General features: G+C 42.9%; 3 protein-coding genes across 3 annotated transcripts in view; 2 read left to right on the plus strand and 1 right to left on the minus strand.

Moving 5' to 3' along the window:
• Positions 1–1737: 1737 nt before the first annotated feature.
• On the plus strand, positions 1738–10038 carry RPL31 (ribosomal protein L31). Its single transcript, XM_065404556.1, has 5 exons — positions 1738–1802; positions 2672–2778; positions 3902–4027; positions 9305–9417; positions 9967–10038. The coding sequence occupies exons 2-5, from the start codon at positions 2672–2674 to the stop codon at positions 9996–9998; spliced, it is 378 nt and encodes a 125-aa protein (XP_065260628.1). The 5' UTR covers positions 1738–1802; the 3' UTR covers positions 9999–10038.
• A 1294-nt stretch (positions 10039–11332) lies between these two features.
• TBC1D8 (TBC1 domain family member 8) lies at positions 11333–101940 on the minus strand. Its single transcript, XM_065423676.1, has 20 exons — positions 101814–101940; positions 69220–69375; positions 60301–60419; positions 56832–57060; positions 49099–49339; positions 34136–34343; positions 32344–32538; positions 28379–28561; positions 26981–27131; positions 25805–26019; positions 24686–24803; positions 18683–18968; positions 17724–17853; positions 17367–17465; positions 16978–17046; positions 15689–15929; positions 14393–14458; positions 12872–12961; positions 12601–12701; positions 11333–11791 (listed from the first exon to the last, which is right to left on the minus strand). The coding sequence occupies exons 1-20, from the start codon at positions 101938–101940 to the stop codon at positions 11333–11335; spliced, it is 3483 nt and encodes a 1160-aa protein (XP_065279748.1).
• Positions 101941–139518: 37578 nt separating this feature from the next.
• The window catches only part of CNOT11 (CCR4-NOT transcription complex subunit 11), a 20132-nt gene continuing 15471 nt past the window's right edge, over positions 139519–144179 (plus strand). The window contains exons 1-2 of the mRNA XM_065403366.1: positions 139519–139951; positions 143358–143522. Of these exons, the coding sequence (XP_065259438.1) occupies positions 139519–139951; positions 143358–143522 (598 nt within the window). The remainder of the gene's footprint in view (positions 139952–143357; positions 143523–144179) is intronic.

Below are 144179 nucleotides of genomic sequence, written 5' to 3' on the forward strand. Positions count from 1 at the left end.
ACCTGCCACGTCCGCAGGTTCAGCCGATCGTGGCTCCCACTGGCCGGGGTTTGCCGTCCAGGCCAATGCGGGAAGCACCCCCATTATAAAAATTGTTCCAGCACCCCGGTCTTGAAACTCTCAATATTCCCCTCAACCAGTTAATTTCTGCAGTCAATAATCTTGTTTGTCAGAATCTTATAGCTAGGGGCAAAAACCAGTAGTTTACAGGAGGGAACTATAAACTTGCCATGCTTGATTTCCAGTTAACTGTTATACAGGAATATGATGCTCATAAGAATAGATTGAGGGCCAATGTCCATCCTTTCTCAAACTCTGTCGGGCTCACTTCTGCATATCCCAGCCCCATTTTGAATTGTAACATGCTATGCCAATTTACTGCTTTAGGGCTCTCTGTCGCTCTGCACTGGTTTATTTTTTTTCTCCACACGGCTTTATTATGTACAGTTAAGTTACAAGGGGTTCTTTACAGTGCTTGGCAGGGAGGGGGCAGGGCACAGACCATGCAGCGGAGACGGCGGGCCAGGCTTTGTGCGTTGAGGCGACATCAGCTCACAAGAGTCACAACATCCGGGGCTGGCTCAGCTGTCCCTGTAGCCCCCTGGCGCCCCCTGCTGTTTGCCAGCCAGGGCAGATAAGAGCAGATGCAGAGAGAGTCTGTGCTCCAACAGGCCCAGGCCAACCAGAGCGGCCACCAGCAGCTTCTTCGCCTTGACCACAGGTGGCGGGGACGGCATCAGCTTGTCTATCCGGTGACAGCGGATCAGCCTCTGGAGTCCAAGGAGAAAGTGGAATAGGCGTCATTATTGCAGAGCAGGCACAGTGCTCTGGCTTATTGTTATAAGGCTATAATGCAGTAGGGGTTGTTACTGTAGTCAGTCATGGGTTATTATTGTATTGGGTTATTATTGTAGGCCTAAACTGGGTTATTACTGTAAAAATGCTACACTACACTGGGCTATTATTATTGTTGGGTCATCATGCTGCACTGTTTTATTATTTTAGGGTTGTAGAGCTGATATTATACAGCACTCAGGCTGTGCTGTTAACTGTAGGACAGTTATGCTGTGTTGGGTTTATTACTGCGGGTTGATTTATTGTACACAGCTAGGCTGAGGTAAGCTGTAGTTTATAACATAGCCGTACTATTCTCAGAGTGCTGCAGTGCAGTGTTGTTATTGTAGGGTTGCTGAAAGAGTGAACTGGGTTATTGTACGGCAGCTGGGTTATTGCACTGGGTTAGTGCAGGGTTGCTAGGTTACAACACTGGGTTACTATGGGGTTGCTGGGTTAGGACACTGGATTGCTAGACTATGAGATCCATCAACTCCCACGTTGTTGTTTTTTGTTTTGTTTGCACTCCGCAGACGGCAGGAGAAGATCCGCTCCCGGGGCTACAAAAGTCACTTTCCGGCTCCCGTGGTTAGAGGGAAAGGCTGGACTCGCGCCCCAGCCTCCCGCAGCCCCCGGGACACGGACCAAGCGCCCATCAACCCCCCCGCGTTTTAAGCCCGCCCCAGGCTGCACGGGGCGCTCGCGGGCGGGATTGTTATTGTAGGGTTGCCGGGTTGCCCAGCAACTCCCGCGCTTCGGCCTTCCCGGCAGGCAGGGCCCGATCCTGCGTCCCCGCCGCCGCCGGCCTCTCATTGCCTGCAACCGCCGGTCCCCGCCTCTTCGGGCCGCGCAGGCGCAGTCCCGCCTTTCCCCCAACCCGGAAGTGCTCCTCGCTTCCCCCCGCCCCCTCCGGTTTGGTTCGTCCCACAATCCCCCGCGCCTTCCTTTCCGATCTGTGCCCGGGCAGGGTGAGTGGCTCGTTACGGGGCCCGCCCGCCCATCCGCCGCCATCCGCCCCGCCGGGTCCCGCCGAGCCCCGGGCCCCGCCCGGCCCGAGTGGCGAGGGGACCCTGCGCCCGGGGCACCGGGTATTGCCGGCCCGGGGCATAGGGGCCCGGGCCTGGGGGGGATGTGGGCAAAGGCCTGGGCTGGGGGAGAGGGGCTGTGGGCACAGGGGCCCGGGCTGGGGCGGGAGGGGAGGAGAGGGGCTGTGGGCACAGGGGCCCGGGCTGGGGGGGGAGGAGAGGGGCTGTGGGCACAGGGGCCCGGGCTGGGGCGGGAGGGGAGGGGAGGAGAGGGGCTGTGGACACAGGGGGCTCGGACTGGGCTGGGGTTAGGAGAGGGGCTGTGGGCACAGGGGGCTGGGAGGGGGTTATGGGCACAGGGGCCCGCACGGGGCTGGCCCCCAGGCCTTGTATAGGGCGGATGGGAGAGGTGCGGGTGCTTGTTTAGCAGTAGGAGGCATCTCTAGTGCTAGGGTTTGCTCCAGGTTTTGAGGGCAGGGCCAAGGGGTTTTCCTGAGTGCCCCGGAAGCTGGAGCCAAGTGTAAAAGCCTGGTTCTGTGCTTTCGGGGTGTCATGTGAGCATGGGGGGGAAGGGGTAAACAAACTGAGGCGTGGTGCAGCACCTTGCAGTAGGGCCTGGGGAGGAGGGGAATCATGGAGTTGTAACACTGAAGCTGCATGTTTTGAAACCTGCAAGGCTAGTGCTCTGTAAAAGGTGGATTAAGCTGAACTAGACTTCTGACTGTAGAAACCCTAATGTGCGAGGGGGAAAGGGTTAGAGATGACTTGATGGAAAGGCCCACACCGAGTCCGTGATTTTCAATGTTGCACAGATGGCTCCAGCAAAGAAAGGTGGAGAAAAGAAGAAGGGGAGATCTGCCATCAATGAGGTGGTGACTAGGGAATATACCATCAACATTCACAAACGGATCCATGGAGTGTGAGTGGCTTTTTTCATGCCTTGTTTGTCCCGATAAAGTTGACCTTACTTTACCTGGTTAAGGTGGCTGGTGTTTGGAAATGGTTCCAGTAAGCTTTCTACCTGTTGGCAGTGGATGGTTGTCATCAAAGATGCTGATTTCAGTGTGATGGGGTATATTAGGCCTCAGTTCTGCACCTGCATGTAGACCTGTGCAGATCCAATTGCAGCATCAAGGCCTGAGTGATTATGGTTTCTGGCAAATGCAGTTCTCAGGATGTTTTTCTCACTTTCCATGATTTTTCCTAGGTTTAGCACACTGCTATTGAGTTTATAGAGAGTGAAGACTTGTACAGGAACTGTGTCATTTCACTTGGGAGCTGGCTGTGGATGTATAGTTATATTCAAGTGGGAGAGAGACTTTTTTTTAACTTGAGTTTAGTTTTATAAATTTTAAGGAGCCAGTAATAGGAAAGTATCGGATAGATGAGAGAAGTTTTTCTACTGAGTGGAAGATAATTGATAAATGTCAATACTTTTCTACAGAAGTGGGGAGGGGGAAAAACACTGTTTTTTTCCCTCTGGTGATTCAGTCAGTTCCTTTTGTTCTTTCTGATTCTATAAATCTATTTCATTTTATTTACTTTTTTGAGGCTGCTTTTTTTTCTCTCACTACCAGGAGCCACTTGGTCTGAAATACTGTTTGTGTCTCCCTCTTGTTTAGTCTTCCTGCCATCTTGCTCCTAACCTCTCTTTCACCACCGACTCCTAGCATTAGATATTAATCTGTCAGCAATATACAAATAGTGCTTTGACATGTGCTGTGCTACCTTAGTTTAAAAATCTCATCCAAGGGGCAACTTGAAATAAGCCCTTGGAGCCAGTTAGTACAACAGGCTCATTGTAGTGAAATTTTAGTGAAATTGTATGTACATTATTACACATCTGTATCTATTTAGAAATAACTTAGTGATTTTTGAGAAAAGATGCAGTTGTTGCAACAACAATAAGGTTAGCATAGTCCAACAAAACCTTTTGGCTTTATATGCTTATGGAATGACAGTCTGGCTAGATCCATGGCAAGTTTCCAGTGCTAGGGATATTTATTAAAGATTAGCTAAATAACTCTTTTCTCTGTTCTCAGGGGATTCAAGAAACGCGCCCCCCGTGCTCTCAAGGAGATCCGTAAATTTGCAATGAAGGAGATGGGTACTCCTGATGTACGCATTGACACCAGATTGAATAAAGCAGTCTGGGCCAAAGGGATAAGGTATGTCCCAGGGGCTTTAATCATGGGTAGGGGAGGAAGAATTTCACAAACACACGTGGGAGAATCTCTAAGTATCTCTTCTGTTCACCAGTATTTGCCTTTCGCTTGCAGATGTTTCCTTTCTGGTATTATAAGTGATTGGGTGAGATCTTGGGCTTAGGGCCCAAATCCACAAAGGGGTTTAGCTTCTTAGAAAATTACTGGAAGCCACAAACCCTGGGTTAGGCACCTAGACAATGAATGGGGAGAAAAAGAGGCACCTGAGAATGGGATCCACACGAGCCAGTACACTAGGCGGGGAGCCACCTAACCTAGCCAAGGGGAGATGCCTACTAGAGGGCTGTGTTGAAAGCCCTGCCCCCCTTCTCATGGCTAGGTCTGGGCTGCAGAGGAGGTTCCTATCTGTTTGCGAAATGCAGCTGGGAACTCCCTCTTCAGACAAGGTGGGGGGAATTAGGCCTCCTTTATAATCTTTGGCCAGGTGGCTAGATACCCAGGTTTGGGAGACACCAGTTCAGTTCCCCCTCTTTCTGCTGAGAGAGGATTTGAACATGAGTTCCCCACCTCTCAAGTGAGTGCCCTAACCAGTGGACGATGTGATATTCTAATGTAGGGCTCCCTCAATCACTCTTGAAGTCATTCTACTTTGTAATTAAGTAGGGCCAAATGACTCTAGCAGGGTGGATTGATTTAAATAATTGATAAGTGTTTTGTATTTGTACTCTTCAGTTATTTTCGTAAAGAAAAGTTGATTCTCATTGGTTGGTAACCGTTAAAATATGTTGAATTGCAACTATATATAGTCTTTACACTAAATTTAGTGCTGCTTTTTGCTTACCTGGGAGGAACTACTGTGTCTATACCCATGTATTTAAACAGTTATACAGTAGAACCTCAGAATTATGAACACCTCACGTTGTTCGTAACTCTGAACAAGAATGTTATGGTTCTTTCAAAAATTTACAACTGAACATTGGCTTAATACAGCTTTGAATCTTTACTATGCAGAAGAAAAATGCTGCTTTTAACCATCTTAATTTAAATGAAACAATAACAGAAACAGTTTCCTTACTTGTCAGATCTTTTTTGAACATTCCCTTTATTTTTAGTAGTTTAAAAAAATACAGTACAGTATTATATGTAGTCTGCTGCCTGATTGCATACTTCTGATTCTAAATGAGGTGTGTGGTCAGCTGGGCAGTTCGTAAATCTGATGTTCTACTGTATAGCTTAATTTACATTTTTTCAGATTCTTAATTTTACTTTATTATGTTAGAAAATGATTAATAATGCATTTGACTCAATATTTTTTTTTACTTGTGATTTGTCAAGCTCTTTGGATTGAAATTAAAATTCAATTAAATGCAAAAAACCAGCATTTTAATTGTTTATATAAGATTACATTAAATATGGTGCATATGTAAGAAAAAAGTTTAGCAAAACAAAGACTGGCCTATTTATTAAACAAAGGAATTATCTGTAGTTAATTACTTGAACTGATTATTTCTGGTCTCACACTCATACCCAGTTTTTATTAATAGATTGGAAGAGGAAAACAAGCTTTCCTGCTTTTTCAACTCCCAATCAGTTACTTAATTTTTAATGAACTAGTCATTGAGCTGAACTAGTTCAATAAACAGAGATGAAGAAAATATTCATTCTGAAGTGCTAACCTTTGCTTTTGACAGCAGTAAATGCAAAATCTGGTTCCAGGTACTTAGTTTGGTGGTTTGATTTTTTTTTTTTTTTTTTTAACTTGGTAGCAAGTATGTACCATTTAATATTATTTTTAGTATTTAAACGATTGAGTATAAGTAGTTTAGGCCTTAACATAGGTTATCAATTTAATTTTAGACAGATTTTTAAAAAATAAACTTGTTTTTAATTAGTTTTTTATTCCTTATGCTCGATGGTAGGGCACTCGTCTGAGAGGTGGAAAACTCCTGCTCGGGAATCCTCTGCTCATCAGGGCTTGGAGGGAATTGAACTGGGGTCTCCCACACCCCAGCTCAGTACCCTAGTCACTGGGCTCAAGGTTATAAGGAAGGCCACCTCCCCACCTTGTCATTTTGTGTGGAATTAGGTGCGCTCCGAGCACACCTACTAAATAAGACCCTGCAGGCAAGACCTGCCTATTTTCATCTGGTTTGAGAATCATGCTGGGGTGTAGGTGTCAGACAGGCACTCGGATGCCTGCCTGGGCATTGTGTGCATACCCAGAGGCAGAAACTTGGCACCTAGGATAGGGAACTTTTTACATCAAAAACAATAAGGTTGGGCAGCAGCTGAGTAGGGGTTTGGTATACCAGTGATGCGTAAATTCCTTCGTGAATGTGGGTCTCACACTGACGCCCATGTCAGCAAAACTTGTGTTGTTCAGGGGTGCGAATATTCCACTCCCTATGCAGGTGTGCACAGCGCTATGTTGGCGGGAGAGCTTCTCCTGCCAACATAACTTATGCTGCTCCCAGGGGTGGGTTTTTTATGCCAACGGGAGAGCTCTCCCCCGGCAGCATGGAGCATCTTCACCGTACGTGTCGCTGCAGCGCCAAGCGTAGACATGGCCTAAGAGTCTTCTCTGCAGCCTTGGGGAGGAAACTGGGGGCAGAGGGCACTACTTAACACAGTGGTGGGCAAACTACAGCCCGTGGGCCACATCCAGGCTGCCGGACCCTCCTGCCCGGCCCCTGAGCTCCTGACCCAGGAGGCTAGCCCCTGGCCCCTCCCTTGCTGTTCCCCCCTCCCCCACAGCCTCAGCTCACTGCACCGCCGAATGCTCTGGGCGGCGCAGCTGTGCTCCAGGCAGTGCGGTAAGGGGGCAGGGAGCAGGGGTTGGTGGTCAGGGGGCGGGGAATGGGGGCAGTCATGAATGAGGAGGGGTTGGATGGGGCGGCGGGGGGCGAGAAGCAGGAGGGGTCAGATGGGGCCGGGGGCTGGGCTACACCTGGCTGTTTGGGGAGGTACAGCCTCCCATAACCGGCCCGCCATACAATTTTGGAAACCCGCTGTGGCCCTCAGGCCAAAAAGTTTGCCCGCCCCTGGCTTAACACATCAGTCTGTTCATGGACTCGCATCTCTTCCTCACCACTCTACCCTTATTCCTCTGCAGAATCAGATTCTCGTGGCAGGGCAGTTTCAAAATCTTGAATTCTATACTCTGGGCAATAGCTATGTAGGTTCTCCTCAAAGAGAGTTTGGACAGATCATTTTGTGCCTCCCTTCCTCAACGGTTACATCCTAAAAATGACAAACATAAGATATACAGGGATACTAGGCTGGGACTAGCTTTGAAGGACTAAATACAGTTAATGTCTCACAGGCCACTTAGGCGTCAAATGTTTTATCCTTTTGTTACATGTAGCATGTTCAAATACCCCCTTTTTAAAAAACCCATGTTCTGCTACCATCAGATGATACCATAAGTATCTGGATAAATCTTGCAACCCCTCACACACACACAAGTTTAGTTGTTGATTCTCAGGCAGTTAAAAAACAGTGCTTTATGCTCTGTCCAGGATGAGACTTCAAGCATCTTTTTCTTAGCATATGCACAACCAGAATTCATCCCCAAATTTGGTCTGCTGGTTGGATCATTAGCTTCCCCGGCTGGGTACTGACAGGGAGTGTGACAGGTCCAGAATGTATTAACATCTAATTGTCTGCCCTGTATTACTGTTAGTTATGTGGGAAACACTTGCAAAGATATTCAGCTAGCACACCAGTAATGGTGCTTGTTCCTCAAAGCAGACTGATCTGTCCTTATTTCCAAATGTCTCCCATTTTTATAGTCCCACTGTTTGCTTCTTGGGAGAGCCCCCCCAGCTCCTCACTGTTTGCTTCTTGGGAGAGCCCCCCCAGCTCCTCACTTTAAGAAGCCTATGAAAAGTGCTCTTATCTGCCCTCAGGTACAGAATTGGCAGTGACAGTGTAAACACCCCAGATCCGTAAGGGTTATAGGCCACTTTTTAGTTACAGGAACTCCTCACTTAATGTTGTAGTTATGTTCTTGAAAAATGCGACTTTAAGCAAAACAATGTTAAGCGAATCCAATTTCCCCATAAGAATTAATGTAAATTGGGGGGGGGGGGGGTTAGGTTCCAGGGAAAAATTTTTCACCAGACAAAAGACCATATATATATATATATATATATATATATATATATATATACACACACACACACAGAGTATAAGTTTTAAACAAACAATTTAATACTGGTACACAGTGATGATGATTGTGAAGCTTGGTTGCAGTGGAAGAGTCAGAGGGTGGGATATTTCCCTTACTGCTAAATGATGAACTAGCACAGGGGTCGGCAACCTCTGGCACGCGGCTCGCTAGGGATGTGCTGGCCGCAGCTTCCCGCAGCCCCCATTGGCCTGGAGCAGCGAACCGCGGCCAGTGGGAGCTGCGATCGGCCAAACCTGTCGATGCGGCAGGTAAACAAACTGGCCCGGCCCGCCAGGGTGCTTACCCTGGCGAGCCACGTGCCAGAGGTTGCCGACCCCTGAACTAGCAATTGGCTGAGCCCTCAAGGGTTAACTCTCTCACTCCACAAGGCAGCAGGAATGGAGGGAGATATGCGCATTTCCCCTTTAAGTACACTGCCTTGTTAATTAGATCAGCTTGCTGCAAGCTCCCTCAGTCCTGAGCCCTGGTGTGTCCCCCCTGCTCTATGGAAGATGGGGTAAGCAGGGAGAGGGGGGACACCCTGACATTAGCCTCCCTCTTCCCTCCCCCCGCACAGCAAGCAGGAGTCTTGGGGAGCAGCTCCAAGGCAGAGGGCAGGAGCTGCACATGGCAGTGGGGGGGGGGGGGGGCGACAGCTGCAATTGATAGCCTGCTGGGCAGCTGCTGCACAGGGAACTTAGGGGAGCCGATAGCTGGTGGGGGCTTGGAACCAGGGTGGACCCGCAGCCCCCCTAACTGCAACAGGCTGCTCTTCCTGCAAGCAGTAGACAAAGCAGGCGGCTGCCAAAGGATGTTAGAAGGGAGCATTACATAACTTTAAATGAGCATGTTCCCTAATTGATCAGCAATGTAACAAGGAAACAGGGATGACTTTAAGTGAGGAGTTACTGTATTTTCTTGGCTGAAACATCCAGGAACTCATTTTACATACCACGTGTGATAAGACTCACTTTGTTTAAGGGTGATCTGCAACCTGCATATCACTGAAACTCAAATTGTCTGTCTTAAATTCAACAGACAGAAATTGCATTCATGTAAAATGTATTGAAAAGGAAACTACATAAACTTATGCAATATTGTCATTATAGGAATGTTCCCTACCGCATCCGTGTACGTTTATCCAGAAAACGCAATGAGGATGAAGATTCACCCAACAAACTATACACGCTGGTTACCTATGTACCTGTCACCACTTTCAAAAGTAAGTGTACATACTCTTCTCCATTGCATGTTTTCTGAGCAAGGCGGTTGGCAAAGCCAAGCCTACTAAGCATCTGCTGCAAGGGAGACTCTTCCGGGTATCTGTGGCTGTTCTAGTATGTTGCTAGCTAGATTCGTTCTTGTCAAAGAACTTTACTCTTAAATTTCTGCTGCAGAGGAAGAAGAGGGGGGCTTCTCTTGCCAAGCAGTTACCTCTGCTGCTCTCGGACCCACACAGACAGAAGTCTAACGTTGAAACTGAATAATTCTGTGAATTTAATCTTAAATGTTGTGGCACTAGTAGATTAAAAAAAAATTCATAAATGTGAGTTAAGTTGTACCTTCAGGTTGGCAGTCTATTTGCTGCTTTAAAAATGCTCATCTCTATTTGTTAGCCTAGTTGGTTAATTAAAAGACATCAGCATTCTTAATCTTGTGGTTAACAGCTAATTATGGCTTTGAGTAAATCTTCTTAGGTGCATCTAAGATTTAGAGTAGACTATCTTGGTCACTGATCATTTGTATTTTTTTATTTTATTTTTTTTTACAGGTCTACAGACAGTCAATGTGGATGAAAACTAAACTGCTTTTCAATACAATAAAGTTATAAAAGTGACACTTATTCTGACTAAGATATCTTATTGAGCAGTGTCTTTTAATGCTCAAAGAACTACAGCATATCCAAATCAGCATTTGGTGGCTAGGCAGCTGAAATTCCTGCTTGCTTTATTGGGGTGTTACCTTTATAGCAGAAGGATAAGTGTTTTTGAAATATATTGTTTACATTAGAAAAGGTAAAGCAGCAGCTTGTTGTACCCATCGCAAAACAAGAACATGGGGACAGGGACAGCCCATGAAATTAGAAGGAAAAAGATTTTTCACCCAACCTGTAGTTAAACTGCTGTAGGAAATTGTTGAGACCAAGAACTTCATAGGATTCAAAAAAGGATGGGGTTATTTTAGGGATAACCATAGTTAGACAAATTTTATGCTTCACGGCTTAACCCCTGATCACAAGTGCAGTGTGGAGGAGATTCTCACATATGCCTCTGTATCCTCTAAAACATCTAGTTCTTGCCCATCAGAGGCAAGAGACTCAATTACATGGACCTCAGGTTCAATGCTCCATGGCAATGTGTGTGTTTGTAAAAATAGTGTCCATACAGTTAGTGGTGGTGGTGGTGAAGGGTTTTTTTTTTGTTTTTTTTTTAAATTAGGTCTCTTCTCTTAAATCTTCACTGGTGCTTTTAGAAAAACATGAAGAGTAAGTTGTGCAGTATGGTCTACAAACCCCCCCACTTTGAAAAGTACCCTTTACGTAGGAGGGTTAGAGTGAGTGTCCTGCGCTTACCTCATGAGTATTCCTTTTAGTTGAAGAGTTGATACAGTCCCCCTACTTAGGGTAAAGTCCAGTACAAAAAGGTTTAATTGAAAAGTGCATGTTTTCACAGAACATCAGAAGCAGTCCATGTACACTTAAGATTAGCAAGACATACAGATCTGAATACAATCAAAAATATTAAAATAGTTTCAATTACCAGCATTGAAACAAGTCTTCAGGATTAGTGCAAACAAAAAAACAAAAAACCCAAATCACCACATAAACAAACTGCAGACAGTAGCTGAGGAGGGTTTTCCCCAATTAAAAACAAAAACTCTGTAACAAAACTACTGGAGCCAGCTTCTGCTCTCCCAATAGGTAATGGGTCTGCAGTGTCTTCACAGTGCAGACAGATGTTTCCTTTTACATTCAAAACAAGAACATATTTAATAAATCAATAGCACAAACTACACACCCCTTTAGCTTTTAAAGCTCTCAAACTGAGGAGCAAACAAAACAGTGCACTGCTAACCAAAAGCCAGCCTTTGCAACACATCGCTTTGGTGTAACTTCAGTGCAGTTTCAGGCAACTTTGCTACTGTGTATTTAGTTTCATGTGTTCAGCTAGTGACTGGTCACTCATTCCATTTGTTTTGAGACAGTATTGATTTAGCTTTGCATTCTCCAGTTTTGGTTTCAGTTCTAAAGGCTTTTCAAAGAAATTTACGAGTGACTGTTCAGTCAAAAGTGATGCTAAAATTTGTTCGAAGGAGATAATCCAGTTCCCCTCAGTCACAGGTAAAGATGGAGTCTCTTTATGAGTAGTCTTCACAGTGTCAGTAAAAACAGTATCCTGGTCTGAGGCCGAGGCCTCAGACTGTACATCCTCAGTAAATTCATCTGATCCACTCCCCAAGCTGCTACTTCTTTGACCCACTTCTCCAATCTGAAGTAGTAAAGTGGTCACAGTGGCAATGGCTTGATATAAAGAGTTTTCCTCTGGATCTTCATGAAACATGCTGTACAAGGTTTTGCAGAACTGGATGAATTCCCTCTAATAGGCAAGGGGAAATTATTGTAACAGGTCAAATTATTGATCACACCATATCACAGATACAGTACAATAGCTGTAAAAGTTTGGGCAGTAAGTATAAGGTGAGAGAGAATTTTTTAGAGTACCATGCAGAAGCATCCTCATTTGTAAACTCTTGCTACAAATTTAAAGACTTTTAGCCGTTTGATAAAATGCCAAAAAAAAAGTTACCAGGACGTACTCTGGCAGTTAGTAATACTTTCCTAATTTAATATGACAGACTGGATTTCATACAAGCCGTCTGTGTGAGTGAGAGAATGAGAGCGCCTCCAGAGAGAGTGAGCGTGTGTGTGGGTGGGAGTCTGGAGAGGGAGATTAGGATTTCATGGGAATGGGCAGTGTGTGATTAGCCTTGGGATGGGGTGACATCTTCAGTCAACCCAGAAACTGACAGTGCTGTAAGCACAACACAAGTGATCTGGGATCTGCATTAGCTGCTTGTTGGTTTTGGCCTGTGGAAAACGTAGATATGGCTTGGACCTAGCTATTTGAGAAATTACCTCTTTCCCAGTACTACGTTAGTGTATTTGCAGCCAGTGGAGGTACATGGGCTCTCAATTTACAAGAGAGAGTTGCTGGTGGGGTGGTCAAGGGCCCTTTTGGATTAGCTTCACCTGGTCCAAACTAGTTCAAATTTTGAATTTAGTACACGGAGTAATTTAAGTTTGTTTGTGGTATCTACCATTAGAAAGAGCTGCACAGTTGGGCTCAGACATTTTTTAAAGGTATTTCCCACCCTTATTTAAAATTACATCCTCAATATAGAATACCTGGCTCATTTTTGGCATTGCTTTTTCAGTTTTAGTATCCTTCTCTTTGGCTAAATCTTTAAGCATCTGCTTCAGTTGCTTCTGGTAATCTACTGTATCACCTTGGGTGGGGGAAAAACACAAACATTAGTTTTAAGTCCATTGCAACAAATTCAAATAAAAACCAGAAACTGGAGAGGAGAAAAAACTTGACCAATAATGAACTTAGAGCTGGACAGCTCTATTATGTACATAATTATACTAACAATTTTATAAATTCGACAGCACATACCATTTGTTTTTCCAAATACTAGTGGCCTCGAAGTAGACAATAAAGGATTCTTCAGTGGTGACTGACTGTCTTTCTCATTTTCTGTGAGAGCTACCAAAAAAAATTAAATAAATGGAGAGAGTTAGTGATCCTTCACATGGTGCATTAATAGGGTTACCATTCGTCCGGGTTTCCCGGACATGTCCGGCTTTTTCAGCCTTAAATGGCCATCCAGGGGGGATTTCTAATGAAGTAGAAATGTCCGGGATTTCCCCTCCTGCGGAGTGCGGCGCGGCTGATTGGACGCCTGGCCTGATTGAAAGCCGCTCGCAGCCACTAGGGCCTCTAGCAGCCAGAGTCCCTCCCCCTCCCCCGCTCCCTCCTCCCCCACAGAGCAGCTCGGAAGTGTTTGAGTCCACGTGGAGCCCGCAGCTCTCCCTCTGCCGGGTGAGGGGGGGGGGGGAGGAAGAAGAGAGAGCAGGGCAGGCGGCGGGGGGGGGGGGGGGGAGCAGGGGGCACAGAGGCTGCAGGGCGGGGGGATGCAGAGGTTGCAGGGCGAGTGGGGAGCAGGGGGCACAGAGGCTGCAGGGGCGGGGGGGGTGCAGAGGCTGCAGGGGCAGGGGGGGCGCAGAGGCTGCAGGGTGAGGAGGAGCAGGGAAGGCAAGGGCATAGAGGCTGCGGGGCGAGTGGGGAGCAGGGAAGCACTTAGCAACCCCCAACCAAGATCAGAGCGGGAGGGAGGAGGGGGAATGCGGGGTGCTCAGAGGAGGGGGCAGAGTTGGGGCAGGGACTTTGGGGAAGGGGTTGGAATGGGGGCGGAGAAGGGGTGGGGTTGGGGAAGGGGCGGGGCCGGGGCCCCATGGAGTGTCCTCTTTTTTAAATGTTTGAATATGGTAACCCTATGCATTAATAACTAAGAGCTTTATCACATTTTAATCCTCTGAGCTCAGGAAGAAAACTAGCATTTATGCTAAACGTGATCTTTGCAGGTGATTGTTATTTAAACATTGCCTAGTTGTATCAGACTTTATGCTTGTGTTAAAACAAGCAGCTTATTGTAATGGAGTAGCAGGAAATGTTGCCAAGAGTAACACATTAACAAAAAACTTCACACACTGTATAAAATATTACTCAAACTCTGATCACCTAATCACGTTAGACTGGGATTGTATCTCTGCAAGGTCAAACCAGTACTGCATGCAGCAAATCTTTTCAATAAAAATAGAGTACCAACCCCTTAGAACAACTACCTCCTGTATGGAAAAAGGCCCAGAATCGATTGCAAGACATCTCAGAGTATAGCAGCTGTAAGCCACCTTGTTTATAGGAAGACACCCCAAATTTCAAAATTAAGCGAAGAAGAGGTTAGACTGGAATTTTAAAAAATTGTAACTAACTAGCACCATTAGAAATATAGAGTGCACATCCTCTCAGTTGAGGGCAGCCATGTATATTCCTTCAGCAACTTCTGCTTCCCATAAAGTCTGTTTATGGGGACTGGGAGAGGAAGGGAGGATGATCTTTTCCTTTCAAATTTCTTACCAGGAGGGATGTGCAGCCTGTATAACAGGTTTATCTTTTCATTCATTTCTCCATTATACATAACATCTACAAGAGGAAAATAAACAGTGCACCAGAACATTTACTTCCACAGTTTAAAATAATCAGGAGTTCTTTAAGTACAACAGAATGTTCATATGTACATGCAGCCAGTGTATTAAAATGAAATATTTAAGACCAGCAAGTGACCAGCTAGTGTGTAGGGCTTACTGTTACTAAACATGAAACACATCTAATCTAGAAATATTGGCAAGAATGCAAAGTGGCCTAGCAGAGGCTATATATTGCCACAGTTGAACAAAACCATGCCCTCATTTGGGGGGCCACCATTTTCCTCTTAATACTTCCCATACACCTCCACGACAGTCTTGTAGGATAAGCAGAGCAGTGAGGGCTCCCCTATTTTATTTAAATAACCAATGCAGACAAGGTACTAATGTTTAATTCACTCAAAACATATTGTGAAGGGTTTTTAAAACTAGTCACATCAGCTCACGTTAAGAGTTATACAGCGGCTCAGCTCTGTATCAAAAATCAGTTCTAGACATTAAGTGAGGAGATCTATGTTTGAATACTGGATTTGGTATCCCACTACAGATAAGGCAGTTTCAACTTTGGCAAGATATGGAGGTGCACAGCCTCATGCCATTCAGACACTAATTGCATCCGAGGCATACCCGAGCAAAGGAGTCAAGTTCCCTCCAGGTCAGGTTATAATTTTGGCGATCCAAGCACAGCCTGTGTACAGGGAAAAAGGGGGTAGCAGGAGGTTGCTGTATAAGAGAAAAATAAGGCCCCCAAAGCTAGACCCTAGGTGGGCTGAGATTCTCTACTGTTCTGCCCTCTAGTTATATAAAGACTAAATGGATTATGAATCACAAAAGATACTAGGCAGCTCTCTCAACTGGGGGTGGGGGGTGGGGAGAGAAACTAACATGGGAGAAAAGGGGATTTCGTAATCTCCAACTAGAAAAGAATGTTTAGAAAATTTTAAACGTGGTACGTCTTCTAAAAGTTTTTCCTAGCAAAAGTAAAACTTCTGGTGATTGAGAACTGTGAAGCATTTTAATATGATTTTTCAATCAGGTCCTTAGGTTGCCTTATAATTCTGATTACTTCAAAGTGAAATCAGTACAAAAGAGAAATTAGTTAAACTGTACTCAAGAAAAAGATGTCCTTCTCTCACTTTGGCACGCTAACTGAAGCCAGACCGCCCTGCGTCCCATCCCGCCACCAGCCCAGCCCAAGTGCCAGTTGGATTGTCGCAAAGGTAGCTACCTAAACAGCTAGCAAATCCTTTGAATTCGATGAGATGGTCCATATTTTCATCCAGAAGTCGGAATGTTCTTTCAGCTACAATTTGAGTGTGTTCCCCACACGTCCATGGTGAGACAAGTTTATAAAGGTTAGTGAACTGCTGAGAGTCTATTCTGTACTGCTCAGCATAAGGCCGACTTGGGTCATGTCGCAGAATTACAGGTCTCATCCCTTGCCAGTAGCAGCTCATTAGATGTTCTCTCTAAAAGGAATCAGAAGCCGTAGAAAAGAAAACATTATTACATAAATTATTAAGAATAGTAGTTGATACAGTCTTAAATATTCATATCAAGGTGGATATGAACTGTTAACTGTTAACTGCTGGAACTGTTAACCTCTTTTTGTAGGTGTGATGATACCAAGACAATTCCTAAGGAAAAAAACACTGTTCAAGTCTCAAATCAGACAAATTGTCTCATGATTTCCCATGGGTAATTAGTAGGTAACATTTTCAAAACTAGTAAGAGTTTTACAATATTTTCTCCTAATTACCTAATAGTTATTGCTGTAAGGTAAACAATACACAGACAAACGGAGTCAGGTAAATATCACATCATTACTAAAAAAAGAACTGTTTCAAAGAGAATAACCCAAATCCAGGAAATTACATTAGGAACAAGGCAATTAAATAAATTATTTATAAAATTGTCAAAGCCCAGGAAATTGTAAGTAAATGGAAAGGACTCCAGGTTAATTTTTTACTGAGAGGTGAGGACTGGCCTCTAAAGAACATTAAGACTAAGAAAGTGAAGGGGTTTTTTTGGTACTTAAGTTTTTTGCTGCTCAGCACAGAGAACACAGGTTGAAGAGCTGTGCATTATTAAACCTGTGTGCAGACAGAATTTGCTAGAATACAATAGAACCTGATTTTACACAGTCCTTTTTTGTACTACAGGTTAGAAGGGGCATGCTAAGGTTATCTTTTGCTCTTTTAAGTGTCATGAGGTTATTCTTGGCTCTTTTAAGAAGTGTCATGAGGTCCTTGAGACCCAATCCGAGCCCCATTGTCTTAAATGGTCATTAAATTTGCTCTTTATAATCTAGCTGAACAGCCACCCGAAGGGAGAAAAACAGCAAGGTGCAGTTTAACATCTTATCCAAATGACAGTACCACTGATAATACAGTAACTCCCTCTTTCTGCAGTTCTTCACTGAAGCTCTAGTATAAGGCCAAATAATGGTCTGCAAACTAAACCCATAGAACACTGGAGCTTTCTGTCTTCATCCCTCTACTTTCCAAACATACCAACCTTAAACAAGTCATATAGTTCCTCTAAATCTTCAGGAAGAATTGAAACATCTGGGATGACAACTCTGAGCTGAAAGGGAAAGAAGGGAAAAGCACAGTGGTGAATACCAGCACTGATATAAATGGCATGGTCAAGAAATGGGCGCTCCCACATTGTACTCTACACAGTGAAAAAGGACAGCCAAGAACTGAAACATTTATGGTTCCATATTTCTTCCAGTCCCCCCTTTAAATCTATCTTAGGGACATTATGAATACAAGTGCAAAAAAGCATCAGATAACAGATCACCCTTAACTCACACTGAGGTGCCTTTTTAAATTTAAAGCAAGCTTAATTAGAGTAATAGTAGTTAAAAAAAAAAACCCTAAGTGCTAGAAAATTCTACTCACCACATTTTGTTTGGTTGTATCCTCATGGTTTTGTAGAACACGAATCCTGTGTTTATAGCGCATATGCTCTATCTGTTCCACAGAGTGGTCTCCGAATTTCTAGAATATAGGAATAGATTTTTTAACTTTTCTGCAAATGTAAAAAGTGCGTAGTATTATTAGTCCTAGAAAAATGAAAGTGTTTCAATATATTTAGTCTCTAGTTTATCGACCTAACTAGGTATTTACACCATACCCATCATTGTGGTATCTGAGCACCTTATCGAGGGGCTGAATTACCAGAGGGTTATGCTATGGAAACTCACACTGTTATTTAAGTATCACAGAAAATCCAGGAGATATCAAGTTTTATTTTACCTCATAGGAATCACGGATCAGGTCAGCTATTTCAGTCACTGGACAGGGCTCCTGATCATCGCTAAAAAATGCATGGTGATTACCGATTGGAGGTAGAGGGCTTTCCTCATTTTGAACGTGATCTAAAAACCTAAAGGGAACAAAGCAATACAAACACAGATTACTTCACTGTGTATGCTGTGAGCAGAGTAATAAGTAAGCATGGTCTTCTGGCTCAGACTTAATGGAAATATACAGGTTTTTATGCTACTAAGCTTTTCAAAATGCCTTGACTATTACTCACACTATAATTGTGATCTAGCCAATAACTAAAGGCAGACACCCCTCAAGGAAGAACGTTTCTGTCTCCACAAAGTCTGGGACAAGAAGCTCTTCAGTCAAGGGAAGAAGCTAAGCGCAGCAGTAAATAGTACACATTGACGCAGTCCCCTGCTTCTCTCAGTATTGCCAGGAAATTTCATAGGGGCTCTATTAGCCAAATTTCCTAAATCTTTTGTTGAGATCAGACACTGATGGGATAGCAGCAACAAGACGAACTTGAATTAGACGCTGCTGCATATGCCTATACTATCCCTGACGAACCAAGGGACGCACCCGACCCATGTACTTATCCACTACACCGCTACTGACTTGGACTCCTTATCCGAGCCCACTTATCCACTGACACTTTAAAAACCCTTGCACCCCAATCTGGGTCTATGCCAGTTATGCGATATGTATGTATCTCTTCATCCTTGCAACTGATACCTGTAACCCCCCTTAACCCAAGCCTGACCCCAGATGTACAGTACCTTCCCTCTTAACTTGTGTATATTTAATTTTAAACATTAACTTTAATAAAAAATTTAAATCTATTCTTCTCTTACTATTGATACAGTAGCCACATTCCTTTGTATTAGTTTTAAAGCAGAGCAATTTGAAAGTACTATATAATTTGAAGTTCAGACAGAGGAGGATACCTGCTAAGAATCATCAAGGCATGTCCATCATCCTTGCTGTTACATAGTTCTGCTGCATTGGCTTCAAGAATAGCCAAGCCCAACTGGAAAATGGCTTTGATTCCATCGTAGAAGAAGCAGTCTACGACATTCACAGCACTTTCTAGGGGCATGATGCTGAGGAACAGGGTAAGGAACCATGAAAGGGAAATGGAAGCCAAGGTGGACAGATCTTTCATGTGTTCAGCCAGTTCTGGAAGTCGCTCCTTTATAAGCTCTTCGAAGACTGACTGGTCTACCTGAGCACCTGTAAGTCACAATGAAACCACAGGGTTAGCTGAGGCTAAAGGATTTGTTGAGATCTACAGTTAACAGCTGCCAAATCAACAAAATGAAATCTGAACCACCAAGATCTGTACGCACCTGAAGTGAGTAACCATATTATCCTACAGTGATAAACCTCGTCCCCCACCCATTGTGTTGTGTCTATACTACTTATTGTAAGTTCTTTTGCACAAGGCCTGTGTCATTTTCCGTTAAGTGCCTTGCACCCTTTCGGGTGCTATAAAATAATAATAGCAGCAGCTGCTTTTGGCTACAGACAATTTCATACCTAAGTGCTAGCAAGAACAGTTTTAAAAGCTGCTTACTGTTCAACTTGGGATTTATGCAATAAAAATTAAGCAAAAAAACCCTTCCTTCCGGTGTACATAGTTCAGCACTCCATACACACACCAACTGCAAAAAAATGAGCAGGGGAGCAGCTGCACTAGAGTGGAAAATACAAAACTGCTCTTGAAGGAAGTATTTATTTGGTAAAAAGTAGGATGTTTAAAAAAAAATAGTAATTTCCTATCATTCCCAGGCATAAGTTTTCCTTGGTGCCTTAAAGACAATCTTTCTACGTGGAGCACATTCAGGCCCTGATCCTGCAATCTTATCTACTAGCCCACACCCCTGTGCCCATGAATAGCTTCACTGGAGTCAATGTGACTTCACATGCGTAAAGAATCCATGGTAGCAAATCAGATATGCGAGACCAGGGCCTTGGATTAAAGATGTTTACTGTATACAAAAAGGAGTTCTCTTTGCCGGTCATTTTCTGTATTCTGTCTGCAGTTATTTCACGCAACCCACGTTTCTCCTCCCAGCCCAGATTCTCCTCTCCTTATCAGAAAGTTCTGCTTGCTATGAAATTCCTGGCTTTAAAATCAAGTTATACAAATCTCCATGATACATCACGCAAAACTTCTATTGCCCAAACGCAGAGCACATCCTGCATCTCCTGAGACAGGAAGCCCAAAGCAGCTTTCATACCCAAATCCCAAAGCACTGGACACAGCAATTTTGTTTTTTAAGCACTTTCTACATCAAGTCATAAGGAGGCACCCTAGTAGAGATGGGGAGTATGCAAATTATGCTACCACGTGAGATGGTCAGATCCAACCCTGATCCCAAGATGATTATAATAATTTGAGTGCTAAGAGCTCTTGAGAAACAAGAAAGACACAATCCCCACCTCGCAACGCATGCCATCTAACTCAGACATTATTCATCACGTGAGGACCATAAACAGACAAAAAGAGAAGGGAAAAGAGGGGAGGAAGGGAACGGGTGACAATAAGATCACGATTACTCAGCAAAACATGGACTCCACTTGACAGTTCCATTAAGTTGGTGTGTGTTTATCCCAACTCTCTCAGGCAATGAGGCAGAGTGGGTTTTTAGGAAGGATCTGAATGAGGAGGCAGAGGTAGCTTGGCAAACAAGTGTAGAGAAGGCATTTTGTGCCTGAGAGACAGCATGGAGGATAGATAGCAGATTTGTGAAGTCAGAAGTTTAATATTAGATATACATGAAGTGCTGTACATTTTACAAAAGGCCAGGTTATTAGTAATGTTTAAATTGTGGCAGTGGCCCACCAGGTCTATTTAAGGTACTTTTATGGCCCCCATAACAGGAGTATCTGAGCACCTTTAATGTATTTACCCATACAACACCCCATGAGGGAGGGAAGTGCTATTATCCCCATTTTACAGATGGGAAACTGAGATAAAGAGGGGCAAAGTGACTTGCCCAAGATCATACAGGAAGGCTGTGGCAGAGCCAGTAACTGAACCCAGGTCCTCACTGTGCTAAAGCACGGTACAAACAGAAGATGAAAGCCACAGACAAGACATAACAAGTAGAGAAGACCAACAGGTCATGGTGGGAGATGGGGGAGACAAGGTAACAAAAAAATAACGGGATACACACAATTCTCAATCAACCAGGAGCAGTGTTCACAGCTTGCCACCTGCCTAGCCATTATTGGGGTTACAGTTGGCTGTAAGCAACACAGAAAAGGTGAGTTTGGAGGAAGTACTTGGAGGAGGAAGTGGCTATGGCTCAGAGGCTTTTCCCACTTGAAAAGGGTAGCATGAAGAAAAGTGCTTGTAGCAGACTCAGGTAATGAAGGCTGCCATCAGTGGAGGAGAGTAAGAGGGAGAGGCCCTCACAATAAAGATAAAAAGTCAGGTACACATGGCAAGGCTAATTTCTGAAAGTAAGTGCAAGAAGTGTCTCTGGTGCAGTCAGGGAGGGAGAGCTAGAGGAGGGAGTTAAGGGCTGTGTGTGGCACAGTCAGTGCAACGATTTTAGCAGCTGGATTTTGACTGGACGTGTTACTGTCACATGCCAAAGAGGGGGTGTCAAGGTCAGAGAGAAAGAGATTACAGAATTTATGGAGCAAGATGATCAAAGCTTGGACAAGAATTTTGGCAGAGTGGCAAGTTTAGATCTTGGAAATGTTGTACAGGAAGAAGCAATAACATTTAGTCAAGGCCTGGATATGACAGTCAGAAGAGAGGGCCAAGTGAAAGATGAAGCCAAGATTACAAAATTGAGCAACAGGAAGAATAACATTGTGGTCTGACTATTTGGGGGGGGGGGGGGAGAGGGAGGGCGGAGGAAGATCAGGAATTCCCCTTTGGTCATGTTAAGGGCTAGGGCACGTCTTCAATGCAGAGAGAACTTGGGCTATTGGCACCTAGGTCTGAGCACTCAGGTTTTTAATAGATTCCAAGGCCAGAAGGGACCATTGTGATCATCTAGTCTGACCTCCTGCCTATCACAGGCCATAGAACTTTGCACACTAATTCCTAGAGCAGAGCTTTTAGGAAAAAAACATCCAATCTTGATTTAAAAATTGTCATTGGTGGAGAATCCTTTGTGACCCTTGGTAAATTGTTCCAATGGTTAATTACTTTCACTGTTAAAAATTTACACCTTATTTCCAGTCTGAATTTGTCTAGCTTCAACTTGCAGCCATTGGATCACGTTATACCTTTCTCTGCTGGACTGACAAGCCCATTATTAAATATTTGTTCCCCATGTAGATACGTACAGACTGTAATCAAGTCACCCCTTAACGTTCTCTTTGTTAAGCTAAATAGATGGAGCTCTTTGAGTCTATTGTTACAAGGCACATTTTCTAATCCTTTAATCATTCTTGTGGCTCTTCACTGAACCGTCTCCAATTTATAAACATCCTTCCTGAATTGTGGGCACTGAACTAGACACAATATTGTGGCGGTCACATCAGTGCCAAATACTAAGGTAAAATAACTTGTCTACTCCTGCTTGAGATTCCCCTCTTTATGCATCGCAGAATTGTGTTAGCTCTTTTGGCCACAGTGTCACATTAGGAGTTGATTACCCACCACAACCCCCAAATCTTTTTCAGAGTCACTACGTCCAGGATAGAGTCTCCCATCCTATAAATATGGCCTACATTCTTTGTTCCAAGATATATACATTTAGCTATATTAAAGTGCATATTGTTTGCTTGTGTCCAGTTTACCAAGTGATCCAGATTGCTCTGTATCAGCCATCTGTCTCTTCACTACTTGCCACTACCCAATTTTTGTGTAATCTGCAAACCTTATCAGTGATGACTTTATGTTTCCTTCCACGTCATTGATAAAGATGTTAAATTTACATCTTTAGAGTAGGGCCAAGAGCCAGTCCCTGTTGAAAATCAACATTAATGGTCCAGCGAGCTCTTCACCCTGCTCTTTTAAAACTATTGGATGCAAGTTAACTGGACTTGCTGATTTTAAAATGTCTAACTTTAGTAGCTTCTGTTTAACATCCTTCAGAGATGCTAGTGAAATGGAAAGAGTATTATCACCATATGATGGGACCATATCATCTGTTTCCCCCCAAATATAGAACAAAAATATTTATTGAACATTTCTGTGTTTTCTGCATCATTACTGATAATTCTACCATTTCCATCTAGTAATGGACTAATACCATTTTCTGAATTCTTTTTATTCCTAATATATTTTAGAAAACTCCTAGCTCAGGTGTGACCAGCCACACTGCAAACCCATACCCCTCAAGGGTGTCCACTCAGCTGTACCCACACTGGTGCAGCTCTCACTAGGGTGAGACACTAGGACTTCTAAGAATATGTCACTGCATTCTTAGTGCTGCAGTAAAATGAGCTATAATTCTTTCCCAGTGAATTGTGGGAGAACTTGTCTGTCCTGGGCACACAGGAAGAACTGTGTGAAGGCACTGGAGCAATATAAGCATTCAAGTGGTTTAGCCTACGTCCACAGCACAAAGTGGGCAGGAAATCAGCCTGAGTGTAAGCAGCCGCTGGAGTTTTAGCCTAGAGCCCAGGATGGCCCAGCTAGCTTGGGTGTAAAGCATCACTCTGCTTAGGTAACAGAGTTTTGCGTGGACAGGAATCAAGTTAGGGAAAACGTCTGAGTAAAAGCCCAAGTTAACTCTGCAGTGAAGACAAGCCCTTAGTTGATGGAGATACCACAAGGAGATATCAGAAAGACAGGCTGAGATTTGAGTTTGGATGGAAGGAGGCAAATCTAGAGTTGAGAGGCAGACCTGCAAGTCATCAGATTCAAAATGGTAATGAAAGCCATGTTCGCAGTTGAGGAGCAGGTTCTGACTGATGGGACACAACGGTGCCTAATCACCAGCTGAGAATGAAACACATTGCCACTGTGTAGGTAGTATCAACTACCACACCATTAACCTTTTTACTAGCTGACCCTAGAGCAATACTCCTCTAACTTCAACTAACTGCCTGCACTTATCCCTATTCAGTGACCAGGGGATACAATGGCAGATGGTATAGCTAAGCACTAAGGCTAGCAGTAAAGACAGAAAAATGAATAAAACTCAACATAAAGCAAAAATCTTCCATTTAAAAACAGTTAGGGAAGGACAAGCGAGTGCAAATAATGGAATATATATTATATTTATAGTACATGCCTAAGATTAGTGTATAAAACGGGTCATTGCATCTGCAGCCAAGCACTGTGCATGTAGTTACACCTTTTCACACAAGTAACTTAAATGCACATTTCTGAAAGTTTGGCCTTCTGTGTCTTAAAGGTACCTATACTGCAGAACAAGTAGACACACCCTGCATGGCATACTGTAGAGCATAAGATGCAGAAAGGGTGGAAGTTGTATCTCCCACAGCTGTATACTCTGAAGCCTGAGAAACACAGGGCTGAGATCAGCTCTTTCTCCAGGGTAATTTTAGATACAATCCTATCTTCCTCCAGCATCCTGAGATCACAAGCATGTCAGATAAGAAATAGCTACAACAACATATCCTTACATATGCCATCCATACAGCTGGGGGAGACATCCCAATAACACTCAATACTTTACAGGAACAAAGATTAGCAAGTAGCTAGCCTGTTTTTAATTAAACATGTGCACGGTTTAACACTTGAGGTATAAATGGAGCATCTCCCTGATCAGCAAAAGAAAATGATTAATTTTCAAATATTTCAGATAGACTCAGTGACATCTGTAATGAGCAAACAGCAATTACACAAATATAAATGGTGCTCTCACATACCAATTCACAGATGGTATTCTGCACAGCTGTAAACAAAATCAGAATTGCAAGTTCTTTTTCATCCTGGTGCCTTGCAGTATTTCACTCCCTCATTCCCAGTGTAATATTTCAATGAAAGAGTGGGAGAGAGACAAGCTTACCTATCACTCGGTGATTAAAGTAATCTGGCAGCATCCTCTCACACACAGCAACCAGCAGCCAAAAAGCTTCCTCCTCTTTGGCATACAACAACAACACAGAGGTCAATATATTCATAGACTGTTATGAGGTCAAAGAAGAAAATGGGATTTATTAGTTGCAGAACCCCCCCTTTCACCAAAAGCTCCTAGAGCAGGGCTGCTTTAAAAAACAACAATAAAACTTTTCAGATAAAACATCAATTAATTGGCAGGAGAAATGCCTTTCACCCCCAGGGCTCCCACCGTCTGACAGCTTACCACAAAACACTGCTCTTACTGCGGAGATATCCATTTATTTTTTTTGGCAGGGGGAGAGGGGGGGAAGAGAGAGAGACTGATTCTATTATTGCAACCCAGCTAAGACTTTAAGCCATAGGGCGATTTGCAAGTTCATACATGCCACTCTTGCATAGTTGGTTCATGTTGCCCCACATGAAAACACAGCATTATATCTGTCAAGACGCAAAATGGGCATCCAACTGTGTCATAACATGGGTTTTCTGCCTCTGTAGAGGTGTCTGCATGGAAGATAAGGGAGCTGGCTCATGGGTCTAGAACTACACTACTCCCCTGGTCAGAACTCAGGAGGCTGGAGGGGAGGTGGAGACATTATTAGAGCCAATAGGTTGTAATTACACTGCATGGGTGCTATGTACTTGCCACCAGCCCGGGAAGAGGAGGATTTCAGCTCACCAAATCCCTGCACAGGTCCCCTATGTGAAGCTCATCTTCGTAGGCCAGTTTACTTTGCTCACTCGCTGAGCGCTGCATGAGATAACTTGCACTCAGCACTAACAAGAGTAGTGGGAATTTATTTTTGACTCTCAATGAAAATTCTGAACATACACAGGGAACAAGTCTGAGTCAGAAAGGGCCATTTTTACATCCTCATTTTTCAGAGTAAAACTACACAACATTTAAATTATTCTTTCATTACATATGCAACAAATCAAAGCACGTTATTTATAACAGAGTCATTGCAAAACCCATTGAGGGGATAACAAAACTGAGTAAGCAGAGAATTGCTCCAGAGAGAGCGAGCGCATTAACATACTTTTCTACATGCTAATAATTCTTCACCTGGCAGTATCCTATTTTGGGGTTCCTATGTGCATAAGCTGTCAGAACTCTCCTCAAGGCTGCTATCCCAGTTTCATTCTGGAAGGCTGGGTGCTCAGGCAATGAGCGATGCAGGTCCCGTTCAATCTCCTCCGTTGCCATGCAACACTTGCCCATTGACGCCTCCACTAAATTTCCGTAGTAACCAGGATGGGAGGCAAGATCAGTCACAGCATCTGAAGGCAGCAGTAAGAGGAAAACATGAGGATTTCAGGTATAATGTCATTACGTGAATTATTTGTCAAAAGAAAAAACGTGAAGAGGTTTTTTTCCCCAAGGTCTATGAAATTAGACATTACTTGCATTTAGTGAACCCCCGAACCTAAAAAGGAGTTAAAATACTAGCAGTGATTTTCTAAGGTGCAATGTTTGCACAGAACATGAAACAGCTATTATTAAAGCCTAAATCACACAGTAGAAGAAAAGCCAGCTTGGTACTGACTGTGTACTGTGAAACATCCCCTGCTAAAAGCATTGCTGGGATAAATGTATTCAGTATTGAATGTAATGTCCAAAAAGAAAAAACTCCACAAAGAAAAGGATTTAATCCTTGCAAATGTGTCTGAAACTGGACCCAATAAATTGGAGATCACATTGTAGGGAACAATCCTGCTCAGACAGGGCAATGAATGAAAGTACTTGGTAAGTCTTTTCCAGCTATAGATTCCTGCCAATTTTTTAAGGGAAGCAGCAGCACTGCAGACCTAAAGATGCCATAACTTCAAAATAGTTAGGTTTAGCTAAGGTTAAATCAATACTTATATTACAGTCTAATTGTTGCCTCAAGAAGAACATTATTTCATAAACACGTGATGGCATTTTTATGCTAATTACATTGACAAAATTGCTATTTTTTCTGCGCACCACTGACCAGTTATGAGACACAAAATAAAAATCTCTTATTGTTCTACCTAGGTATTTATACGGATACTATCCCCCACAGTATCTGAGCACCTCTCCTTCCTTCCTTCCTTCCCACTAGAGAATGTGATGGGATTACATGCAAAAATATCTAGCTTGGACACAGTTTTCCTTTGCTGAAGAACAATCTTTTGGAGCTTTCTTGCCTAACTGCATCTGTAGCTGCGTTCAGCCCTGGATCCTGGCTATATCCAAGATGTATTATAGAGTTCTCACCTGAAAAGAGGAGCCAGAGCTTGCCTCGTAAAGATTCTGGGATTCCCATTGCAACAAGTTTTCTAATCTTCTCTGTGCGAAACATGCACACAGTTCTGCCATATTCTGCAAAATGGTCATTCCACAGTCTTTCTTTTATTTGTTCCCTGGACTGGAAACCAGAGGATAAGTTTTAAAACAAGCAGTATGCTTTTAAGGTCTAATATACAAAAAAATATTAAATACCCTCGATTTTCCTCTTTCATAAGGATTTCTTTTGGACCAGAAAATGTGGTAATAGACACGGGAGATCTACTTTAAGGGGCAAATCCTGCCCCATTCTGCCCTTGGGGAGGAACCTATGCAGTCCCACTGCACCAGGGAAGAGCAACACTAGGCAAGACAATGAGAGTCCCAGCTCCATAGGGACTGCCTGCGAGTTAGTGTACCAGGGGATGCACTGGTCCTTTTTTCCCCTCTCACACCCTTTAGGCTGAAGCAGCTCCACTCTGCAGCTGGGGAGAGAAGGTGCTAGTGTTGTGCTTTGGCCATACTTTCTCTCACTACTAAGCTGCCAGAGGTCACAATTACTTCTCAAAAGGAGCTTACAGCAGCTCGACATTCATCGGGGGAGCCTGGGCAGCAGGGCCCCCTTCCCACACTCATGAAGTGGACAGAAGGCTTCCCAAAAAGCCTTCAAGAAATCTCCAGCCATGGTTCTCACAGACCCGAAAGATTAGTTCTTGTGACTGTGAATAACCGTGATTATCCTAAAGATCACAAGTAAAAGGGCAAACAACTTATTTTAAATGATAGTAGCACTGACAATACCAGGCTTCCCAAATCAATTGGGAGTCTGAGGGAGGAGAGACAACCGTGGGCTCCACAGGCCCATAAAGCTAGTTTTGTTTTGCTTTTTAAAGGGAAAGCTACACTGCTACCATGAGCTCTTTGCTCGATCCACTAGTTCATTATAACTCTTGTAAGACAGCACTGTTGAGAGGCAGTGGTAATAAGAAAGCCTGATAAAGTATAAGTGTTGCAACTATGCAGACAGGATCCAACGCCACCTCTCTATCAAAATACCATTTTTAAAAATTCACACATTTGTGGTTGTGACATCATGTGAAAAGGAGTACTGTAAAGAGACACCAGTTTTTACTTATTGTGGGAGGGATGGTAAATAAATATTTTGGGGATGGAATGAGAAAAGAGCCAGGTAGGCAAAGGAGTACAAATGAACAAACAAAGAAGCTTACTACAGTTTAAACTCAAAACACACACAACCACACTTACACTTTCCTGCCAATATATAGTTCACTTTATTAAAAGAGAGGGTTTGGCCAAATGAGTTACCATAGTTATTTTTAAGACTTATTTTAAAAAGTTACTCTACAATTGCACCCTAGCTGTACATACCATCCTGAAGTCACTCCCTTCAGCTCCGGACTGGTGAAAGACTGATCGTAGTGCCTCTGCATTTAACAAGTGATTGCTCTCCTTTTCACCTTCACTCTTGTCTTCGCTTTGGGAAGCCACCATTCCCAAATCCCGGGACTCACAGTCACTGAACACACATGTCGAATGAAACACGAGAGAGTTCTTGCAACACAGAATTAAAGAAAAAGAATTTTTGGAAAGGGTTTAAAAAACTGTACTGTAGGTATAATGTTTGAGACAACAAGAGCCAACACAAACTAGTGAAGCAGGTAACTTTGTTATAGTCTTAACTTTTCCCCAAATTTGAAAATTTTGACCTAAAATTAAGTACCAAAATCCACAGTTAGGCACCTAATTAATAATGGCCTAATTAGTAGTTTTGCTGAGAACTTGCAATCACTACGTAAAGTCAATGGGAGCTGTAGGTGCTGAGCACCTCTAGATCAGGATTCCATTGCTACCTTCCCTCATATTTTTTAGGAAGGAACAGGAAGTGTTTTTCAATTCTTTTTTTATAGACAAGTTAGCTAGTAGCCTTTACAACTGTGCTACTCCATCGTCTGGATTTAGCGGGGACACTCCCAGGTTTTGATAAGCTACCCCAACGCCCTAGCTTGGGAGCCAGAGCTCCAGGACAGAGACATACAGATCATCCCGCGTCTCCCGGGGCTGAGTACCAAGTGGGATTATCGTGCAGGTAGAGGAAAGTTAGCTATGGTGAGGCCTTAGGAAGTAACCAGGCAGCAGCCCAGGATTCAGCCTGTGGCAGGTCAGTTTTTACATCAAATAATTAGTGAATTTTTGGAGTAACAGAAACAGTTACTTAATTGATTGAGGGGAGTGGGGCAGGACGGCTGATTTTTGAACAGAGTGAGCATTCGTTTAAGGAAAAGATTGATTTTTCATGTATGAAATAGAAAATGTGCAAGGAGCACAAAAGGGGCCACCCAGGAGATTGGGATGGGGAGGAATAACACAGGAAAGTGACCCAGGAGAAGCCTGAAAGCCCCCTGATGTGAGGGGAGGGAAGTTCTCCACAATCTTATTCCTCAGTGGGGAGACAGAGTGTGGGAGATGCCTCCTAAAGACATGAAGGGAGGGGTGAAAATGCCTCTTCCTGAAAAATGCTGGGTTCCTGGCAGCTTAGCTGAATCCCAAATCTTTAAGGCCATGAGAACTGACACCCAGACTGAAACTGCCTGTAATTCTCAAGGATATCAAAGTGCCATGCTCTACCCTGCACTTCCCCTTGAGATTCCTAGAGTCCCAACTTTTTTCCCAAGAGTGTCCCAGGAAAACCTTTTGAAATATAAGCAGCTATGCTCTCATAAGAACGGCCGTACTGGGTCAGACCAAAGGTCCATCCAGCCCTATATCCTGTCTACCGACAGTGGCCAATGCCAGGTGCCCCAGAGGGAGTGAACCTAACAGGTAATGATCAAGTGATCTCTCTCCTGCCATCCATCACCACCCTCTGACAGAGGCTAGAGACACCATTCCTTACCCATCCTGGCTAATAGCCATTAGTGGACTTAACCTCCATGAATTTATCCAGTTCTCTTTTAAACGCTGTTATAGTCCTAGCCTTCACAACCTCGTCAGGCAAGGAGTTCCACAAGTTGACTGTGCGCTGTGTGAAGAACTTCCTTTTATTTGTTTTAAATCTGCTGCCCATTAATTTCATTTGGTGGCCCCTAGTTCTTATATTATGGGAACAGTACATAACTTTTCCTTATTCACTTTTTCCACATCACTCATGATTTTATATACCTCTATCATATCCCCCCTTAGTCTCCTCTTTTCCAAGCTGAAAAGTCCAAGCCTCTTTAATCTCTCCTCATATGGGACCCGTTCCAAACCCCTAATCATTTTAGTTGCCCTTCTCTGAACCTTTTCTAATGCCAGTATATCTTTTTTGAGATGAGAAGACCACATCTGTACGCAGTATTCAAGATGTGGGCGTACCATGGATTTATATAAGATAGTCTCCGTCTTATTCTCTATCCCCTTTTTAATGATTCCTAACATCCTGTTTGCTTTTTTGACTGCCGCTGCACACGGTGTGGACGTCTTCAGAGAACTATCCACGATGACTCCAAGATCTTTTTCCTGATTAGTTGTAGCTAAATTAGCCCCCATCATATTGTATGTATAGTTGGGGTTATTTTTCCCAATGTGCATTAGTTTACATTTATCCACATTAAATTTCATTTGCCATTTTGTTGCCCAATCACTTAGTTTTGTGAGATCTTTTTGAAGTTCTTCACAGTCTGCTTTGGTCTTAACTATCTTGAGCAGTTTAGTATCGTCTGCAAACTTTGCCACCTCACTTTTTACCCCTTTCTCCAGATCATTTATGAAGAAGTTGAATAGGATTGTCCCTAGGACTGACCCTTGGGGAACACCACTAGTTACTCCTCTCCATTCTGAAAATTTATCATTTATTCCTACCCTTTGTTCCCTGTCTTTTAACCAGTTCTCAATCCATGAAAGGATCTTCCCTCTTATCCCATGACAACTTAATTTACGTAAGAGCCTTTGGTGAGGGACCTTGTCAAAGGCTTTCTGGAAATCTAAGTACACTATGTCCACTGGATCCCCCTTGTCCACATGTTTGTTGATCCCTTCAAAGAACTCTAATAGATTAGTAAGACACAATTTCCCTTTACAGAAACCATGTTGACTTTTGCCCAACAATTTATGTTCTTCTATGTGTCTGACAATTTTATAGAAGAACATAATTCTTCACTTCAGCAAGTACTAGTTATCTGTCACTCAGTGTTTCTTAGCTTCCTGATTAAATATTGAGCATTTCTGGTCCTGCACAAAGAATAAAATGCCCTGATGGTTTATACAATACAGTAGAAAAGAATTTACTATAGGTTAATTCAAAAGATACTGTACCAAACACACAGTTAATTAGCCTACAGTTTATAAACACCGTAGGAAAAAATCGTTACATTAATCCATAAGAAGTTACTAGTAAATTGTAAATCACAGAATCATAGAAACATAGGATTGTCAGGGAGCTCGTCAGATCATCTAGTCCAGTCCCCTGCATCGAGGCAGAACTAAATTTCTAGACCATCCCAAAGAGGTGTTTGTCTAACCTGTTCTTAAAAGCCTCCAATGACACAGATTCCACAACCTCCCTTGGCAATTTGTTCAAGTGCTTAACTACCCTGATAGTTAGAAAGTTTTTCCAAACATCTAACCTAAATCTCCCGTTGCTGCATTTTAAGCCTATTACTTCTTGTCCTGTCTTCAGTGGTGAAGGAAAACAATTTATTACCCTCCTTTTCTTAACAATCTTTTACGTAGTAGGAGACTATTATCATATCCCCCCTCATTCTCTTAAACAAACCCAGTTTTTTTCAATCTTTTCTCGTAGGTCATGTTTTCTAGACTTTTAATAATTTTTGTTGCTCTCCTCTGGACTTTTTCCAATTTGTCCACACCTTGCCCGAAGTGTGGTGCCCAGAACTGGACATAATAGTCCAGTTGAGGCCTTATCAACACTGAGTAGAGTGGAAGAATTTCTTCTTGTGTCTTGCTTTCAACACTCCTGTTAACACATCCCAGAATGATGTTAGCTTTTTTTGCAACAGTATTACATTGTTGACTCATATTTAGTTGGTGATCCACTATAACCCCCAGATCCTTTTCTGCAGTTCTCCTTCCTAAGCAGTCATTTTACATTTTGTATTTGTGCAATTGATTATTCCTTCCTAAGTGCAGTACTTTGCATTTGTCCTTATTGAATTTTATCCTATTTATTTCAGACCATTTCTACAGTTTGTCACCGTCATTTTGAATTCTAATCCTGTCCTTAATCACAGGCTTCTGACCAATTTTCTGCTCCAGTTATGATTTTAGGAGATGCAGGACAAAAGGCTAAGTATCATCATCATTATGCAATTAGAAACAGATCAAAAGTTTAGTACCGTTTCTTTTTTTTCCAAGCAGTTATAGTGCACTGGGTTGCTGGTGTTGACTTGTTTTAGTCTCAGAAGCAGGTTCTCCACCAAGCTCTCTCTGTCCTTCAGCTCAATGAACTGAAAGGCCATCTTGCTCTTTATACTAATAATGATGGGACTGGGAAGGAGACTAGTGTCCTCCATCTTCTCTATACTAACCACCTATTCCAAAAACATGACAGAAAATGTATTAGTCACCATTCAAATACACTCCCTGATATACTGTACATGCACTGAAATGTACATAAAGGAATATATTTCTTTGCACACCAATATTAATTATGACTATTCAGATTGTCTAATGGTCAGATACACGCTAAAGATCAAGATTGATTAAATTTTCTTTACTTTAGACAGATGACCTTACCTCCTTCAGTCTAAAGATTTTGTGTGCTCAAGTTAAGATACCTTAAAGAAGCCTGATTTTCAAAAATCTGAGCACCTGCCTTCTGAAGTTCAGGCCAGATTAAGGTGTCTCAAACTGGGCACTCAAAATCATTATGCAACTTTTAAAAATCAGCTATGGTTTTGCTGACATTTAAAACAACAATTGGAATGGGATCAACATAACCAAATTCTTGAGGAAAAATGACGTTTCTTCCCAACAGTATTGAATTAAGTTTTTAACCCTGTGAGCATAACAGTTTTTGATAGATATGAAATTAAAAAGCCGTTGTCTCCAATTATGTACATTACACCACTTGTTTTCAGATGCTGTGTCACTACAAGTCACTGCTAGGGTCAGGATATCATTCAGAAGTTGTTGTTATTGGTTCAAGATGAAAGTAGAGCTTCATCATGAAGAGATCACAACTGCAGGCACAGGGATTGAAAAAAATATATATCTTTAAAAACCAAAACAGCATCCCACTCCAGTGCATTTAAAATAGGTGCCTGGCAGTTATTACTTGCCATCTATGAGCCAGACGACGGCTAAATGAAATATATTGAAATGCTCATAATACTTGAAGGCCAGACTTTTTGCAGTGAGGGGAAAATGCCACTTAATTTTGCTGAAAGCAGAAACCAAATTCTATTGATTCTACATCAGAGTCCCAAGAAGTTAATTTTGTCTAAAAAAATCTCCATTAGATAAAAACGTACAAGTCTTTTTTAAAAGACCGGACTATCATGTCTGTGTTGGAGACCTGTGTGTCAGCACTGCCTCCAGAGCCCCCTGCTTCCCTCAGCTCCACAGGACAATCCACTGCCAATCAGTAGTCCCTTGTGTGTGGAATCCCCTTGTGTGGTGGGGGAAGACTGTGCATGAAATGGAGGGAAAGCTGCCATTGTATCTTATCTGCATGTGTTTTCAGCACCCAATGGGGCCCCAATCCTTGAAACCTTTGGGTGCTACCACAGTTAATAAAATAAATAAAACTGGCACTCCCTCTTTCCATACCTCTACCTTGGGACTTTCCCAGTTCTCATCCCCCATGCCTACTGAGGGGGGAATTGGGAGAATTTGGGCCACAGTTACTGTCAATAGCAATTATTCCTTGGATAGATCAATATCAATACAATATATTGTATTAATCGGCAATACTACTTTGAGAAATGCGTTGCCTCACCCAACTGCTGTATAGGAATTAATCTGCTAATGAAGATAAGAACAAAACGTAGTGCAACTCTCTTCCACACATGCACATCTCCTCCTGATTGAAAACAACTGTTTTTCAGCTAAGTAAATGGACAGCAGCGGTTTGGATCAGCAAAAAACAGGCACAGTGTAAAATTAAAATCAAACAGCAGACCCTACCTCTCTAAGGGGGATGAGAACATTGCAACACCCACTTTCTTTGCTGGCAAAACAGATATAGCTGTCTGAAGTATACATCCTTCCTGCTGTGTGACAGCGACTAAATGGAGTCCACAGAGAACAGTCTGCAACTTCATGTAGCTTCTCCTTCCCCGGCAGTCTGAAAAAGGCCCGAAAGAACTCACTCTGTGCTCTAGCTTCGAGATCCCTTGTAAAAAAAAAAAAAAGAAAGAGGGGGACAGAGAGAGAAATAAAAAATCTTGAAACCTAATATCTGAGCTTCCTTTCCAAAAGTAACATTAAAAAAGAAATAACAATTATTAAGAATAAGTAATGTAGAGTAAAACTGCTACACACAGCAATCTTGCCAACCAGGTCTTTGTGTGACTGTGGAAGGCTGTAAAGGTGGCAACTTCTAAGTACAAAGAATTTAGCAATTGCTCACTTTTGACAAGTAACCTAAAAACAATATTACTACCTGTTAAGAAAGGAACACACACAAATTAATTTAAGCTGTCCCTTAGTTTTCAGTGTGCCATAGGCTTTTGTACGGGAAATGTGCACTGGAGGTGCAGGGCAGGGGACAAGGGGTAAAGGATATGACAGCTGGAACTTGCCATTCAGGGAAGCAGTTTTGATTTTGGGCACCCAGAAGGCAACCAAGGGCTATCAGTACATTCTCCCCCTTCACTCCCTTTTTAGTCAAGGACAAAGAGGATTAATTTATCATGATTATGATTATTATTACTGAGTGGGTGGAGATCTTTAATTCCTCATTCAATATTTATCAGCATTATCTGCTCCACTGCCACCATTCCTGATTCTTGCCTCCACACACCCCAAAAGTGATAGAAAAGCACATTAACTTGATACTCCTGCTAAAACATTCAGCAGTGAAATTGTTAACTATGCTGACATTTAAATCATCATCATTAAACTTCAGAGCTGACAGCCACTGAGATGAATTAGAACAGTTCAAAATTCAGAGCAATTTTTTTGGGGCCATTTTGCAAACTCAGACAGGCATAATGGCATCAGATACATTCAGACTGAATTTAGAAGATTTCCTTTCTCCCCTACCCCCAAACCATGAAGGCGAGAGAGAATCTACATAAATAAACATTTAGCTTTTGCCTGGTGATGCAAAAATTTTAAATGAGGATCTACATAGCCATTTATACTTTATAAATTACATTATAAACAAGGCCCTGCTCATTACACCATGTTGTGGTAGTATCAGTGAACCACAGCCCTGATATTCTGAGGATTTCCAAGGAAACAGTCATAATCCATACTTATTTGTGGCATTACATTTTTGACAAGTCAGTCCTATTATTCTCTTTGCTGTGAATGAGTTTCTCCAACAAAACTCACCTAGGGGGAAACAAGGCTTGTCTTTGTTCCACTGAAAGAATGCGAAGCATGAGCTGACCTATGGAGTGTGGAGCTCTGCACTGCCATGCTATGGCAAGCCAAGGAAGAGCAAGCGAAAAAACCCTCTCTCCGCGTTACTTAGGCCTGGTCCACACTAACCCCCCACTTCGGACTAAGGTACGCAAATTCAGCTACGTTAATAACTTAGCTGAATTCGAAGTACCTTAGTCCGAACTTACCGCGGGTCCAGACGCGGCAGGCAGGCTCCCCCGTCGATGCCACGTACTCCTCTCGCCGAGCTGGAGTACCGGCGTCGACGGCGAGCACTTCCGGGATCGATTTATCGCGTCTAGACAAGACGCGATAAATCGATCCCAGAAGATCGACTGCCTGCCGCCGAACCAGGAAGTAAGTGTAGACGTACCCTTAGGAATAAAGGCTAAAGTCTCTTTTAATACATAACTTAATTTCCCTTTTTATTGAATGTTTAACTGTAGAAAAAATGAAGCCCGGTGAAGTGAGGCGGCAGAGCTGAGAGCAAATTGGAAAAGGGGAAAGGAAACTAGAAAGCTAATAAACAATAGAAACAACAGAATGGACTTAAGCAGTGTTTCTGACCCACTATCTTCAGTAATAATGTTATCCCAGGAAAACAGACAAAAAGGCTCTATTCTGTTAAAAATAACGAAGAGAAGTATTCTTTACAAAGCAAGACAAACGCTTTCTTGAGACTTAAATTTCCATAGCAAAAGAAAAAGAAACTCGGACAAGCGCATGCAACAATCTGCTATTTTGACTAAGCTGGGTCAGGATATGCCTCTCTGTTAGCTCAGCACAAAAATATTTTCCACTTCTGCACAACACAGATGAGCGTTAATGATAACATCCACGATCGTTCTATATAAGGTTGTTTTCTCCAGTTATTGTGCTGAGAAGGTAAGTTCCCTCCTGCTGCTATCACTTCTCATGCTTTGCGAATTGTATTAAAGTTAATTCTAGTAAAGCGACAGCTCTGCTGTGCTTACAGCTGAGAGCTGCTTACTGTTTAAAAGACGACCATTGTAAGTACTGTACTCTACAATCCACATGAGGATGCAGACTCCCTTGAAATTTGCTGTGCCTCATGGAGGTGAGAGAGGATTAGTGGTCCAAACCTGGGGTCGTTTGAGCAAAGGGCCCCAGAGATTACAGCCACCCTAAAAATCATTTTATAAAATCACCTGGTTTTAACTTATTTTCCGCACACCGGGGGCTCAAACTATTATTCTAATCCTCCTAACACTGATCTCAGCCATCCAGGATTTATCCCACCTAACGCCTGGCATCCATTGCCTCTTTGGGCAGTTGTACTGAAGGGTACAGTTTATAAATCCAGATTGGCATGTGCCAAACTGATGTGCCTAAAAGGGTGAAATGTGCATGTGCAGCAAGATTAGAGCTCTGTTGAAGCCAGAGGATTTGCAAGGAGTCTTTTCACAATAACTGGGTGTCTCAGGGTGACCTGCTTGGGGTCACTGAACCTGAGCCGCTCCTATGCGGTGTGAGTTCAAGCCCTACCGCCTAGCAGTTTTCAGAGAATGTGTCTTCTGCCCATTCCTTACTCTCTACCTGCATTCAGCAATGTTTTCCCCAAAGACCAATATTTAGGGACGAGCCCACCAAACGCCAAAACCAAAGAACTCAATTATTCTGTTATCTCTAGTTCACATGCCTCAGTGCTATTATTTCAGGTCACGTTAATCTCCATGGAGTGTTCTCATTCAGCTGCGTTCATCATATTGAGATCAATGGTCCGCTTCATGACTCTCTGAGCCTCCTGATGCAAGCAGATGGATACAGCCCCTTCCCCATAAACTCGGCCCAGATTTGGGGGAGGGACTCAGCATCTCCCTACCTCCAGCTGGTACATACCCTCTTCACCTCCCCGCGGCCCCTCCAAGCTTACCAGAAACAGGGAGGGTGCAGCTGGCGTGTGGAGGTGCTCAATGCAGTAGGAGTGTATGTGGGGGGGGGGGGCTTGGAGCAGTTGGGGGTGGGGATGGTCAGAGCCATTGGCATGATAGAAGGAATATTGGAGCAGTGGGGGGGGGAGAGTCTGAGCAGTTGGAGGGAACACAGGGGGTGTCAAAGCAGAGAAGGAGAATGTGGGTGGATGTTGGAGCAGCAGAGGGAAGAATGGAATGAAAATAAGGGAGTCAGAGCTGTGTATTGCGGCGTGCTGGGGAGGTTCATCTATCCCCCAAAATCACCCACATCCATGAATCCCCAATGACTGCCCCCTCTCTCCAGTGACTCCATGCTAGTCCCTGCAATTTCTCGACAGCTCCTCCACTTGTGGGTCCTGTGCCAACACCTTCTTCTCTGTGCGAAGGAGGGAGAACCAGCCCTGCTGTACAGGCAGAGAGATGAGTCAGGGGCAGTGACGGGATTACCATGGAGCCAGTGTATTCTGTGCCAGGATAATCGTCCCCAAGGAGCAGGGCCGGCTCCAGGGTTTTGGCTGCCCCAAGCAGCCAAAAAAAAAAAAAAAAAAGGCTGGTGCCTGGAGCCGGCCCTGCCAAGGAGCCAGAGGCACTGAAGGGGTGCAACTGGGCTCTGGTACATGATGGTGCTGAAAATTATTTGTTTTAAACTATGGAAATTAAATACCCCAAAACTTCATTAATGGTTAGTTAAGGTCCGCTGGTGGGTCTTGTGCACTTCCACAACCTGGAGAGTGACTAAACTTCTAGAAACCAGGAAATACTAAGTTAAGTAATACGGACCACCCCTGCAACACCATCTTAACTCTGCTGCTCCACTCCCAGCCCCTGGAGCTGGCAGGAGCCACTGAAAGGGGAGTGCAAAGGTTAAACTACCAAGAGAAGTGGTAGATTCTTCATCTCTTCAAATCAAGGTCGGGTGCTTTAGTCCATCACATATATTAGGCTCAATACAGGAGTAACTGGAATTCTCCGGCCTGTGTTATACATGAGGTCAAGCTTAGACCATCAAATGGTCTCTTCTCGCCTTAAAAATCTAGGACTCTACAGTAAGTAGACTGAGGAAGGACAAAGAGAATACTCCATTGTTTGTGTTGTGTTCTACAGCTTTGAGTTCCAGCATTTATCTGCATGCACTCCAGCTGCATTCCCTGAGCTAGGTGTAACTGTACTGAATGGTGGAAGGATTAGTTGGAGCAGATTGGCAAGAGTTGTCACTATGATATGAACAGAGCCGCATGTATACAGAGAGAGATCAATTATGCTTTATGTCAATGATTAATTCTGTAGGTTGTGTCAGCAGAGGTGCACAGGGGTGTCTTTTTCCCATGGGGATTGTTAGCAGTCTGACATACACACAGTGGTCTCTGGGGCTTAGAGAGGGGTAAGTGAAGGCAAGGTCTCAGAAGGAATCTTCAGGGCAAGTGGGGGAAGAAGTTGTAACACGTAGCAAGTCTGGCATGGTTTGAGTGGAGTAGCTCAGTGTAAGAGTGTAGCCCAGATGTAGGTAGTTCCTGTTTGTGACACCTGACCTAAACCCAAGTTTTGCTTTAAGCCATGGCTACACTACAGGCATTACAGCGACACAGCTACAGCACTGCAGCTGTGCTGCGGTAGCGTCACAGGCGACCCCCGTCTGCCCCTGGCCCCACCCCGACTCCACCCCTGCCCCGCCCCCATTCCAACCCCTTCCCCAAAGTCCCCGCCCCAACTCCGCCCCCTCCCTGCCCTTATTCTGACTCCTTCCCCAAATCCCCGCCCCTGCCCTGCCTCTTCCCCTCCTCCTCCCCTGAGTGCGCCACATTCCCGTTCCTCCCCCCGCCCTCCCAGAGTAGCCAAACAGCTGTTTAGCGGCGACCAGGCGGGAAACGCTGAGAGGTAGGTGGAGGAGCGGGGGCACGGCATGCTCAGGGGAGGAGGCAGAGGAGGAGGTGGGGCAGGGGGTGAGGGGAGCTTGGCTGCCGGTGAGTGCAGAGCACCTACTAATTTTTCCCTGTGGGTGCTCCAGCCCCGGAGCACCCACGGAGTCGGTGCCTATGGGTAGCGTAGACACTTCCTACAGCAACATAAGAGGTTTTTCTCGTTGCTCTAGGTAATCCACCTTTCTGAGTGGTGGTTGCTAGGTCGACAAAAGAATTCCTCCATCAACCTAGCAGCATCTACACTGGGGTTAGGTTAGTTTAACTATGGAGCTCAGGGTTATGCGAATCTAACTTTTAAGAAGAGACCAGGCTTTAGTAAAAAGAATGTGTTAGGCTGTCCTACAGTGCTCCTGTGCTCTGTTCCACAAGTGTTCTGTAGCAACTGTGAGAGTAGATTGCTAGTATGTGAAGCAGCACTTGAAGGGGGCAGAGTTAAATTTGCATTGCAGGGGTGGAAGATACCTTAACTTTGGATTTCCAGATTTTTGGAAGTTTAGCTACTTTCCACTTTAGGGACTGAAATGAGGCACCACTGGGCAACCTTTAGTATGTATAAATGAAGTTTTGGGGTATTGAAATTGCATGAGAATTTGAGAAAGTATTACATGGTGCGTGCAGTCTCTGTGTATATGGAAATTATATAGCTATGTATATGAACTCCCCCACTATAAAATCGTATTTATACGTGTTTATACACACAATATATAAATGTTCATTCATATCTGTAATATGAACAACTATTCATTGGCATTTAACAAAGACCACTTTGATGCCTGGAACATTAGGGTTCTCTCCACAAAGAAATAAGCAGCACTAGCTGAACCAATTTTAAAATCAGGCTTTAGCTAACATGGGCTACACGTCCCCTGTTTTAGCATAAACCAGAAAAGTGCATTCGAGCCAGTTTTCTAAATGTGATCTTTACTGTTTCCCCTCTTCAAAACATGTCTTCCACATTCTGCAACACAGACTTCCACCCTGCACTGTGGGTAGTGTAGGACAGGTATCAAATACCTATGCTAGTAAAATGTTAGTACAGGAGTACGCCAATACTTGCCTCTGGGCAACGCCGAGAAGCCTGAGCGTCTCACGCTGAGATGAGTGTTCATGCAATTTAGAAGTGCTGTGCCTTGTCCCCTACAAAACTGACGCCTGAGCATTTATAAAATGTTACAGACAGCATCCAAGACAGCGGAAAACCTTAAGCTGGCTATGTTTAACACTGGCTGTCAAACATTGCTTTGCTCAGTTTCATCCCTCCCTCCTAAACAGTGGCTGAACTCTGCCTGGCCACTGTGAACATGGCATAATTGTGTTCAATACCTGGCATACAGGGTGCACCCAGCATCCATTAGCACAAGATGATGAGCACACTGTCAGCAGGGGTTGAATATTGTAGCCTCTCTATACCAAAAGAACAAGGGTTTCTGAATACTCCTTGTTTTGTCTTTTTTTTGCGGGGTTGCGGGGAGAAGAGTATGTCTGTGCTTTATCATTTCCATTTTACAGCTGGAGAACTGGAGTAGAGAGAGATTATGAGATTTGCTCACAGTCCCAGAGCTGTGGCAGAGCTGAATCCAAATCTCTCCCAAATCCCAGTTTAATATTTCACAAGATCAGCCTTCCTTCCCACCAGAAATCAAACACAGGAGTGCTATAGTATAGACAGAGATATATCTTTGAATACACCTGAATTAAAAGGGACGGGGCAGCCACATACAGACAATACTCAGTTAAGAAGGAAAAATAATCTGATATATTTAAGAATTTCAGAGAGGTTACACAGGAACAAGAAAAAATACTGCTGTAACTTTGGCATCTTGCAACGGCGGATGGTGCTCACCAATACTTGTTATATTAAAATGAGAACATTTATGCTTTTTTCCTTTAAAGTTTTTTTTTCATCTGGCTGGATTTCTGTTACTGTGGAGGAGGGACAGCAACTCATAGCTAGTAAAGTTACAACACTATATAGATACACTGCGTGTTTCAGCCAAAACAGGTCTTAAAGTATCTTAACATTTTATTTTGCCACAATGTCCTGACTCATTAGCCTCACCTCTCTTTGAGTTAACAGAATATGTGTTAAAACCTATATAAATTCACAAAGTGCATGCTTGCCTTTTGGCATGACGACATGCACTGCAACACCACATGAAGGTTTTTTTTTAGGGGAAAAAGAGGATGCATTAGGTAAGGTCTATACTAAAACATTAAGTCAACCCAGCTACGTCACACTCAAGGGTGTGAAAAATCCACACCCCTGCACAACATAGTTAAGCTGACCTAACCATCAGTGCAGACAGCATTAGGTCAACGAAAGCATTGTAGCTACCCCCTCTCGGGGAGCTGGATTAACTACAGCAACAGGAGAACCCCTCCCATCACTGCAGTGAGTGTCTACACCAGTGTTACTCAGACTGGCTCTCAAGCCGCAAGTGGCTCTTTAATGCGTCTCCTGCAGCTCTTAATAGCACAAATTAAAACACTGTGTGATTTAATTATTAACCAATCTAAGTTATTAACCAATCTATGTTACTATGTTATTAACCAATTGTGGTTGATAAAATAATAATACTTGGTCAGTCATTTTGCTGTGAGAATATTATATATATAAATAAAATAAAAGCTAAATAGTTCCCCTGTCATACGGTTTAAATATGAATACATAGAACCCCAGCATATGAAACAATGAATTCTCACTACTGCAGTTCTTTTGGGTAATGTTGATTGCTAATTTGGCTCCTGAACCCCTAAGGTCTGAGTATCACTGTTCTACACTGAAGCTCTACAGTGGCAAAAATGCAGCGCTGCAACTGTGCCACTGTAGCAGTTTACATATAGACATAACCGTAGCTTCCCGTCATTAGGGAAGGATGCCAATCCTAACATCACTGGAATTGCCTGTTCGGAATGACTCATGAAGCAAGATCAGACAGCAGCACCAGGAGACCACACCTTACCCACCACTGCTCTAAAAAAAGGTGCTGAGATGGAGGTCAGCTTTCTGGGATCTGGGAAAGAGAACAAATGGCAGCACAAGAATGAAATGCAGTCAGTACTCACATCACTGTGGGCTGAGATGAAAACTTATATGAAAAGAATCACAAGTGGAACAGAAGAGCAGAATTCGGTTACCCAAAGAGAAATGCTATGCATTTCCGCTTCTCAGCAACTGTGTGCCCTCATAAATATATCCCAACAAAAGTACAGCATGTAAAGTATCTATGGCAGTTAAAAAAAGGTACCTCTAAAGTTAGTTGCTGAAACAGGAAAGGTAACCCTTTAAATGTGATACAGCAAAGATTGAGATCTATGGGCCCATGATATCAGCTGTAAGTTTGCCAGTAATAAATACAATATTATCCTGGAGACAAGTTAAAATGACTCAATTAAGGTGGTGGACCCAAGCACTGAGGCATAGCCTATGCTGATATATGGACACTGTCAAGGTTTATTATTTACAGAGAAGCATGAACAGTGTTTGGCAAATAAGCTAAGTTCCCTGTACTAGGTTATCTTCCCCTTCCTAATAAAAAAAAGGGGATTCCAAAGATTCCATTCTGAGTTTCAAAACCCCTCCAGCACTGAAACATGAGTGCAATGTCCCCACCTGCTGGGACTGCTAAACTCAAGCAACTCACCTCTTTTCTTTCTGGTACTGGCAGTTCCATATTTATGAATCAACAAGCAACTAAAACAAGTAGCATTATTTTTATATGTACCAGTGAGAAGATATGATGAAAGTTAAGAAAAATATACCCCCAAAAAGAGAAAAGGAAGAAAAAAAAGTTGTTTTGTTCCCTATTTTCCAGGGCAATCAGCAGACAACTCTGCGCTCCCCCCCCCTTTTTTTTTTTAGCCTGGGTTCCCAACTTGCACCTTGTTGGATTCTAGGATTATCTTTGTTTCCAGCACATTGAGTGACTAGTAAGACTGAACTATGATCATCTATATGTGACCTAAAAGTTATCTTTTAAAAGTCTTTTACTTAAAGGAAATAATACACATATGGCTGACAAAAACAATTCCTGGACAGTATTTCAACATTTCAGACTGTATCCTCGCTGTCAAATGTGTTTTCTATATTTTAAAACCAACAAGGGTCATATTGGCAGGATCTCAGTTTTGTTGAGTCACTGCCTGTTCATATTCAAAGAACTAAAATAACATGTAACTACAGAATAAAACATCTAAATGACAATGTTCTGTTGGTAAGTAGCTAGATGACTTCTCACTTTTAGAGAAAGGTTACTCACTATTTTTTCATTCCATGGGGTGAGAAGTACCTGATATGTATAAACTGGGAAGTATTGGTAAAAGATTGTCGTTTTATTAAAAACACATTTCAGAGTAGCAGCCGTGTTAGTCTGTATCTGCAAAAAGAACAGGAGTACTTGTGGCACCTTAGAGACTAACAAATTTATTAGAGCATAAGCTTTCGTGGGCTACATCCGAAGAAGTGGGTTGTAGCCCACGAAAGCTTATGCTCTAATAAATTTGTTAGTCTCTAAGGTGCCACAAGTACTCCTGTTCTTTTTGCAGACACAGACTAACACGGCTGCTACTCTGAAACCTGTCATTATGCAAGGCACTGCATTTAGCCGTATGGAGTGGAAATCCATCAAGTTATGCATCCGAAGAAGTGGGTTGTAGCCCACGAAAGCTTATGGTCTAATAAATTTGTTAGTCTCTAAGGTGCCACAAGTACTCCTGTTCTTTTTTTTAAAGACACATTGATATTCTGAGCCTCCCTGTCAGAAGCAATCACATGGATGAAAGCAACATTTGTGATGCAAGCTATTTCATCAACCAGTTTCCATTCAGCTCTGACACTGGCTTAACAATCAAAAGAACTTTTTTGCTTTAAATATTTTGCTTCAAATTCTATGGATTGGTAACTCATCATTACACAACAAGAAAAAGGATTTAAGACAGTAACAGCCCAGAGAAATTATTATCCTCTTCAAATCTTATTGGCACCGTATGCACCCAATTACATTTCCACTCAGGCCATTTCCTCAAGAAGTGTTTGTCCTCTAACATCCTGAATGAGATGGAAGCAGAAAATCAAAGAAAGCATTAAAACAGAATTTTCAAACCCTCACAAAAAAAGAAAATCTAATCTCTTTGGATAAGAGAGTTATCTTATGTAACAGTGTAGTTCATGGCACTGAACTGCATTTGCAATAAAGGCCTTTTGTGGTTATCAACTGCCTCTCAGCTTCACTTTGCTTTTGAGTGTGCTTAAATGGCCATTAATCCCTTTGTAATCCATGTCTATGAACATCATCATTACATTAAGAAGGAAGGAAACTGATTTACTATCTGCTTTGACACTAGGCCCCAATATTGCTCTTGTCACACATTATGGACCTGATCCAGCATAGGTGCCGACTCCGTGGGTGCTCTGGGGCTGGAGCACCCACAGGGAAAAATTGGTGGGTGCTCAGCACCCACTGGCAGCTCCCCGCCCAGCTCACCTCCGCTCCGCCTCCTCCCCGAGCACGCTGCGTGCCCGCTTTTTCCCCCTAGCTCCCAGTGCTTGAGCCGCGAAACAGCTGTTTCGCGCAGCTGGGAGGAGGGGGAACGCAGCACGTTTGGGGAAGAGGCGGGACTGGGGCTGGGATTTGGGGAAGTGGTCCAATGTGGCTGGGAGGGGGCGGAGACTTTGGGGAAGGGGTTGGAATGGGGGCACGGCGGGGAAAGGGTGGAGTCAGGGCGGTGGCACGCGAGCACCCACCGGCACCAGGGAAAGTTGGCGCCTATGTGATTCAGCAGCCCCTACACATGTAGTCCCATCGAAATTACAGAACTACCTACATGAGTAAAGGGTTGCAAGGTTGGGCCCTATATTACTTTTCAGCAAGATGACAACAGGAGACTCTGAAATACGAATTATAATTATAAGCTTCTATTTTCCATGTGTAGTTTATATAGGATATGATGATCTTCCACACAAGTTCTCATTTTTCCAGAGAAATGAAGGCATCTTTTAAAAAGAATTGCCACAACCCCCCCTGAAATGTAGTGTCCAACCCATCAACAAGTATAAAAAAAATACTAACGGGGGGGTAAAGGAGTCATTTTTATAATACACCTCTACCCCAATATAACGCGACCCTATATAACACGAATTCAGATATAACACGGTAAAGCAGCGCTCCGGGGGGACAGGGCTGCGCGCTCCAGCGGATCAAAGCAAGTTCGATATAATGCGGTTTCACCTATAACGCAGTACGATTTTTTGGCTCCCGTTATATCAGGGTAGAGGTGTATATGGCCCAGGGTGGACTCATTTAAATTAAAGTAATTTAAATAATTGATTTTAATCATGATTTAAAAATCACCAGGCAGGAAACCATGATTTAAATATCAATTTTAATCTCGTTTTGCATTTGTACTTTTTAAGTTATTTTCTTAAAGATTAATTCTCATTGGTTGGTGTAATTTGCTCCTCTTTTTTGCTAACCAGGAGGGTACACATTTATTTATAGCTTAATATACATTTATTCAGATTCTTAATTTTTACATCTTCTTCTGTTAGAAAACGGTGAATGATGTTTCTCATTTACAAGATGATTAATTTTTTTTTTACTCATGATTTGTGTAAAGCTGCATTTGGATGGAAATTGGAATTCAACTGGAATGCACAAAAATAACACTTTAAAATTGTTTTATTTAATTAGTAAAAATGATCTTAGATTACTGGATATGTAAGAAAAATAGTTTATCAAAACATGTTTTGCATTTAAAACTAATGGATTTACTAAATAAAGGAAGTAACTGCAGTTAGTGAATTGAACTGTTTTTTCTGGTCACATTGTCCTTCAAGATTTTAGAAGTAGTAAGTCTCATTCTCTCATCTTATTTTTATTCATAGACTGGAAAAAGGAAAAACAAGCTCCCCTGCTTTTTCAACTCTCAATTGGTTTCTCAACTATGAGTGGACTAGTCCTTAAACTGAACTGGTTGAATAATCTTAAATGAAGAAAATATTCTCTCTAAACCTGCAGAAGAGGCTACTGGTGTCAAAAGGTGATTTAGAACGTCAATAAACCCTGGTTCCAGGTGCTTAGCCAGTGACTTCAACCAGTTCAGTGGTTTGATTTTTTTAAAACTTTGGCAGCAAACACCTACCGCTTAACTATTATTTAAATTTAATTTAAATGATTGTAATAGATTATATAAATTTTGGTTTGAACATACATTTTAAAATTTTTAAATTATTTTTTCCCAAAAGATTAACTTATATTTGAGGGGGGGCGGGCGGAAATCAGACTTTTTATTTTAAATCAATTTGTATACATCCTGATATGGCCTATTACATTGATTCTGGCATTGCGTTACAACACATTCTAATATTTGCTTCCAAGGCAAAAAAGGGAATGTTAAGGAGAGAACACAAGGAAAAATTAAGTGAGAACTAGTATTCCCTGAACCATTACAACAGTGAAAAAACAAGTCACTTCAACCCAAATATGTCAGAATTAGCAACTCGTTTATCCACTATTCAAAAAACGAACTTGCTGAATCATACTACATCAAAGTACCAACTTACCTAGCTAGCCACTACCTGTCTAACCTGTGTACAGGAAATGGGATTTCAACATCTTTGTATTTTCCTTTCTGCTCACGCTCTCAAGTTACCACTCGCCAGCATGTTTACAGAATGTCAGGCTCAGGAATTCTCTTGCAAACTATTTCTTCTCTCCTTTTATTTTTATTTTTATTTTTAAATAGAAAGGAAGGCAGGGGAGGGAAGGGGAGAAACTGTGTGATTATAGGTGTGGGATGATTTGTGCTCCTATTGCTGGTTCATTAATATACATACTTCTTTTCAAACTCGATTCAGAAAACAATTTGTAGTTTGATTCGGCTGAAGATCTTGCCACTACAGTATATCAGAGGTCTATTAAGTGCAATATTTACTTCTGTGGGGGTGGAGGGTGTTAACTTTTGTTTCAATTAAGATTTTTAATTCAAGGAGTCTTTTGGTGGGAAAAGGAGAACTTAAAAATTACAAATTAGGAATCCCCCAGAAAAAAACTGGTGTGCAATTTGTGTCATAGCTCCTGTGCATTAGTTTCTTTACTTCAAGACAATATATTTTTAGTCCGAAAGATGAGGTTCGGAGGAACTCGTTTGTTTAGAGGCGGGGGGGGGGGGGGAGGGCAGGAGAGGGAGTGGAAAGCAGAAAGAGGGTTTAGAAATACAACTGACTCTTCAGAGTAAAAGCACGCACATATATACACACACACACACGCGATTACCAAGGCAAAGTCTTGTTTTAAAAAAACAAAAACCTCAACAATATCCTTTTAAGCACTTTTTAAAAATCTGGCCCAAATCTTCTAGTTTAAAGAAACCTCTGGCATCACTGAATAGGCGTATATAAGTAAGTTTTACTGCTTACTGCCTTCATTAAATTTACAGACTGCTCAAAATATATTCTTCAATGACATAACAGGCAAAATCCTAGCCCCACTGACTTCAATGGAGCCAGGACTTCACCTATTAAGTGTAAATTTAAAATGCTTGGGGAAAATAATAGTGTATAGGAATCTTCATCTGCTATTAAAGATCCTATAGCACTATTCACAAGAATTTGGAAAAGGGGTTGTAATCTTAGCATCATTGCAGAAATGGCCACCAAAACCGAAGCATATTAATAACGGAAAACAGTCATTGGACACCTGTATTCTAATCAGCAGAACCTCTTCTCCCCACCTAGAAACCATTCACAAATCATTCATTCATGTAGCATGAGTGATCTATATTTATGAGGGTGTACAGTTCTGACTGCAGGGTCAAGGGACTTGGATGTATAATTGGGAAAACCACAACCTACACGCCTGGAATGACCCCCAGACTAGAAGTATTTGACACCATGATGTCAACAAGGGTGTCCTAGGTAAATTCCAACTTTGGTCATTATATTCTGCCCACCTAAAATTCCTTCTGCAGTTTCACTTTCCTAAAAAAAAAAAAAAAAAAAAAAAAAAAAAAAGAGAGAGAGAGCGAGCGAGCATGAGTGTGCGCGTGTGTGTCTTGTGTAGTGTTACAGGCACAGAATGGCTACCACTTTCCTCCCCTCAGAGTCAACTTCATTTCAGTGGTGGGTGAGGAATCCATATAGGGATTATTTGGAATGAAAGGCAAAGTGTAGTACAGACAATCACATATGAATCTCTCACTACAGTTTTGATTCCCAGGACTCCCTGTCAAATCAACTATGAGAATAATAGAAGTAGGGACTTTCCGTCTGTCAGAAGTTCATTAGGATGTGACCACAAGCAATAATTACCATGTTATCAGCACTTGGAAAGCTTACACAGAACAAAGAGCATAACAAAGAGTGCTGTTGTTCAAGGCAGTTGGAATTCTCGCTTATTGGAATTTACTTTTGGGCAATGAAATGGTACTTTTAAAAGACAAAAAAAAAAGGAGTGATGTTGCTTCAGAAAACACAGAAAATGTAGGTGTGTGACTTGAATACCTACTCCAGACGAGTTTCATACACACTGAAAAATTCTATTTTAGAAGATCGAAAATATTATAAAATCTGTTTTTTCCTCAAGACACAGTTGTTCAATATTTAATTACCACCAAGCTAATAAAATACTGAAAATGGGAAATGTACTTCTATAATTCTTCTTGCATAAGCAAGAACTTTGCTTTTTACCTTTTTGTAATCTGAGTAGGATCCTGGAGACCTGGATCCAGTTCAAAGATCTCATTATCTAGTAGCCTTCGGAGCGTTACGTCTGCCAGCTGCTCCATTATCCTGAATGCCTCATCAATATTAAGGAACATGGAGAAGTCTCGTTCTTTACTTGAAGTGGTGATACGGATGATATCAGTCATAAAGACATTGGAGGTTCTTTCCAGTTTCTGGACATCAACCCAGGGAACTAGGAGTTTTACTGCCATTGAAAAAGAGCAAAAACCTCTTAGGAACCGAGTTTAAACTTTTCACAGACTTCAGAAATATACAAACATATTAAAATTCAGAACGGACTTTAAACAGGTATAAAGGGGAAGAAAAATATTCTTCTGTATATTAAAAAAAACAAAAACAAAAAACATAAATGCCTAATACGTACCCACTATTCATTCTCCCATGTTCTAGGCAGAAAGCTTCTCTTTTGAGGGATTGCCCTCTTAAGTCTCTTTTAGTTTTCATGAAAGACACTAAATCATCAAGTAACATTGACAGGAGTCCTCTCCCCACAAAGCAGGTTACGTTTCATTCGCTAGGGGGTGGCAAGAACGTGAGGAAAGGTTTCAGGGCCATCTACCCTACTGGAAGTAGGCTATGAGAAAGGTGAGAACTTGGTCTCCTACTCACTTGGATAGTTTCAGGGAAGCAGCAGGCTAGCTTACTTCCAGACTGGATGGTTTTTGGCTGGAAACTAAGCCCAGAGTCTGGAAACAGAAGTAAACTGGATGACTACGCAACACAACGTGTAAATGGTTGTACTAGGGAATTCAGCAGTGCACTCTACAGTATGGTCCTCTCATATGTGGCATAAATACTGAGCTAACAGTTTCATATATATCAATGTATAGATCTATATATCAGAAGTCTCCTTTGATGAGGAAGACACTGACACCACCCCTTAACAAGGCTACAAAGATCACCAGAAAACAGTAATAAAACTCAAGGCTCACAAATTACTCTAATTTAACTACTGTGGGGACAATGTCATCAGAAAATAAATGTGTACATTTCTGTCTGTGTCCGGCTTGAGAGACCCATTTCTATTACCTATATAGTATAATGAGGTAAAAAAGAAGAGTGAGAAATACCTCATATGAAATATAAAGGCCACACACACACACACACACACACACACACTATAACTGTTACCAATGGAAATCTGAAGAAGGCTGCAATGTCACCCATAAATAGATCTCTCAAGAAAATTACTATGCATATTAATTTAATCTTCCCATTTTAATTTTTTTAAATAACTGACAGCTGTAAATTTTGTCCAGAAACATTTAATTGCATGTGACAAAGTCCAACTACAACTAAGAAAGAGTACAAGATAGGGTTTTTGATATTGACATTCTGTTAAATCATCTGTCACTACCCAAAGAAGAGAAAAAGGATCAGCACATATTGGATGATTATGGAAGGAGACTAACAATCTGGCTACTATTTACTGAAAAGCACTTGAAAATAAATTAGATTTTCCACCTGAGTTAACCTGGAAGCTCACCCAGGACTCTCGTCGCCAGTTAACATAAGGACTACTCTACCAATATCGCAGGCCAATCTCTTGTTGCTAATAAGGTCATAAAAAGGCAATAATGTAAAGCCTTGTCTTGATTTGATTGTTTTGTTATATAAAACATGTCCATGATAATTAATTACGTTTATAAAAGACCCTGAGTGAGTTTACTGTATTATTCTATAACCATAATCCTGTCAAGAGTGTTCCCTGATTCTAACTTTTCCTATTTAAATGTAGCATACTAATGTCACACAAACTGTTTATGAATGACCATAGAATATTTTAGTTCAGCAGAGCCAGACAGCCAAGGGACTAAAGACTAGTTATCTAGAGTTGTACTAATGTTATTACTAATGCTGTTGTCAAACATGCCAGCCAAGTAAGACATAACGTCACGGCCCCCTCTCCCCCTCCACCCCCAGCTCCCAGTGGCCGCAGTTCCCTGTTCCCGGCCAATGGGAGCTGCGGGAAGCAGCAGCCAGCACATCCCTGCGGCCTGCGCCGCCTCCCGCAGCTCCCATTGACCGGGAACAGTGAACTGTGGCCACTGGGAGCTGCAGGTGGCTGTCCCTGCGGACGGTCAACATCAGCAAAATGTCTCGCGGCCCGCAATCAGATAACCCTGATGGGCTGCATGCGGCCCGCAGGTTGCCCACCACTGGCTTATATTCTGTATGAAACAGGAGCAGCATGCCAAATTACAAAAAAGGTCAAAACTGGTGGCAAAAGATAACATATTTTCAAAGTTTAGGAACAATGAAAACTTAATTAAAAACTATGAAAACTTGACAGTAGCCCTTTAAGAAACTGAACACGCCAACCTTTCAAAATTCTAAATCTTTTGATCGATGTCCCTCCTTTGGGTATCTTCGAACATGTTTCAGTGTAAGTGCCCTTCTCGTTTCAAAGTACTGTGACTTCACATAAAACTCACTAACATCACCAGAAATAAAACAAGGATTTTTTGATCACTAGCAGACCCAGAAAATTTAGCACTTTGCCCATATTTATGTTCATCCAACAGCACTGAAGCATTTCAATAAAACAGAATTAAAATAACTGCCAAGACTTTTTTCTTTCGGTTTTGTAATTCGTGTTTTGTTTCTCTCAGCAGTTGTGTTTGAGAAAGTGCAAGAACCATGTTCTATTGGCATTATTTTCTAAAGCCGTAAGACTTAGGCATTTTAAGTAGCATTCCTTAAATACCTTTGTGGATCTAGCCTAACTGCCACTTTAGCTGCCTAAATCCAAAACGTAGATGCTAAAAAATTCCATTTAGCTGCTGCCTAATCCTATAGGTGGCTACGTTTCCACCAGTAAAGTCCCTTAGATACCTAATAATCTGCTGCTGGCCATAAGCATAGGCGCTTTAGTCCTGGCACCCAGGTGCCAACCTCATGCCTAAGCCCAAGTGGGAACTAAGCCAGAGAAAGACTGAAATTAACTCTATAGCCCAGTGGCTCACCTGGGATGTGGGAGACCCGAGTTCAATTCCCTGTTCCAATGCTAAAATTTGTACACAGTGGAATGTCTCTCTTGTTGAAGCCATTCCACTGTGTAAAAATAATTAGTCACTGAAGACTGAGCGCCACCTACCCCAGAATATCCCACAGCCTAGTGACTAGGGCACTCTATTGAGAGGTGGGAGATATGGATTCAAATCCCTGCTTCAAATCAGGCAGAGGGGTCTCCTACATGCTAGCTGAGTGCTCTGAGCTAAAGGCAGCCGTCACTTCCTGTTTTTTGTAAGGAAGGGCTTAGGTGCCAAATTCCACGAGAAGGTTCCTGACTGTGGATCCCAAGCAGATGGGGGGGGGGGTACAAATTACCGGGGCCCGGCGGTCCGGAAGGGGGCCCGGGGACTGGCTTCCCCCCCATCGTCGGCCCTGTTTAGCCGATCTGCCCTTGCTGGGGGGCCCGAAAAAAAATTTTCACCGGGGCCCGAACCCGCTCTCGACGGCCTTGCAAGCAGAAATAGGTGCCTCCCTCTGACCCAGACTTGGGCACTTAGATAGGAAATGCCAAGGAGAGGAGTGTGACCTATTGGCTAGCTTAAGCGGCTCTCCACTCACCCTGTTGGCTTTTGCAGATCCCAGTTTTCAGCACCTAACTCTCCCCATACACTGTATAGGGAGCCTGGGTGCCTAACGCCGGGCTGTGGCTGTCATGAGGCAGCAGGGTTAAGTTAGGTATTTGAACACTGAGGCTAAGTCCCCTTTGCGGATCTAGTCCTTAGTGACTATGACATGAAAACCAGGATAACAAATTCCTTGCTTCACAATAAGTGTCAAGTTCTCCAATATTAACAATCATTCATAAGTATAATTATTTATGAACTATTCAGTATGTCAGTTGACAAACACGACAAAGAGTTGCAAATCGTGTCTGTCACCCATATCAGAGATGAGAAAAAAAAGAATTTCAACACTAGACACCATCAAGTAAGTTTAGGACTAGGGCTGTCAAGTGATTAAAAAAATTAATCGCACTGTTAAACAATAATAGAATACCATTTATTTAAATATTTTTGGATGTTTTCTACATTTTCAAATATATTGATTTCAATTACAGCACAGACTATAAAGTGTACAGTGCTCACTTTATATTTATTTTGATTACAAGTATTGCACTGTAAAAAAAATAAAAAAAATATTTTTCAATTCACCTAATACAAGTACTGTAGTGCAATCTCTCTATCATAAAAGTTAAACTTACAAATGTAGACTTATGTACAGGAAATAAGTGCATTCAAAAATACAACAATGTAAAACTTTAGAGCCTGCAAGTCCACTCAGTCTTACTTCTCGTTCAGCCAATCACTCAGACAAACAAGTTTGTTTACATTTGCAGGAGATAATGCTGCCCTGCCCGCTTCTTGTTTACAATGTCACTTGAAAATGAGAACAGGCATTCTCATGGCACTGTTGTAGCCGGCGTCACAAGATATTTACGTGCCAGATGCACTAAAGATTCATGTCCCTTTATGCTTCAACCACCATTCCAGTGGACATATGTCCATGCTGATGACAGGTTCTAATCGTAACAATCCAAAGCCCTGCGGACCGATGCATGTTCATTTTCATTAGCTGAGTCAGATGCCACCAGCAGAAGGCTGATTTTCTTTTTTGGTGGTTCGGGTCCTGTAGTTTCCTCATCGGAATGTTGCTCTTTTAAGACTTTTGAAAGCATGCTCCACACCTCGTCCCTCTCAGATTTTGGAAGACACTTCAGATTCTTAAACCTTGGGTCAAATGCTGTAGCTATCTTTAGAAATCTCACTTTGGTACCTTCTTTGCGTTTTGCCAAATCTGCAGTGAAAGTGTTCTTAAAATGAACAACATGTGCTGGGTCATCATCCGAGAATGCTATAACATGAAATGTATGGCAGAATGGTTGAAACAGCAGGGCACATAAAATTCTCCCCCAAGGAGTTCAGTCACAAATTTAATTAATGTATTATTTTTTTAATAAGCGTCATCAGCATGGAAGCATGTCCTCTGGAATGGTGGGTGAAGCATGAAGGGGCATATGAATGTTTAGCATATCTGACGTGTAAATACCTTGCAATGCTGGCTACAAAAGTGCCATGCAAATGACTGTTCTCAATTTCTGTTGACATTGTAAATAAAAAGAGGGTAGCATTAGATCTTGTAAATGTAACCAAACTTGTTTGTCTTAGTGATTGGCTAAACAAGAAGCAGGACTGAGTGGACTTGTAGGCTCTGAAGTTTTACATTGTTTTGTTTTTGAGAGCAGTTATGTAACAAAAAGTCTACATTTGTAAATTGCACTTCCAGGACACAAAGATTGCATTACAGTACTTGTATGAGGTGAATTGAAAAATACTATTTCTTTTGTTAATCTTTCACAGTGCAAATATTTGTAATCAAGAATAATATACACTGTGATTTCAATTACAACACAGAATACAATATATATAAAAATGTAGAAAAACATCCAAAATATTTAATAAATTTCAATTGGTATTCTATTGTTTAACAGTGTGATTAATCGCAATTAATTTTTTTGAGTTAATCACGTGAGTTAACTGTGATTAATCAACAGCCCTATTTAGGACGGGTTGGTGCACAGGTGCTAGAACTAGAGCTGCGGGGGGTGCTGCAGTGGTTTCCATTATATACAGAGTTTACAGTTTGGTTCAATGGCTCTCAGCACCCCCACTATACAAATTGTTCCAGCAATCCTGGGGTGGTGTGTTGGGGGTTTTGTTGTTGTTTTGTTTTGGGGGTTTTTTGGGGACGAGGGGGAGGAATACAGTACATTCTTCAAGAGAAAAAAAATGTTAATGAAAACTGTTTTGCTTTTTTATTTACTTTCCCAAGCATGAGCCTAATTAATGCATGAGAACCAGGAAGTGAAACAGATTATAAACAAAAGTGAATGAGTAGTTTATTTTCACTGTCCAAGATGAAAAATGAACATAAATGTAAAGTAAATTATATTTATTTCAATTTTGCATTTTAATAAAGTGTTACTAGCAAAGATAAGGGGCTATTTCTGGTTATGTAGTATAATATTTGGTAGTGTCCCTTCATTATCCTTCAATAAGCTCCAGTAATACATAAATGAAGCTTTGTGAATAATAGTAAGGCATTTTTTCCCCTTCTGCTTTGATTTGTAAGAATCCATTTTATTGTGTGCAGAGGATTTCATATGTTCATCATATATTAGTGGACAATCAACAAGATATTTAAACAGAGACTGAGCTAACTATGCATCAAAACAACAACGACATTTTTCCAAGCCACATGCAACTTCTGTATTATAATCAGCAGAAGTTGCAAGTGCAACATGATAACTGGGTTCTAATAAAATAGAAAGGAAAAGAGACATCTAATTGGGAGAGGGGATGTATTAAATCCTAGAAATTAAGAGTTAATATTTTGCATATTTTACTGTACTCTAATTCAGCTTTAATCTATAAATATAATATTTGAATAACCACATGATCACAATTTGACTTGACAAAATAACTCTTCTATACATAAACAGTAAAGCCTCCCTGATCATTAGAGTATAATGAACAAAGTTTCATTCTGCTGTTCCTGCTGGAGCTGTGGTAGGATTTACAGGAATCCCTACAGTGTTACTCAAGAGCATAATCCTGTTAAGAAGGAGAAGACACACACACCCTGAAAAGAAAAAAACAGTTAAAAGGTTGTCTTCGTTTATAATTTCCATCATCCAAGACTGGGTATGGAGGGCATCTCATAAGAACGCTCCCTGGGGCTCCATTGGAAACATGGGACCATATCTTTTGGAATGGCTTAGTAGTAGTGATTATCTGGTAGATTTTTCAAGCCATTCTTAAAACTTTAACTTGTCACTTCTGTGAAAGATTTAAAGGTTGAAAAGGGAAAACAAACGTTTTAAGATATTTGGGAGTTGTTTGTTTTATCTGTAAAATTTGTTCAGAAGCTTGAAAAAACAAATTTTCATTCCTTTTCATTTGAAAATACTGGTTTTCCCCTTCCACCTCGTCACATGGAGCACAAGACACAGCTGTGTTATGTTTACTACTCATATTACTTTAAAGTGCATAATTGATGTCACATAGTTCTACGAACGGATTTTTTTTTAGCCAACTTACACTTCCTTTGCTGTCTCTGTACTAACTGCAGCTATTAACAGTGGCTATTTTTGTGTGTGTGCATGTACACACCAATGGGGGAGGGACTGTTTCTGAATGACTATGTTCTGTATTAAAAATAGGTATTTAAGAATCTGTCACATCAGATACATTTTAAGGCAGATCTACTTTGGGGCCTAAACTATTTAGCACCCTTTTAGAGCAGACTGTTTTCCTGACTTCCACCATACAATTACCACCACGGTCCACTTCACATTTAAAAAAACAACAGTTTAAAGCCATTATCTATGTATACTAATAAGAAAACAGTTTGTTGTAAATAAAATATAAAAATGGATGACACATGACAACGTAGAATTTTTAAAAGCAAATACACTCAAATTTAACAAGATAGTTGACCCAAACAAAACAAGTTTCAGAACTCTTCACTGTTGCATTAGCCAAATACCATAGAAGAAGATTAGATTTAAATACATCAACTTAAAAATTACCCCAAAAGTGATATGTATGTTTACAAGTCTGCATAGGGTATAGGGATAACAGTTTTTATATGTTCACACTTACATTCTTTGCCTAGGAAGAAGGAATAAAAACAGAGGTGATTGATGCTCAGATAAAGCCAGCCTTGACGAGGAACTTTACCCTTCCAGCAGCAGCATGAATAATAGGTAATTAACTTCTCTGCTTCAGGGAAGTTAAATCTGGCTTCAAATTTCACTAGCGCCTCTCGAAACTTCTCAGGATCCTCCTCCTGCTCTGCTACTTTACTCCTGGTCTCTTCTGCTATCAATGCCTGATTCAATGACAAGATAATATATTACGGCAAACTGGTAATTTGCCCAAACTAGTTATTACAAGCCATCAGTACATTTTTTAAATCCTGATTCTCTCTTAGAAAGGTATCCAAGTTGATGTGCAAGTTATACGGACATTTACTTAGTATTTGCAGTCTGTTTACCCACACTTCCAAACCCAGTCTTCTTTTTGGTCCCAAGTTATAACTGAAAAATATTGTTCAAACTACAATTTATAATTAAAATCTTGATACCAATAATGGCTTGCTTTGATCACCATGATTATTTCAAATAACCCAGAGAAGGCAAACATGATTGGAATTTCACTCAGCATATGATGGCTGTAGAAGCTTTAATTTGACTTACATAGCACAAAGCTACAGTACCAAATTTTTATATTGATCAGCAATATTACCAAGAAACAGTAAAGTGAAGTATACGATAACCTGTAATAAGCTTTTAACTATTTTTAAAGACTTGAAATAATTAAGTGCTATGTCTTTTCATTACAGCTCTACAATAAATAAGGAGTAGAGAAAGACAAATGCAAATTGCTTGGCTAAATGCAAATTTACTTCAGGTGCTACAAAATACAAATCAGTCCTACTGGAATACTGTAATCCCATATGCCAGATGTCTATAGCAAAGGCCAGAGAGCTGATGTAACAATAAAAATATGGGCCCATTATTCAGTTTGAAACCTGCAGAATTCTAGGTGTCCTGCTCTCACTTTCATGGTCACAAAATTATTAAAAGATGTGAGTTTTATTCAAGCCTTTCAGAGAACTTGGATGTACAGGGTGTAGTAAGGAAAGATAAATCACTGAACTACTGCCAGAAATAGGAATTTAAAAAAAGAAAAACTTCTCAACAAGGTGCACGTTTTACAGATGTTGCATCAAGGATCAAGTAGGTGATGGTGTCATTTTTCCCCATTTAGGGATAAAATTTAGATACAGCAACAGACTATTTGGAGCTAGTCTTTTAAACACAGATGTTTTGAATGGTCATCAGTCCCTGGATAGAATTTTATCTTTATTTCTGTAACATCACAGATAATCAAGAGTTTAACTGCAGTCCAAGACCAATGATATCACTGATACTAGAGATTCATGTACTGTAATCTATAGGGCCCTACCAAATTCATGGTCCATTTTGGTCAATTTCACGGTCATAGGATTTTAAAAATAGTAAATTTCATGATTTCAGCTAGTTAAATCTGAAATTTCACAGTGTTGTAATTGGAGGGTCCTGACCCAAAAAGGAGTTGTGATTGGGGGTCACAAAGTTATTATGGGCGGGGGGGGGGGGGGGGGGGCTGCAGTCAGTGGCATAGCCAGGTCCTAAGAGCAGGGGGAGCAAACATTAAAAAGGTGCCCTCCCTTGGCTCCTCCTCTGGCCACGCCCCCTTGGCTCCTCCTCTGGCCGCTCCGCGCCACCCCCCCCCCCTTGGCTGGCTCCTCCGGCCGTTCCGTGCCGCCCCCACGGCCCCCCCATGGCTCCTCCAGCCGCGCCGCGGGCTGCCATGCTGCGCCCCCCCTCGCTCCTCCGGCCGCGCCGCCTCCCCCCCCATGGCTCCTCCAGCCGTGCTGCCCCCCCTTGCCTGCAGGAGCCCAGCGCCGGCCCGGCAGGCCAAGCTTCAGAGCGGAGCGTGGGCCCCGCCCGCTGGCGCCATGGTAACCCCTAACTAAGGTGCCGCTTTTGGAAAATGTGCTGAGGAGAAGCGGCTGCTTCCCCTGCACCCCCCTAGCTACGCTACTGGCTGCAGTACTGCTACCCTTACTTCTTCACTGCTGCTGCTGGCAGTGGCGCTGGCCATCTGGAGAGTGGCCGCTGCTGGCCAGGAGCCCAGCTCTGAAGGAAGAGCCACCGCCAGCAGCAGCGCAGAAGTAAGGATGGCATGGTATGGTATTGTCACCCTTGCTTCTGCACTGCTGCTGGCAGGGCGCTGCTTTTGGATCAGGACCCCCAATTTGAGAAATGCTGGTCTCCCCCATGAAATCTATAGAGTATAGGGTAAAAGCACACAAAAGACCAGATTTCACAGGAGGAGACCAGATTTCACGGTCCGTGACGCGTTTTTCATGGCCGTGAATTTGGTAGGGCCTTAGTAATCTAGGGTGTCAGAGCATTTCTGTGTTGACTACCCTCTACAAATTAAAAGCCCCTTGAGTATGGGTGCAGAGGCAATACCCTCTTAGAAATCCAAGCAACCTCCCCCTTCCAAGTGTGTGTGTGTGATCAAGGCTGGCTTCTCACATAAGCACTGCCCCTGGACAGTGGGACCCATCACATCTTACACCTGGGTCTTGTGCTAGTAGGTTCAGTCATCTGTCAATTATGTGTCTGGTGAAATTTTCAATCTTGAGTAAGCGGATGAGTGTGAGAGAGTGCGTGCATGGATAGATGTAGATAGGAGAGACTGATGGGATGTGTTAGGGAAGTATGAGAGAGACAGAGATCAGCGGAGAGGAAGGAAGCAGGAAAAGAAAAGGGAGAAGCTACACAATTATGGGAACACAATGTGTGCTTAGTGTAGGATCAAGAAAAGAGAATAAACAGATATTGAAGAAAACTCAAGAAACAATACATCATGATCTATTACAGGAAAGAAAATTGGAGTGAAGCCAGAATGGGAAAGAATGTATAATGGACACGAGAAAGATGAAGCTATACACCTCATTTGCAGAGGTATTAAGAACCTGCAGCTCCCACTGACTTCAGTTGCAGGTGCAAGCGCTCAGCACCTCTGAAAATCAGGCCCTGCAAGTATTAAATTGAAAGGTAAATGTAATGTACTGCCAATCAACTACAGCCCATATCAGACTACACAGCTGTTATTCCTGTAGGTTCCTGAGGCATGATGGCATAGGTATTTTTCACCATAGCTAGTAAGCACCTAGGTATGTGGATATCAGATGAAAATACTGCGTAGACATACTTTCCAACTCTTTCCAATGCGGGATGACAACAAACTAATGAGACCACTGATATGGAATGTGGAAATCAAGACTTGAAAAAGAAAGCTATGTACATTTCATGACAAATATAATTGTGTTCAGAATAAATATAGCTGCAAAGTCACCTCATTTTATCAAAAATACTGTCTAGATGGGCAAAAGCTAATATGGACACAAACAGTTGGTAAACTGGTATAGTTCCACAATATCAAGAGTTATTTCTACCAATTCCTTTACTAGTGGGCAGGGGAAAGACGAAAGCAAGACAACTTTTCTTACCTTTACTTTCCCTTTGACAAAACTAACAATATCTTCTTTATTATCAAAAACAGACAAAGTATGGAGTAAGTTTTGCTCCAGCCACTCCCAGTGCTGATTTATCTCCTCTAGAGTGGCACCTAGAAAAGTAAAAAGAGCTAATTAAAAACCACATAGAAGAAATTGTGAAAGAAACTAACTAGAAAAAAAAAGAAATTAAATGCAGTTGTGTCATAGTGCATTAAAAGAAATTAAGTTTCTGAAGTCACAAATGAAAACTATTAGTAGCAAATAGGTCAATAAGATGTTACATTTCAAGGCATAACTAGAGAAAACAAAAGTAATACTATTTTAAGTAGTCGTTTTTAGTACTTTTAGTTTTCAAGATCTGAATACAAGTTCTCTGCAGACAAATGCTGTTCTGACTTTCAAAGCAGAAAAAATACAACAAAGCTTCTTACTGCCCTGTCTGGATGTGGCTCATTTTTGATTTAAGGTTTAACTCTCCTGCCTCTCCCAACAAACACATGCTCTCTCTCTCTCTCAGACTCACAAACACACACACACACACACGTATGTGCCTTTGGGAGGAGGTTACGTGACCTTTAATTTGGTACCCTACTCATGAAGGCTTTTATAATAATCAAGATGTCTGACAACAAAGGAGTTTAGTTTTGGTTGTTTTAACACTGCTTGACAAACCTAAAATGAAAATGTCTCCAGTTTTGGAGAGAGGTGGGTAAATAGAATAAGCTTTGAAACATGATGGATTTCTTTAAAAAGCAATACAATTTATTCTTAAGTACCACGTGTACCTACAAACTCCAAAAACGTGATTTTAGTCTCTGGCAGTTTGCTTCAGGCAAAATGCTTGTTGAGCTCCACTGCTCCAAAAAAGCTGCAGTGCGTCATAACGACATGAGACCAAAAAAGTGCAAGGAAAAGAGGCAAGTTGTAAAACAGCACTACTAGGAAAAAAGTAGCCACCCCACAAGACAGCACCTGCCAGTCAGTCATTAAACAGGATAGGTAACAGGTAAAGAAGGCATGATGTGCTCTTTTCAGTGCCCTGCTGGGAAGAGAGGCAACAGTGAACAAAAAGAGCAGAGCATGGAGGAAGAAAAAGAAAATTCAAGTACAAATCTCATTATCACAAAACCTGAGATCTGTAAACATCAAAGACTGCATGTCGCCTCACACGGCAGAGATGATAAATTTAGCTAAACATTTTCCACCTTCCTCTGCTAAGTTTCCCACAAGGAATGCCAACTGGCAGGGAAACTTTCCAAGATTTAACTTCCTCAACAGGAAGGTTTTGCGATGGAACTTCATAAATATCATCAATCAAGGCAAAAAATATAGAAGAAATCATGAAGAAAGAAGACAGCCATTTAGATGGCCTTTGCTAACTATTAGGAGGACCACACGCTGTAGGATATTAATTAAGACCTACTGTTTCATAGGAGATGTTTTAATATAAAATGACAATTTATTAAATTGAACTTTTAAGCCTGGACAATGTAGATAGAGGGTAAACACAGTGGGGATGAATCAGCGGTCTGCCTTTGTGTGTGCAGTCTGGAATGAGAGACTACAGTAAGGAGGAGTATTCCATAGTAGTTGGTATATTTTCTTTTTTGCTAGACACCTTGTCCAAGCACTGGTCATCTCTCACCTGGACTGCTGTAAATCTTCTCTCTGCCTTACGGTCTACCCACTCATTCTGTTCAAAATGCTGCCCAAGTTATCTTCCTCCTCTCTGACCATGTCACCTCACCGCTTCGTGACTCCCTCTCCTCCCTGAGCTCCCCATCTCTTACTCCCTAAATTCAAGCTCCTTGTCTTCAAACACAAGCATGATCTAAGACTCCATCTACACGACAGACCTTACAGCAGCACAGCTGTACTGAAGCAGCTGCGCCGCTGTAAGATCGCTTGTGTAGCTGCTCTATGCCGATGGGAGAGAGCTCTCCCGTCGACATAATTAAACCACCCCAAACGAGCGGTAGTAGCTATGTCAGCAGGAGAAGCTCTTCTGCCGACACAGTGCTGTAAACACGACCACTTATGACAGGGAAACTTCGGTAGCTCAGGTTCTTTATTTAGAACATTGAGCAACACAAGTTTTGCCGACATAAGTGGTAGTGTAGACATGGCCTTACTCACCCCTTCCCTGGCTACTCTCATTCCTTCTCATGCCCCCTATGCTCTTCCCAATCCTTTTGCCTTACTCCTCCCTTCATCTACTCCTCTCATTCTGCTGCATGGCTTTTTTTTTTTTTTTAATATTGCCCTATGCCTAGAGTCTCTTGTCCCCAGCTGCTAAGCACCCTCTCACTCCTCTTCTTCTCTCCTCCGAACCCACTTCTTCGATAATCCCCACACCCACTCTGTTCTGAATTGTCTTCACGTGTCTTGCCTGGTATTTTTTGCAGCACTGCTGTAGCCGGGTTGGTCCCAGGATATCAGAGAGACAAGGTGGGTAAGGTAATTTATTTTTATTTGAGCAACTTCTGTTGGTGAGAGAGACAAGCTTTTAAGCTACACAGAGCTTTTCTTCAGGTCTGAAAAAGTAAGTAGAGTGTCACAGCTAAATACAAGATGAGACAGATTGTTAAGCATAAAAGGTTACAGGAGACCAGTTAAAATGAAGGGGCAACTGACACCTCTGCGGTCACAGGACAATCTGTCCCACCTTGTAATTAGTAGTGACACTATGATTACTTTTTCCAGACCTGAAGAAGAGCTCTGTGTACCTTGCAAACTTATCTCTCACCAACTGAAGTTGCTCCAGTAAAAGATATTACCCTCATCCACCTTGCCTTGAATTTGTACATCTTATTTTGCTTGTAAATGCTCTGAAAAGGCAGAGAACATGTCTTTGTGTGAAAGCTAGCATTTAAGCCCACAGACCCTATCTAAGCGGACTGTTAATAATTAATATTCCATTTTTCAACAGTATGTTAACTATCCAGCAATGTGGGGGCAACACAACATTACGTACTCGCATGGGGATTGCTAGGAGGCACAGGAGCTGCTCCTTGGCTGCATTTCCAACTTTTACTGCAATAGAAACTGCCTGTAACCCCCTTCAACCCAGAACAATCTTTGGATTGTTGAGGGGAATCTTGAGAGCCCCTCCAGCACCTCACTAGTACAGGGAGAAATTAATAAGCAGATTCCCCCAGTTGCTACAGTAGAACCCGAACACTGCTTTTCTGCTCCAAGGCTCCGGCTTTGTGGGAACTTACAGGGGCAGAGTCTCAGCAGCTTTTCCCCAGGCCCCTCCCTAAATAAATTCAGGTATCAGTTTTGGGGAACGAGGATAAGCAAAGAGCCACAATGGAAGAGGCAGCTTGGAAAACTTCAACACTGTGCTAAAGAGAGTCGGGTTCTGCTGTGTTAACTGACTAGAATTGCCAGCCCTAGCAGGAAGCCTGCTTCTTCCCCAGCTGCTGAAGACAGCATTTCATAACAAGAGGATTATTAGTCAGAAGCAGGTTAAATTTTCATTGTTCTTAATGTCTTTATGGATTTTTTGCTCGTAAAACTGCAAACATGCTTTGACTACGAAAGACACACAAGAAATATAAGAACGGCCATACTATGTTACACCACTAATCCATCTAGTCCAGTATCCTGTCTTCTGACAGTGGCCAATACCAGACGCTTCAGAGGGAATGAACAGAACAGGCCAATTATCAAGTGATCCATCCCATGTCGTCCAGTCCCAGCATCAAGCAATCAAAGGCTTAGCCATTTTGGCTAATACGCATTGATCAACCTATCCTCCATGAACTTATCTCATTATATTTTCAACCCAGTTATATTTTTGGCCTTCACAATATTCCCTAGCAATGAGAGCCATAGGATGACTGTGAGCTGTGTAAAGAAGTACTTCTTTTTGTTTTAAACCTGCTGCCTATTAATTTCATTGGGTGGTTCTTGTTATGTGAAAGGGTAAGTAACACTTACTTATTCATTTTCTCCACACCATTCATGATTTTATAGACCTCTATTGAATCCCCCCTTAGTCACCTCTTTTCCAAGCTGAATGGTCCCAGTATTTTTCTCTTCTCATATGGAAGCTGTTCCATATCCTTAACCATTTTTGTTGCCCTTCTCTGTAGCTTTTCCAATTCTAATGTATCTTTTTTCAGATGGGACAACCAGAACATCACACAGTATTCAAGGTGTGGGCATACTATAGATTTCTAAAGTGGCATTATGATATTTCCTGACTTATTATCTATCCCTTTACTAATGGTTCCTAACATTCTGTTAGCTTTTTTGACTGCTACTCCACATTGAGCAGATGTTTTCAGAGAATTATCCACAATGACTCTCAGATCTCCTTCTTGAGTGGTAACAGCTAATTTAAACCCCATCATTTAATAAGTATACTTAGGATTATGTTTCCCAATGTGCATTACTTAGCATTTATCAACATTAAATTTCACCATCTGCCATTTTCTTGACCAGTCATCCAGTTTTGTGAGATCCCTTTGTAACTCTTCCCAGTCAGCTTTGGATGCAACTATCATGAGAAATTTTGTATCAGCTGCAAACTTTGCCACCGCACCGTTAACCCCTTTTTCGAGATCATTTATGAATATGCTGAACAGCACTGGTCTCAGTTCAGATCCTTGGAGGACCCTACTATTTACCTCTCTCCATTCTGAAAACTGACCATTTATTCCTACCCTTTGTTTCCTGTCTTTTAACCAGTTACTGATCCATGAGAGGACCTTCCCTCATATCCCAAAACTCCTTACTTTGCTTAAGAGCCTTTGGTGAGAACCTTGTCAAAAGCTTTCTGAGTCCAAATACACTATATCAATTGAATTACCCTTGTCAACGTTTGCTGACCCCCTCAAAGAACTGTAACAGATAGGTGAGGCATGATTTCCCTTTAAAAAAGCCATGTTGACTCTTCCCCAACAAACCGTGTTCAACTGTGTGTCTGATAATAATAGTAAAAACCAATGCAAAGAATTAATTTAGCTTCTCTGCAACAGCCTTGTCTTCCTTAATTACTTCTTTAGCCCCACTGACTGATTGGCAGACTTCCTGCTTCTGATGTTGTCAAAAAAAAATTTGGTGTTAGTTTTTGTCTCTTTTGCTAGTTTGCTCTTCAAGTACTTTTTTGGCCTGCCTCATTCTATTTTTTGCACTAGACTTACCAGAATTTATGCTCCTTTCTATTTTCCTCACTAGGATCTGACTTCCAATTTTTAAAGGATGTCTTTTTGCCTCTAACCACCTCTTTATTCTGTTGAGCCATGGTGGCATTTTTTTGGTCCTCTAATTATTTTTTTATTTGGGGTATACATTTAATTTGAGCCACTATTATGGTGTTTTTAAAAGTGTCCATGCAGCTTGCCAGCATTTCACTCCACTATTCCTTTTAATTTCCATTTAACTAGCTTCCTCGTTTTTGTGTAGTTCCCCTTTTCCAAGTTAAATGCTACTGTGGGGTATTTTCCCTCACACAAAGATGTTAAATTTAATTACATTATGGTCACTATTACCAAGCAGTTCAGCTATATTCACCTCTTGGACCAGATCCTGTGCTTCACTTAGGACTAAATCAAGAATTGCCTCTCCCCTTGTGGGTTCCAGGACTAGCTTCTCCATGAACCAGTCATTAATGGTGTCTAGAAATTTTATCTCTGGATTCCGTCCTAAGATGACATGTACCAAGTCAATATGGGATTAGTTGAAATCTCCCATTATTATTGGGTTTTCTTTGTTTGTAGCCTCTCTAATCTCCCTGAACATTTCACAATCATCATCACCCCCCTGGTTTGGTGGTCGGTACCATATTCCTACTGCTATATTCTTCTTGTTCAAGCATGGAATTTCCATCCATAAAGATTCTTTGGTACAGTTTGATTCATTTCAGATTTTCATCTTATTTGACTCTGCTTTCTTTCACATATAGTGCCACTCTCCCACCAGTGTGACCTACTCCATCATTCCTATGTATTTTGTATCTTAGTATTACTGTGTCCCGTTGATTATCATCATTCCACCAGGTTTCTGTGATGCCTATTATATCAATATCCTCATTTAATATCAGGCACTCAAGTTCACCCATCTGAGTATTTACTTGTATACAAATGATAGAAGTCTACTTATAAAATGTCAATATTTAGCTGTCTGCCTTCATGTGATATAATTGAACGAGACTCTTTTTCGTTTGACTGTTTTTCTTCAGCTCCTACTTGTACTTTATCAACTTCAATCCGCTCCTTTTTACTAGGACAGAGAGAATCCCTGTTAATAGATCCTCCCCTAAGGGATGTATGTGCTCCTCTGCACCTGTCAACTGTCCCCCTGCTCTTAGTTTAAAAACTCCTCTACAACTTTTTTAATTTTATATGACAGCAATCCCGTTCTGTTTTAGTTTAAGCCCAAAAGGATCTCCAGTTCCTAATAAACCTAAAACCTCCTCCTTACACCATCGTCTGATCCATGCATTGAGACCCTGCAGTTCTGCTTGTCTAATTGTCCTGAACATGGAACTGGAAGCATTTCAGAGAATGCTACCATGGAGGTTCTGGACTTAAATCCTTTACGTAGCAGCCTAAATTTGGCCTCCAGGACCTCTCTCCTATCCCTATGTCACTGGTACCTACATGTACCAGCACCAGCGGCTCCTCCCCAGCACTATACATAAGTCTATCTAGATGTCTTGAGAGTTCCACAACCTTTGCACCCGGCAGGCAATTCATCATGGCGTTCTCCCAGGCATCACAAACCCACTACCTATATTTCTAATAATCAAATCCCCCAATACTATTACCTGTCTGTTCCTAATAAGTCATCTCCCTCGGAGGGGGATCCTCAGTGCGAGAGGATACCATGGCATCATCTGCAAGGAGGGTCCCAACTATGTGACTGTTTCTCTCCACTCCAGCTTGATGTTCTCCTTCCTGGAGACTTTCATCCTCCGCAACACCATAAAGGCCGTCAGATTGGGAGTGGGACCGCTCTACTGTGTCCCGGAAAGTCTTGTCTATGTACATCTCTGTCTCCCTAAGCTCCTCCAGCTCAGCCACTCTGCTGTCAAGAGACTGTACGCTGTCTCTGAGAGCCATGAGCTGCTTGCACTGAATGCACACATACACCACCTGCCCACAAGGCAGGCAATCATATACGCTGCATTCAGTGCAATAAACTGGTTAGCTCCCCCTCTGCTGCTGAATCCACATAGTATAGATTAATGCAATATTGATCTACACAACCAGAATGATCTTCTACTGACTTGGAAAAATTAACTCTTACTTACAACAATACATCTTGGAAATCCATTTGGGGAAGGGTGGCAATTCAAGATCTTAAAGTGTTATTTGTTAAAGGCTTTTCTAAAACTTCTATAACCTACAAAAAAATCTTAACCATTCCAGTCAAACAAGTGGTTCCCCTTGAAGTGAAAAACAACAGCTGCCCTAGCAGACTGAAGAAATCTGCATAGAGTAGAGTAATGATCAACCCCAGAGAGGAATATTACCTACATGCTACTGAGCAAGGGACCTAAGCATTCTTTGAGATGAACACTGATTTGCATTTTAAAATGCCAAACTCATTTTCTTCATTACAAGAGCAATATTTAAGAGCATGAAGTATTGTCTTCACAAAACATTCTCTCTTTAGTGGTGTGTTCTTACCTCCCAAATTAAAAAAAAAAAAAAGAGTACCAAGTGAACAGCAATTATGAAAATGAGGAAATGGTAGCACCTAACCACAGCCAAAAATAACATGGAGAACAGACTCTCTGCAAGCTTCCCAACACAAATGTAACAATGCACATCAATCCTGACCTACTACCCGTTTTGTATCTTCAAAATACACTAAAAATCATATAGTGGTTTTGAGGTACAGACAGGCATCCATAGGGCAGTGTTTTCCAATGCATGGGGCACTTCCTCAAGGGGGGTACAAGGGAGAGCACACACGCATGCACCTTCAAAATGTGAAATGTGCGCAGCTGATGAAGAGACATCTACCAGAGTTTTCAATAAGCCATATACAACAACTCTAATGTGTGAACTGCCCCACTAATTTCAATGAGTACTAAATCTAACACCACCAGTGATATTTTAAATGTCAACATTGTTAACTATTTCACTGCTCAACCCCATGAAAAAAAGGAGAGGAAATATGTTATGAAGATCTACACCAGCATTTTCCAAAACAGGAGGAAGAATGAAGGACTAGCCAGGAGAGCATAGGAAGTGTATAAAAATGCATACATTAACATTGGTAGGCTTTAAACACCACATAGCGGGGTTGCTATGATTTACAACTGGTTTATTTTTCTAAAGGGGTTTTTCAGTTTTGAAAAGCATGGGAAACACTGCATTAAGAATTAGTTTAAAGACTAGCAAACTCAAGTCTTTAGAGTGCACTATTCTTCACCATAGGGTCACCTAGCACTATGATACTTTAAAACATTTATTATTTTAAAACATTTAATATTTTTTAAAACATCTCTTTCGTGAGATTTTGTTGTGATCAGAAGAGCTGGGAGACTTTTTTTTTTTTTTTTTAAATAAACGGCAGGTAAAAATTAACTGCCGATACACGTGTTGACGAAAGACCAGAACAAAAAGCCTCCTGCTGCAAGTGGCCTGCACAGGCTACTATCTGAAATGATAAATATGTGAATGGAATGACCACATTTTGCAACAGACAGAAAAACAAGACAGCCAGATTTTTTTTTTCTTGCTTAACAGAAGAAAACATTCCCTTATGTTATTAATACCTTGAATTATAACCAATAGGTATTTTGGTTATTAAACAAGTCACAGCCAGTAGCCTTTACACACACATGAGGTTACTAATTTTGGTTACCTTCAGCGTCTTGGACATGCAGATACTGAGCATGCTCAGAATTTAGCTTTGGGGATTTTTTTAAATTGGTATGTAACTCACCAGCAGCTATGGCCCAGTAAACTTCTGATCCATTCAATAACTCACCACATGCTATGGCAGAGTAAACTGGTGATCCTGGAACTTGAAGTAAAATTCGAAATGGAGCAACGCGTGCGTTAGAATCTAGCACTGCATCCAGGGCACCCACCAGACGACCTGAACACACACACAAAAGGAGAAGGACATGTTTTAATTACTGCAGCACCAACTCCCACCGAGGCCAGTTTATCACTATTAGACCTATTCGCGTTTAAGACCCTCAAATTAAGCACTGAACAAAATTATAACAAAGCTCTCTAACATTGGCTTGTAAAATGGAGAAGTGTTCAAATGCACCAGAGACTAGGGGGCCAGGCAGACCAATCGGAAGACCAAGTTTTTACGCTTCTAGTTCGTTTATTATGCCATATATACATATGACTAACAGAAGCTTTGAAACCTAAGCTATGGTTAGAATACATAAACATGTATTATTTAGAACAGTCTCAAATGCATTGCGTCTCAGATTCTGTTCCATAATAATTGGCTCCTGAGAAAAACAAGTCTTAGCATATTATTGCTATCTGTTTGAACTGGAGTCATGAATTTGCAGGTGAAAATATAACACAAAGTACCAAACCCTCTCCAATTATTACAGGAAAAACAATCCGGAAAAAAAAATGAAAATTCCTCCAACTACAAAAGATGAGCACTTAAAATGTGCATTCCCCCGTTGCCGCATAAAAGGTTCTAATTCTGTAAGATGATCTTAAAATTCTGTATTTTGCCAACAATAATAATACAATTAGGAGCGCCCTATGAGTCCGCATCCTGTCATCAGAGGATGGGCAACGGCACCGCACAGTCTAGCCTGCAAGTTTCAAAATATTGAAGACCATGTGATTAACAAAGAAAGAAACAGCCCAGAGACTAATTTTTTCATACTGATAAAAAACCTATGAGTAGGGATTTTTAAAAGCATTTAGTTTAGGCCTCACCTTGGTCCCATTTAAGTCATTGGCAAAAGTTAGACCAAGCACTTCTGAAAATCCTGATAAAAGGTCAGACTTGTGAAATATGGTTATTTTTAGAGAATACAAGAAATGCACCCATACAATGAAGCCATGTAAGTACATGGGAAACGAAGGGTATTTATCTTGTTTCTCGGTTTGTGCAAATTAAATTCCCTTTTCTGTCCCTGAATGACTGATCACAGCAGCCAATTCCTCTTTTCACTCTGTACTTCTGCTTACCAGTTCCATAATGTTCACTAACTGTAATGAACCAAGTTTCCAACTGAACACAAGTACTAAATAAATGAAAATAATAAATACCACCCACTCCCCGGATCGGCCAGTTTAGCCACAGTTTAAATATTATAATAACAAAGTACTGAGAAGCCAAAACTAAGAAGAATCCCTTGAATATATTATTATATTTTAAAAAAAGATCTGAGCCAGGTTCATACACAAACTCCAATGATGATTCACTGGAATATATATCTGAAGTCTCCCTCTTCAGTTAGTTTTGTATTTTCATAATTAATATCATACATTAGGAGCCTGACTGAACTTCCATTAGTTTCTATGGAAAGACTCTCATACACTTATGTGGGATTTAGATTAGGCCCCAATCTATTTTTAATTTGGGTAGGACGGAAGGCCCTTTCTAGTTTCACAAGTAACAATGTTGTCTAGATTTCTGATCTCACATATCTGCTGCTGATTCCAGGGCAGTAAAACAAAGGTGCACCAGTGATGCAGAATAGGCAATTTGTGCACATTTCACACCTGTATTTTGATTATTTTCTTCAAGAGAGAAAAATATTAAGTATTTAGTGCAGGTTAAAACAATTTCCTAATTTGACGTAAAAGCATATCAATAATCTTTCTGAGGTAGCCTCATTACTATGCTTTAGCACGTCTATTTTTGAGGTGCTACAGCAATGGCATAGGTTGAAATTTAACTGAACAAGCTCCAAAAATAGATCTTTCAATAATTAATCGGCGAGAGCTATAAAAACTATGCAACGTTAGCCAAAACTTGTACATTAACCTGGTGAAGATTGAGTACAAAGTTTAATATTAAAGAAAGGATGAAAGCTACTTAAATTATTCAAATGGTGCTGCTTTCCAAGTGTTTTTTCTATCATATAAAAGCTGAACTCCGCTTAATACTTGTAACATACAACTGCACAGTGCTTCCCCCTGAATGGACCAATAAAAGCATGCAAACAAAAGAACTTTCTAAAAGGACACAATTTGAATTTTAAAATCAACTTTTTCTTTAGATTTTTTTTTTTTAAGTTTCTGATAGAGCACCCTTTAAAACAGTCCTTTTTTTAAAAAAAAAATATTTTTCTTATATATATACACACACACACATACACACACACACACATATCACTCTCCTGTTGATGTTTGAGGGTCTTCTTAACCAGGAAGGAACGGAATGACTTTTACAGGAAAAAGCAAATCTTACTATCCATAAAAGCCTATCAAATAAAACAAACTAGGGAAAAAAAGAAAAATATGTTTTACTAACTTTATTATAGTAATCATAGGTCTTTCTTGATACCATGTATGGAACAAAAATTTCAGAAGTAAATATGATTTTCAAGTTCATTGCATTCTTTTAAACAATACTACTACCAGCTCTCTATTTCAATTTTTCAGCTTCAAACAATGCAAAACCATTTCAGGGGGGGAAAAAGCCACCGAGAATAAAACGCAGTTGATTTTTTACTGCACTACAGAAAGCTGCAGCCACAGGTTTTCTAGTTAGACTTCAGAGTCCAGAAACAGATCATCTCATGAACATCACAAGTCTTTTCATGATTTTATCAAGATTACAAAGAATGTTGAAATGCAAGGGGAAGGTCCAAATCCAATGTGGACGTCAGACAAAGCTGGGGGGGGGGGGGGGAGAGAGAGAAGAAAATTGTTTTTCTGCTTTAAAATCAGTTTGTGCTCAATAACAAACACTTTCCCTGGACATGGGATTTCAAAGCAAGTGTTTAACTTGTATTCTTATGGAAACAAACAGCTCTCTAAAACAAAATTTGCACTCTTCCTGTAGATCATGAATCTTAACTACAATTTTTGTTTAGTTACATTTCAAATATCTATCTTTATGCACATTTTACACAACCTAAATAGTGCAAATCAAATACTGCAAAGTTATACCTTATATGGAAAGTACAACCAAATTAGAATTACAATAAAAGTTTCTAATCTGAAATCCATTTTATAGAGTTCACATTATTTTATGCACACCAGTTCAATAAATAAATCAATCCAAGTACAAGCTAGCAGGAGACTGAAGCACTATTTTCAGATCCTGTGACAGATAGGCAGTGTCTTTGCTTTACCAAGATCATAGTGTAATCTAATCAGCCTGGACGCAGCATGCTACATAACTGTATGATTAGGTCTTCTTATTCACGTTAATCCCAACTCTGTGTGTAACACAGCTGTGCACACTTTTTTTTTTTTTCCTTTTTTGTGGGGGGGGGGGGAGGAGGGGGAGAAAATTAAAGTGATACCTTTCTGGTTATCAAATAAACTTGCAGAAGTATGATCCACCATTTGAGCTTAATCTGTATTTACCTGAAACCTCAAAGAGAAGAAGATATCACAAATTGCTATGTATGACCCTATACTTTGAGTACCACAACTCACAGCTACAATCTAGAAAAGGACCAATTACAGTAAAGTCACCTGAAAAACACTGATTTCTATGTAAACGTATTTATTCAAACTCTCAGGAATGCAGATTTCTCTAAATTGGTGTGAATTATCCATATGATATTTGAAGCATTCCATTAAACTTTGAGAGACTGGATGTTCGAAAATGAAAGGTGGACTCAAAATTAAACACTTTGAAATCTGGGTTTGTGAAAAATATTGATTCTTTCCATCTGTCAATTCAAGATTTTGGGGATGTAATCTAAGATGTAGTTAATTAACACAGGTCAGGCAGCACCTGATCCACAGATCTCTCTTCAAAGAACAAAAGGCTATCTCTGCCCATCTACACTGCACCTACCAAGTCTTTAGGTAAAACTAAGGTAAAGTATTAAAAAGTGCTTATGTGCCCACTTACAAAAGTGGCCTGGGCAGTTAGGATCCTAAGAGTTTTTTGAAAGTCAACAGGACTAGAAGCCTAAATGCTCAAGCCACTTTTGAAAAAGTCACTTAGGGTGTATCTACACTAGGACTAGAAGGTGGTATTGCAGCAAGCGTAGGCATACCCAAGCAAGTTTTGGTTGAGTTAGCTCACTAAGGCCTCGTCTACACTACCAGGGTAAGTCGACCTAAGTTACGCTACTCCAGCTATGTGAATAACGTAACTGGAGTCAATGTAGCCCAGGTCGACTTACTGCGGTGTCTACACTGCTCTGTGTTGATGGAAGACGTTCTCCGGTCAACTTACCTTACTCCTCTCGTTCCGGTGGAGTACCGGAGAGCGCTCTGCAGTCCATTTAGCAGATCTTCACTAGACCTGCTAAATCGAACCCTGCTGCATTGATCACTGCAGCATTGATCCCTGGTAAGTATAGACATAGCCTAAAAAAATAGCAGTGTAACCACAGCAGCATGGACTAGCCCATAGATGCTGGAACTAGGGGTGCTGGGGGTGCAGCAGCACCCCTGGCTTAAAGTTTCCATTATATACAGGGTTTACAGTTTGGTTTAATAGCTCTCAGCACCCCCACTATACACATTGTTCCAGCACCACTGGACTAGCCACTCAGTACAATCCTATCTAGGACGCTGGATAGACACCTGGGCAGCTAGCTCAGGCTGCTGCAGTTGCACTGCTCTTTCGATGGAGCTAGCTCGATACAGTTAGCTCAGGTATGCCTACACATGCTGTAATTACTCCTCCTGATTACTGTGTAGTCACACCCCTCGGGTGCTTTTGAAAACTGTAACTAGTCTAGCAGCAGATTCCAGATTCAAGGGTTTACAAAAGAGCCAAGCTTGCTATAAAATTCTAGCTCTACTAGCACATTATTTTGCTCTGATATATCCATACTCAGTAGTTCATTAAGCATTTTAGTGCCATGTGCCATCCCTGCCTCTCAGGCTACGTCTTCACTATCCGCCTGAATCGGCGGGTAGAAATCGATCTCTCGGGGATCGAATTATCCCCGAGAGATCCACGACGAGACGCGACAATCGATCCCCAAATCGACGCTTGTACTCCACCAGCGCAGGTAGGAGTAAGCGCCATCGATGGGGGAGCCGTGGAGGTCGATTTGCCGCCGTCTTCACAGCAGGGTAAGTCGGCTCGGATACTTCGAATTCAGTTACGCTATTCGCGTAGCTGAATTTGCGTATCTTAAATCGACCCCCCCTCCCCCCGTAGTGAAGACGTAGCCTCATATCCTCTCTCATCCAGAAGCTTATAAACATAATCAAAACAGGAAGATGGGAGCAAAACGAGTGGTCAGGTAAAAATGAAATGCTTTTACACGAAAGAGTAATAAATACACTGAATTAAAACAAGATGCTTCCATCTGTTGCAACATGAGTGAGGTTCAAATTCAGGATGACAGCTAATGGTTGTGAGAAACACTTTCTGCTCTACATCCCAGACTACAGCGATGAGACTTTGGGCAAGAAGAAATACGTGGGGAAAAAAATCACGTCAAGAAAATACAGAAGTTATGTCTTATCTAAAACTTTTAGAAATAAAAATTGACAATGAAATAACTTCTGAATTGAATTAAGTATTATTCACCCTAGTTCCCTCACAATATAGCTTATTATTTTTGTTGCAAAGTAACATCTGAACAGCTCAAGGCACTTTGCAAACAGCAAATTAGAAAGTTACAATACCCTGTGAGGTTGGCAGTTACCTGTATGCTACAGATGGGCAAAGTGGTTAAGCAACTTGCCTGTTATCATAGAGGAACTCAGCAGAGCCAGGAGGAGAATCCAAACCTTCCAACTCATAGACCCCAATTTTTCCCTTATGCTCTGGCTGCTTTACAGGTAGCTTAACTGGTCTCTCCCTAAGGATTCAACCTGCAAAAGGGGAATCCCTGGGTGGGGTAGAACTATTATAACTGCACTGTTCTGTTGATTCCCTCTGAAGCATCTGGCACTGGCCAGTGTCAGAAGACAGGATACTGGGTCAGATGGACCATTGGTCTGACTCAGTATGGCCATTCTTATTTTCTTACCAGCTCTACACCACCCTTCTGAACCTCTTAGCACAAGTGATGTGCCTAGGAAAAAAGGCATGTGGATGGAAACTGCTGTGTTCCAGCTATCAGAACATTCCATTGGGTTCACAGGCAGCTGGACAGAACTAATTGGAGCAGTCTACGGCTGGTCCAACTCCAGGACAGGTAGCAGCATAAAGGCAGCTTAAAGCACCTTTGCATCCCCCTACTTCTGATCTGCACTGAGCTCATTTCTGATGTGGCTCAGGATCTGGCCCCCATCCTTGTGGGTTAAATATAGGCAAAGAACTGTGTTCTGGTGAACAGGTGTTTGGTATAGCAGGCAGGGGAACATCAAAACAAGGAAAACTTAACACCAAAATTGGCATCAAGTTCTTCCTAGAACCAGTACAACATGACACTCTGATTGCTTGCAGCAGTTCTAAATGTTTTAGTCATGCAGCAGTGATGTTTAACAGATTCTTGCTTTCACTCATACTTCACTGAGGAACTTCTGCTTTATAGCTCTATAATATCAGGAACATTTTCAGTTACACAGACAGCTAAAGACTAGTGGATAAATTCTACCCTAGTTTACATCTCATACAAACATCTGTTTAACTCACCGAGATTGCACAGGGTACAAATAGGGCAGGTTTCAAGCCAACAAGACACACATACAGTGGTGTATTTCTTACTAGCTTTCTCAATTCAACTCAACAGAATTTATACAGATAGCAAGGAAAGATATTTAAAGGGGGGGGGAGAAATTAATACTACACTAATCCTGCTGTCACAAAATAAAATAATAATAATAATAATAATAATAATAATTTCCTTGGTGATGATGCTGGTTTTACCACATTTGAAAAAAAGCTCACGAAGCTAGATTTCAGAACTAAGGGCAAACGTTTATGCATGTGTAATACATTACACAGGAGTAATCCCACTGAAGTCAGAGGGACTACTTTCATGTGTGTTTGCAGGATCAGGCCCTTCGACGCCTAAGCAACAAGTCAGTGCCTTAAATTACTTTTTCACCATGTAAAAGTGAACTGAAACTACAATTGTTTGTGTTACTTCTTAAACTGAGTATCCAGCATTATGTTCTTTGTGAAGTTGGAAGTTATCATATCCCAGCAAACTAAATTTTTACTTTTAATGGTATTATTTCACAAGTTTTCTTCAATGTTTTCTGTGGCTTTATATTACTCTGAGGGTTAGCTACCCATTTGTTTCATACGCTAATATCCTTGGAAATTCAAGATACGATCATGGGGTCTGCTGTCATAGGAGTGCTGTAGGAGAGTGAAAGGGATGTGATATAGGAAGGGGGAGGAGGAAGGAGCAGAAGTATGCACATGCTTCCCCACTTCCTAAAAACCCAGACTGTACTTCTCCTAGTGTGTTATGAAAGAACAAATATGTACCATGACCCCCTCTTCTTCTCAGGCCATTTTTCCAAGTATGCTTTTTCCACATAATTCTTGCAGAGGGTTGTCACATTTATTTTAAACAGGAGTCAACATGACAGCAGCCTAAGATATACTAAGATAAGGCTGCAGTCCAGTTGGTTCTAAAGTCCACAGAGATAAAGGCTCTGTCATACTACAAGTCTAGAAAAACGGTTTCCAGCCTAAAATTAATGTACCTGATAAATATGTGGGACATACATGCTCCCTTTTGATAGTCCCCTAAATTACCACAATATAAATTCTGTTGAATACTGTCAAAAAAGAATCCCTCACACACATTTTGTTGGTGCCATATAATGCACCCACAAAGTTATTAGAAGCTGTGACGTTATTGACATAAATTGGGACCATATAGATCATTGTTGCAACCAAGGTCCTGTAGTGGCACCCAAATCTTGTATAAAGGGGGTCAAATGGGGTGTCTTAGACAAGGTCAGGGTTTACTGGTTATGATTATGCTGTCTATATGTGTGTATCAGTTTTGTAGTTGAAGTTATGAATCTTGGCACTATACTGTCTGTATGGCAAACTTATGCTATGCTTCTGGGTGACATCCCAGACAAGCTGGGATTAGCTCTGCCTAGCCTCCTTGATGGCCCATTAAGGACCATCAGCTATACAATGGACCCATGGAGAGAAGGCAGATACGCCTTGTAACTCAGCAAAGTATGCAGGAACTGGCCCATATGACTCCAGACTCCATGTTGCTGTAATTTTCCACAGTAAGAACAAAGAGGTGTTCTTACACCTGGAAAAGACTATAAAAGGCTGATGCCTCATCTCCATTTTGTCTTCAATCCTGCTTCATACCTCTGGAGGAACTTTACTACAAGCTGAAGCTTTGAACAAAGGACTGAGGACCCATCCCAGTGGGGGTGTGTTCCAGAGACTTGATTTGAACCTGCAGTTTATTCCATCGCTGCTGCAAGCCTGAACCAAGAACTTTGCCATTACTGTATGTAATTGATTCCATTTAACCAATTCTAACTCTCATCTCTATCTTTTTCCCTTTTAAGAATAAACCTTTAGATTTTAGATTCTAAAGGATTGGTAACAGCGTGATTTGTGGGAAAGATCTGATTTGTATATTGACCTGGATCTGGGGCTTGGTCCTTTGGGATCGAGAGAACCCTTTTTGTGTATATTGGGATATTGGTTTTCATAACCATTTATCCCCATAACGAGCGGCACTGGTGGTGATACTGGGAAACTGGAGTGTCTAAGGAAATTGCTTGTGAGGTTGCGGTTAGCCAGTGGGGTGAGACCGAAGTCCTCTTAGTCTGGCTGGTTTGGTTGCCTTAGAGGTAGAGAAACCCCAGCCTTGGGCTGTAACTGCCCTGTTTTAGCAATTTGTCCTGAGTTGGCACTCTCAGTTGGGTTCCGCCAGAACCGCATTGTCACAGTGGCGTAGTCGTGCTTGGATCCACAGAACCAGGTCAATTAAGCTTTGGGTCAGAACCCCACGCTATCCAAATTTGAATTTCGGGATTGAGAGTTTTGTGGGTTAAAGAGCTGCTGCAATGGCTGAGCAAAGAGCATATGAGGGACTTGGCAAAAAAGCCCTGGAAAATTTGTGCTCAGAACAGAGGATAAGCTTTAGAAAGAAAGCTACAAAGGAAGAACTGAGAAATCTGTTAATAGCCAGTGATCAGGGGGCGAGAGCACAGCCCTTACCTGAGGCTACAGAAGATGCAGAAAAAATTAGAGTGCAAAAGGCAACAAGTAAACTGCAACTTGAGCATGAACAGAAGCTAGCAGATCTTCGATTGCTGGAGAAGCAAAAAATAGCAGAATTAGAAGAGAGATCTCGTAAGGGGCGTCTAGAGCTGCTCGCTGCTGAACAAGAGACCCGCAAGATGGAACAGGAGACTCACAAGATGGAACAGGAGACGGCCAGACTTCAGCTCCAAGTAATGGAAGAGCGGAGAAAGTCATCCCCACCTGGTACTCCACTTCCCCCCCGCCATGAGAAAAACTGGGAAAGGATGTGTCCCATTTACAACGATACTGAGGATATAGAGGAGTTTTTGTCTACCTTTGAACGCCTCTGCAGTCTCTACCAGATCCCCGAGGGTCAGCGAATGCCTATCCTGCTGACCAGACTGACTGGAAAAGCCAGGGAGGTATTTAATGAATTGGGGGAAGAAGAAGCCTTGGATTATGAGCGGTTTAAGGATTCTGTGTTAAGGCGGTTCAGGGTTACTCCTGAATCCTACAAAAATAACAGGAGTATTTGTGGCACCTTAGAGACTAACAAATTTATTAGAGCATAAGCTTTCGTGGGCTACAACCCACTTCTTCGGATGCATATAGAGTGAACCATATATTGAGGAGATATATATACACACACATACAGAGAGCATGAACAGGTGGGAGTTGTCTTACCAACTCTGAGAGGCCAATTAAGTAAGAGAAAAAAATCTTTTGAAGTGATAATCAAGATGGCTCAGTACAGACAGTTTGATAAGAAGCAAGTGTGAAAATACTTACAAGGGGAGATAGATTCAATGTTTGTAATGGCTCAGCCACTCCCAATCCCTATTTAGCCCTGAGTTGATTGTGTCTAGTTTGCATATCAATTCCAGCTCAGCAGTCTCTCGTTGGAGTCTGTTTTTGAAGTTTTTCTGTTTTAAGATAGCCACCCGCAGGTCTGTCAAAGAATGGCCAGACAGGTTAAAGTGTTCTCCCACTGGTTTTTGAGTATTATGATTCCTGATGTCAGATTTGTGTCCATTAATTCTTTTGCGTAGAGACTGTCCGGTTTGGCCAATGTACATGGCAGAGGGGCATTGCTGGCACATGATGGCATATATCACATTGGTAGATGTGCAGGTGAACGAGCCACCGATGGTATGGCTGATGTGATTAGGTCCTATGATGATGTCACTTGAATAGATATGTGGACAGAGTTGGCATCGGGCTTTGTTACAAGGATAGGTTCCTGGGTCAGTGTTTTTGTTCAGTGATGTGTGGTTGCTGGTGAGTATTTGCTTTAGGTTGGGGGGTTGTCTGTAAGCGAGGACAGGTCTGTCTCCCAAGATCTGTGAGAGTAAAGGATCATCTTTCAGGATAGGTTGTAGATCTCTGATGATGCGCTGGAGAGGTTTTAGTTGGGGGCTGAAGGTGACAGCTAGTGGTGTTCTGTTATTTTCTTTGTTGGCCCTGTCTTGTAGGAGGTGACTTCTGGGTACTCGTCTGGCTCTGTTATGGCTGACTTAGAACAACGCTTCCTTAGCTCTCGTCCCCTAACGCCCCTACTCTACTTGCGCTACATTGATGACATCTTCATCATCTGGACCCATGGAAAAGAAGCCCTTGAGGAATTCCACCATGATTTCAATAATTTCCATCCCACCATCAACCTCAGCCTAGATCAATCCACACAAGCGGTCCATTTCCTGGACACTACTGTGCTAATAAGCGATGGTCACATAAATACCACCCTGTACCGGAAACCTACTGACCGCTACACTTACCTACATGCCTCCAGCTTCCATCCAGGACACACCACACGATCCATTGTCTACAGCCAAGCTCTAAGATATAACCGCATTTGCTCCAATCCCTCAGATAGAGACAAGCACCTACAAGATCTCTATCAAGCATTCTTAAAACTACAATACCCACCTGCTGAAGTGAAAAAACAGATTGACAGAGCCAGACGAGTACCCAGAAGTCACCTCCTACAAGACAGGGCCAACAAAGAAAATAACAGAACACCACTAGCTGTCACCTTCAGCCCCCAACTAAAACCTCTCCAGCGCATCATCAGAGATCTACAACCTATCCTGAAAGATGATCCTTTATTCTCACAGATCTTGGGAGACAGACCTGTCCTCGCTTACAGACAACCCCCCAACCTAAAGCAAATACTCACCAGCAACCACACATCACTGAACAAAAACACTGACCCAGGAACCTATCCTTGTAACAAAGCCCGATGCCAACTCTGTCCACATATCTATTCAAGTGACATCATCATAGGACCTAATCACATCAGCCATACCATCGGTGGCTCGTTCACCTGCACATCTACCAATGTGATATATGCCATCATGTGCCAGCAATGCCCCTCTGCCATGTACATTGGCCAAACCGGACAGTCTCTACGCAAAAGAATTAATGGACACAAATCTGACATCAGGAATCATAATACTCAAAAACCAGTGGGAGAACACTTTAACCTGTCTGGCCATTCTTTGACAGACCTGCGGGTGGCTATCTTAAAACAGAAAAACTTCAAAAACAGACTCCAACGAGAGACTGCTGAGCTGGAATTGATATGCAAACTAGACACAATCAACTCAGGGCTAAATAGGGATTGGGAGTGGCTGAGCCATTACAAACATTGAATCTATCTCCCCTTGTAAGTATTTTCACACTTGCTTCTTATCAAACTGTCTGTACTGAGCCATCTTGATTATCACTTCAAAAGATTTTTTTCTCTTACTTAATTGGCCTCTCAGAGTTGGTAAGACAACTCCCACCTGTTCATGCTCTCTGTATGTGTGTGTATATATATCTCCTCAATATATGGTTCACTCTATATGCATCCGAAGAAGTGGGTTGTAGCCCACGAAAGCTTATGCTCTAATAAATTTGTTAGTCTCTAAGGTGCCACAAATACTCCTGTTATTTTTGCGGATACAGACTAACACGGCTGCTACTCTGAATCCTGAATCCTACAGAGTTAAGTTTAGAAAGTTTAAGATGTCTAATGATTGTACTTTTGTAGAATGTGCTCATAAGCTGATGGGTTTTGTTAAAAAGTGGGTTATGGGAGCCAAGGCACATGGGAATTTTGAAAAACTGCTGGATTTAATAACTTTGGAACAGTTCTTAGACATTGTGCCTGACCATGTGAGAGCAGCTGTGTGTGACAGGGACCCTGAGTCGGTCCTACGGGCAGCAGAGATTGCAGATGCCCACACCCAAAACAGGGCTCGGGAAGGGTGTAAAACCCCGGGGAAAACTAATCCCCATTCTCCCCAGTTCAAAAGGAGGGAAGGATTTAAAAGCAAACCTGACTCTTCTAAAGGAGTTCAAGGGGGCCCGGAGGGTAGGAACTCACATCCCAGGACGGAACAGGTTACATGCTATCACTGTGGTATGCTGGGCCACATGAGACCAGACTGCCCAACACTGAAGGGCAGCCCAAAACCAGCAACCCCAAATGCCACGGCAAATGCTAACCCTGTTGTTGTAGACTCACAGGCAAGCTACACAGAGCCCAGCTCTATTGCCCTGTATGCAAATGCTGTTTCTGTGGTCTCTGAAGAATTTGACCTTAAAACTCACATTAAAGCTAAATATGGGGGAAATAATGCAGAGTTTATTAGCAGTGCAGAAGTGAATGAAGTAAGGTGTATGGCATGGAGGGACACCGCAGCAGATATTACTCTGGTTAAAGCAAGTCTTGTCAGGAAGGAAGATTATTTTCCAGGTGAAGATGTAACTGTTGTAGCCTTCTCTGAGTATTTTGTCAGGGTGCCTTTGGCTAAAATCCACCTGAAATGGGAGGGATTTGAGGGCACCATGGTTGTGGGAGTAAAAGACACAATCCCTAAGGATATTATGATTGGAAATGATATTAAAGCTATGGTCAGTCAAGTTAATGCAAACCAGGCACAGGAGAGGATTAATCCTAAGGTTGTGTCTATAGAGGGTTTCTCCAAAAGTTTGTCTTTGGGAAGTAGCTGTTTGGCTGTGAATGAAGTTTCTGAATGTCTATCTAATGTCTCAGAAGTAAATCTGGAATTAGATCAAGCGAAGGGAGAGGAGAACAAGGAGGTTTTGGAGGAGCCTAGGCAGTCTTGCGAGCTGATGGCTTTATCTAGTCAGCAGTTTGGGAAGGCAAGGAGAGTGGAAGATGAGTGTCCCTATCCCTTACCTGTGTCCTGTGTGAAGAATAGGGATAATGAAGGGAATGTGCCTGTGTCTGTCAGGGGTATTGACTTGCCTATGGAGGAAGCTACCCCAGTCTCCAAGCAGTTGTCTGGGAACAGCCCTGTGGGCTGGGATGAGAAAAATGAAATCCCAAACTGTGTATCTAATAAAGGAAAATGTGTATCCAGCTCTTCTTTGTCTGTGGAGCAGACAGAAGGTGCCTTTCAGCCTGTGATGGTTGAGAGTAATTCAGTTGTCTCAGAGATGGTTCTGGATTCAACTAAAGCCCAGGAAGGGAGTGGTCCTAAGTCTGTGTCTGCTGGGGAGAATGGCACTGTAACTAGGTTGCATCCAGTTAGTGTCTTAGCAAAATCCCAGAGACCAGACAATTCTGGTGCTTGTATTTTGCCAGTTGCTTGTGTGTGGTTGGAGAAGGGTGTAACAACTCTGTCTGATCAGGGTGATACCCTAGCCAGGGCACAAGGAGAGCGAAAAGGTAATTTGGTTGTGGTACCTACTGACAGTTTAACAACTTGTAGCAAAAAGGAAAAAATTCTTACACTTGCGTGTGGCAAAGGAAAGAAGGATGCTTCTGACCTTTCATCTAGTGAGTCTAGGGGTTTGCCTGAAAGGGGATTATGTAGAAATTGGCCTGGTGGGCCAAAGGTGATCCTGGATGTGAGTAAGACCCAGACAGAGTCTGTTGTTGCTCAGGGAAGTGTTCCTTTAGAGCAAGCCCTAGGTGAAGAGGGTAAGGGCAGAATTTCTGTGAGGGGTGAATTGCTGCTTAGAAAAGCTCCTGGGGAAAGGAATCCTCATGGTAATCTGTGCAAGCAGTTCCCTGCAACTGAGGGGTGTGAGAGTGATGTAATCAAGGAAGTTTCAGTTCCTAGCAGCTGGAAGTTGTCTGTTGTGAATGGATCCACTGACTGTCCTTTTGAAAAATCCAGTGTGGGTAGCTTTGAGAAGGTCTCAGAGGAAGTAAAAGTTGTTAAGGAATTGAGGCAGCCCTATGACCAAGTGGCTGTGTGGGGCCAACTTGTTGGAAAGACAATGGTGTTGGAACAGGAATGTCTCCATTCTGATTTTTTCAATGAGCAGTTTGTGCTTCAGGGTCTGAGAACAGATTTGGTTACTGATGTGACAGAGCAGAGCAGTTTTATGGCTAAAGGCTTGAGGATGCAGGGGAGAGCAAGCAAACTCTCCCCGTCAGACTCTTTGGGTTTGTGTGGTATCTCTTTAAGACAGAGTCCAGCCTTGGGAAGGATAGCAGTTAAGGATATGAAAACTGATGGACTGGCTCCTGTCTGTGGTAATGCAAATTACTTGCCTGGCTGGGAGAGGAAGGACTTGCTAATAGCTGTTAGCACAGAGAGCCCACCCCATCAGCCAGGGAATTCTGTTAAGCAAGAGAAATCAGGGTTTGATCCTGCAGGACAAGGAGGAAAGAGAAAACTGAATTTGGCAAAGGGAAGCCACAGGCTAACCCTAGAATGCCCAAACTCCAGTGGTATTGAGCCAAAAATGGGGCATGACAAACATGATTGTAAATGGACATTCGCAATGAATTTGTTGTTATTGCTGATGGCAATTTTTGTAACACATGTGTTGCTATTACCACAAACTGTAAAAGTGTACAATGCGCATAATCTTTTGGAGAATCCTTTGAACATGTTAAAAGGAATACCTGAGAACACAATTTATGTTAAAAGGCCTTGTTATGCTGATGTTTCACAGTTAATGCCTGTAAACAATATTGGAACTTTTCACAGGAGAAAAGACATTCCAGACCTAATGTGCTGTATGAAAAGGAAAACTGAGGCACACTACCATATTGCTTTCAGGGATAAATGCCAAGATTCCTGTACTATGAAGAACATTAATATCTGCATTTATTTGATGTTAATTGGGTTCCAAACATTTGCCCGAGCATGTATGAATAAAGTAGCTGTTTTCTTTAGCTCTTGGCAAGATCGCATGAGACATACAGGAACCATACTGCGAGAGCAGATCCAATCCACTATTGTTCTAACTAAGTTTTACCTTGAGTTTGTAAAGAGGTTCAGTCATGTTGTTGAACATGACTTTGATAAACCATTTCTGTTATACACTGGTACGGCTTCTATCCCAATACTAGCTGTAGTGAGACAGAACCCAGGATGGGGAGCTCTTGGGATGCAGTCAGTGATGTTTGTGTCATCCCTTCCTGCATCCATTTTGCGTCGGGGGTGTGACGTTATTGACATAAATTGGGACCATATAGATCATTGTTGCAACCAAGGTCCTGTAGTGGCACCCAAATCTTGTATAAAGGGGGTCAAATGGGGTGTCTTAAACAAGGTCAGGGTTTACTGGTTATGATTATGCTGTCTATATGTGTGTATCAGTTTTGTAGTTGAAGTTATGAATCTTGGCACTATACTGTCTGTATGGCAAACTTATGCTATGCTTCTGGGTGACATCCCAGACAAGCTGGGATTAGCTCTGCCTAGCCTCCTTGATGGCCCATTAAAGACCATCAGCTATACAATGGACCCATGGAGAGAAGGCAGATACGCCTTGTAACTCAGCAAAGTATGCAGGAACTGGCCCATATGACTCCAGACTCCATGTTGCTGTAATTTTCCACAGTAAGAACAAAGAGGTGTTCTTACACCTGGAAAAGACTATAAAAGGCTGATGCCTCATCTCCATTTTGTCTTCAATCCTGCTTCATACCTCTGGAGGAACTTTACTACAAGCTGAAGCTTTGAACAAAGGACTGAGGACCCATCCCAGTGGGGGTGTGTTCCAGAGACTTGATTTGAACCTGCAGTTTATTCCATCGCTGCTGCAAGCCTGAACCAAGAACTTTGCCATTACTGTATGTAATTGATTCCATTTAACCAATTCTAACTCTCATCTCTATCTTTTTCCCTTTTAAGAATAAACCTTTAGATTTTAGATTCTAAAGGATTGGTAACAGCGTGATTTGTGGGAAAGATCTGATTTGTATATTGACCTGGATCTGGGGCTTGGTCCTTTGGGATCGAGAGAACCCTTTTTGTGTATATTGGGATATTGGTTTTCATAACCATTTATCCCCATAACGAGCGGCACTGGTGGTGATACTGGGAAACTGGAGTGTCTAAGGAAATTGCTTGTGAGGTTGCGGTTAGCCAGTGGGGTGAGACCGAAGTCCTCTTAGTCTGGCTGGTTTGGTTGCCTTAGAGGTAGAGAAACCCCAGCCTTGGGCTGTAACTGCCCTGTTTTAGCAATTTGTCCTGAGTTGGCACTCTCAGTTGGGTTCCGCCAGAACCGCATTGTCACAGAAGCGTTGTAGTATTACATAATTCTAGTAACCACAAAAAATCCTTTAGAAATTACCCATCTTGTTGTTCTGCAGAGTCTGTCCACTAGACGCAACAAACAAAAACACATTCCCTCTATATTCATTCCAATCTCATTTTAGCTAGTTAGTGATTTTCAGTGTTAAAGGGGCTGATGTTCACAATTTAAACAGATACAATCCATGCTGGAAGGCTAAACATTAGACTTGAAACCTCTGTTTTGATTTGCAGGTGCATTCATGGCTTTCAAGGCATTTAAAAACACACATCACCGCAGTATCTGTGTGTATGCATAACGCATGGCTCCTCCACTCTGTTTGCTGGTCCCATTTTGCTTTGTAACCTGCAAGCTCATAAGATTAGAGCAGGCAGAGCAAATAGATAATGCCACATGCACACAACAAAAAACACAAAATGTTTGTTGGTGTGGCCCAGCTGAGGAACTGGGCCTTCATATTACAGCCTTTGTTGAAGACAGAGTTATTTATGCATGTGATTCCATGTTTTAAGTTATTTGCAGCCCAAATTCACTTGTGGAGAGGTCACCTTCTTCAGGGAAAATTTAAGAAAAACATGTTTTTGAGAGAGACCTTTTAAGATGTTACAGTTAAAGAACCAAACAAGAGGGAGGGAGAGAAATATGATATCAGAATTCCAGTTGTGGGCAAGGCTACAAAAACATTTTGATTAAAGTCTAAAGGCAGGTCTACACTTAAAAAGCTGCAGTTACACTGCTGTGGCACTTCAGTTAAGATGCTACTACACCAACAGAAGAGCTTCTCCCATCAGCATAGTTAATCCATCTCCACGAGAGGCAGTAGCTATGGCGACTGGAGATGCCCTCCCATCCACACAGCACTGTCTACATCGGGGTTAGGTCAATGTAACTGCATTGCTCCGGGGTGTGAAAAATGCACACCCCTGAGCGACGTAGTTATACTGATGTAAGTTTGTAGTGGCCTAAGTTATTGAATAGCCTATTGGTTAGAAAGAATCGTTTTCTCCTATGAGGGGGAGTAGTGACAATAACTATAACACCTGTTCTAGGGAAGCTATTCCAAACCCCTAATAATTTTTGTGGTCCTTCTTTGTACTTTTTCCACTTCTAATAGATCTTGTTTGAGATGGGAAGACCAGAACTGCACATAGTATTCAAGATGTGGCCGTACCATGGATTTCTATAGTAGCATTATGATATTTTCTGTCTTATTATCTATCCCTTTACTAATGGTTCCTAACATTCTGGTAGCCTTTTTGACTTCTGCTGCACATCGAGCAGACGTTTTCAGAGAAATCTGCATGACTCCAAGATCACTTTCTTGAGTGGTAACAGCTAATTTAAACATTTTGCATGTATAGTTGGGATTATGTTTTCCAATGTGCATTATCTTGTATTTATCAACACTGAATTTCATCTGTCTTTTTCTTGACCAGTTATCCAGTTTTGAGAGATCCCTTTGTAATTTTTTGCAGTCAACTTTGGTTTTAACTATCTTGAATAATTCTGAATCACCACCAAACTTTACAACCTCACTGTTTACCCCTTTTTTCCAGATCATATTGACTATGTTGAATAACAATGGTCCCAGTACAGATCCTTGGGGGACCCCGCTATTTACCTCTCACCACTGTGAAAACTGACCATTTATTATCTTTTAACCAGTTACTGATCCATAAGAGGAACTTTTCTCTTATCCCAAGATTGCTTACTTTGCTTAAGTAAAGTGCCTTTGGTGAGGCACCTTGTCAAAGGCTTCCTGAAAGTCTAAGTACACTATATTCACAGGATCAGCCTGGTCCACGTTTGTTGACACACATACCCCTCACCCCGTCCCCTTCAAAGAATTCTAATAGATTGGTGGGACATGATTTCCCTTTACAGAATCTGTGTTGATTCTTTCCCATTATATCATGTTCATCTATGTGTCTGATAATTCTGTTTTTTACTATAAGTTCAACCAATTTGCCTGGTACTGATGTTAGGCTTACCAGCCTGAAATTGCCAGGATCAACTCTAGAGCCTGTTTTAAAAATCAGTGCTACAGTCATCTGGTACAGGGGCTGATTTAAGGGTTAAAGTTACATACCACAGTTAGTGGCACTGCTATGGGTATCCGCATGGCACCACAGTATGCCAACATCTTTATGGCTGACTTAGAACAATGCTTCCTCAGCTCTCGTCCCTTAACGCCCCTACTCTACTTGCGCTACATTGATGACATCTCCATAATCTGGACCCATGGGAAGGAGGCCCTTGACGAATTCCACCAGGATTTCAACAATTTCCACCCCACCATCAACCTCAGCCTGGACCAGTCCACACAAGAGATCCACTTCCTGAACACTACCGTGTGTGATGGTCACAAACACCATCCTATACCAGAAACCTACTGACCGCTATACTTACCTAAATGCCTCCAGCTTTTATCCAGACCACACCACACTATCCATTGTCTATAGCCAAGCCCTAAAATACAACCGCATTTGCTCCAATCCCTCAGACAGAGACAAATACCTACAAAATCTCTATCAAGCGTTCTTAAAACTACAATACCCACCTGGGGAAGTGAAGAAACAGATTGACAGAGCCAGAAGGGTACCCAGAAGTCACTTACTATAGGACAGGCCCAACAAATAAAGGAACAGAACGCCACTAGCCATCACTTACAGCCCCCAACTAAAACCTCTCCAGTGCATCATCAAGGATCTACAACCTATCCTGGAGGACGATCCCTCACTCTCACAGACCTTGGGAGACAGGCCAGTCCTCGCTTACAGACAGCGCCCCAACCTGAAGCAAATACTCACCAGCAACTACACACCACACAACAAAAACACTAATCCAGGAACCAATCCCTGCAACAAATCCCGTTGCCAACTCTGCCCACATATCTGTTCAAGGACCAAACCACATCAGCCACAGCATCAGGGGCTCATTCACTGCACATCTACCAATGTGATATATGCCATTATGTGCCAGCAATGCCCATCTGCCATGTACATTGGCCAAACCAGACGTCTCTACGCAAAAGAATAAATGGACACAAATCAGACATCAAGAATTGTAACATTCAAAAACCAGTAGGAAAGCACGTCAATCTCCCTGGACACTCAATAACAGACTTAAAAGTGGCCATTCTTCAACAAAAAAACTTTAAAAACAGACTCCAACAAGAAACTGCAGAACTGGAATTAATTTGCTAACTTGATACCATCAAATTAGGCCGGAATAAAAACTGGGAGTGGCTGGGTCACTACAAAAAGTAATTTTCCCTCTGTTGATATTCACACCTTCTTGTCAACAGTTGGGAATGGGCCACATCCACCCTGACTGAATTGGCCTCGTTAGCACTGACCCCCTACTTGGTAAGGCAACTCCCATCTTTTCATGTGCTGTATATTTATATCTGCCTACTGTATTTTTCACTCCATGCATCTGATGAAGTGGGTTATAGCCCATGAAAGCTTATGCCCAAATAAATTTGTTAGTCTCTAAGGTGCCACAAGGACTCCCCTCATTGATTATACCACAGTTAATAGTTCTGCAATTCTATTTCTGAGTTCCTTCAAAACTCTTAGGTGAACATCATCTGGACCTGGGGACTTCTTAGTTTCATTTATCAATTTGTTCCAAACCTTCTCTATTTACACCTCAATCTGGGACAGTTTCTCAGATCTGTCACCCAGAAAGAATGGTTCAGGTGTGGGAATCTACCTCACATCCTCTATGGAGAAAACCAATTGCAAAGAATTCATGTAGCTTCTTTGCAACGGGTTTACCTTCCTGGAGTGCTCCTTTAGCACCTTGAACATCCTGTGGCTGCACTGACGGTTTGGCAGGCTTCCTGCTTCTGATGTACTTAAAAAAATTTTAATATTAGTTTTTGTCTCTTTTGCTAGGTTGCTCTTCAAATACTTTTTAGGTCTGCCTAATTATACTTTTCCACTTGACTTGACAGACTTTCCTTTCTATTTTCCTCACTATGATCTGACTTCCAATTTTTAAACAATATCTTTTCGTCTCTAACCACCTCTTTTATTCTGTTTAGCGATTATGGCATTTTTTGGTCTTCTTACTGTTTAGTTTTTTAAATTTGGGTATACGTACAGTTTGAGACTCTATTATTGTTTTGTTTTTTTTAATTTCCATGCAGCTTGCCAGCATTTCACTCGTCACTGTTCCTTTTAATTTCCGTTTAACTAGTTTCCTCATGTCTGTGTAGTTCCCATTTTTTAATTTAAATGCGTATCTTTGGTATTCCCCACCCGAAGGATGTTTAATTACAGTATATTATAGTCACTATTATCGAGTGGTTCAGCTATATTTACCTCTTGGACCAGATCCTCTGCGCCACTTAGGACTAAATCAAGAATTGCCTCTCCTCTGGTGGATTCCAGGACTAGCTGTTCCCAAGAAGTCACCATTAATGGTGTCTAGAAATTTTCTCTCTGAATTCCATCCTAAGGTGACAAGTACCCAGTCAATATGGGGTTAGCTGAAATCCCCCATTATTATTGGGTTTTCTGTTTTTGTAGCCTCCCTACTCTCCTGGAACATTTCACAGTCACTGACACTATCCTGGTTGGGTGGACAGTAATATAGTCCCACTGCAGTACTCTTATCATTCAAGCATGGAATGTATAGCCATAGAAATTCTATGGTACAGTCTGATTCATTTCAGATTTTCACCTTATCTGACTCGTGTCTTTTTTTCACATAATGCCACTCTCCCACCAGCGTGATCTACTTTGTCATTCCTATATATTATGTACCATGGTATTAACATGTCCCACTGGTTATCATCATTCCACAAAGTTGCTGTGATACCTATTTATCAATATCTTCACCTAATACCAGGCACTAAAGTTCACCCATCTTAGTATTTAGATATCTTGCATTTGTGTACAAGCACTTATAAAATTTGTCAATTTTATTTAGTTGTCTGCCTTCATGTGATGTAACTGAATGGGACTCTTTCGTTTGACTGTTTCTCTTCAGCTCCTACTTGTACTTTATCAACTTCTGTCCTCTTTACTAGGATATAGAGCAGGGCTGGGCAAACTTTTTGGCCCGAGGGCCACATCTGGGTATGGAAATTGTATGGCGGGCCATGAATGCTCACAAAATTGGGGGCTGAGGGGCGAGAGGGCTCTGGCTGGGGGTGCAGGCTCTGGGGTGGGGCTGGGGATGAGGGGTTGGGGGTGCAGGAGGGTAGTCCACTCTGGGATCTAAGGGTTCAGAGGGCGGGAGGGGGATCAGGGCTGGGGAAGGGGCATGGGAGGGGGTCAGGCTCCGGGCACCGCTTACCTCAAGCAGCTCCCAGAAACAGCGACATGTCCCCCCTCCAGCTTCTATGCGGAGGTGCGGCCAGGCGGCTCTGCGCGCTGCCCTGTCCACAGGCGCCGCTCCTATTGGCTGCAGTTCCCGGCCAATGGGAGCTGCGGGGGCAGCGTGCAGAGCCCCCTGGCTGTCCCTACACGTAGGGGTGGAGGGGGGGGGGAATGCCGCTGCTTCCGGGAGCAGTATGGAGTGGGGCAAGACCCCGACCCTGCTCCCCGGCTGGAGTGCCGGAGCCGGGCAAGCCCCAGACCCCACTTCCCAGTGGGAGCTTGAGGGACGGATCAAAACATGTGGAGGGCCGGATGTGGCCCCCGGGCCATAGTTTGCCCACCCCTGATATAGAGAATCCCTGTTAATAGATCCTCCCATTAGGTATGTGTCTGTCTGAAACACATGCTCTTCTGCACCTGTCAGCTTTCCCACAGCCCTTAGTTTTAAAAGGTCATGGGGGAGTTTTTCATTAAATATGCCAGCAATCTGGTTCTATTTTGGTATAGGTGGAGCCCATCCTTCCTGTATAAGCTTCTCCTTTCCCAATAGGGAATAATAAACTTAAATCCCTCCTATTAACACTATCGTCTCATCCACACATCGGTTCCCAATTTGAGTCCAAGATGTTGGTTGTGACCTGTGAAGCCCTAACTGGCTTAGAACCTCCCTTCTTGAGACCTCTCCATGAGCCATACTGCAACAGCTGCTATCAATGGGGACATTTAATGTGGAGTTCCTCAGCATAAGAAGCTGTTAACAGAATGATGCTTTCCAGGAAGGGACCTCAACTTTGCGGCCTAACTCATGCCCTTGGTCTGAAATAGCTTGAATTTTGGAGTATGCTAAACGCCTCGTTATTTCCACAGGTGTTGGAGGAGGAACAGGCATAGTAAGGGCTAATGTTTGTGAGGAATGGGGATATTGTTTGGACTGGACTTTATCATAGTTTATTATTTTTGGCTTGAAGATGCATAGCAGCTGCTGGCTTTAATTTTGCTTATATTATATTTTTTGTTTCTGGAAAAGGAATCTAGACCCTAGCATGGACACTTTTTTATTCTAAATCAAAATGCAGTAAATAATTTGGCAACTGGAAATAAAGAAGGGAACCAGCATCCTGTGACCAGCCAGCTCTCTCTGGACTACCAGAAGGAGCTCTGTGGGCAACAACTTGAGAACAGATGCTTTGCATTTTGCATTAGGATGGCATTTTTTTAAAATGCACCCTAATATCTTATTCACTTTAACTAATGCTATGAATGGATCAAAACCTATTTTCTACAGCTTCTGAGGCCAGGTCTACACTACAGGCCAATATTAGTGTAACTACGTTGCTCAAGGGTCTGAAAAATCCACAACCCTGAGCAACGTAGTTATATCGACCTAGCCCACCTTGTAGACAGCACTGTGTCAATAGGAGAGCTTCTCCCGTCGACACAGATACCACCTCTCAGGGAGGTGGATTAACTACACCGACAGGAGAAGCTCCCCGTCAGCATAGGAGCATCCTCACTTAAGTGCTACAACAGCGCAGCTGTGCCGTGCTGATGCAGGGTTTTAAGTGTAGACCTCCCCCAAGTCTACTTTCCTAAAGGAGCACACAGATTCAGAGACTATCAGTATATAAGAAATACTGATTATTTTTACCAGTGTTGCTTTACACTTAGAATTAAATGTCACCTTCAATGATACTACCAAATTCCTTAATGCATTTCCACTCTTTTGAAGCTTCTCACAATCCTCCATGATTTTTTACCCAGTAAAACCATCTATAACTGAACAATTTCATCAGTGTATAGTCTACTTCCTCCTACACTGGGGTGCAACTCTCTCTGAGCTTCTCTCCTAGCTGAGACAGCCATTCAGTATGATTCAGGTATGAGAGCCAAGAGACTCGCCTGCACTACAGGAGCTGGGAGTCAAGGTGGCAGCAGCAGGCTCACCACCTTCAGAACTTTCTGACAACTCCTCAACCCCCTCACCCCTACCCCTGCTTCCTTAGGTTTTGATTCTGGACATCTTTTCCCCTTTGCTGACTGGTTGAAAAATACTATATAAAAATAGTCAAATGCACTCTGGATGAACTTTCCCATATCATTTTTACCTTACGCTATTGAACTAATTGCTCTGTAGACTACTGGGCCATATCACCTTAAGACAAGGCAGATGGGGAGAAACATTCTTAAAGAAGTATTAGTTTGTTATTTCATATTTCAGGACTTTATAAAGCATATGTTCTGAGGTAACATACATCAACTTCTATTTGTATTATAGTAAATTTGGGCTAGAACCTGTCAGATTTGCTTTGTAGTCTAACTGTGCTTAACTAGAATTATGAAGAACACTAATGCCCTGTCTATACAATTGGACTGAAAGGACTTGCTTATAACACTGTTCCTAGTTTGTAGAGTAAATAGACTACACTCATGTTTCTAACTGAGCTAAAGTCTTGGTTATGGCTTTATATTCCCGTTTAGGGAACACAGTTAAGGTCACATTTATGCAACAAACTGGAACTGTGTTGTAACAAAATCAGAGGAAAACTGAATTGTAACCAGTTACTGTACTGTACTCTGGCTCTGTTATTATTGGAGTGCTTATGTAGTTTTAAATGAACCTGTAAGAACACCATATATTTTACACACACACACAACACACAACACACAGTCCTACACTAGGAATAAATTTTTAATACAAAAAGTCCATCCATCAATTTAACAAGTCAATAGAATCTGACCAAACCTGCTCTTACTAGAAAAAAGTCACTTTTTCTGTGGGGCTTCTTATTGTCATATTTAGCTTATACTGAGTCATTCTCAGCAGAGCTGAACACAACTCAACGCACCATGGAAGTTCAGGGGCTGAACATTAACACACAGCATTTCTGAGCATACTATTCACTACCCCTACCCCAGAATTTACAAAAAAATGGAAAACTAAGTGAATAAACCTGTTAAAAAGTTATATTTACATGTAAAATATGAATAAATAATCTAATTGTATTGCTGCATTTTACTAATATACATTCATAATTTTTCAGCTGAAAGAAGAATGCTGCATTTGAAAAGGAAAAAGCAAATGGAACAGATTACCGTATATACTCCATCATAAACTGGTTCGTTTATAAGCCGACCCCCGCCCCCTCCAAGATGGATAAGTAAAAATGGAAAATTTTTATGACCCGTTCATAAGCCAACCCTATAATTCAGGGGTCAGCAACCTTTGGCTCCCGGGCCATCAGGATAAGCCACTGGTGGGCCGAGATGGTTTGTTTACCTCGAGCGTCTGCAGGTATGGAGGTAAACCTAAGTAAACAAAGTATCCCGGCGCACCAGCTGCTTACCCTGACAGGCCAGGACAGCAACTGGTGGGGAAATTTTTTGGAGGAGAGAAGCTGGGAGTCAGGGGAGTAACCCCTATGACCACCCCCCACATGACCCCACCCCTAGCTCCGGTCCCCTACACTCTCCCCATACCATCCCTTCCCACCTTATCTGGGGAGGGCCAGGGGAGGATGTCTCTGGCCTGGCTGGAGCTGCTCCGGCAGGCTGGGCAGCGTGGCCACAGCTTGCTCCAGCGGGCCAGACCGGGCAGCGTGGCTGCAGCATGTTCCAGCGGGTTGGGCCGGCGGCACGGCTGCAGTGTGCTCCGGCAGGCCGGGCGGCGCAGCCACAGCCTGCTCTGTGGGGTGGGGCCGAGCGGCAGGGCTGCAGCTGCTTCCGAGGCTGAGGGGAGAGCAGCATGGCCAGAGCAGAGAGACTCTGGCCCCGCCTCTTCCCTTCTGTCTCTGCTAACTGTGCTGCCTCTCCTTGCTCCCTCTGTTGGGGGGAGGGGCTGTGTCCCACCTCTCCCTCTCTATACCCGTTCATAAGCCGACCCCCTTCTCTGGTGCTTCCCTTTTTTACTAAAAAAAAATCGGTTTACGAACGAGTATATACGGTAAGTTGTGTCCATAAGTGTAAACCTCTGGTTTACAGTTTTTCTTCCCTGAGTTATAAGAACAACCCTACAAATATTTAGAGGACATAAAAAAAAATCACTTAGAATTCTGCTGGACATAAGTACTATGTAAGAATATGGAATACTGCATAAACAAAATTTGCAACTAGTTAGCTATTGGGGAAGGAGTGGGAAAATAATCAATAGCTTTGCATTGAATGTTATTAATCCAACATTCCAAATCTTAAAATACAAAAAGTTAAACAAGACATTAAAATTACAGGAAATGTTCTTTTGCTTTGAACAGAATACACAGTACTAATCCAATCAAATGAGGAGTGAGCTGAAACTTCCAACATCCTCTCATAAAAATGACAGTAGTGCCACAGCCTCACTCTGTGCGACGAAGGCACTCTGACATTATATTACTATAAATGAGAAGGATTTGTCACTACTCTTGATTATACATCTTATGGACAACCAGAGATTACCATTTACCTAAGGCAGGGCTGGACAAACTTTTTGGCCTGAGGGCCACATTTGGGTATGGAAATTGTATGGCGAGCCATGAATGCTCACGAAATTGGGGGTTGGGTGCAGGAGGGGCTGAGGACTCCGGCTGGGGGTGTGGGCTCTGGGGTGGGGCCAGAAATGACTGGAGTTCAGGGTAGGGGAACTCTGGGCTGGGGCTGTGGGTTGGGGTGCAGGGGGGGTGAGGGTTCCAGCTGGGGGTGCAGAGTTTGGGGTGTAGGAGGGTGCTCCAGGCTGGGACCAAGGGGTTCGGAAGGCAGGAGGGGGATCAGGGCTGGAGCAGGGGGATGGGGCGCGGGAGGAGGTCGGGGTGCAGGCTCCAGGCGGCGCTTATCTCAAGCAGCTCCTGGAAGCAGTGGCACGTCCCCCCTTGGCCGCGGGAGCTGCAGAGCCGGTAATTGGGGCGGGGACAGCGTGCGGAGCCCCCTGGCTGCCCCTATGCATAGGAGCCGGAGCGGGGATATGCTGCTGCTTCCGGGAGCCACGGCACGTGCAGAGCGGGGCAAGCCCCCGCTCCCGCTCCCCAGCAGCAGCTCGAGGGCCGGGCCGTAGTTTGCCCACCTCTGACCTAAGGAAACCATAGATTCTTCACAGAGACTACAGAAAGATACCAGCACATATCTTAGTTATTAAGTTCAAGTTCAACCAGCTCCCACCTTTTCCAGAGCAACAACGTAAGCAATCTACTACAAAAGGATTTCTTCAGTTATATTTATATACAACCCCAGAATCAGCCAGAGCTACTGAATTACATCTTGATTAAAGTTAATTTGTGGATAATTTCATCCTGAAACACGCGCTTTCCAGAACACACTTCAGATTTCCTGCCTATATCCCTGATCCAGCAAAGCACTTAAGCATGTGAGTAGTTCCACTGAAGTCAAGGGGACTACTCACATGCTCAGGGTTAAGCATTTGGTTAACTGCTTTGCTGTATCAGGTTCCTTGCAAGTCTAGAAAACAAATTACACAAAGTGGGTGATCAACAGATTAAGAGATCTCCTCTCACCTTCTCTTGTATGAAAGTAGGCCAGTTTTCCACACCACCTGCAACCCCAACTTGTATCAGTGAACTTTGCTAGTATGCAGAAGATAAGTGACCGTAGAGGTTATATGTTTCTCTTATGTACACACCTGTTCAAAGTTCAATACAAATACACTACCCTGATGACAAAAACAGACATGAAAGACTAGTGCTTTCATGTGACATATGTCTACCCTATAGTTCAATTCTTTGGGGATGAAAAAAGAATATATCTAAACAAAATATATTCTTCTGCTGTGCTGTGTTAGGTTTATTTGTACTTTCTGGATAGATTAACCTGTAAAGAAGGGTGAAATGGGTTGGAAAGAAGAGTGAGTAAATAAAGAATGGACCCAAAAGCAGTTGTTCACGCACAGGCACAGTGAAAACATCATATACTATCACGGTGGCTTACATGCCTTTGTGCACCTTAAAATGTATTAAGTGACATCTGATCCCTCCTTTAAAAAACAACCTCCATGATTTATCAAAGTTAGGGCAGTAAACTGTTGTATAATTTTAAAGTCAAAGATGGCTCTACTAATAATAGTACTTTTCATTTTTATTGAATCTTTCATCTGGAAGCATACCACCTATCAAACCTTGTGAGGTAAGCACTCACTTTTCACTAAGTTAATGATGGAGCCGGAAACAAAACCCAAAACTCCTGACTCAGACACCTGCTATAAAAAATAAGTAGTGTAATCTCTTCCCATGTGGGTGACATTTCTTTAATCTATTTTTAGAGTCTATTTAAAAGTCCTAGAAATTTCAAGCCATTTTTCCCATCACTGAACATACTTTTTTTTAAGCATTTACACTGAAAGTTTCACACTGGTTTTAACTATTTTCTTTCACTTTGTTTCCCACCATCGTGCTCATTTTTGACTGTTCCAAGTAAAAGAGAATTGTAACATTTTGCTTATGGTTCATCATAAAGTGCACTTATTTTTTTCTATGTATTGTTTTCCATTTGTAAGACGCACCTAACCTCTAGGCCCTTCTACAATACAAACAAAAGCTGATTAAAGAAATACGATTAATTTTCTTAAGATGGAGGAAATTAAGAGGATAGAAAGAGAAAGGGTGTTTTCAGTTAGTCAGCCAAAACAGATTTATGCTAGCCTTATATAAAAAGCTTGTATACACTGCAGATTTAGCTTCTGCATTCAGCCAACAGGATGCACCAGGAACTTAGCTAGACAACAAACATCAATTTTTTATTTTAAACTTGCGGGTGTCTGCCATGGAAAGCTCAGAAGTAGAGACTTCACATTTGTGATTTCAGCAACATGATCAACCTGGACCTAAAACTAACAGCTGTAGAAGCTATTTTTAGATCTGAAAATTAATCTCTCTCATCCCTGCAATCAAGGAATGATATGTTCAAAACAAGGAGGAAGGGGAAAACATAATATAAACCCTAGGGCAGGGGTCTTAAAGTCCCCGCCCACAGGCCATCTGTGGCCCAAGAACCTCCCCAATGTGGCCCTAGGGGCTCCAGCAATTTTGGGGCCGGGTCTCTCCCTTGGCCCTGCCTACCGCCCCAGGGCGCCTCCCCCCCTTCCCCGGGCAATTTAAAACAGCCCGGGGCCCCATTCACCACCGGCATCGCAGCAGAGCTGAGCGGCTTCCTGTGTGCTTGCTCCATGTGGCTGCCGGCCCCTCTCTGCGGCCCCAGGGCGGGGCTGGGCTGGGCTGGGCTGTGCCTCTGTGCACTGCCCCCATCCCGACCACCCCTGCGGCCAATGGGAAGCTGCGGGGGCAGTGCCTGGGGGCAGCAGTGCCCCGCCTTGGAGCCCCAGGTAAGCACCACACCCCTGACCCCCTCCCAGAGCCCACATCCCACCCCTTCCCACCCCCAAACTCCCTCCCAGAGCCTGAACCCCACCCCCTCTTCCGTCCCAGAGCCTGCAACCCCACCCCCTCCTCCTGCACCCCCACTCCCTACCTCAGCCCAGAGCCTGCACCCCAGACCCCCTCCCCCATCCAAACTCCCTCCCAGAGCCTGCACCCGGCACCCCAATCCCCTACCCCAGACCTCCTCCCTGACCCAAACTCCCTCCCAGAGCCTTAGGCAGGTGGGAGGCGGGTTCTGGGTGGCATGAATGACATTATTGGCCCGCTGGGAGGATTAGAGGACTGGCCCTAAGGTAAATTGAGTTTGAGACCCCTGCCCTAGGGGTTAAATCTTGATCCCATCCCCTTGACTTCAACTGGGCCAGGATTTCATGAAAGTTACACAATTGTAACATGACAACCTCTTGGTCTACTGAATCAGAATTAAGCATTCGTGGTGACAAACAGTGAATGCCTACATAGCCAGGACAGACACAGACTCCAAATAAAATGGAGATAACAGAAGACAATGCCACATACAGACAAGAATCATAGAACAATTCTACCTTTGGTATATCAAATAAACACAGTAGCCTTTAAAAGTGTCTATTAAGGAATAAAAAAAGTTTGAGAGATTTAAATAGCTCAGCTTTCTTTAAATTACAATCCATCATAAGAAATCTGAATTTAAAAAAATTAAGCTATAGACTACAATCTTCTTTCTTCAGAAGTCAGACTCATTGAAGAGCAGTATTCCTTCCTCTTTTTGCTTGCCGCTGTCTTTCTTCATCCCCAACATGATGTATTATCATATTCTTCATGTTTTGGTCTAATTTGGATTGTAAACTTCTCAGAGCAAGGACTTTGGACCAAATTCTGTTCAATTACTCTAGAGTTAACCTGGTATAACTCACTGATCCCACTGAAATTACTCCAGATTTACACTGTCGTAATTTAGAGCAGAATATGATCCATTGTCTTCATATTTTCTAAAAGTACCATGCACAACTAAAGTGCTAAATAAACATTTTGTACAGTCAAATGAAGTAAAAATGCAAATGTAGGTTGGAAGCTATTTAATGGAAATATGAAGTTGCAAATGCACTACTAAATCTAATTTTTCACCATGTATATTTGATAGGATGACAGAAATCCTATGAGCATTAAGAAAGTACATGCAGATAACTGCCACCAAATCATTTTCTTGGCCCTACTCAATCAATTTTAGTTCTGAATTTGTGAAGCTCCACTTGTTTCATTAGTTAATCACGTCCGAGCCACAGATGTAGAAACAGATCACTCAAGGTGATTTTCCTCAGATCTATCTTTGATATTACTGACTGCAAGGTTTTTTGTGATTTGTTTGTGCAGTTCCCAGCAGGGGTGGATAGAATCAATCTTGAGTGGCTCTGCCCCTTTCATTTTTAGAAATCCCAAAGGATAGCTCTGGGCAATTGCTTTTCTTCATCCATCTGTATTATCACTGCTGCTTTTCGTGTGTATATGAAGCAACAAGTAACCACCATAAGGGCTAGACCTGCTTAAAGTAGAATTGGACAACATGGTCATTAAAATGCTTGCGGCCAGTCTGTACTAAAGCTGCATTTGTGGTAGCTCAAAGAAGTGAAATTTTAAGACAAATGCTAATATACCCCTTTTGTTTCAATCACTAACCTGGGTACAGAGTGGTATCCGTGTTAGTCTGTATTAGCAAAAAGAAGAGGAGGTTTGAAGTCAATTCCATAAGAAAACTGTGAAGCATTTGTAATTTTCACTAACCTCGGATGCATGCAGTGGATGAAGTGGGTTTTATCCCACGAAAGCTTATGCCCAAATAAATGTGTTAGTCTCTAAGGTGCCACAAGTACTCCTCGTTCTTTTAACCTGGGTAGTTACACTAGTACAGCTCCCCTTGAATTGATGTTGAACTTACCAAGTTTCAAGAGACTTGGTCAGAGTCAAAGAACTCTGAAGAATCAATCCTTTATTTTAAAAAAGGAAATACAGATCATCCAGCACTTAATATATTGCAACACATGCATGAAGGAAATTTAAACCACCATAATTGTATGTGTTTTTCACTCAATGCTTGTATAAGAACAGTATGGGAGTCTTTTTTTTTTTTTTGGCTCACTTCTCACCAGCATCTCTCTCCTTTCATTCCAGGTTAATCCACCTATTCTGAAAACTTCTATTTTTCTTAGTTTTTCTACACTGTCCATTAGAATGGAGTCTATGCACTAATTTAGTGTTTTTGGTTACCTTTAAGAATTCCTTACCCTCTCCTTGTCATCTGGATTATTTAAACCTGCTAACATTCATAGAAGACAAAGGCAACACTCCCTGCAAGGCAATAACTCAAATTCTTACAGCAGGGTGATCAGCACTGCACGCATTATTCCTTACGGAGTTTAACAAATACTTTATAAAGCGGGACGCGCTTTTGTTTTGTACCGAAGCAGGCGGACAATAGGATTCTGTTTGCCTTCCGGCTGCAGCTGAACAAACAGCCCATGGTTTTTCAGTGCCTTACCCAAAACAATCCTCAACATCTTTTTCTCACCTTAAAGGGAGAGATTTTCCAGCAGCCCGGAAGGAACATTTTACCAAGTAACTTATTGAGCAGCCAGAACAAACCACCCCAGCACCGGTGACTCTGGAAGGGCCACCCCCATGGCCGCAAGCAGACCCCGGAGCCCCCGGCGAGCAGGAACCCGCCGCAGCTGGACCCCCGGCAGTGACCCGCTCCGCAGCCACAGACACATACACACACACACACACCCGGCCCTGTCTCCGCGCTGAACCCAGCACCAGCCTCCATCAGAGCCCGCCAGGACACGAAACAAAGAGCCTGCTCCGGGCTCCCCCGGGCACCAGCAGCCGCTCCGCTGTCCCGACCGGAACCAGCTGATTCCTGAGCCCGGGACCGCCGCCCGCTGCGGTGCCAGGCACAGGGCGTGAGGGGCGCTCCCGCTTCCCCTCCCTCCCCATCCCGGCGGGGCCCGCGGGGCGAGCGGCTCCGGGGGGCAATGGCCCGGCGGGCCCCACCTGGGCGGCTCCCTCCCCAGCCCCGGCCGGGCGGTACCGGTGAAGCGGCCCCCGCCGTCCCCGTGTCCGCGCCGCCGCTGGAGGACGAAGTAGCCGCTGCTCTTCTGGGTGACCCAGAGCTTGAGCGCGTTCTTCAGCAGCACCTCCTCGGGCCGCAGCCACATCGTGCCGCCGCCGCCTCCCTCCGGCCCGCTCGCATCGCGGCCCGGCCCGGCCGCGGGGGAGGAGCCTGGACGCGGAGCCGCCGCTCCCTCCCCGGGGACACCGCGGCCGGGATTCGCGCTGCGGCGCCAGGAGACTCCCCCCCTTCCCCGCCTAGTCCGGCCCCGCAGCGCCTCCCCCACCCGGGACGCCGCATTTCAGGCGCTCAGTGCCGGGCTGGGAGAGAGGAGAAAGACCCCGCCGCTGTCCTGGGAGGCACTGATTCCCCTCGGCCCTGCTTTCCCCCCGCCCCCCCGGCGCTAGACATAAGCAGACTAAGCAATTGTTTCGGGTCCTGAGGAGCTCAGGGGAGCCCCTATTGATTATTAGTATGTGTTGTGGGGGGTATTCCTGCTTAAGGCCCCCAGTGGGCTCACACCGGCACTGATTCTCCCTTTCCCTTAAATCCTGCTGAGAGTGAAATCAGTATCCCCTAGCTCCACACTCATCCAGGGATCCCCTCCCCATGGCTGCTGAAGGCAGGGGCTGCTGGTTACTCCTCGCCCCATCCCAACTGCCAGGAAGCAGGGTTCTCCTATTCTCCCTCAGAGAGATGGGCCTGTGCACACATAAGTGTTGGAATTGGGGGTGCTGTTACACCCCCTGGCTTGAAGTGGTTTCCATCATATATAGGGTTTACAGTTTGGTTCAATGGCTCTGAGCACCCCCATTATACATATTGTTCCAGCACCCCTGCCTGCACATTCTGGGACAGGTCTCCCTTTTTTGCCCCTCGGAGAAGGCAAGGGCTTACTGTATGTTAAATACTGTACTGCTGCTCCCTGGTGAGAGATGCTCAGAAGCGCACACAGCTGTCTCTCGGCATCACAAATCAACCCTGGTCAACATTCCTAAACGTGCCAGGGTATTAGCATACCGTACCTGCCACCATCCTCTGGCACTCACACACAGTGCATTGCACATTTTTGGCATATATTTACATCAATTCAGATATGAGCTATCTGCAACTTCCTTCCCATTTTAAAGTCACTCTGTAACAACATCCATAGATAAATAATGTTCATGTTATATATCCATATTGAGCCTAGTCATTTTCATATTGACAAGTCATAAAAAGGGGGTGGGGGGAGCAAAGGGATTCCAAATGTTTTCTGGATCCCAACTGTGCAGACCTCCTGGCTTAAGAATTTGCAGGCTCAGGCCCTAAGTACCTACTTAACTTTTAAATCAGTGGAACTATTCACATGCTTAAAGATATGTACCTGTGTAAATGTTTGCAGAATCAACATTTTACTTATTACTTAATCCTCTAAAGTATGAGAAATGTCAGGGACTGACTGAACATGACCCAAATGGCTTAGGGCTAGGATTGTTTCTCAACACTCACACACATTTTTTATTATTTGTATTCCTGTAATGCCTAGGAGACCCTACTCAAGGACTAGGGCCCCACTGTGCGAGGTGCTATATAAGCAGATCAAAAAGTTGCCCCAAATAGCTTACAATCTAAGTCTCTTCTGCTTTTGTGAAATCCACCTGGCATCAGAAGTTCAAACAAAAAAACCCAAAACAGTAACTTGCTGGAGTTTCCCCAGCTGAAGGGCACAAACCTGGGAGTCTATAGGCAGAAACAGCAGATGAGACAGATCTTCACTAATTTTTGTTCAGAAAATGGAGTGGGATAGGCATGCATGCCCCGTTGTCATTTTAAATAGTTTTGAAGAAGGGATTTTGAAAACCAAGCACTACTACTGTAAATCCTGCCTGGTATTATTTTACATTGGTAATCCTGATGACCACTGAAATATGAATGTCTAAATCAGGGGTTCTAAAACTTCATTGCACCGCAACCCTCTTCTGACAACAAAAATTACTACAGGACCCCAGGAGGAGGGACTGAAGCCCGAGCCTGCTCAAGCAAGCCCCAACACCCTGGAGGTGGGGGCAAAGCCCAAGCCCCACCTCCTCAGGCCGGGGGGCCAAAGCCGAAGCCCAAGGGCTTCAGCCCCAGGCAGGGGGCCTGTAATGTGAGCCCTGCTGCCCAGGGCTGAAGTCCTTGTGCTTGGGCTTTGGCCCCTGGCCACAGCAAGTCTAAGTAAGCCCTGGTGACCCCATTAAAACAGGGTCATGACCCACTTTGGGGTCCCGACCCACAGTTTGAGAACCGCTGGTCTAATTCCATGTCCAGAGTTCTCTCTCTTGGTCAGATTCTGATCATAAATAATAGTAAATCTGAAGTAATTCCATTATAATCACTGGCGTAACTGAGGTCAGAATCTCTCTCCCTCTCTAGACTCAATCACTGTGGACCAAATCATGTACTGCTAAATTGGGCAAATTTCCCTATTGGAGAATTTTGATTAATAAACAAAGGATTTGGCCCTTTGCTTGCAATGCACAAGATGTTATATATATTCTGAATTCTGAAAATTCTAACAACTCGCAGCCAGGTATGTGGCATGGCCAATGATAACTGGCATTTGGAATACCTGACGGTGACTGTTTTGATTGCTTTTTAGGTACCAATTAAATACACCTCTACCTCGATAGAACGCTGTCCTCGGGAGCCAAAAAAACTTACCACGTTATAGGTGAAACCGCGTTATATTGAACTTGCTTTGATCCACCGGAGTGCACAGCCCCCGCCCCCAAGCACTGCTTTACCGCGTTATATCCGAATTCGTGTTATATCAGGTCGCGTTATATTGAGGTAGCGGTGTAGTTTATTAGGCCAAACACTGTAAGCTAACTATAGTTTGTTCAACTTTGTTTTCCACACAGTATGTGCATGATCTACACAAGTACCAGAATTTTGTTTTCATACTACAGAATGGCAAGCAGAAGGAAAAGTGAATGTACCATAGCTGAAATATTAAAGGGAACAGACGAGGGATGGAGGAACAATAATGTCTTTTAAAATATTAATTATTGAATGAGAAGAGGTTATTTAAAACGCTCAGTCAGAACATGGGTATTCTAGAGTATGATTTGAAGTAGTAGTGAGCAGGATGATGTTTTTTCCCTTCATAAAACAGTTTGGAAGAGAAGTCAGTCTCTTTTAAAATTAAATAACTGCTGATTGTGGCTAGATTTATGTATGTTTATTCCTTCTTTTGTTCTGATTTGACACTCTTATTGCTATTTTTTTTTTTACACTCAACCTTGACTTCAGTGAAAATTGATTTGAAAAGTACTTGAAAAGAAGACTGATTGAGTTGTTGATCTTTAAAATGAGATTTCTGTCCCATGAGGAAACCTTTTCCTAGGACTAGAAAGAGAGCAAGGCTAGAGTACAATAACCTTCCTTCTATTTTAGTATCACATATCATGCACACATGCCATTATTGATTATTCCTTGAGACTTGCCTCTGGTTGAGCCTAATCAACAGTACTCCTTCAAAGTCTCCGGCTTTTTAACCTCATCAAAGTTGGTTAAAAATCATATCATCAAAAGAAATGCAATTTGCTGTTTTTCTGGTATATGGAATCAGTGGAAGGAGACTAACACAAAACACCATTTATAAATGGCTGTGGAGGATCAGACAACTGAAAACCAATCAAAAACCTAAAGAAGAGTTCATTCTAAGCTTGAAAGCTTGTCCCTTTCACTAACAAAAGTTGGTCCAGTAAGAGAGATTACCTCAGCTACCTTGTCTCAAGGATAATATAATAAAACAAAGGGCTATGGTGATACATAATGTAATAAATATTCCAGATAAATTGAAAATAATAGTCTGGTTCCTTTTCAAAGTGGAAGAACAAAATTTTTCTAGGAGCAGAGTTGCATGTTGAGTGGACTGACCTCTGAGTAAGGCTAAATAATGGTTGCAAGAAGAAAAATACATTTTTACAACACCTTTCAGTCCAAAGCACTCAAGGAACAAAATGCAGCCACCTCTGGCAATCAGCTGGCAAACAGCTGGCAATCACCTCAATCAGCTCACCTACAGTCTTGCATTGGTGATATGTACAGGTAAACAAAGAGGGGGAAATGATGATCCATCCATAGTACCTGCCTGAGATCTCTGAAGATATAAACTTCGCAGGAGTTCTCTCATAAATTCTGTAAAAAAACAGGACAAGTCAAGCCAGGAAGCCCTTTATTGGGAAGGAATAGACTGAAAGAAAATAAGGTTTCTGGGTTCCTTCCATCCGTAATATGCCTTCTGAAAATGGGTATAGGTTATTTATGATCACTGATATTTCTAGATTTAAATACAGTATTAACAAATAGCACAAGATATTGAATTTGCAGTTTAGCCTACATAGGAGCATCCAGGGTTAGCAAAGAGCTTCATGGACATTTTCAAAAAGGAGTGGCCCTGAATATGCTTGGGATGTGGCATTGTATATTGAGGCACATTGTATACTGACCCCCCACACACACACACAGACACACCCCCCCGATGAGCTGTATCCCCTCCCACACACACATCCCACTGAGCCCCAACCACCTTCACCTGGACCCCCCTGCAGAGTCCCATTACTGTTGCACCCAGAACCCTCTAATAAGCCCCTGTGCATCCAGATCCCCCCCCCCCCCCCGCACTTGGTTCCCCCACTGAGCCACCTGCACCCAGATTGCCCCACACAGAACCCTCTCAACCCACACCTGTATCCCCTCCACACTTGGATCCTGTCTTGCTGAGCCTGCCTGCCCACACCTGGTGCACCTAGCATAGAGGCCCTGGGGTGTTTTGGGGGCAGGCCCGGTCCTTGCACTCAGGGTTGGGTGCAGCCTCACCACTGAGTCCGTGTCCCGAGGGGGAAGCTGCACAGTGATCTCCCATTTCCATGAGCCCATGGCCTGTGCTCCCCAATGTCATGTTGGAACCTCCGCATTTATTTATTGACAAATAAAACTTGCACACTTTTGCAGACTTTTAAAATATTGTGTGCAGAATTTTTAAATTTTTGGCACCGAATACTCTCAGGAGTAAAATTGTCATGTCTGACTAGATTGCAAATGGCAGTTAACAGCAAAGTACATATTTGTAACATTCACTCCTGCCCCAGTGAACTAACAAATTCAAATATCTGTAATAAATCTTAGGACATGGCTACACTTGCAGTTGTAGAGCGCTGGGAGTTAAACCACCCTTCAGACACCGCAGCAGGGAAAACGCTGCCGTGTGTTTACACTCTCAGCTGTAAGTGCACTGGCATGGCCACATTAGCAGCTCTTGCAACACCACAAAGATCAGTGCATTGTGATAGCTATCCCAGTGTTCAAGTGGCTGCAACATGTTTTTCAAATGCAGGGGGGTTCCGTGGAGTGTGACAGGGAGTGTGTTGTGTGTATGTGGGGGGAGAGAGAGTGGGTTTTTGGGGTGCTGAGAGTGTGTCAGCATGCTGTCTTGTAATTTAAATCCTCTCCCCCCCCCACCTCTCTCTCACACACTCACAGCACGCAACATTCCACACTAATGGCTTGCTTTGTCCCGGAGCAGATAAGCATGCCGGCTGTCAGAAATTGAGCTTTGAAAGGGGATATCCACATTCCTACCGCTGATTCCAAAACAATGACAAGAGTGGCCACTTGACTTAAGGGGATTATGGGACGTTTCCAGAGGCCAATCAAAACGCAGTAATGCAACACCTCGTTCACACTGACGCTGGGGCGTTTCAGCCGAGGCGCAACAAGCGTTATGCTTCTCATGGAGGTGGATTACCAGGAGTGCTCCAGCTGCAGAGTCCAGACGCTCTAAGTGCCTTGCCAGTGTGGATGGGTCAGGAGTTAGGGCTCCTGGGGCTGTTTAATGCGCTCTATCTTGCAAGTGTAGCCATGCCCTTAGTGGTTTTGTTTATTGATTCTGATTAAGTTAACAATTACTTTATAAAGAACAAGGACAAAAAGTATAATTTGTTACCCCTTTTGACTCAAACAGGTAGCCAGTATTCGGGACCTTGCAAGTTGTTTCCGTTAGGGAGAGATCTTGCTGATGGAGTCCGGTATTTCTTTAGTGCAATCCTGTTTATTTACCAAGAATGTACATAAAGTCTTGTTTCCCTTAACATAGAAGGTGTCAAATAATTGGACAAAGTTTATTTGCTCATCATAGTTCCAAGTCACTTTCAGCCAGCACTCTGCCCCAAAATCTCTCTTTAGGCCAGTGGCAACCAAACGTCACTGGTTCACATACAACCTTCTTAAAAAATTATTGGGAAGTGAATTGCTGGGACATCAAGCTCAAATACCGCGCGTGGTACATGTACCACAGTTTGGGAACTCCAAGCTCTCATCTTTTTCTCAGGGCCATGCCCCCAATGCTTGGTCAGTCTGTCTGATTGGGTTTCTGCTGCTTCTCTCTCTGTTTCTCTGTTTTTTCTCACTCTCACAGCTCCAACAATCAATGCCCAAGCCCCAGCATTTGCTATATCAGTCCGCAAAAAAACCCGATGGGCTACATGGTTCAGCTTCTACTCGAGTCTTGCCATGTGCCTGTGTTTTGGGTGGTGCTCCTGTTGCTTCAGCTATGTGGTTCCATAAAGGAGCACAATTGCTTTTTACACTTATCCTGAAATGAAAGGTGTCTTTCACAACAACCCACGTTACAGTACAATCGGCAAGTACAATGAAGCCGCAGGCAGCTATGAAAAAAATAAAATAAAAAAAGAAATCACACAATTAAGTGTCTCGATTTGTTTGACTCACAGCTTTGCCCAGTAATCTAGCATGCTTTCCCCTTTCTGGCAGTACGATATGAGTATTTCTATATTTTGACAGGAAGAACGTGTCTTCAAAACAACAACATTTGTTTTACACTAATTATGATAAAAAAAAAAAAAGGACTATCAAGTTTCAAGGTGTCCCTCTGCTAGGAACAGGAAGACAGTCTGTCTTTCTCCCTCTCCCCTCACGTTATGTGCATTTTAGGGGAAGGCACTGACCACTGTCCAAGACACTCTGGTGAATGGACTGGTTCTAGCAGGAAAAACACAATATACTATTCTACTACTACATACACTCCTCTTGGATGCCTGATTCTGATGTTGGTTACATAGGAGAAATGCACTGAAGTTGTACTGGTGCAATACGAGATTAGAGTCCATCCCCAAATTAGAAATAGAATTCCAATAATCTGTTGAGGTTTTTGGGGTGCAGGGAGGGAAGAGAGGGGAGTGTTTTGTTATTTGTGTGTGTTAATTTAAAAGTTTGGTTTCTTATTAGGAATTAAAGAGTCCATCTGCAAAGTCTCATCTACACCCTTTAAGGAATTTGTAACAAGTTACAGGCATCTTCTATTCTTTCTGAAATTTCCTTTGTTAATCTCAATAACGTAGGAGCTTGGAGAAGTAGATTTTTACTACTGCTGGTGTACTCCACTGGTTCTTACCCTCTACATTAACTCTAAAAAAAAAAATCTTTTCATCTAGTTACAGACTGCAAAATGCTTATTCCCTTAGGACCTGATGCTGCCACCCTTACTCATGGTGCGCTAGCTTTACATCAATGGACTTTCTCACATGAGTAAGTCCTACTAAATATGAGGAATGGTGGCAGAAGCAGATTTAAAGCTACAAATATTTTGGCATCTGTGACTAGGTGAAAAAAGTAAAGAAATAAGAGCTTTCATAAGTTGAGGCACAGGCCTGACATTTTTCTATTTGCATGTGCCTGTGCAGTAGTAATGTTTTCAAAGAGGAAGGTAATGGCTTTAATAGGAAACCTTACTGTTGCAGTAACACATTCCCTGCACTGTAACTACTGGCATCCATGCACATAATTATTTGCTATGCAATATCAAAGAAAGCTCATAATGGAGCCCTCAATGCTAGTTTCTACTTCCTTCAAGGCTAATTCCTTATTCAAATTCCATGTTCATTCAACTTTCAAGCTCAAAGAGTCTGTCAGTGGCTCATCAATAATTAGGTGATTCTGTAAAAAATTTCCCCCCCAAGATTGTTTATTTTGCCCCTGATTTGTTGCTTTGCATAGATTATTGAGACTGCGTTTCTAAGATGGCTGTCTTTTTCTGGATCTGGATGCAGTCCATCTTGACTAATCTCATGCCCTAAAAAGTGGAAGTAGTTTGGCACAGTTTTCTCCCCTCCCCCCCCCCCCCCTTGCGTTTCAGACCAGAAGTTCTTATTGTTTTAGAGATTTCCTCTAGGTGCTTATTGTGTTCTTCCTCTGAACATCCACACACCGGAATATCGTCCATGTAGACAGTAACTCCCTCTTAGAGTCTTGTAATAGCTGAGCCCTTTTCTCAGTGAAAAATGTCAGGCATGTTACAAATGCAAAATGGAAAACACATGAAATGTTGTTGGTCCACTCAAGCTACTATGTTCCCAATCCTGAAAGCCGCTCAGGGCAAGGGTTCTGGGTATGCCTGTGCAAAATCACGGCCTAATTTGGCACTAGTCTTCTACTGGGAATTTTCACAACCCTTTAGAAGCATGTAGGCTTGAACACACCTCCTATCCAGCTTTGGAAGGATGTTTACAAGTGCATGCTAAATATACTTTTTTCTCAGAATTGTTGGATTTAAATATAGATGATCAACATACAGCTGTATCTCCCCCCCCCTTTTTTCCCCCATGACAGAAACAGTAGGAGTGCACACCTCTCCGCTGTTCATGAATTCTCACACCAACACCATTGCTTTCTATTCTTTCTAGTCCTGCCTGCCTTTTGGCAGCTGTGGAGCAAATATTCTGTGAGTAATACTCAGTACACAATAGAACTCTACATTGGGTTTCAGTGCAATCTTTATACTCTGAACAGCATTAGAATTCATCTGATTCACATCCATGTTGTCACTGCAGACCACAACAATATGGAAAATGTATGGCTTGCCCTTTCATTCCACTTGTTCAATAAACTGCCCTTTGCATTGTGGCACACCACCTGGGGATTGTAAAACAGAACTGGTGGACAGAAGTAGCCAGAATGGCAAAACTGTATCATAAATCAATACTGATATCACAGAAATGTTAGCACCTGAATCAGTGTTAAAACAAATATTCGTGTGGCTCTCCTTTAAGATGATTTTCCAAGCAGGCTTTGAGTAATTCTCACACTCCAGGGATCTCCATGAGACAGTTTCTGTTATTACTTCTTTCATTGATTTGATAGGACAAACTCTAGCTCAATGGCCTCTCTTTTTACACTTTCAACATATGGCCATTTTTGCTAGCCAGTAATCACTCTGCTTATGCTTGTGATTGCAGCTCTCTTTGATGAGTACTGTACTATCTTTCAGCTTCTATCTGACAATTACTATACCCCCATGCTTTTCTGTATGCTAGCGTTGTTTGATTTCTTTCTGTCTGGCAGCAGTCTAATTTAAGTCTCTGCCTTTTGCAGAAATGCCTCATAACCATCTGTATCTCTAGTAGAGAGCTTGTCGAAAGATTTGGAAATATGCTCTGCTTCCCATTCCAATTGCACAGATAAGTGTGTTTACTTGGACATCTCTTTTTTCCCTTTGTACTTTACTGTAGCTGTCTTAAATCTAGAAAAACTTGTTTCCATTCTTGCCATTCTGCAATGGTGACACAAAACTGAAAGGCTTTGGAAGTTTATAATTATCCATTTCTTTCAGGAACAGGGCACTTCTAACATATCAGACACAACAAGTCAACACAGCCCACATTTTCAGATGTGCCTGCTAATTTTGACAACTTGGACCTAATTTTCCAGAAGTGCTCAGCACTCAGTTCGAAATCAAGTCAATGGCAATTGTGGATACTTGGTACCATTGAAAGTCTGGCTCAAGGTATCAACTTCAGCACACATGCACACCAAAAATCAGTGCACACTTTTGAAAACTCTGGACTTAAGCCAGTGCCTCAGTTTCCTCATCTGTAAAATGGGGATACTACTTGAAACTGATCTATAAGTCAGATGTGAAGGTTAATTTAATGGTTGTGAAGCACTTCAAAACTGGAAAGTATTACTGTTTTTACTTTTTAAAGATTAGGCTGTTTTTGCACCTCTGTAACTTTTCACATGTAAAAAAGTAGCTGTCTCCCTTTGTTGATAAAGTTGTAATATTAGAAAATTTAAATATTCAGAACTAATACTCTGACCACAACCAATTTGAATGAACAAACTATATAGCTTTTTACTGTGAACACAATTTTCTGATACAATATCAATATTTCACAATGATGTGGTTGTTGTTTTTTTTACAAGGTTGATATTTACTGTGGAGTGTATGCGAGTTTATGCCTTCATGTTACAGTTTTAGTTACACAACATTTATAATTGTTTGGCAAATAAGTGTTATATTAGATGTTCTTCTTTACTGGCAATCATCATGCCAATAGCAACAAAGTGATACTGAGATCCTGTGTGTCCAGAAACATCCCCATAATATCAAACTATCCTAAAATAGTTCCCAGTTGATGTATCATATGTAGATGACTGTCATCAAACTTGACCCTTAATTTTGGCATTTACTGTGAAAGTGGAAATAACTTCAAGACTTCTGTGGCCAGTGGAAATTTGGGATGTAGTCAATCTAACACACTTTGTTTTCAGACAGGGAAAAGGTGTCAGCTACTCTGCTCCTGGATCATTTTGCCAACTGATCTGTACAGTGGAATTGATGACAACTGTAGCTGTGTGATTTACCTCAATGTACATAAATTGGGAAAGTAAATTGAGGAGCTTATTGGGATATGCTGTCCTTTTGCACAAAGAATGGTCCTGTGGTTAAGACATTGGACTATGACTCAGAAGACCAACCTGTGGCAGGGTGGACTAGTTCCAGAGGCCCCCTGCTGGAGGCCTCATGGCCCTGTATCACCCTGCCCAGAATAGAGCAGCGAAAAGTCCTCCAGTCAGCCTAGAATGGCTTCAGAAGAGTGGTCAATCAGAGGGGCTGCTGGAGCGACCAATAAGGGGTCAGAAGGGCCAGATAAAAGGCAAGCAGCAGAGTAGATTGAGCCTTCAGTTGCTTTTTGGAGCTTGATAAGGGAGGACTGGGTGCCTGGCTGTCTAGATGAGCAGCAGGCCACAGACAGCTCACTGCAGAGAGTTCACCAGGCAGACCTGATCCCAGGGAAGGCTGCCAAAGACGAGTTGCCTGCCTGGCTGGATAGAGTAGCAGCAGGACCATGAAAAGGTCAGTGTGGGCAGGCTGAGCCTAGGGGACTGAGTCCAGAACCTGGCCTGAGCAGTGCTTCTATATCGTGATACCAACTTTTCCCAACCTAGCGCTAAAAATTTCCCAAATCTGGTGAAAAATTCCCAGAAAGTTTTTTACAGTGCTTCTATATCCTGGGAAATTTCCCCAAACCTGGGAATTTGTGAGTAAAATGTTTCAACTTGGGAAACTGGGAATTTTCATTCAAAACATTTTACTCAAAAATTCCCAGATTTTGGGAAATTTCCCAGGATATAGAAGCACTGGTACTGAGATAGGCCCCGAGAAGGCAGTGTCTCTGGGAGAAGTCTTAGAGCTATTGCCCCATACCAGAGCTGAGAAAGAAGTTGTACTTCATACCCCAGAAGAAGGGACTGTTACGTTGTGCAGTCTATATGGTTTTATAAAAACTTGATAATAAGTCAATATAATGTAACTGGGATAGTTTTAGAGAAAATACGGTAATAAGTGAATATAACGTAACTGGGATATGCTTCATGCAAAAGGTCTCTTGTAAGGTATCATTACAAAGCTTATAATCTACTGAGTATGATCATTTGATTTGTATAAATGTACCACTCTTGTATCTAAAACTAGAAATATAAAATGTAACTCTGAGGGCCTATTGTAATTATGTAAAGTGTGGGCCATTAATGATGGTTTGGAATCTTGATGACTCCCATTAACCAGGACCATTGTCTGCAGATGGCTGTTTACCTGTGAGTCTCCCTGTATATGTGTGTGCTGGCAAGTGAGTAATAAAGTCTTGCAGTGACATGTGATCATGTCACCTGAACTGGAATCCATCTTTAACCTGGTGCTTTTCCAGTGAGGGGGGGTGGAAACCCAGAGGGACAAAGGGTTCCCGCCTTATGCAAAAGATATATAAAGGGGTGGAACAGAAGAGAGAGGAAGAGGAGCCATCATGAAGAATCCCCTAGCTATCACGTGAGCTGCAACAAGAGCTGTACCAGGGGAAAGAATTGTGCCCAGGCCTGGAAGGTGTCCAGTCTGAGAAAAACTTACTGAAGCATCTCTGAGGGTGAGATTATCTGTATTCAGTTTGATTAGGCATAGATTTGCGCATTTTATTTTATTTTGCTTGTGACTTACTTTGTTCTGTCTGTTACTACTTGGAACCACTTAAATCCTACTGTCTGTATTTAATAAAATCACTTTTTATTTAGTAATTTACTCAGAGTATGTATTAATACCTGGGGGAGCAAACAACTGTGCATATCTCTCTATCAGTGTTATAGAGGGCGAACAATTTATGAGTTTACTCTGCATAAGCTTTATGCAGGGTAAAACGGATTTATTTGGGTTTAGACCCCATTGGGAGTTGGGCATCTGAGTGCTAAAGACAAGCACACTACTGTACGCTGTTTTCAGGTAAACTTGCAGCTTTGGGGCAAGTGATTCAGACCCTGAGTCTTTGTTAGAGCAGACTGGAGTGTCTGGCTCAGCAAGACAGGGTGCTGGAATCCTGAGCTGGCAGGGAAAACAGAAGCAGGGGTAGTCTTTGCACATTGGGTGGCAGCTCCCAAGGGGGTTTCTGTGATCTAACCCGTCACAGGGACAATCTATGCGGCTTGGCCAGAGGGCTGAGTTGCCGAAGACCATCCTAAAAACCATCAGCGGGGGGGGGGGGGGGGAGTGCTCGTGAGAGGTGGGTGCCACCCTGATACAAGAACTAAAACCAAAAGCAGGCTCACAACCAAAGGGGGCTACCGGTGAGAGGCGGGTGCTGCCCTGAAAAAGACTGATTGTAGGTATATCGTCCGGAGAAAAGGGGATGCCCACAAGAGGTGGATGCTAATGCTGCTACACAACCTTAAATTCCTAGCTGACTCAGATTTCCAGTGTAACATTGGGCAAGTCACATAACACCTCACCGTTCCCAATCTTTTTTGTGCATTGTATTTTGGAGTCATCAAGGATAGTTCTCTGAAAATATCTGCTCAATGTGTAGCAGCAGTCAAAAAAGCTAACAACGTTAGGAGGAACTGTTAAGAAAGGAATAGCTAAGATGACAGAAAATATCATAATGCTACTATATAAAATCCATGGTACTCCCAGCCCTTGAATTCTGCTTGCAGTTCTGGTCCCCCCATCTCAATAAAGACATTAGAATTGGAAAAGCTATAGAGAAACACAACAAAAATGAGGAGAGATTAAAAAGACTGGGATTGTTCATTTTAGAAAAGAGAAGACTACAGGGGGATATGGACTAAGGGGGTCTACAAAATCATGAATGGGGTAGAGAAAGTGAATAGGGAAGTGTTATTTACCCCTTCACATTACACCAGAACCATGGGTTGCCCAACGAAATTAATAAGCAGCAACATAAGCCAGTACTTCACACAACACAGTCAACCTGTGGAATTTGTTGCCAGAGAATGTTGTGAAGGCTAAAATAACTGGGTTTGAAAAAAAGTAGATAAGTTCATGGAGGATAGGTCCATCGATGGCTATTAGCCAAGAGGGTACAGGGATGCCACCCTATGCTCTGGATGTCTCTAAACCTCTGACTGCCGGAGCTGGGACTGGATGACAGGGGAAGGATCACTTGATAATTGCCCTGTTCTGTTCATTCCCTCTGAAGCATCTGTCACTGGCCACTGTCAGAAGACAGGAGACTGGGCTTGATGGACCATTGGTCTGACCCAGTATGGCCATTTGTATGTTCTTAAGTATCTCTCTTTTTCTTGCTTGTTTAGAACTTAAGCTCTTCAGGGCCAGGACTGTCTCTTAACATATTTGCTGATACAAGCACAATTGTTTGTTGGGAGCTGTAAGCACAACTGTATTAGAAATAATAAGTGTCACTGAAAGAAGTCTACAGTAGGTTGCCTGGGGAAGCAAAAGGACAATGCAAAAGGGAAGTAAGTGGAGAACACAATGCTTTTAGTTGAACACAACTACAGTGACAAATTCCCCTTTGCTTATTCCCACAGTATGAACTGTTGTCTGTTTCTTGACCTTAAGCCTACACTCCCAGCTTACCACAATCAGAAGTTTATATAGGATGTGAAACTTCTAACTTCACTCCCTGTTAGGCCTCGTCTACACTACAGAGTTAGGCAGCTTACATCAACATAACTTTGTAAGCATCTACACTGCAACGTTGCTCCCACCTATGTAAGTCACCCACTACACCAACTTAATAACTCCACTTCCGCAAGAGGCATAATGCTTAGGTCTAGGTAGTTAAGGTCAACAGTGTCTGTATAGACACTGCGTTGACGGTTCCAGGTATCAGCCCTTGGGGCTGCAGAGCTCCAGCTGTCGGCCCTGGGCAGTGGGGTTCCAGGTATCAGTCTGGTAGGGTTCTGGGTATCAGTGCCTCACTATGCCCCACACTGACAATTAAAGTGGTGCAAGCACTAGTGAGGATAGACACTGCCAACAGAAGGAGCTAGTGTGGACATGCCAACTCGATTTAATTACTGTAGTGGCTGTACGTCAACATAACTTACATTGACCTAATTTTGTAGTGTAACCTTGCCCTTAATTTGTGAGGTGTAACTAGGAATAAAACAAAGAATGTGCAAATTCTTCCCATTCAATTAAATTGAAAGGAGTAAATTCAAAACTGATAAAAAGACATTCATTTTCACAAAACATGTAATTAAACTGTGTGGCGTTTGTTGCCACAGGATAGAATTGAGGCCCAGAGCATAACAAGATTCAGAGAGGGATTGGACATTTTTTATGGATAACAAGAATATCCACGTGTGATAAGGTACATATCGCCACTGTGGCACCTCCTGCTGGCTGTCTGGGGAATTAGTGCTCCACCCTCTTCTGGTGGCATCTCACCTGCTTTCACCTTTATTCCTGGACCCACATCACTGCCAGGACCACAGCATCCTCTTCAGTAACACTGCCCTCTGGCTGTGCCACACCCTGTTTCCCCCCCTTCTGGGGGGGGGGCAGGGGGTGTATCTGCTGTTCATGGTCCAGCCACTCCCTTTAGTGGCTCCAGCACCCTACTTGCCCTTGTGTCAGGGCCTCTGTCTGCAGATCCCTGCAACCTGCCAGAAGCTGCCTTTAGCTCCCTGGGTGTCTGCCTGCAGCACTGTTCTGCCCAGGGTGCTTACTGCCCTCTGCCTGCAAGGCAGACAGTCCTTCTCCCTTCTCAAGCTCCAGGGAGTGACTGCCCCTGCTCTCTTCTGCAGCCCTTCTTATATGGGCCAGCCTGGCCCCGATTGGCTGCTCTTATAAGCCCTCTGTGATTTGATGCCTCCTGCGCAGCCTCCCTAGGGCTGCTTTTAATCCCTTTTCTGCCAGTATGCGGCAGACACCCCATCACACCAGTGTTATAATAGTTACCACTAAAAACAGAGTTGTTGAAAGGATATAAAATCTCATATGTCTCCAGGGTTAAGACAGTCTCAGTCAAGATGAGACCTTCCTGAGGAGCAGATTATCCCACATCTGTCCACTGTGGGGTTTCTGGCACCCTCCTCTGAAGCATCTAGTGATGGTCACTGTCAGAGACCAGACATTGAAATCAATCTGATTCAGTATGGCAATTCCTCTGTTGCCCAGTTGAACCTGTGCAAGTCCACTGACAGCAATGTGCGTGCAGAATTTGGCCCAAAATATAGAATCCACACTCTACAGAAAGATTGGCATGATTCTGTGGTGGTGTAAAAGAGCACCCAGTACCCTGATTAGGTTAACGGTAGATAGAAAGTTGGTTTAAAGGCCATTTGTACCAACAATCCATTCACTGACCATTTTCCAGTGGTGTAAAAGCCTCTGTGCTGATTCTTAGGCAGTCATTTATGCCCAGAATGATCTAGGGGTTCCATAAGCCACACATCTCCCTCTCTTCCTTCAAGTCCCTGCTCAAAACCCATTCTCTCTTCAAAGCTCACTTCCTCTCCCATCCCATCTATTTATAAATACATGTATAAACAAATATTCTGAAAGGATTTGTGAGACAAAGTGGTGGATCCTCAGAAGGAAATATAGCTTCCAATTTTTATTCTGTAGGCCTCTAAGTTACCTGTTAAAGCAAAGTGTGGAACTACTTGTTATCTTCCCCTCTTTTTAGTGGGAGATATCAAGTCACAGTCACTTTTGTTTTATGCTGGTAATAATTTCTAGTGTGAATGTGAAATGGATAAATATGAATAATATTTACCTATCATTCTTTTTTCTCCCACTTCTTCAATGCATAACAGCATTCTGTTTTCTACACTTTACCTCAGAGCAGAAAGGACACTATAGTTTTCATGATATTTTGTGGTGTGTCCCGCCTCACCCGCCATTCCTCCTAGCAGAAGGGCTGAGAATAGACAGCACAGGCTTGTTAACCCATACCTTGATGGTTTCTGCATAAAAGATTTCCTAATGTCTCTTCGTTCAGACTCAAAGAAAGAATGCTTGTTTGGAGTTTCCTCTATTACCCCAGAACTACTTAGTCTGAAGAAGAAATAGCAGTAGCTCCTTCCTTTTCCACTAATACAAGGTCTGAGTAGCCACTCACAAAGGTGTTATATTAGTGTAACTCCATTGACTTCAATAGCATTACTCATTATTTATACCCATATGAAAGCAGGGCACCTGCGCAGCTCCACACAAGGTAGCCAGAGGATGCTTCCATTTTAGCCCAGTGGTTAGGGTATTCACCCAAGATACAGGAGACACTGCTCCAATTCTCCCTTTGCCTGATAAGGAATTTCAACAGGCATTGAAACAGGCTCCCAGCTGAGTCCTTTAACTGTTGGACAACAGTGTAATTCACACTCTTTTCTGACCCAATTAATATGTACTTATTTAATTCAAGTAGAAGATGTCAACAATAAAGATTCAGGGAGCCCCACACCACAATTACCCAAAGCCTGTGGCTAGAGAACTCACGTAAGGGGTGTGTGTGAGCCCCTGTTCAAATTCTTCCTCCTCATTAGGCAGAGGGGAGAATTGAATTAGGGTCTCTTAGGCCTGGTCTACACTAGGAGTTTATGTCGAATTTAGCACCATTATATCGGATTAACTCTGCACCTGTCCACACCACGAAGCTATTTAGTTCGACATAGAGGTCTCTTAAATTCGACTTCTGTACTCCTCCCCAACGAGGGGAGTAGCGCTAAATTCGACATGGCCATGTCGAATTAGGCTAGGTGTGGATGGAAATCGACGGTAATAGCTCCGGGAGCTATCCCACAGTGCACCACTCTGTTGACGCTCTGGACAGCAGTCCGAGCTCGGATGCTCTGACCAGCCACACAGGAAAAGCCCCGGGAAAATTTGAATTCCTTTTCCTGTCTGGGCAGTTTGAATCTCATTTCCTGTTTGGACATCGTGGCGAGCTCAGCAGCACTGGCAACGATGCAGAGCTCTCCAGCAGAGATGGCCATGCAATCTCAGAATAGAAAGAGGGCCCCAGCATGGACTGATCGGGAAGTCTTGGATCTGATCGCTGTGTGGGGCGATGAGTCCGTGCTTTCCGAGCTGCGATCGAAAAGACAGAATGCAAAGATCTACGAGAAGATCTCTAAAGCCATGGCAGAGAGAGGATACAGCCGGGATGCAACGCAGTGCCGCGTGAAAATCAAGGAGCTGAGACAAGGCTACCAGAAGACCAAAGAGGCAAACGGACGCTCCGGATCCCAGCCCCAGACATCCCGTTTCTACAAGGCACTGCATTCCATCCTAGGTGCGGCCGCCACCACTACCCCACCACTGACCGTGGACTCTGAGGATGGGATATTGTCGACAGCCGGTTCCTCGGAGATGTTAGCGGACGGGGAAGATGAGGAAGGAGATGAGGAGGACGAGGCAGTCGACAGCGCTTACAACGCTGATTTCCCCGACAGCCAGGATCTCTTCATCACCCTTACAGAGATCCCCTACCAACCGTCCCCAGGCGTTAACCCGGACACAGAATCAGGGGAAGGATCAGTCAGTAAGTGTTTTAAACATGTAAACATTTATTTTTAACAGAACAGGAATATTAACAATATTAACAATGGGTTTTTCATGATTACTTTGCCCTAGGCGCTTAATGTTTCAGTCCTTGGCAGTGCAACTACTGAAAAAAAATCTAACAATGTCCGGTTTAGCATGATTGTTTTGCCCTAGGCGCTCTACTGTTTAGTCCCTGCCAGTGCAGCTATAGTAAAATCCGGTCTATATGTCCGGGGATAGAGCAGAAATCCTCCTGGGACATCTCCACGAAGCTCTCCTGGAGGTAATTGGAAAGCCTTTGCATCAGGTTCCTGGGGAGAGCAGCCTTATTGGGTCCTCCGTGGTAGGAAACGTTTCCGCGCCAGGAGACAATCAAGCACTCGGGTATCATTGCCTTGCAGAGCATGGCGGCATACGGCCCTGGTCTTTGCAGGCTTTCCCGAAGCATCCGTTCTTTCTCCGTCTCTGAAATCCTCATCAGAGTGATGTCGCTCATGGTGACCTGCTTTGAATTAGGTAGGGGAATGTTAGTATTGGGACTGCTTGCCTGTTCCTTTACAGAACTGTAACCAGCGGTTTAGAGCCACGCAGTGGAGGCGGGAGAGGAGCAGCATACAGGGATCTTTCCCTGGGACAGCCGCGAGGGGGTGGGACAGGGGCAGAGTTCATGCTTGCCGGATTGCTGGCAGCAGGGACTGGCATTGCTTTGAACGTGAAAGGAGGCTAGTGCTATTATTAAAGTTTTAAGCAGCCACAAGTCTACGGCTTACCATGTCAGCCTGTTACCCAAATTCCGCTGTCCTGTCCCGCTTGTCTGATCTGCACTGCAAGACCCCAGGCACTGAATGCGAAGGCCGAAAATTCGACCTTGTCCTGAGTGCACATGTGATAGGTGCTGTGCATGGTCTTGTTCACAGAGAAAGACTATGTTCTTTGTTCACCCAAAAATTTATCTTTCTGAGGAATTCACTCCCTTTTTCCCATCCCACAGCTGCGACTGTCTCCCGAACTACCCTGGCATCACACTCCCAGAGGCTAGCGCAGATTAGGCGTAGGAAGAAGAGGACACGGGAGGACATGCTCTCGGAACTTATGGGCTGCTCCCGAGCCCAGGCAGCCCAGCAGACCCAGTGGAGGGAGAACTTGTCCCAAATGCACCGATCACACATGGAACGGGAGGAGAGGTGGCGGCAGGAAGACCAGCAGGCGACTCAAACGCTGCTTGGACTAATGAGGGAGCAAACGGACATGCTCCGGCGCCTTGTGGATGTTCTGCAGGACCGGAGGCAGGAGGACAGAGCCCCGCTGCAGTCTATCTCTAACCGCCCTCCCCCGCCACAAAGTCCCATACCCCCCTCACCCAAAGTCCCAAGAAGGAGGGGCGGCAGAGTCCGTGAAAACTCTCACTCCACTCCTGTAGATTGCTCAAGTACTGGAAGGCTCTCATTCCCCAAAATTTGATAAGTCCTTTCCTTCCCGCCTCACCCAAGCCCCCGTCCCAATTTCATCCCCCAGTTTCATGTGTAGTTGCTAATAAAAAATACGTTTCTGTTAATTACTGTTTCCGTCATGTTCTTTTAGAGGAGAGTCTGTTTGAAGGGGGGGAAGGGGGTTGGTAATTGGACAGGACAGTCACCTTTACCAGGGTACAGACGCGGGGGCAGGTTCAGCAGCAGGGCACACACACATTGCATTCACTAGTTACCCTGGTCAGTCTGGGAGGTGGTTTTCATGTTCTGTGTGTGGGGGGCTATGTGACTTTGTGGCGGGGGAGGGCGGTTAGAGATCTTATGCAGCGGTCCTTATCCTGGATCACAGAGCCACGCAGCAGGGGATCTGTAACCATCCTCCCCCTGCCACAAAGTCACATAGCCCCCACACACAGAGTCCCGAACAGGAGGGGTGGCAGGCTCCGTTGAAACAACCAGTCCACCAGTGCGGAACCTGTCATTCCTGGAGTTTAGAAGCGTCCTTTGCATCACTACACTACACCCGCTCCCCACCACAGTCTGCGTCCCAGGTTCAACACTTTCCCGCGAAAACAGTAATAAAGAAAACGGTGTTCATTAAAAAATTTCAAGTGATTTTATTTTTAAACGTGTGTTGGAAGGGGGGGAACGGGGTGAACGGGGTATGTAACCGGAGAGGATAGTGAACATTTACTGGGTAAAGAAACGGGGGCAGGTTCAGCTTCTCTGTAAACAAACTTAATAGTCACAGGTTACCCTGCTCACTCAGGAACCTAGCTTTCAAAGCCTCCCGGATGCACAGCGCGTCCCGCTGTGCTCTTCTAATCGCCCGGCTGTCTGGCTGGGCGTAATCAGCAGCCAGGCTATTTGCCTCAACCTCCCACCCCGCCATAAAGGTCTCCCCCTTGCTCTCACACAGATTGTGGAGCACACAGCAAGCTGCAATAACAATGGGGATATTGGTTTCGCTGAGATCAGAGCGAGTCAGTAAGGTTCTCCATCTCCCCTTGAGACGTCCAAAAGCACACTCCACCACCATTCTGCACTTGCTCAGACGGTAGTTGAAGAGTTCTTTTTCAGTGTCCAGGGCGCCTGTATAGGGCTTCATGAGCCAGGGCATTAGCGGGTAGGCTGGGTCCCCGAGGATGACTATAGGCATCTCCACATCCCCAAGAGTTATTTTGTGGTCCGGGAAGTAAATACCTTCCTGCAGCCGTCTAAACAGACCAGAGTTCCTGAAAACACGAGCGTCATGAACCTTGCCCGGCCATCCGACGTTGATGTTTGTAAAACGTCCCCTATGGTCCACCAGTGCTTGCAGCACCATTGAAAAGTAGCCCTTTCGGTTAATGTACTGGCTGGCCTGGTGGTCCGGTCCCAGGATAGGGATGTGAGTTCCATCTATAGCCCCACCGCAGTTTGGGAATCCCATCGCGGCGAAGCCATCTATGATGACCTCCACGTTTCCCAGGGTCACTACCTTTGAGAGCAGTACCTCAATGATTGCGTTGGCTACTTGCATCACAACAACCCCCACGGTAGATTTGCCCACGCCAAAGTGGTTCGCGACTGACCGGTAGCTGTCCAGCGTTGCAAGCTTCCAGAGGGCTATGGCCACTCGCTTCTGGACACTCAGGGCTGCTCGCATCCGGGTGTCATTGCGCTTCAGGGCAGGGGACAGCAACTCACAAAGTTCCAGGAAAGTCCCCTTCCGCATGCGAAAGTTTCGCAGCCACTGGGATTCATCCCAGACCTGCAGCACTATGCGGTCCCACCAGTCCGTGCTTGTTTCCCGGGCCAGAATCGCCGTTCCACAACATCAACATGACCCATTGCCACCATGATGTCTTCGGCGCGGGGTCCTGTGCTTTGTGACAGGTCTGTGCCACTCTCAGACTTCAGGTCCTCACCGCGCTGCCGTAGCTCCTCGCCCGATTTCTCAGCATCTGCCTCTGGGAAAGGTGGATGATAAGGTGCGAGGTGTTGATAACGGCCATAACTGCAGCGATGGTCGCAGCGGGATCCATGCTCGCAGTGCTGTGGCGTCCGCGCTGTCACTGACCAGAAAAGTGCGCAAACTGATTTCCCGCCGGCGCTTTCAGGGAGGGAGGGCGGGAGTGACGGTTGGATGACGACAGTTACCCAAAACCACCCTCAACACATTTTTTTCCCCAGAAGGCATTGGGGGCTCGACCCAGAATTCCAATGGGCAGCGGGGACTGCGGGAACTGTGGGATAGCTGCCCACAGTGCACTGCTTCCAATGTCGACGCTTGCCCCGTTAGTGTGGACTCACAAAGTCGAATTACTGTCCTTAGTGTGGACACACACGTTCGACTTTGTAATATCGATTCCACATATTCGATTTAAGTAAAATCGAACTACTCTCGTAGTGTAGACATACCCTTAGATCCCAGATGAAAACCCCTAATCACTAGGCTAAAGGGATGCCTCTTCCCACCTGGACATTTTGTGTGGTGCTAACTCATCCTAGCAAGAAATGGCTCAGGTGCATAAAACACCTGATTCCAGGGGAGGGGTTCTCAGTCATGGATTGTAATCAGAGATAGGCACCTCCCTGCAGCCTGGATTAAGGAGTTGAACTCTGTGATGGGGTGGGGTTTATAACACTCTTGTCAGCATCTCCCATTGGCTAGTATAGACAGAGAACTGCCCAGCATGCTGGCTTTTGTGGATCCTATTCCTAGGTGCTTATCTCTCCCCATTCATTGTATAGGAAGCTTTTTGAATTCCATTGCTGTTCTAGTGATTTTCTATGAACCTAGAAGTTAAGTGTTGCCACATTCAGCGTTGCAATGCCTACAGGTCTTTGTGGATCATCCAGGCCTTAGGCCTTGGCTACACTGGCGCTGTACAGCGCTGCAACTTGCTGCGCTCAGGGGTGTGAAAACGCCCCCGTCCCCCCAGTGCAGCGCTGTAAAGCGCCAGTGTAATCAGAGCCTGCAGCGCTGCACGCTCGCTCGCAGCGCTGCACGCTACTCCCCTCGGAGAGGTGCCGCGGCAGCGCTGTGAATTCCCGAGTGTAGCCAAGGCCTTATATGGTTTTAAAAATTTTATCCTAGAGCTCACTTCTGTCAGGATCCCAAAAAGAGAGGCCAGCCATCAGAAACGATTTAGGGGTGGTATTAAAAGCTGCGATCAAAGCTTAAGTATTCTCTGGTATTTTGGACTCCCTAACAAATGTCAGGGATCTTGGGGGTTTTCACTTTCCTCTGCAGCATGTGGCACTATTCGCTTGCCAGGATCATCTGGGTGTATCTCACTTAATCATTTCCCCAGGGTGGTTCATTTTCCTATTAAGTTAACTGTTGATCTGGTTTTTATTTTTGTTAATGTCCTGTCTGGTTATTCTTTACTGCTATGCAGTCTGAGTCATTACTTGTCAGCTGACCCTGGCTAGTTAATGTGGTTACAAATCAATATGGATAGTGTAAAAACTAGTAAATTCAAGACCTTATGTTGTGTAAGTCTTCCTCCTATCCTCACTCTCTTGCCTGTTACCTCTCCCTTTATTGTATTATGTCCGATCTAACCTAGACTATAAACTTCTTGAGGCAGGAACTGTGCCTCCTATTTGTCTGTATAGTGCAATACACATTTAAATTGCTGTACAGATAATAGCTATTACACGCACTCAAGAGGAAGTGTGTAAACTAAAAGAAGAATGGCCAAGTTGGATGGGGTTGTTTGTGTTTGGTACAAAATGGGCTTGCATCTACATGTGGTTGACTAGTCCAGGAAAAAGGATGTAACAGCCCTAGAATAAAGTTCCCTAGTTAATACACAAGGGATGCAGCAGTGAGATATCACTTGGTGCACCTAGATGACACTAGTGTTAATGTTACTTTTTGGCATCTACACAAATGGTATATGTCAAGTTAGAATCAGGACTCACAATTTTGTCAAGACCACTCTGTTTATTAGCACAGCGCTCTGCTAATACATTCAGATAATGTAAGCCCCATACAAGACCCAAACAATCTTATTTATACAGGTAAAAGGGCACGAACTAAACAAAGGGACAAAGAGAGTAAAATAGTAAAAAATACCTGAGGCACAATATGCATATCCTGCTTCCCTACTAACTCTTATCGATCTAAGGCTAATGCTTCACCAATCGCCCTTAAGTACAGCACTTATTCTACCTTAATATCTGCCTTCCTGGCACCTGGATTGCGACATTTCTCACTTCTACTTAAAGGCACATACAGCATTCTTTACTTCATTCTATTTCTTTAATATAATTCATTTCACTTTCACAATCCCTCCTTTTGGTCAAGCTTACGCAAAGACCAATAATTACTGGGTTCCACATATTAACCGTTCTTTATCTCTTTGTTCATCAGTGATGTTTAACATCATTATATTAGCACTCTGTTTTGGGGCAGTCACCTGGGTGGCATACCTTACACAATACTGGATACAGCAGGAGATTAACTGAAAACATACAAAAATCATTAGGATTCCAAACAGGATAGTCAGGGCTCCCTGAAACAACCAGTTTCCTATGCCAGAGAAATTGAACACGTTACTTAGCCACTTCCATAAAGAACTCGGCTCTTCATGGGGAAGATATGCGATTTGTTCTAGGTGACTAGCGCGATTTATTACCTCATTGGTGTCGTCAGGTATAAACACACAACATTCTTTTCCAATGAGAGCACAGGTCCCTCCTTTGGCCGCCAGCACTATGTCCAATGCCTGACGGTTTTGGAGGGCCATCTGTCGGATCGCCCCTGGTTCTTTGGCAAGGGTTTTTAAACTCTCTCCAGTTTTATTTGCCATTATTTCAACTACTGCTTGTAACCTCAGGAGCCTTTTTGCATGGTGTATTTCTCCCCCAAGTGGGATAAGGGAACCGCCAATGGCCTCTTCCCAGGTCAAGGGGCTTATGTTATTTACATACCATTGGGCATCTGGTAAGTCCCTTCTTCTTCGCCTGAAATTACAGAGGCGTTCTCGTGGGAAGGACCCTAGCACACAGAATTGTGGGAAGAGTCGGGCGGGATAACAGATACCTGACCAGTTAGCTGGTAACGCAGTATAAGCTTTGGTCCCACAAACCCAATGATGGCCTATTAAGGCCGGGAAGGGTCGGTTGCACCCATTTGTCACATAGGTGCCTGCAAAGGAGGAGTAATATCCTCCAAAGGGCACAGGGTAATTCTCCTTACGAGGAGTGGTGTTATTTGCATGGCATTGAAAGATTGTATTGTTTTCACTAAGATTACTGTAGGGGGAACATGAGATTGATTTTTCTGTTTGATCCCAAGTTGAGAAAAAATTCATATCCCCATACCCGGCTCGCCACTCTTTAGTTTTGTTCGAATAATCCCATACACCATTGGCCACAATATGCTGAAGGCAACGGCTTTTTCCCAGATCCAGCCCTGTCCCATTACACACCCAACACCAATGACCTTTTCCCTCCACCACACTTATCCATTTAGGCCTTGGCTACACTTGGCAATTCACAGCGCTGCCGCGCGCTGTGAAGCGCGAGTGTAGTTGCGCCGCCAGCGCTGCGAGAGCTCTCTCGCAGCGCTGTAAGTACTCCACCTCTCCGAGGGGAGTAGCTTGCAGCCCTGCGAGCGAGCATGCAGCGCTGCGAGCGAGCATGCAGCGCTGCGAGCGCTGATTACACTGGCGCTTTACAGCGCTGCACTCGCTGCGCTCAGGGGGGGTGTTTTCACACCCCTGAGCGCAGCAAGTTGCAGCGCTGTACAGCGCCAGTGTAGCCACGGCCTTAGATACATTTATTCCCACTGCTTCCCAAGTGTTATTATTGTTCCATGTTTTGTCAAACGGGCGAGGTCCTCCAGTGAGGTCTGGGGAATTGAGTGGGTTTGCCAGGACAGGAACACCAGCTTGAGAGTAGGCTGGGATGTGGCTACAGACCCAGCAATTAGAAATATTAAGGGTCTGAGCTATCCACACTTGCTGCTGGATAAAAGAATTGTCATTGTGGACTCCCCAGACCTTAAGACACCAGCAGCCGAGGAACAGGCGCCACCAGAGGCGCATGTTGGAGGCAAGGCCCTGCTGGTTCTGACAACCTCAACTGAGGGAACCGCAGTCACGGTTTTACATCCACCAGGCAGCAGGCGCTAGGCTCACTACTGCTTCTTTTTGGGCCTTGCTTTAGGTCGTCGTCTGCTTCTGGCAACCCTTATGAGAGCGTAGATGGTAAGGTATTGCAGGCTGTTCCTCTACGTCTTCTTCCGGAGTCAAAATTGACTCTGCGTGGTCCTGAGGTGATTGCTTTGCTGGGGGTGGTGCCTTCTTACACTGCAAAGCATGTATCCATGCTGCGATGCCAGACAGTTTAACAGCCGTCTGGATAGTAAGCAGTACCTGATGATTCTTTGATGTCCTTTAAGTCTCTTTACTTCTTTTTTCTTGACTCTGGCTATAACAATGGCCTTCACACCTTATCTTTTCCTGATGCATACATTCCTCATTCACACAGATTGAGAATACAAACAGTAGTATTTTATATCGAGCAAAAAGGCATTGCAAATTAAACCTTGCTAAGTTTTACAATCAATAACCAAGACAATTTACATTGAGACCCAGGCCTTTAATGTTCCTCTAATCTACTTAACATAGACACAATAGAGAATCCTGTTTCTTACTTACTAAACCTTAAAACAAAGAAATGTATATTTAACTAGAGTGCCTAATTTGTAATACATATAGGAAACCATAATCAGTCATAAGGATTGTTCTGGTCTGTCATTCCTTTCTGCTATTCAAAAAGGGTGGCTGACAGGATGAAATCAAATCATACATTAATTCTTATGGGACATTATAAAATCCTGCTCCTACATATCCCCCTTTTGACACTAAGATTATTAATCGCCAGTGTCACTTCTTATTTAGTCCACGTAATAGAAAATACTGGGAGGTGATTTGGGCCTGTGGCTCTAGCTTTGCATACATTTGTTTTATCCAACAGCACATTTTAAACATTTCAATTAAACCCACATACAATTTAAAACCAAAACCAATTAGGGTTAGTAACATTAGTATGCCAGTAGTTGTGGGAGACCATTCAGAAAATATGTTATACCAATGGTAAGCTGTTATGTCTTTCTGCAGTGGCAATTCTTAACATGTTGCCATTTGCATGTATAATATGAATGGTTCGGTTTCCCACATTGCCTTTTTGTTTGTTTTAGGAACTATGTTACCTTTTTACCTTTTGTAAACACAGTACTTACATTACATTTACATTTGTCTATTGGAAGGTTGCTAACACTTCCATTCTTTTAAAACACTTTTCCCCAAGAATTAACACATACACATAGCCCATTATACAGTAATTTGGTCTCATTATTCATTTTATCCCACATACAGGATCCTAGTGAGATGGCTTTACTACAGGGCTTTGGAGCAACAGGCATGGATAAGCATACCCACTTTTATTTGTTTCTGTATTAGGTTGTCCTGTAGCTGGTATCAGCTTTTTCTGAAAGACAAAAATAACATTTTTCTACCCCTTTTGGGGTGGCATTTATTATTGCTTAAAATATTCCTTTCTTTTACAAATACCCTTGCTGATTGCAGGCAAAACAAGAGGAATTACCTCCATATTTTCCTGTGTTTTTGTTTTATAGGCAGGCCAGGTTTTAATGGCTTCTATCTTTTAAGGGTTATGGGGAAATTATCCCACTGTTCAGTCATTAAATCCATGAGGTGGTGTACCTCAGTTTTTTCTTTACAGCAGACCAAGTTTACGTCTTTCCTGCTGTGTTAAGCTTTAAGTTTGTTCACAGGTAACAGCTGAAAAGCATCATTACCATAAAGGATTTTTCCAAAAATCATACACACCATACATTGTTACAGGGGTACTTATTAACATTAAATTTAATTAAAGGTATCTTGTTATACCGTGCCGTTTATTTAGACAATTTGTTTGCTAACCAGGTATGTTCTTTATCTGCAACTTCTTTGTGCTGGCAGTTCTCTCACTTCCTTTATCAGTTAGGTAATTTGCATCAACACAGGCTTGGCTTTTGGATTTAAAGCCATCAGCAGAGCTCAGAGACTCTGTCTTAAAAGGAACACAATTAACTTTTACCAGAGTTTTGATTACTTTTAACTCTTGCTTCCAAAACACACAGAGAAAAAGAAAATACAGTCTATTGTGGCTCCTTTGGAGCCCTAATAGGATTTTAATTAAGTAGCATGTTGTTTGCATTTCTTTTACCTCCCCCCCCCCATAATATACACTGCACATGTGTGCACATTCCTTCTATACTTTAACTTTTAAAACATTAGCCATATTAATTTTTACATAAGGTGTAACTGTTTCTTTTGTTCTTACAGAGTTTTATGTACCCTTATCAAAGTGACAGTCTGATTACACAGAGCCATTTTAAGGCTCAGTGTTTTTAACATTGCTTCTTTTTGTTTTGTGCACCTCACCCCTGCTTTTGCTTCAGAGGGGCACTGTCTTTATTCTTTTACTACAGCTTTCATCTGCTATTTTGTTACAAAAACAAACAAACAAACAAACAAAAAGAATCCAGAATTTCTCCCTATTCTTCTGATTTTGACTGCCCTGCTGCAGTCATGACTTGGTCTTTATTTGAAAACATTTAAATTTTGTAAAGAATCAAGTTACCCCTTAAGGGTTAACTACCAAATCCCAAAGCCAACCAACACTGATTATACTGCTCTACAGCAAAATGCTTCTAAAATAAATGTAGTCAAACTTTACTAATTCTGGGTCACTGAGAACGAAAATGATGCTTAAAATTGTTGATTGGCTCTAGTTTTCAAGATATGCTATTGGGTCAGTATATACGACCCTTGACTTGGGAATGGCGGAGGATAAGTGAGTTATAAAGGGAAGGGATCTCAATTTAAACCAGAAATGACTAAAATACATCTTTGACTGGATCTATGAATAAATCTATGACTGGGTTTGGACAGTACTTGCTTTTTAGGCAAAACAATGAATGATGCAATCTGAAGCTGGTATTGCATCATACATGATATGAATTGCATCATGTTATTCCTAGAAGTCATGGATGATGCAATCATAACGAAGCTTACATCACTCTGCTGAACCAATTGCCCTATATCAGCTCTAGAAGTCATACAGTGTCGTGCTCTCTTATTTGTCAGTGTTTGATTTTGCAAAGGGACATTTTTGTTTAGCCAAAGTGAGCAGAGATGCCTCGTACTTGTGTGAACAGTGCAGATAACTTCTGCTATGTTTGTGGTGAAGTGACTTTTGCATCACAAAAGCGCAGTATAACCACTATGGTTAAGAAAGCCTATCACCTTTATTTTGGCTGCAAAATTGGAGATCAGGACAAGAGGTGGGCCCCACACATATGCTGCAACACTTGTGCAACAAATCTTCGCCAGTGGTTGAACAGGAAAAGGAAATCTATGCCTTTTGCAGTGCCAATGATTTGGAGAGAGCCAAAAGATCATACCAGCAATTGTTACTTCTGCATGGTGCCTCCAGTTGGGAAAGGTGTGTCAAAGAAGAAAAAGTGGACTGTGCATTATCCAAACATTCCATCAGCTATACACCCAGTACCCCACGGAGAAGGACTGCCGGTTCCTGATGCACCAGAATCATTCTCACTTGAGGAAGAGGATGAAACTTCTGGTCCTGAACCATCAATGTCACAGGACCCACATTTTCTCCCATCCTCCTCCTCTGAACCACACCTCATAACACAAGGTGAACTGAATGACCTTGTCAGGGATTTGGAACTACCCAAGAGTAAGGCAGAGCTGTTGGGCTCCAGACTACAGCAGTGGAATCTCCTGGCAGGTGATGTTAGGGTTTCCATGTTCCGTGACCGTCAAAAGGATCTTGTCCCATTCTTCTTCACGGAAGGTGATCTTGTAGCCTGCAACAACATCGATGGTGTGATGGCAGCCCTCAACATCGTTCACGATCCAGATGAGTGGAGACTGTTCATTGATTCATCGAAGACGAGTCTTAAAGCTGTTTTACTGCATAATGGCAATGTTTTGCCATCAATTCCAGTTGGTCATGCAGTCCATATGAAGGAAACCTATGACAACATGAAACAACTTTTGAGGTGCATAAACTATGACCAACATCAGTGGCAGCTTTGTGGCGATTTGAAGGTTGTTGCTCTCTTGCTTGGTCTGCAGACTGGATACACAAAGTACTGCTGTTTTCTCTGCGAATGGGATAGTCGTGCAAGAGATTCCCACTACATCAAGAAAGATTGGCCACTCCGACAGTCATTGGAGCCTGGGAGGAAAAGTGTTCAGCATCCACCACTTGTTGAATCAAGGAAGATTTTGTTACCACCCTTACACATCAAGCTGGGTCTGATGAAGAACTTTGTCAAGGCCATTGACAAAACACAAGCAGCTTTCAAGTACCTCCGTGGAAAATTTCCAAGGTTAAGTGAAGCTAAGATAAAGGAAGGTGTCTTTGTTGGTCCTCAGATTCGTGAACTTCTTCGAGATGATGCATTTGACCATGCACTGCGTGGCAAGGAAAAGACGGCATGGAAAGCCTTCCAGTTAGTGGCAATAAATTTTCTCGGAAACAACAAGGCAGACAACTACAGGTTGTTGGTGGAAAACCTCCTCAAGGCATACAAAAGCCTTGGTTGCAACATGTCACTAAAGATACATTTTTTGCACTCTCATCTAGATTTTTTTCCACCGAACTGCGGAGCAGTGAGCGATGAGCACGGCGAGCGATTTCACCAGGACATTGCAACAATGGAGAAACGCTATCAGGGCAAATGGAGCCCATCAATGCTTGCAGACTATTGCTGGACAGTGACAAGAGATGCTCCATTTAATGAATACAAGAGACAAGCCAAGAAGCGCCGAGTAGACACTGAATAGGACTAAACTATGTACAGAATAGTTTTTTGCCTTTTGTTTCATAATAAATTTTATTTATATAACCCTTTTGCTGATTTTTAAAGTGTTACATAAACAGGACAGGTGAAATATCATGTAAAGCAACCATAAACACATGAAAAGACCTAGGTTTACAATTTATGATTAAAACTCTATCATCTACACAATATACATAGACATAAAATGAACAAACTTAAATATCTTAGAAACATTAGCCAATCAGTTGTTTTAATTGTCATATTTGAATTCAGCACATCAAAATACATAATGAATAGCACATTTTATCTCTGAAGCAGACGACTTCTCAAAAATTGTAGACCAGTGTTACCTGTGCTGGCAAAAAAGTCTGTCAGTTTTGCAACTTTGAATTAAAGAATCAAATGGATTTTAGTGGCATTATAAACAAAACAAAACCAATTTATCTTAAACCTACAAAACAGGAGTTTTACAAACCTCACATATTTCCACAGACAGATACATACACATTTTCTTTTCCTTAACATCCCTTTTACTCTGCTTTGTTTTTACATAGCTGTACATAGATTACATTACCTTTATACATTTGGGGCAGTTAAGTTCCAATAGAAAACCCCCTATGTTCTTTTAGCAAATTTGACTAAATTGTTTATAGTCAAATTATTTTAATTAGATAGTCGCTTTACCTGGATTATTTACAGACATTCTTTTGGAAAAGGGCCCATTTTTCCTTTAGAATGGCTGCAAAGAAACCAAGAATTATTTTAACAAGGTTCTTAACATTTTTACAAAGTTTAACTGCTTAATTCTCTCCAGCCTCTGTAGAGTTAACTTTTCACTCTTTCCTTAAATCACTTGTTTATCTCCCAAAATGACACCTTTATCAACTCAGATTTTACCTAAGTATTGTTCCAGGGGTTCTTACTTGCACTTACTCCTGACACTATGCCCTTAGGGCTTCCAACCTGGTCTTTTTTCAATTTCTTTATCTGTTGCTTGCCTGCTTGTCTGGGCCCGATCCTGCTTTTTCCAATGAACCATTTTTGTGAGTGATATTGTGGTCATCTCACAATTTTGAAAGAAATGTTTAAGGAAAGGGACCAGGAAGGGTAGGGGCTAGTTGAAGAGCCCACCCTCCTTAAAGAATCAGTTTCTGAGGCAGACAATGAAGGGGAACAGAACAAGGGGCTTTTTATCCTTTTTACAATGAGATGGGAGTATGGAGGGGGTTGGGATCGATCTGGGGTTGTTGTTTTTTTTCCAGAGAACGGGGTAAGGGGAGCGCTCAGTCTGGTGGTGGGAGAGGAGGCTTTTAATAAAGCTTTTAATTTATTATTTGAATATATTTGAGAGAGGCGAGTTTTGATTTTGTCCACCTACGATTTGCCTCTTCCCACCACTGCATGAAACAATTAACCTCTCCTTTAGCCAATTTAGTTTTAGGTTAGCCGAGTTTGTCTTTTAAGACGTCCACTCAGTCTTTGTTCCAAGATTTTAACAGTGGCCACTGAGTTTTGGGATCTCCCTGAGTTAGCCTAGACCATTTTTCCAGAAATTTACAGGAGTCCGGACCCTTCCTAAAACTGAGCCGGCGTTCCTTTAGAGACTTAGACATCTGGTTACCCATACAGGAGGACTTTACATACACCAATCATACAAGAAGGAAATTCGGGTTCGTCAGAGCGATGCCCGGTGCAACACACAAAAGGAGCCCACAGGCTACTGCCTCAATCGCCCTTGCTTTCACACCAAGGGTTTTACCCAAGGTGCGGTGCGGCTGCGATTGTGCAGATTTCACTCACTCAGACCGCGGGGACAGGAACCCCTTGGTCGGCCGATCCCCGGACGGAGATGGCACCCAGACTCAAACACTCCACAGGAGGACGGATAGAGACAGAGACAGGACAGTCCTCAGTCCGGACAAAACACAGAAATAATTACCTGACCAGATTCCTGATGTCAGATCCCGGGATCCCTACCAGAACAGAGTGGGAACCAACAGGTTCAATGGCGTAGACCTCACTGCAGTCGTGCGCCCTTCCGTTCAGGAGGAGGACCGCTCGGGCCAAATGCCCAGGTGAAACAGTCAGGAATCACACAGCCCCAGTGAAGACGGTTGCCATCTCGGTGGAACCTCCAAATTGTCAAAGTTAGAATCAGGACTCACAATTTTGTCAAGACCACTCTGTTTATTAGCACAGGGCTCTGCTAATACATTCAGATAATGTAAGCCCCATACAAGACCCAAACAATCTTATTTATACAGGTAAAAGGGCACGAACTAAACAAAGGGACAAAGAGAGTAAAATAGTAAAAAATACCTGAGGCACAATATGCATATCCTGCTTCCCTACTAACTCTTATCAATCTAAGTAAGGCTAATGCTTCACCAATCGCCCTTAAGTACAGCACTTATTCTACCTTAATGTCTGCCTTCCTGGCACCTGGATTGCGACATTTCTCACTTCTACTTAAAGGCACATACAGCATTCTTTAATTCATTCTATTTCTTTAATATAATTCAATTCACTTTCACATATACTTAGTGAAAATTACAAATGCTTCAGTTTTCTTATGGAATTGACTTCAAACCTCTCCTGAACATGGAACATTTCATAGGGCAAAACTACCTAGTTCTTTGGCAATCAGGGATTGCTGTGGATTTGCCGCTTTTTTATTTTTTTAATACCTCATGTTGGCATGTGTGCCTGTTTTACACTTATTTGTTTTCCTTTCTAGTCTGCCCACTGAGTCTGAATTATGGACAAATGACCTCCTGCTTTATTTTCTATTCTTGGCTGTGGCATGCCCAAAAGGGATCCATATAGCAATTGGGATGTTGCACTGTGATTTGCAGTTTATATCAGCAGTTCTCAATGCACAGCAATCCTCTTCTGACAACAAAAATTATTACATGACCCGGGGTGGGGGGGAGCAAAGCCCAAGTCCCACCACCCGAGGTGGGAGGGCCAAAGCTCCGCCACCCAGGACTGAAGCCGAAGTCTGAGCCCTGGTGCCCCAGGCAATGGGGCTCAGGCTTTGGCTTCAGCCCTGGGCTCCAGCAGGTCTAAAGCCAGCCCTGGCGACCCCATTAAAATGGGGACCTGACCCACTTTGGGGTCCCGAACCACTGTTCGAGAACCGCTTCACTGTATCTAACACAGTATATTCTCCACAAGCAACGCCTGTGGCTGAATTCTTAAGACCATGACTTGCAGATAAGTGGAAGCTGTGTGTGGACTCATTAGTCCTGTGTTTTTTTATTCTACTCCCTGCACCAGCGGTTATTACTAACACTGCTGTTTTGAAGACACTGAAAAAGAGAGACTTTTAAGGTAGCTTACTGCAACTAATTAATTTGTATCTAATTTTAGTAGAAAAAGATCATTGTATTTGCCTTGTCTTCAAACCACATTAAATATACACATTTGAAAATGTCAATAGCCATTTAGCAATGTCTGTTTCAGATGAAAATCAATAGCATACTATTAGGCTCATCATACAGCTCAGCCTCTTATGCATCATTAAAATGTATTTTAAAAGCTTTTAACATAAATGGAAGTTGGGAAAAATGAGACATTTGGAAGATGTGCAGCATACGTAAAAGGCAATAAAGAATCAAATGGGAAACTTTAGAGGGATTTGGAAAGAATGTCCAGCAAAGTATTCACTGGGTGTGTAGAAAACATTATCAAATGAACAAAAAAGGACTGTGTGAGGGAAGCAGCGTGTCAGTGGAGTTGAGCCAACTGCTGAGGAAAACAAAGTAATAAAACATTTTTAAAGATACTTTTACAAATGGGCTTGTGGCTCTTATCTTCCCTTTGTTTGATCTATAATATCACTGCTCCACAATGCTAAGTAATGTATCTAAAAATACTATTCACATTTTATTTTCCTTCCAGAGAAGAATCACATTAAGTCCTAAAAGCAAGTTTAAAAAATAATATTTCTGAGCTTCTTCCTGGTGACCACCATCTTGCTGAAAAGTGACATCATTTGTGATAATGTAGGGCCCACATTCAGACAGTGTAAATTGCTTCTTCTGTCTGAAATAGCACATAAATAATCAGAACTTTGTGATTTAACATTTAAACAAAATATAAAAAATTGAAAAAATAAAATTCTCTTTCTGCTACAGAGAATGGGATGGGAACAGTTGTTTTTAAAAAAGCAAAATTTCCTTGTGAGCTAAACTATTGTGCATATGGCCAGGATCTATGTATTCTCCTTACTTATTCTGATCTCTTGTCTGGACATACCACCCTTAATGTGGTTGAGATGACTTTTTTCAAATTCATCATATTTTAAACAAAACATTATGGACCAACATCAGTTGTGGTGTAAGCAAGGTGTAACTCCATTTACTTCAGTAGAGCTACTATACTAAGGTTAACATTTTCTCCTTAACTATATGAGGAAGGATGAAGATTACATTCAGGGTAAATTTTTTGAAGAATTATCTGCCTTAGAATGGGATTTATACATCAAAAACAGTCTCCAAAGAACCATCTGCATCTAACCCTGAGTTCTGAGCTGGGGTACAAAACAAGAACTTCCTAGGATACCAAAATCTGTAGGTTAAAATATGGGGTGGTTACAGTCATGTTCAGGTAGGCACCAAAATATATAAATGGAATTTTCAACTACAAATATTGTTTTTACAGAGTCCTTGTGCAGACAAAACTTCTTTGCTAGTTTAAGGAATAAATAAGGAGTTCAAGATTTGCTGCAGAAATTGGGCATCTCATGATAGTAACTGATAGTCAATTTTTTTCCCATTGATTTAGTTGATACTTATTAAAACAATCCTTGAAATTTTGCACTTTGTCATATCTCAGGGGGGAAAATCCTTCCTGAAGGCTACCCAGTTTTGTGAGTAAGAAATAGGAAAAACTGTTTTCCTTGCTATAGAATAGAGTTAGGCAGATAAACAGAAAAATGATTCACAAACAACTTGGGTGCTTCAACCATATTCACCACCCTTTTTATTTGCTTTTTCTGAACATTCATGCAAACAGGTTTATTTGTAAGATTCTTGAAAAGTGAATTTCAGGTTCATAGTCAACATTAATTTAGCCTGTGAGCCTCTGATCCTGCAACTGGATCTGCACGGATCAGGACCTAAATTAAATTGCTTTTGGGTGGAAGCAGTAGAAGTCCAGTGGGGCCAGGATTTCAGCACTAATGAAGGCATCTCCTATGCTGTGGAAGGTGAGTATGTAGAGCTACATGAATTTTAGCATGCCTTTCTATGTGGACTTCTGACGTTGGTTGAAAAGGGGAACTTTCATTACAGTGTACAGCAGCTAATTGGCTCAATGATACCTCTCTGTGTAGACATGTTCATGTTTCGAAGTCAACCAGTTTTCAGCACACTTATGCAGCTGTTGTACTATAATGGTTGGGCCTGGAGCTATGGCCAAATGTTCAAGCTGGCATCTTTAAAAACTAACTACTAACTCAAGATTTATTCTCGTATGGTTATCCAGTAAGGCTTGTGGCATCTCCTGTAGTATTGATGCTATGCCAACATGTCTATATTTCTCATTACAAGGAATTACAGATAGATTAAAAAAAAAAATCTGTCTCTGCTATAGTTGTCTCATTCATGGTTTTCTGACGTGCCTAGTTGTAGTGAAGAAAGCCTTTTTTAGAGAAACGCTTCCTTTTTTTAGGGGGAAAAAATCATTACTAGGTATGATTGCTAGAAAGATGTGTGAATAGACCCAGATCGACTACATCTTCTCCTTCCATGAGTGTTACTATATAAAAACATCCCAAATGGGATGGAACACTTAAACTATCAAGGAAAGGAATTTATATTTAAGGAGGAAAGACTCATGAGAATAATAAAATCTGGCAGTGCTTTAATTTCATTTTTGGCCGTAGGGTGGATCTCACCCCTCCCCAGCCTGTTCTTGAAAATAAGGCAGGTGATCTAAAAAACAAACAAAACAAACAAAAAAAACCAACCACACCTGGGTAGGGAGTTGCTTCTGTTTTTAGCTATTTAGCCTGGTTGCTGAAAGAACCTAAAATACAATCTTTATAGCAAATCAAACAATGTACTATAACTTTTTTCTGTCTCTTTCCCTGTCCCGCTCTCTCTGCTGCCTCCTCCCTTACAAAATGTATTCGGGGTTCGCTGGTCCTGGGATATTTTTGTTCCGTTGTTCTTCTCTATTTTAAAGTGTGGTTGCAAACAATATCACCGACCATTTTAGCAAGGAAAGAAAAGCAACTTCTACAATCAAATCATTGAGCTTTTTCTTTAGCTTTACCTACTGTTAACAAATCAGTCTAATCCGCGCCTAACATGATCTGATTATGGCAATACAAGTAGAATTCCTTTTAAATGACTAACACTACACTGCCAGTCAAATAGACTGCTAAAGTGTTATCTTGCCAAGCCAAATTGCCAATGACACTGTGTAGTCTGCAATGGGCATCTGCCTGAGGAGAGCTTCTGAAGCCTCAGGAAAGCCTGTGGTCTAATAAGCAAGCGCAGGACTCCGGGTTCCTGTTCCCAAGTTATTTGTAAAGAGAGGCTGGAGCTCGGCCGGGCCCGCTAGCACGACGAGGTTGTATTCGCTGATTCACGTAGCTCGGGCGCACCAGGCAGCGGCCCATACACGGCCGGCTAAGGCACACCCTGAGTCTCGGCGGCTCAGCCCGCTCCGGTGGCGGCCGGGCACTGGCGGCCCAGGGGCGCGCTCTGAGGCGGGAGAAGCCCGCACATGCCCCGCCTCCCGTACTAGGGCGGCCCCACCTCCCTGGGCGGAGCACCCAGCCCCGTCCCCGTTAGCAGCGGACAAGGCCTTGCCTCCCACGGGGGCAGCCGCCGGCCGATCCCCTGCCACCTCCCCCTACACAATCGCCTGGGTTGTTGAACGACAGCGTCGCAAAGTTAAACACGCCGGAGCGCGACTTTACGTTGGCGGCAGCCAATCCTTTGCCTCACTCCGGCTCCCCTTGGGGCAGCCGCCGTCCAATCCCCAGCCGCGATAGCTCCCTCCATCCCTCCCTCCTACAACAACAACAACAACTACCCTATGGTCTGTTGAGCGACAGTATCGTAAAAGCGCCGTACCGGAGCCGGCGCGCAGCTTTACGGCAGCAGCGGGCCGACAAGCTCGGCGGGGTGGGGGGAGGCGGTGCGGAGCCGGCCCGCCGGGGTGTGCACGCACGCGCGCGCTCGCGCGGGGAGCTGGATGCCCGGGGGCGGGGGTAGCCCGGCGCCCTGCACTCTGGTGGGAGCGGAGGCGGGGGCCCCCGGCGCCGGGGGGGAAGCGGGCGGCGCGGCGGCCCCGGCGGGCAGGATGAGCCTGTCGCCCAAGGAACTCTCCAGCCTGCTGAGCATCGTGTCGGAGGAGGCGGGCGGCAGCACCTTCGAGGGCCTGTCCAGCGCCTTCCACCACTACTTCGGCAAGGCCGAGCACTTCCGCCTGGGCTCGGTGCTGGTGCTGCTGCTGCAGCAGCCCGACCTGCTGCCCAGCCCCCCGCAGCGCCTCACCGCGCTCTACCTGCTCTGGGAGATGTACCGCACCGAGCCGCTGGCCGCCAACCCCTTCGCCGCCATCTTCGCCCACCTGCTCAACCCCGCGCCCGAGCGCGGCGACGAGGCCGAGCGGCCGCCGCTGTCAGGTACCGCCCGGGGCGCGGGGGCTTCCGCTGAGTAACCGGCTCCGCTTCTCGGCGGCCGTCACGGCGCTGCGAGGCCCGGTCCCCGCGGGGTGGGGGCGCCGCTGAGGTGGCTCCCGGGCTGTGGCCGCTCAGCAGAGATCGGGCCCGAGTCTTTCGGGGGAGACAGGCGGGGGCCTGGAAGGAGGCTCCGCTCGGAGCGATGCTTCGCTTTGTGTCCACTGGGCCGGAGCCTGCCCCAGTCCCCTTCTCTAGGCCCTGTGTGCGGGGGAGGGGGCTGCATTTTTCACACAAGTTTTTAGGAGGTTAAGTTACATCTTTGTTCAGCAAAGTCCGCTCCCTTTCCTTCAGCTCCTCTGGTTCCAGCGCCTGTCCCCTTAGCTTTTCACTCATCTAAATTGCCCTCTAGCAAGCAGCAAAAGAAACCCGGATTATTCTCATGTCAAACACTTCAAAACAAGCCCTTCGGGCCTTTTTTACACATTATAAAACACCACCCACCCTTTTCCTTTGCAGTGTAGTTCAGAAAACATGGTTAAAAGCACATCTCAACAGCGGTCATGCACCTCTCCATTCAATTGGCAGTGCACATCACTCTGGCTCTCAGTTTTGGGGGCATTAGATTAAAGCCATGAAAACTGAGAAGCTGTGCATACGGATAAATTACCCCTCCAAAATCAGAAGGATTCTGATTAAGGTAACTAATATACATAGCAGATAAACTGAAGAGAGACAGGCATGCTTAACTCTGTTCCCCAACATTGGAGAGATCTTGGTTGTTTGAAGCCAGGTAAGAGGCTGTTTGTGCCTGGGGGAATTTGCAAGAAGTGAGGTTTTCCTGTTCTCAGTACCAATGAATCCCTGGAATAGGTCCCTCTCTGTGTGATCCAGGGCCAAAAGGGGACCCTCTGCTCCAGATACTTATTTTTATGGGGGGCAGGGGACAGGAAAACCTCACTTCTTTAATTTAGTGCCCCCCAAACTGGGAATCAGAGTGGTGAGTACTGAGTGATGCATGACCCCTGTTGAGAGGTGTGTTTAAATATTTTGTCTTTGAAATTGCCCTACAAAGGAAAGGGGGGCGAGGGTTGCTGTTTTATGATTAAAGAAGGCCTGAATCACTTAAAAATAAGCGTTTGACATGAGAATGATCAGGGCTTGCTTTGAAGAACTGGAGGGATTAATATAAGGTGCTGAAACCAGAGGAACTGAAGGAAAGGGAATTTGGAGAGGCAGTGTCATTTGATTAACTTCTAATTTAATCACACTGTAAAAAACACCTTAAATTTCAGACAAACATTGGAAAGAACAGAAAAGTTCTTTTGTGAAAGATTCAGCGCTCCACACTACTTTCCTGCATTTGAGAGCTGAGGGAGCACCCAGTCAAGCTTTTTAGAAAACAAAACAAGTTCCTTGTATTTTTAATGTAAAAACAAGCAGGGATTTTTTTGTTTTTGTTTTTTTGCCAAGTAACTTCTTTAGATTGTTGGATTATAGCTTGTTTGCAAACAGCTCATTGTGAGTGTTCAAAACCTGAGCCATTTGTACCCCTTGGTCACATGTAAAATGTTTCATCTCTGATTGGATGTTATTTTTAGCCTCTGATTTCTGGAACAAATGAATTCTGGATTCTTTCTGAGTTTTAATAGTTTAAAACTTGCTTTTTCAGCAAAACTTTCACTTCATTAATATTTTCTAGACTATTTATTGAAAGCACAGTCAACTTGTTTGAACATTTAAATATTAAAGCAAACTTTTTTGGGGGGGCAATATGCTCCAAGCTCTGTGACAGTTTAGAATGTGGGGTAAAGGGTGTTGAACTTTACAAGCACTGCTCTAGAGAGTATATAAACTTGCTATATTCCACTAATTTAAATCCAAGTGATTTTCAAATCCGAACTTCCCCTCAGCTGAAAGTAAAATTCTGTGGATTCACACTGATGGCTATTAGAATGATTATCTTTGATGTGACTACTTGAAATATTGTCCTTTGGTATATATTTCAGTAAGGAGTATTTATAACATGCTGCAAAATGAGTCTAAAATATTTATAACTTAATTTGAAAAGTTCAAATTTTAAAGTCTATTAAAGTTACTATAGTGCTTACTAAGATGTATGGATGTGCCAAGTTTAAATTTTATTTACATTGAAAACTAAAATGGCTAAAGTACAAAATTCAAAACTTACAAAGTATTATAAATTCTGCTTTAACAAAAAATGGAGATCTTGTTTAACACTTTTGATAGCTATAAACTTCTAAAAACAGGCAAGTTCTGCTCAGTCTTAAAGGGATACTGTCAGTTTTACATGGCCCAAAAATAAAGTTCCATAAAACTTTGTTTATAAACATTCAAGACTAATAGAAATGTTTCCATAATTTAAACAAAGTTGTTTTGAAACAAACATTCCCTGCAGTGTATGAAGCCCAAACTCAGCAGCATTAAGAACCTGAAAGAGAAACTGATGTGATTTGTATTTCTTGGCTTTGAAATGAAAATCAAACTATAAATAGTGACAGGTAAACTGAATTCTAAAAGTTTTTCACTTTGAATAATTTGTAGAGTTAATAGCAACTTGTTCACCACAAACTACAATGAATATTAGGGCTGTGACTAGCAATGTGCCTGTTATTTGTTGTTAATTGATCATTGGTCTAAATTAGAAAACAAAACAATGCATCAAGACTGCTTGACATTCAAAACCAAATTTAAAAAGTTGTGTGGGGAAGGGTTGGGAGCTGTTTACTACTTCTGGCAAATTTTTCTCTTCTGTTCCTTTCCTGATGGCCTGTTTGTATTCAGTGTTCTCTTACAGAAGGGTTCAGCTTTCCTTGTATTTGCCTAGTTTTAATCAAATTGCCTTTCTTTGCTGGAGCACCCAAATGCAAACTATTCCCCAAAGTGTAACAGAGCTTGATATGACTACCTGGGTCTCATAGATGCAATTGCAGTTTAAGAGCTTATGTTTTACTAATATGAATGACCAAATATTGGTAACAGCTGAAGAACTAGGTTTTATTAATTATAATAATTAAACTAATTTTAGATGGCTTCCTTGGCCCTTATGGTATGCTGTGACCTAGCCTTCAACCCAAAAATGGAGACATAGGGCTGTTGAAGTAAGTCTAAAACTATTTAATAGTTAAAACCAAAGAAACCTTGACTGGGTTTAGTTCATTAGACAGTTTAAGCAAAATTATTCTGTATAGCTCATATTTAAATGCTACATAGGCAGAGGCGTGGATTTAATTTAAAATATGAACACAACTGAATATTCTTAGTGTCAGCCTAATTCATACATTTTAATATTTGTGCCATAGTTTGTTTAGCAGACATCGCTCCTTCATAGTAGAAAGCGCAAAGTATTAATTGCAACTGTATAACAAGTGAGGAAAATTGTTTTTCTCAGGTTTCTTACCTCCCATAACTCCACCAGAAAAATTCTTCCTTTCCCAACTGATGTTGGCTCCTCCTAGAGAACTCTTCAAGAAGACTCCTCGACAGATTGCCTTAATGGATATAGGAAACATGGCCCAGTCAGTGGATATAAGTGGACTTCAGCTAGCACTAGCAGGTAAGAAATAACAAACCATTTTAGGGTATATCCTGACAACTTTTCCTTGAGATAATAGTGAAAGTGAGATATTTCTTTTTAAGTGTAAAATGAGTTGAGCTATAATTCTAGACTGTAGAAACTTTAAGCACAGGGCATTTTTAACTGCCTTATATTTGGCTTAAAAAGCAAGTTTTATACATGGAATTTTCTTCTTTGAGGCTGTGAAGACACTTTTTTACAATATAGGAAAAGGCTTTCCATCTGAAAAATGTCTTTTGTTCTGTTGGCAGTTTTCATGCTTAAATTTTATTCCCTTGTATCTTGTGCAGTATTTCCAGTTTCAGAAACACAGGATAACTTACTATCAGGCAGCCATTACGCCTCTTTCTTCAGTTATATCTTTTGGTAAGACCAGGTGTTATAACTGAATTTTTGGTAGTTTTTATAAATCTGAGATGATTTAGGTTTTTGTTACTTCCTAAGTATTGCCTCCAGATTGGGAAGGTGGCTAATTTGGCTGACTGTATCTAGTAAAAGTGATGCTTTTAGACCACTTGGCAGGAGAAAGAGAGAAAAAGGTGGTGGTTGTGAGCCATCTCTTTTAGTAGGTCACTTTTGGAGCTACTGATTAAAACAGTAGGAAAGATGGATATAGCGAATGGGGGCCAGTTTGGA

The sequence above is a fragment of the Emys orbicularis genome, chromosome 1 (assembly GCF_028017835.1).
Source record: "Emys orbicularis isolate rEmyOrb1 chromosome 1, rEmyOrb1.hap1, whole genome shotgun sequence".
Lineage (NCBI taxonomy): Eukaryota > Metazoa > Chordata > Testudines > Emydidae > Emys > Emys orbicularis.

What these genes read in the sequence shown, in the direction of transcription:
- TBC1D8 (XM_065423676.1), bottom strand. Translation starts at nt 101,940, where the DNA reads ATGTGGCTGCGGCCCGAGGAGGTGCTGCTGAAGAACGCGCTCAAGCTC. An exon ending in TTACTGGGCCATAGCTGCTG is followed by an intron (nt 60,420 to 69,219) that starts GTGAGTTACATA and finishes TTACTTTTCTAG; the next exon opens with GTGCCACTCTAGAGGAGATA. An exon ending in ATACAACCAAACAAAATGTG is followed by an intron (nt 17,047 to 17,366) that starts GTGAGTAGAATT and finishes TTTCCCTTTCAG; the next exon opens with CTCAGAGTTGTCATCCCAGA.
- RPL31 (XM_065404556.1), top strand. Translation starts at nt 2,672, where the DNA reads ATGGCTCCAGCAAAGAAAGGTGGAGAAAAGAAGAAGGGGAGATCTGCC. An exon ending in CACAAACGGATCCATGGAGT is followed by an intron (nt 2,779 to 3,901) that starts GTGAGTGGCTTT and finishes CTCTGTTCTCAG; the next exon opens with GGGATTCAAGAAACGCGCCC. An exon ending in GTCTGGGCCAAAGGGATAAG is followed by an intron (nt 4,028 to 9,304) that starts GTATGTCCCAGG and finishes TTGTCATTATAG; the next exon opens with GAATGTTCCCTACCGCATCC.